The following is a 138,637-nucleotide window of genomic DNA, read 5'->3' on the forward strand; positions in this document are numbered from 1 at the left end:
TTTTACAGCAGCGCATGGTGCTACCAATATTTGAAAATTTTTGAGATTTTGAGTTGTGTTCTTTCGTGCTTTCATGATTTTTCTGCAAATTCATTCCTCCGTTTTCATTTTGTTTTTCAAAAAACAGTTCTTTTCAGAACGCTTTTGATAACTACATATTTATCAACTAATAGGTAAAATATATTAAAAGTTGTTGAAAGTAACACTAAACAACCAGGTTTGGACTGTCTTTCTTTCTTCCTAGATTTTGTTTCGGCAATGCCACGTAAGGTCAATGCCCTTATACGCTAATAAGAAATTTGTAATAGTTATTTACTTATAGAGGGCCGAAAGATTAACTTTACGCCCGCGGGCGCCCGTCCAAGGGCGTAAAGGTCTTTCGGCCTGAGGTACGTACAACGTTTTACACACGACTGCCCATCAATCAAAAAGACCACTCAACGAATATAATAAAAAAATCTAGGTTGTCTCTGTAGACAAATTTCCCATTTGCGGGCTTTTTGCTTTGGTTTACAGCCCGCCGGACCTGTAAAGTTACTTTACCGCCCGCCAGACGTAAAATTGAAGTTTCGTTCATGGTAACTAAGATGCAAACCAACTTTTCTAATGCAGTTGTGCGTAAATCTTTATTATAACGGTTATTTTTTGTCTAGAATTCGTTTCATTTGGTCCTGAACAGGTACATATACAGTGTGGAACAAAATGATTCTCATCTAGTTACTTTTGCATTATCCTAGTAAAAATACGAAGTGTCGCTCTACGAAAAAAAAGGAAGGCAGTACTCTAACCTCACCATATACATCAAAATTCCATCCAAATATGAATTATTGTGAAGGGGTGAGATAGGAAATATGCCTCAATAGTGAAAGTGTTTTCTACAGGGTCTTTATAAATGATTGTAGCCGAAGCAAGCCATGCCCATGTTACGAAATTTTTGCCGTCTCGTTGTGAATTTGCAATTTTTGTCACTGTCAGTGTTATTTTTTAGGTGAAAAGTTCGGTGATGAGAATGTTATTTATTTCTTTATAAATTAATGATTGATTATGTTGTTTTGCAACCAATTTAACTTCTGTGTGTGAACGGTATGTAATCACTTATTCTTCATTTTTTATATGGAGCGTCAACCATACGTTTTACATTCAGTTTTTACGCCAACTTGGACTACAATCATTTATAATGACCTACTGACCCTGTAGCATGATATACAGTCGAATGCAAAAAAAAAGTAGACAAAAACAATCTCCTGTTATTGTTTTTCCTCAAAATGTTATTGTATAAATGTGCCTTTTCTAATACCGACAAACTTCTTCTCATTTTTTTTTTTGTATTCGGCTACGTAACCAAGAATACAGTCGTAGTCAGCTGCCAACCAAAATCAAAAAACTGGAAGCTGGACCGAGCAGTCGAAAACTTCATGTCTACTTTTTTTTGCATTCGACTGTACACTTTAATCGTTTGTTAATTCAATTCAATAAATTGCCAATTTGATTGATGACATTTATTGACAGAGCTACTGTCGCGAGCAATAAATTTTGGTCGTCAATGTCATTTCAAAATTTGGTTAGATTGTCACAAATTTAAAAAAATTCCCTGCCTGATTATGCCCACGTCAACAAAGTGTCAAAAAATTGAGAAAAAAATGACAATTAATGTCATACAACATGATGATAGGTTATGATATTTACGACTGTTTTACAATGGAGCATTTTCGATTGCGTCAAAGAATGACCTTGACGACCAAAATTTATTGCTCGCGACTGTACATAGCTACTTCAGAAAGAGTAGAGCGGTGCAGGAAAATTTACATATGAAAAAATTCCAAAGTTAACTAGATGAAAATCATTTTGTTCTACACTGAGTAGTACCCCTGACGCCGTTGTCGACAGAGACGGAGTCGCCAAATTGCTCCCGCACATTTCTCCAACTTTCCAATCTCGAACCCATCCAGAACCTGGATCCGACAACTGCAACAGGTCTCCGCTCTTCGCGACTCTTTCCTTTTCGCCTGTTGCAACTGTTGCAAACCTTTCCGGCGTCGGATGGCGCCAGAGATCCGACCCTGTCCCTCGGCCTACCCAACGTGGGCATCGGAGTGCAACCGATTACCATATAATCCCGAGCCGAACGTCGACCACCTGTGGAATGGTTCTATCTGGGTTATGTTAGGTGAGGAGGCCTAGTTATACCGGCGACCACTTTCATTGTTACAATCACTCTCTCTGCAGAGTTACGGGGTGCAGTAGTAAGCTCTTGAGCGACGCCGGACATGTTAGTGCCATGGGCTTCCTGCTGGTGCTTCTGCTAGTCTGTGGGTCAATGTCGGCGCCCCAAGGTAGCGGCGGCAAACGTCCGCGTTGCCCAGCCCATTTCCATGGGACTAAAAATGAACGACAACGCTAACGATGTGTGTGTGGTTTTGTGCAGATTGTGGCAGGAGCTTCAGGAGATCCAGGCAGCCCCGCGTCGGCGCCCTTGGACGCATCATCCACGGCAAGCAGAGTGTCAGAGGCGCTTGGCCCTGGCAGGTAAGGTCCTGGTGAGGGTTCAAGTTTAACGCGTTGTTTATTCGTTCGTTATTCCACTTGCGTAACGTTATTACTTCTCGCTGAAAAAATTTTTTTCGCAAAGTGGGTCATTACCGTTTCCTGTAAACATCGCGGGCTGACTTTCATTATTTATGGATTTGCATTATTCATTACAGAAAAAATACAACAAGCCGATTTAAGTGTCTCGCGCTGGGATTTCCGGATAGGCCAGGGGTGGAGCTCCTTTTTCCTTCTTTCACGGCTAAATGTCGCCCCACACTGTTGACATATTTTATTAACGTGTTTATTCCCGAGCCAAATCCAATTTTGACAACTCTCCCCCAAACATCCATAATCCTCTTTTAAATATTTACCCCGGCCTGGACGCTGTGTCCTCGCATATCTCTGGACCCCACAAAATCTACCGCATTTTTTACACATCAATCTCCTCGAACCTCGACGATGGCAAAAAACGTTTTCACAGAACAACTGTTGCGTTTCAAGCGAGCTTTGCTTTCACACTTAGCATTGTTACAACCTGTAATGAAGACTTTACAAGAACGAGACACATTTCGGTAAACAAACATGATTCGCCTGGATTCTTTCCTTCGAATACAAAAACAAATAATGGAATATTTGCGTCGTCACACAACAGGGATTTATCGACGAAATCCATTTTGGAAAAGCAAACCATTAGCTGATCGGAATGTTATTTTTGGACTTTATCGCTTTCACACACGACTAGATCTACCCACGGGGATCAATGATTTCGGGCGTATCATGACCAAATGCACGTATGCACGAATATCGACTAATTAGTCGCTTTCGAGATAACTTTTTTAAATTTGGCGTCGACGACGATTCAATTTGCAAAGTTTCCGAACGTACGGCAAAATTGCCACAGAATTTCAAAGCCGCAACTTAAATTGAGTTTGGCGCGACACTCACGGCCGAATCCCTAAAAGATCCAGTTTTTTGCGAAAATTAATTTCCGGACATCCTTCGTATCCTCGTGCGTGTCCATAAATTGCGGCTGTGTTAATTCGAATGCGAACTGAAGTAATCCTTGTAACAGGTCTCCCTCCAGCTTCTCCACCCTCAATTTGGGTTTTTGGGTCATTGGTGCGGTGGCGTGTTGATATCTTCGGAGTGGCTTTTGACGGCGGCTCACTGCATCAACAAGTGAGTACTGGATTGTTTGGTTTCAGTTTTGTTGATTGCTTCCGGGCAATGGATAACCGGATAAGTTTATGTAATGGTTTGGCATCACTTTCAATGGATAGAACCTGTTTCGAATTGTTTCATAAAATGACTGTGAAGTATTATTCAATGCTCGTTCTAGATTCCGATCGACGATTTTTTCCACGCTCATCGATCGAAACGGCTTTATACGCTGCAGAGAGAAATGTAATGAATGACGATTCTGCATGCCAATACGCATACCAAATTATTGTCATTCGTTTCTACACGGTTTTCTTTGTTGGTATTACTAACCTATTAAATTGAGCTTTCTACCAACATCTAACCGACTTTTTATAATTAAAATTCATGCGAGATCATATAAACTAGACTCCAGTCGATCCAGTTAAGATCTGATAAGGACCACACTTGCGGCAATTAATAAAAAAAAATAATAATAACCGACTAGCCAGAGCTAGTTTTTCAAATTTGTCCCACAATTGCAACAAATCTCAAATGTACTGTGAAGTGGAAAAAAATTAAAACCCGTTCAAAAAAATTTACTCGAGACTCGAGAACAAGAATTCCTTCATTATCTAGCTAGTTTTGGACTCTGAGTCGTTCGTGAGACATCAAGTGGTCACATTTTTTGCATATCCCGTGTTTGCATAATTTTTAGATATTTACGTAACTCCATTTTTTTTGGTAACAAATCATCCTTTTGACACTTTATCTGCACCTGTTTATGTTTTCGGAATTCCTGTACACGACAAACACGAACGATTAATGTTTTTTTAAATGTCATAATTTAATGGCTCACCTAAGCTAGGCATTTTAAGTAGCTAATGCCATATAATTACACAAAATTATAAGCGTCGCCTCCATTATTTCAGTTGTTATTCAAATGGATTTTAACAATAAAAAATTTTATGTAGAGTTATGTAAACTGCACTTTGGTCATCTAAAGCTGTGAAAATTTCTGGTTTGAGAGAAATCACGATTGATTGCAATTCCGGCCGTAACTCTTGGTTTTGAATGGAAAATTTAATCCATATCGTCGAACAAACAAACACAACAATTGATTTTTTTGTAGGTTGATTAATATTATCATAATTGTACTAGTGCGATTAAAAAAGAGGTAATAGGAAGACTTTTGCGCTTATGTAAATGTTTGCATCTAAGTGTTTGCGTAAATATCTACATCTGTACTTGACACGTGCGTGTGTGACCATTAAAATCCCAAAGTAAACTTTACATAATTGGTGTAATTCAAATAGAACAACTGGTTTAGAGCAAATGGAAACTGCAGAATGTTATGGTTTTGATTTTTTTTTTTTTAATCTGGATTAACGCTTAATTTTAGCGACCTGTTCAACTTGCCCTTGGCCGCCTTGTGGACGGCCGTGCTGGGCGACTGGGACCGCGACGTGGAGGAAAAGACGGAGCAAAGGATCCCCGTCGAAGAAATAATCCTCCACGAACGATTTCACAATTTCCAGCACGACATCGGTAAGTAGAACTGTACCAAAGCGAAGATTTCGACTGAGTGATTGTTCTCAGCACTGATGAAACTCTCGCGTCCAGTGAAATTAGCGAGAGACAGCCGAGTCAGAGCCGTTTGTTTGCCCCCGAGTCGACTAACACACAATCAGACAGACCTGTGCATCGCCACCGGCTGGGGCAGAGACGTCGAGGACGGGATGTTAGCAGGGAAACTGCTGGAAGCGCGCGTCCCCCTACACGACAACGCAATTTGCAGGAAGAAGTACGGACACGCGGTGTCGATAAGGTCGGGGCACATGTGTGCGGGACACCTGGACGGCTCCAGCGGCACTTGTGTTGTACTGTTACATCGATCAGCAACCGACACATTTTCACGATTGTTGTTTCAGGGGGACTCAGGGGGGCCTTTGCAGTGTGCGACCCCAGACGGGCGGTGGATGCTGGCCGGGATCACCTCGTTCGGCTCCGGATGCGCCAAACCCGGCTTCCCGGATGTCTACACGCGACTCTCCTATTACCTACCGTGGATAAAATCAAAGACTCGCTTGTAGCAACCTTGACTGACACTGACCTGATCTCAGATGTGATAGTAATTGTTCGTGAAAGTAACAAACGTTGTAAATAAATTGTACATAAAAACTACCACAAAACAGTACAAAGTGTTCTTGAATAAAATTACTCAAAACTAATAGCTTTCACGCAACGAATTGTCTCACTTACCGAGGACAAATTCAGGTTTGAAGACGACACCACGGGGCGATATTGATGCATTTTGAATTCGAGCGCATGTCACATAACCTCACTTTTTCTCGCGCCTCCTGAAAACCCAAACAAACAAATTATCCACAAATAATTATTCCTGAAAATATTACTTACATTGTTTGGCTATTATTTAGTATTTCTCTGAGGCCGCAGTTGCAATTAAATTATTAAAGTGAGAACATAAAAAGTTGTAAAAACAACTGACACTGACAGTTCAAAAATAATACCAACTTATTTTTTGTTGTAATTTCATTAATATTTATATTTTTTATTATCTTTATGATTTAATTATGAAGCTGTAAGTTTTTAATCATTGCGTAATTACGTGTTTAATTATGTGATTAGTCATTCGAGAGAGAATGACCGCAATGCAAATTCTGTTAGTCAAGATGGAATTTTGACATTTTGTTTTAACCTTAAGGGGGGCGAAATAAAAATCGAGATTCTATATAAAAGCTTTATTACAAAATAGTACAAACCATTCTTAAATACCTACAGCTAAACTTAAGACTAATAGCTTTACGTACTTATATACAATATAAATAATTTCAGTCTCTAGAACGTCACAGACGCTAATCACTACAAGGCATTTAATGCACTACAAGTTAAAAATCACTTTAATATTCTAAGCTCCGGCTTGAAATAGGGCGAGTTTATTGGAATTATCGGAATCGGGCTGTAATCACCCCTGAAACTTAGTCGACCGTTCGGCTCGTCCTTGTTGAAGAACAATGAGAACAAAGCCGAGCCTGACATTAACGCTAAACCCCCCAACCCCAAGAGATAGATCAGTACTTCTTGTATAACAGGTAACACGTAAAACAAGAGAGTGATGAGAGTGTAGATCCCATTCGGGATCTCTCCTAACCTCAACTGTAACCAAAACAAGGGGAGAACCATCCCGTTGAAGGGTTTCGTTCGCGGATTGTACTTAGTCTGACCCATATCTAAATTAATTTGTATCCTGAGATTAGCTTCTAACGCTATTCCCAACTCTGGATGTAAAATGAAACTAGACTGGTGTAATTCTTCCTTGGGATTCATCCCGACGACTTGCTCCAAAAGCATGGGGTCGGAGTTCAAAAAATGTGGCTGAGATATGGCAATGGGGATGTCGTAGTAGCAGGGAGACAACGAACCCAGACCTTTTGGCAAACATTTACCCTTGACGCAGTAACAAGCGTTGTCGGGGTTCTCTTCCGGAGTGGCCAAGAACAGATTATCCACTTCGTACGTCAATCCGGTGAAACCAGCTCTCGACACGGTTTTGTTTTTGTAGACGAAGGGAACAGGTCGGCAGAAGGCTCGTCTGTACAGTTTGACAGAAGTGTTTGCTTTCATATTCGGTGGAAATACTGTCCCCTCGAAAGCACCCTCGACCATGTTACACCTCGAATTTTCTTTGACCGTCCCGTTGGTCTCCACATAGCCCCATTGTTTCAAACCAGGTGAGCCGTTCCACCTGTGGATGTGGTAGACCGCGAGGCGCTCAGTTTCGGTCAGAATGGGACTGGCCAATCCCAGTTCTGGTTTCATGTTGAGCGTGACGACGTTGGAGGCGTTATCTAGAGCCATCAGCTATTTCAAAAGTGAGTTTGTGTTCTTCAAATGGGGACTTACTCTGTCGAGGATTCCGAATCTGTCGAAGTTGATCCAGGAGGGGATGGCTTTGTGGGCTAGTGTGACTAGTCGGTCGTCGTAGCCCCACAAGTATTGCGCTATGGTGATGTTGATGAACGATTGAGAATTGAGACCGTTGCTGATCGCTGCGACCGCCAAGTTTGTGAACATGCTGGAGTCTTGCAAGGACGCGGTGATTCCTAGTAGAGGGATATTGGGGGAGATGATAAAATCTTGATCTGGGTCTCCAATCGACAGGTCCCTTCTGAATGTCAAAAATCTTCGAGGTTCGAAGGTCATGGTGCCGTCCTCGTTGAAAGTGGCGTTCTTATTCTGGAGACCCTCCCTAGAAGGTGTGATTAGAGCAGGTCAAAAATCGAAATACGAAGACTCACTGGTAGACGTAAGGACCGACTTGTTCGATTTTCATCTTCTCTTTCCCCGCCAAGAATTCGTCTTTGTTGGTCACGTTGAAAATGAACGCATCGATGAAGACATCGTACGGAGGCTCCGACCACAACTTGAGGAAAATGGAACCTGGCGCTAGCGTCGCCACCTTCTTTATGATGAGTTGCACTGGTTGGTAGACAAACATAAGGTACGAACAGCAGGACATTATAGCGCCCAGCAGCAGCAGCAACAGCAGCCCTGAAAGAAATTGCGTTTTTCAATGCTGAAACTCGCCTCGAATGAGCATCTTGGTTCATTGCCACGCGAAGTCAACGTACTTTCTCGATTATATAACGTCTGGTCTCGAGCATTACCATAAAATATTGGTTAAGGTCACTTCTATAATTGGGAAATATAAAAATATCTGTTGTGATGTTTACTGTAACACAAATTAACACGAATCGGTCAATGTTACGTCAGCTGCAAAGTGGTCATTGTGCGCCGAGGTAATTGCAATTTAGTGAAAGACACCTCGCGGAAATTTTCGACCTTTTCGCCGATCAATTCGAATTTTGGATTGCCTTGACGCGACCGTCCCTTGTGCTTCCATGAATCTCGAATGTCTACGGAAACAACGCCAAATCTAATCGAACGCAAAATATTCTCTATCAAGTGTTTACACTCGCAGATCGGTGATCTTCGATGCGCGTGATGGGAGCAAATGCGACAAAACGCTCCTTCAGGACCCGGAAACGCGAATTTTTATGCCGACGAGATGCGAGTTATGGGACAGTTTCATGGGGCTGCCTTGGCCAAGATTACATCCATCCACCTTGATATTGACGGTCAGAGTGGCGAATAGCCATGATATGTCGCTTAATTTCGCTGAAATACACCGAAAGTGTGACTCCGAAATGAGAAAAAAAAACAAGTATTTTTTAATTGGATACTGTCGGCAAACACCGAAAGGGGGTTCCAGAGTGGAAAAAGAATAAAAAAGTTGATAGTTAACAGTGCTGAATGTACCAAAAGTGGGGCTCCAGAGAGAGAAGAAATCAAAAAGTTTTTAATTTGACAGTTGAGAGGCTAGAGGTGGCTAAAATGGTGGCTACAGTGGGAAATAGTTATTTATTATACAAGACGATAAAATTTTATTTTATCTTCGAGAGCGGTTTAAGCCTCGAGGCGTAAGCCGAGAGGCTAATACGCTCGAGAAGATAATGGTGAATTTTATCGTCGTGTACAATACAAAATTTTATTCCATCCTCCATTACTTCGATTGAATTACTGAATTATTTTGATTATAACAATTATAAACGTCAAAAAAATTCAACAATCAAAAAAACGTCAAAAACAGAAAAACAACAATGGATGTTAAACATTAGAAACTCAAAGCGGGGGCTGTTGGCATGGGAGTCGGTTACCGAGATAATTTGTTTATCAACAAAGTTAAAAGCAGTTTCGTGAAAGCGTCGTGAAAGTGTTTCATTTTTGAGGAAATAATGGCCCAATCTTTCCTTAATGAAGATGAATTGTATGTTCCTGAAGATATTATTAAAGAAGCCAGATCTGTTATTGAAAATTTATTGCCGCGAAAATCTGTATCGTTGTATGAAAAAGAATACAATATTTTCTGTGCCTGGAGGAAAAGCAGAAACATAAAAGGTGTATCAGAAGAAGTCCTGCTATCGTACTTCGCAGAAAAGGTAAAAAAGTATAAGGCTTCAACATTGTGGAGTTGTTATTCAAAGTTGAAGAGTACCTTACTGATCAAGGAACAAGTAGACATATCAAAGTAAGAAGAATGATTATTTTGAATATTATAATTAAAACGTTTATTTTTTTAGATTTTTGAGTCTGAAGACTTTCCTTAAGCGAGAATACTCAACCTACACACCGATTAAATCAAATGTGTTAGAGAGGGAACATTTTAACAAATTTTTGGAGGATGCACCTGATAAGATTTACTTGTTGATAAAGGTAAGTGTTTTTATTATGGTAGTTTCACTCAATATTAAGTAAATTATCTAAAGGTTGCCTTGGTCATGGGAATCGGCGGAGGATGCAGAATGGATGAATTACACAAAATGAAAATTGACGATATCGAAGATCGAGATAATATTCTGATAATACAAGTTCCCGAAACAAAAACGAATAAGAAGCGTATGTTTACTATTGTGGATAATACGAAAATAGGAGTTAGCAAGTTGGCTTTATACAAAAAATATAGTGATTTAAGACCTGCAAATACACCAACCAAGAGTTTCTTTTTGGGTTATCGCAATGAAAAATGTACAAAGCAAGTGGTGGGAATTAACACATTTTACAAGATGCCCCGAATGATAGCGGAATTTTTAAAGCTGCCATTACCTGAATCTTACACTGGTCATTGCTTTAGGAGATCAAGTGCTACTCTTTTGGCGAACACTGGAGCTAACACGCTTATGATGAAGAGACATGGTGGCTGGAAATCGAATTCGGTTGTAGAAGGCTACATTGATGAATCAGTTGAAAATAAGAAGGAAATTTGTAACAGAATTTTGATGGGAACAAGCAGCACAAAGAATTGTCAAGGATTTTCAAACGAATTACCTGGTTGCAGTGGCGCTAACCTCATCAAAAGTGAGGATGTCGTTAACTTCATCAAAAGCAAAGATGTCGCTAACGAGAATACTGTCAAATGTGGTGGAAAAGTGTTTAAAAAGTGCACATTTAATTTTTATTAACAATGTTATTTCCGGTTATTTCAATTCAGACGTTTGTAATTTTGATTAAAAAAGAATAAAGAAACTTGTGAAAATGTAATTATTTTATTTTTCTAGACGATAAAACTTCATTTTACCATGAAGAAAACAGTAGATAAAATACCATTTTATCGTTTAGGATGGAATAAAATCTTTTTTTTTTTTAATTTGACCGTTGACACTGTTGACAGTTTGCCTTAACCTCAACAGTCGTTGACATCGTAGATTACTCTTTATCGAAGAGAGCCACTAAAAGTGGCGCCCTTGGGCCGAATTGTTTATTCTGACAATTATTTATTGTTCAAGTAATGTCAAACACGAGATTCTTGTCGACTGTTTTGTTCCGAGCGACACGTGTTTCGCCAAATAGAGTCACCTCATCAGGAGTCACCACCCGTCTAAAACCATTTACAGCCAACCAACAGTGTCCTGTGACTTCATCCAGCACAAAACAAAATATCTTCAGATCTAATCAGTGTTTTAACGTTTTAGATTTAGTAGACAGGTCCTTTTTGATTGCACCACCTCTATAATTCTACTAAGTGATTTTTTTTACTTTTTTCTCCCTTTGTATTTAATTATTTTTGCTTTGCATATATGTATTGTGAGTAATCTGGATGCGTAAGACATTACGATTCGTTGCATGTCACTTGGTAGAATAGCGGCGCGGAAGGAAGTTTTTAAATATTTAAGTTGACCAACAGAATATAAATTAGGAAATGGACAACGTTTCAAGATCAAAAATTTCGGCACGCAAAACCTCGTCGCTTAATAACAACAACTGACGGTGGCAATTTTGAAAATTTCGAAAATCTAGTCTCAAAAATGGTTAATCTCGTTTCTGCAACTCGAGTGCATAAAGTGTTTCGCAAGTTTTATTTCATATTCAGGTCTCGGTTGAATGAATTATGTCTTTTATTGTTGAAGTGAACTGGCAATGAGGCATTGAAAAACCTACAGTTACTTAATTAAATAAATTGGACTTACGTGAATTAATCTTGTACCTAAATTCCATATTGTCACTAAAATTTTCGCACAAACACTAAACTTTGACAGTTCTTTTGAAATGGAGTGGAAGACCAAAACAGCTCGACTTGGACTGTTAAATAATCCATTGACAAGAGTTCTGGGGGTTTTTAAAAGACGGTAGTCGGCTTACCTATTTATTGAGTGGGAGAAATTGATAGATATGACGTCCGAGGTTGGCGCTTCTCAAGAACTTTACCTGCCCCACCAAAATATAGTATCGCGGGTATCTGACGTTGTTTTTAATGATGCGACAAGTCATTTCATGATTTATAACAAGCGTGACATGTCAATGGTGGAAATACCGTCCGATCGTTGCACATTGCACCCACTAACGAAAGGACACTCGGTGGACGATCGTGGAGAAAAAGTGCATGCGGCGCTGCATGTAACAAGCCGGTGCAGCTATTTAGAAAGGTGCAACAGAAGGCAATCGAAATTATGCAAGTCGCTGTTAGCGAACAGTCGCTACTGCACTGAAAATCATTTTGACTTGGCGACAATCGAAACCTTCACCTTAACACTGAAGGACTAGCAGGATCGTAAAACTAGGAATTTTGTCGAACTGGACCATTCAGGGTAAATCGTGGAAATGGGTTTAAGGCCTAGAATGGCGAAGGTGTCGAGCCCAAGAACTCGAGATAAGACGAAGGAAAGTTTTCACCGGTTGCTCAATTAACACTCGAAAGGTTTTTTTCCGGTCATCGCATAATCTCGACCAGTAAAGTTTCCATCAGTTTCGCAATATTAATTAAGCAAGAGTCTAGCTAAATCAAAATCGAAATCGATTCAGCTGTGCGTCGAGAAAGGAATAATCTAGATCGTTTTGAAATAAACAAGAATCAACAGAAACGAATGAAGGTGAGAAAGAAGAGTTTACATATTTCAATGCTGAATGTATCAACGCAAATCGCGAAAAAGAGCAAACACATTTTATGGCTGCAAACAGTAATATTTTGTATTTTCATGGACCTATTTTGATTACATAATTGTAACCAAATATTATCTGAGGAGGAAGTAACGCATTTAGCAAACTCTTGTTAAATTAAATAATGGTTTGGTGGAGACAAAATAAGAAAACATAAGTGTTTTAATTGCCGAAAGGAAATGCTCGAAATCAAACAATTTTTTTATTGTTTACAAACATTAAAAAAATAATCTAAGTTGAGTGTCCTGTCTTGCAGCTTCTTCGACTGAGTCAGCTTCAATAAGAAGTCTCAAAATAATTTTATCACACACGTTTTTTTACTTATCATTCTTGTGTAATATTTGGAGCAAATAAACGGTTGTTTGGCGACCGTTCAGTTAAAATTGTTTGAACTCGCTTTGATTTTTTGTTTTGATCCAGCTTGACAATTTTAAGAGATCGCCCTTGACGCATGATGTAACAAATAATCGGAAAAATGTTCATTCTCGGAAGAAAATTCGCAAATCTTTGTTAACGTCAATGACCCACATAACCGAATAATTTATTCCTTCACATCTTATCGGCCTTGTCGCTTTTGGGAACTACCAAGTACTGCTTTTTATTTTCCAGAAACACGCGCATTCCAGTTCGGATTAGAAAGTGTTGTTGTTGTTTTGATTCCGCTACTTTAATTGATCAACTTGAAGAATAGAATAATAATTAAAAATCATGGTTGATCACTTCACTTATCTTAATCGAGTTGTTCATTCGTCAATGTCAGTACGATTCCATAAATTGGAGTGTTAACAAATAAGTAGCTCGATTGAAAATTAGGTTTTGGCTAAAATTGCAATCGTGCAACTATGGACGCACCGCATTCGTTCCTCACTGTTGGACTTCTGGTTATAAATTATTACCGCCCATTACCCAACCGTTCAGTGTCAATGTCGCGACAAATCGCAGCTTAGGTAACACAATTTCGAATTTGTAATTTCCTTCTGTACGTTAACCCTTTCTAAACGAGGGGGCAATTAAATACGACACACTTACGCACCGCAATCTCGCAATTACACTTGCAGGTCTAGAACTTTCATTTATTAATCGATACACAATAATTTAGTGTGAACAGCTGATCTGGAATTGTTCCAATTAAACAAATTCAGAAAAAAATTCCACGGAGTCGTCCGGCGCATCCACCAAAACTCGCCACGTCCTGGAGTTCATCCAATTCTACGTTTGATGATAGATGATAAAAGAGAAATAATTATTTCGTCAAACATTTTTACAATGTTAAGTTGGTATCATCTGGTTCGCGCCATATAATATGGGCATTGAAAACACGAGTGATGTATTTACAGATTATTTCTTATTCAAATTTCTCATTACCATATTTTTGATAATTAAATGTCAGTTGTAAAAGTGCCCCGAAATATTTCTTTGACGTCATTCGTGACATACGAGCCTTTCGGAAACTTACAAATCACTAGCCAAGGTTGGACAAAATTAAATTAAAAAAATATTTATAATAATTAGTACCTCGATCCAAATACTGAGAAAAACGTGAGAAACTTTCGCGCAAGCCTTGGAACCAAGCGCCAGTTCCCAATTGTTCAGAAAACTTGTTACTGAATCGAGCTTTATTTTAATTAAAATGCAACTGTATGCAACAAATTATTCTGCATTTGTGCTGGTTCACATGCCATATTGGTCCGACAATGACAAAGCGAGTCACAAGTGTCAACCCTCCTCTGTCAACCTTCTAATGAAAAAATCCCTAACAATTTTTTCCACAAAATGGGGACATGAAATCACAAAATATTTATAAATGAGTTGAAGTCTAGTATTAGCTTCTGTATCGGTAAATAAATTCGATTGTTATGAATTGACGTCTATGCGTAGGTAATGGATAGACTGATGGATGATCTAATACTATTTACCATTCAATTTTGACACAAAAGATGATATTTGAAGACCGATTTTCCAGGAAATATGCGTTATTAATTTGTGTCAACAGTTAACGTACATATTTAATAATTGCGATAAATAACAACTTTCAGTGCACAAATGTCACCTATAAGTTCTATTTTTGCTGGTGAATCCCAACCCATTAAGTGCGTTATTATTATACGTATTATATCAATTGCAGAATTGCTTGAAAATTTTTAATGTCCATTTAAACTGGTAGTACTTATAAACAGGCAATTAAGCATTACTCGCACGACATATCTCGCAGAATAACTTGTTATTTACTGTATTTTTCTGGTTAGCAATGAGGTAAAAAATCTGCATATTTGTCACAAATCATCGTCGTACTTCCCAGTGAGGTAGTCTAACAAGAAAATTAATAAATCCTTTAGTTTTTATCAATGACAGGTCGGACAAATTACATCTAACCTATAGATGTGGTAATAAACACAAGACAACAATAATTTTTAAATTGAAGAGAATATAGAGTGACAGTTACTTTCAATATTACTAACATTAGCGTCACGCACGTGATAATTTACAAGAAGCGAATGTGTTCTTTGTAGCAACAGCGTTATCCGTTTTGTCTTCGAAATGATGATAACAAAACGATGCCTCGATATATTACATTCGTACAAAAGTGTCGTCAATAAATGGTGTGAAAAGCTAAACGCCGAGAGAGATGTCGTTAGAATGAAAAAAAAACTAATTGTTTCTTTTTGTCAACACTAATTGCATATTTTATGAGCTAATAACAAAGCGTCAGTAATTTTCGAGACAAGTGAGAAATCTTAGTTTGAAGTGACATAATCGACTTGAATAATTTTCGCATAAAAATCAAAGCTTTGACGAGACAGGCGATGATTAATTTGTGCTTTTGTTGGGCTTCAAATTAAGACGGAAAAGGGTGGAGCCCTGAAAGGAGTCAGACTTCAAACACCGTTTCTAAAGAAGAAGAAGTCTTTGGTGTTGTTGAATTTGGCTGACGTTTTAGAATTCGTTAATTTCGTGAAGATGTTGTGCCCACGCGTCGTACACTAAAATGTCTGCGTCAGATCGACGTCCTCAAGAGAGTGTAGCTTTTTGAAGAGGACTTCAACAGACAGTTGTTGGGATTGTCTATTTGAGAAGCTTTCGATAAATCTTAGTCTTGCATTTTTTTTTGATTAATTAAATCCGGTGTGTCGAACAACCTGTTCCTAAAATGTAAACAACATGGCGTCGACACTTCTCCGAATTATGGCGGACATTTTCAGTATGAATTAACCCCACAAGAAAACAAATCCATCGACAACACAAACAACAAACAAGACGAATAAAAAACAAATACAAATTAAAAATTTGTAATTTATTGTTTCATCTGACGTCAGGCGCACGCACTACACCTCTTAGTTTCGTCATGTCTTTCTTTTTTCATGGGTTTAGACCAGGCCTGCTAATTAAAATTAATTTATGTAAATGTGGATCGGTTTTTTGCGTTGCCCCGAGATGAAACACTCTGACGTCAGGTCTAGATTGCATGTTTTGGTTTTTCACCAGAATTTCTTTGTTTATCTCGAGCGTCACAAAGTCCTGGTGGATCACGAAAGGCACACGTGAACATTTTTTACGGAGAAATAAAAGGACATGGTTAAAGTTGCACAGTCGATTAGAGCCTATGCATTTATGCAAGTGTCGGGTTTTTGCAGCATGGTGGAAACAATACACCGACGATAGTAACAAGCAAGATTGCATTTTTAAAACCTTGTTTTTACAATTCCCATGTTTGTGTTTACTGGTCAAACAAATCGTCGTTGACTTACAGTATTTCATTTTCAATAATTCCTGAATGCGTCAATGAATGTGCCGAAAAGTGCAAATTTTCGCGGAATGTTTCCATATCGGGCTAGACCTTCCACCTTTTGGTCAATATTTGGAGAGGCGGTTAAATATTTCGTTTTTTCTCACTATTTGCCAATAATATTTGCAAAGTGTTCCCGCTGTAAACTCGTACAACAGTTGCGGTTTGGAGGCAAAAATTTTGACTTTGAACTCATGATGAGAACAATAATAATATACTCAGTGTTACACTAGACACACTAGAAAATAATAGGTTCTGATAGGACAGTTTACGTCACATTATGCGTATTTGATGGTTTTTTTTAATGAAAATTATAGACCAAAAGGTTGCCAAAGTATCATTAACATTATACCGCCACACAAATTACTGTTTGCAAAAATCTATCAGGGATCTACCTAAGTTTGGGAGGTACATACGAGTACTTCCATTACTAAGCCGCCCAGTCTGTTGCAAATCTAAATAGAACGAAAAAAACAAGAAATTTGGTTCACTTGGTCGACTTTAGTTGTCGTTATTATTACTGTTGCAATAAATGTCTAGTGGCACAAACTTCTTCCCCTCCACCCACGCCTTTTCTTTCAATTTTAAATACTCTGACTTGGCGTTATTAAAAAATCATTTGCGGCTTTATTTTGCACTAGAATTACACCACATTAAAAGTTAAATATTTCTAATATATTTTTAATGAAGATTATAGTGCAAAAAGTCACATCCGTGTTTACAATGTAGGAAAAAAATCATAGACTGTTTAAGTGCACATTCGAGTGTAAAAACAGGTATAAATAAGTACCCACCGATGAACAGTGACGAATTAAAAATATCTGTTTTATATTATCTAACTAGTTGACGTCCGTCCTGAACCTGCACCAACTAGTTATTAAAATAGCTTCATTTGCAAAAACGTCCACTAATAAATGTATGCAAATAAAAATTATAATTGTATTGTTTGGACAATTAGTTTTTACTTATTACGATGGGTGCAGTCAAGTTGCGTCAATCAGTTTATTATTCTGTTTAGTCTGATGAGTTTTCTTTGATTATAAACTTTCTGGCAAAGCTTTCATAAGCTACAATGTAGCATCTTTTACGAGTCGGATTACAACACTCGCTGTACTCGTCTGTCTAAATTTCCATTCTATCTGCAGCAGAGACCGTAGTTTTGTTGAAGTTCTAAAGTTTCAATGATTGACTGAAGATAATGTTCTCTGATTCTCTTTTTGAAGAAGGAATTTAAACTGTCATTTAACCGATTACTTTCTTTGATCCACCAAAAATGTCATCACAACTTTATGAAATGCCTTAACAGGAATACGAATTTGTCGACCCGTTTTCTTCTACTTCCATACGCTCTCCATCAAATGTCTATTTTAAAACTTGCCTTGCCGAACCTCCTACGAACTTCTTCAAAAGCCCCAAAACCAGTGAAACCCTGACCAACTCAGAACAAATGTTCTTCCAGAGACTCGACTCCCTTCATTCTATGTTTTATCACTAGCTCTTCCAAAATCTTCACCAGCTGGTTTTCTTCACCAATAATCTCAAGAATCAGTTTCCTAAAGGCTCTTTAGCTTTAAAACCTGTTAACCCCTTCATTCACGAGCTGAAGGAATTCGTAGTTGTAGAAACCCAACTCTTCCACGTGTACCTACCTTATTGGTTGAGACAGAAAAGAATCTTAAACTTCAAAGTTTTCGTGTTGGCAACATTGTTGTTGTGTAATAGCTACTCATTATCATATGACCCAAACATTCTTCTAAACTTGTTGCAAATTGTTCCAAAACAGGAGAATAGTTGGCCTTCGTAGTATCCTTATTTAAATCCAACAGAAAACATGTGGGATGAACTAATGCTTTAATTAAAGGCCGCAATTACAATATAGATCGACTTTTAATAAAGAAATCAGGACAATTTATTTTGTTTGCTTGTTCTTCTTTACATCCACGACTTTCCTGTTTCATTTTCCTTGTCACAATAAGAGCAACCCGAAGCATCTCATCTTAAAGATAATTAACTATTGGTGCTTTTGCCACTTGTTGCATCATTATTCATTGAAAAGGGAGGCTGCGTTAAACTGATGAATAAATTAAAGCTGATAATGGCTTCGAATGATTTCACCGAAATGACGAGGTTAACCAATTAGGGTCTATAACGAGCCTTGACTTTGACCAATGTAAAATTTTATTTAGTATACAAAATATTGACAAGATCGATGCACAATCAAGTACCTATTGTACACACATTTGCCGTGAATTTATCTGCCTCGTGCGTCTCGCCGTCATTTTTTCCTTCAAGACACTCTAAAATGACATATTTCTATTTGTTTTAAAGGACTGTAATTACTGGTGTATCATTAGGTGTACAAGCATTTAACATTAACCTTGATTTTGAAGACAGAATAATCATACTGTAACAAAGGTTAAACGAATATGTTTTATTTTATCTGCGGACGAGGCGTCTGCAAGGCGTGTCGTATGCGTCGTCGGTCCGACGCGGCATCCAGGCCGGATTTATCCCCTAAAAGGACGTTCCGCAAATTCCACTCTTGAAAAACAACTCGCCGCTTCAAGTACTTTATTATTTCAATGTTGCATAATGGAACATTAAAAAATGGATATTTTTTGTTATTTAAATTATTCATTCGAGTGGTACGTCTATCATTATTTTATGTCGCAGGTACGCTATTTTCAGGGCCATTCGTACATTTCATTGTTGCTAAGATGCTGTACATGCGACGTAATTGCTACTGGCACGCCAAGTATTTTGGTTTTGCCGGCGCTATTTTGAAAGACAAGAGGTGACCCCTCAAGTGTTGATGCAAAATTGAATTAATTAAGACTGGTGCTAATTTGACACTTGTTGTTTTGACTGCGACGGTTGCACTAATTTTTTCAGAGGCCTACCGCAGCACGCCGCGCTAGGACCTGCCTTGATGAGCTTTGCGTTAGCCAGTACGACACCAGCTTTTCTAATTATTTTGTTGTTCGATTGTTCCTCAAATTGTCTATAAATATAAAACAAACTGGCAGATTATGTGACTTCGAAGAAGCTAATTTATGTTGAAATTTTTATGAGTATGTGATGTACCTACGCATTGTCATTTTAATTACATTTGTAATTTTCTTGTCAAGTGGTTTTCAGAAACATTTCCACGCAGTTTTAACAAATTTGCGGCATTTCCACTAAGAATAAAACAGAAATCAACTAACATCGGTCTAGAGGGGCTCAACTTTTTTGCACATTTATGACGCTATCAAAAAAAGATAAATTCTATTTGCTCAAGCTGAAACGGACTTTGTACATTTTTTCAATTGAAAATTGATGCCTAAAAACTGGGAAGTCCCTAAAATTTATTAAGCGGATGCGTATTAACACACAAAAATACTGTTGTCTCCCAGTAATTAATTTTTTTAGGCATTTGCGCAAATCATTAATTCAAAAATTACAAACTTTGTTCTTGTTATCTCGAGACGACAGCGACAGTCTCTAGATGCATTTACCTGCGCAAATTAATCTCGCTTGGTCTCTTTTGGAAATGTGTTAGATACTTTAATTGTTGTTTGGCTTAGAGGCGTTAGTCAAGCACTTAAGAAATTTATTTTTACGTGCGAGTTGTCACGTAGGACCCAAAATCACCTTTCGAAACTGCAAGTAATCATTTTTAAACATGAATGTTCAGATGCAAATTCGATTAAGTGTAATATACTAAATTACGATTAATAAAGAAGACACGTGTAATAGGTATCTTGGAAAAATGGGACGCTAATTGCACAAACTAATTTGCAATTTTCGCAGCACATTTCAGACAATAAATAATGGCAGTAAATGAAAAATGTGTTTGAGTGGACGCTTGTAATGTTCAAAACAGGTTTGCGCCGGTCTCGTTTACGGCGGTTCATCAATTTCCACTTTTTAATTAGTTACTATAATTAAAATGACTTCGTTCTAATGGGACATGTACACTAATTGCATAAACGTGTCTTATAAATTAAATATCGGCAAAAACCTTAAATAATACGGAAATATAAATGAGCGCGTGCCCGCAATGGTACATTAAATGTTGCGACTTCAATTTTGACCAGCTCACGCAATCAAAAATAATAACAGGACGTGCGTCAACAGTTTTCGCAAAATTACAGTTCCCAAACTTGTAATTAATTACTTTTTAGCTTTACATAAAAAGTGAAAGTGATGTCCTTCGAATAATATTTAATACAAAAAGTAACGATGAATTACATGGAATGATCTAACGACAATGCCTTTCTTTCCAAAACGCGAATTGCATTCAATTTCAAATGTCTGAAATGTGCGTCAGTAGTGTATGCAACCAGTCATACACGCGTGGTAATTCTGTCGCATTTGATTTCAAGTATTTCCAAAATCGTGACAAGGATAGTTACACATCAATTCTACCATAGTCAAAAGGTGTATTTTTTATTAAATAAGACCAACTAAAAATTTAATTCTCAGTAGGTGCCTCTGAATCTGTTCAGATCTGCAATTGTAGTTTTAGGAAGTGCAATGATGAAATGCCACATCTCACAATTATTGAGCTGCCACTGCAGTTCTAGTTTTGTTTTGTATAGGCAAAAACAACTTAAACTCGGCCGGAAGTTCATCTTCTGAGTACAGTCGGTCAGAGAAGTACACTCTCCTGATTCTGCAATTTGCATGCACTTGAACCCTTAGTGTTTCCACATAATTGGTCCCGTATGCACGTCTGGTAAAATCAGCCACATTGAACTGGATTTGATTCCATCCTTCATCTAGTCTCATCGGCATGGTGCAAATGAAGGGCTTGACCCTGGTTGTGGACTGGTAATTGCTGGCTCTGAACCTCCTCCTCACATTCTTGTCATCCAGTATCTGAAAAAACCCGTTTTAACACCAAAATCGCAGGCGCCGTCCCAATTTACGTAATACTTGAACTTCGAAAGTAAAATATTTTTTTAAGTTTTTCACTATCATAACAAGGTAGGGGAGTTTGATTCCTAGCGTTTTTCTCGGATCGGCAGGGCAGGTGATGTAAGTGGTGCTGACGTTGCAGCCCACGACTTCCAGGACCAAGGACTGGATATCTTCATCTGTGATTCTCTTGATGTGGCCATTTTTCACTTTCTTGTCCCAAATTTGTAGAGGCTTGCTGCCGATGCTGTAGAGAATCGAGAGGAAACCGCTTTGAAACGTGTTCTTAAACATTATCACGGTTTACGAGAAATTTTACTGCATTCATGTCCCACAAATCGAATCGCGAGGTTAGGAAACAAACAAATAAATTAGTTTGACAGTTGACATTTCTGATGACAACGAGAAATGCAATCTGCTGACGATGACGAAGCTTTGGGACTCGACTGACAGGGGGCGCGGCACGCGTAAAATTCAAGTGACAATTAATTCGAAAAAGTGCGCCAAAAAAAAGAGTCGAGCAGATTTCACAGTTTTATTTGCTGTCACATAAATATATCACAATATAACATTTAAATCTACAGTCTCTAAAATATAAGTGATATGTTTCGATAATGTTTGGTTCGTTAAACTATAAAAAAAGTAATACAATTTGAATCAAACGAATCGCGTAACAATCAAACGTTTCAATAAAGATAACATCATTTTAATAAATTAGATAAGCGTTCATGTATCACAGTACAACTATGAAATCAGTAAACAATGTAGAAACAATTACATGCGTCCGTTAATATTAATACCTACATCGTATTGGCCTAAGTCTATAAGTATGGACAAGATATACTGTGCGGGCATCACTGCTTAGTGACAACAGATTAATGTTTAACATGTAGTGACAGTCATAAGTTACGCACATAATTCAACACAGCAGCAGCAATCAAGTCGTCCCATTTTCCATAAAATTTTTACGTTTGAGAAAATAAAGTCACGTCTCGACTTGACGATTAGTGATTTTTGGAATGTTACGCATATACCGTTAGCCAAAACTGTGAATTTATTTTCTCCAGAAATTCCGTATCGATCTGTGGGACCCGTGATCGTTGCAACTCAATCAGAAATATACTTAGTCGATATCACCCTATCAGTTTACTCCCAGCAGTAGAGCTGTTGCCGTTGTAATACTGCAGACTGAAGTTTGTCGAACTGAGGGAACGAACGCAACTATAACGTTAAAGCTATCCAGCAAGTTAACAGAAGAGGAAACGAATCTGAAGACACAGATCGAACAAAATGGAGTCGGTTATATATGTCCCTGTACATTAATATGAGGTCTACGTGGAAAAAATATATACTATTTCATATTGCTAATACACGACTTTTCTATGTAATCTATATACACGATAAATGAAAACATAGGAACCTACATTACATGGAGAATACTTTGTTGGACTTTCATCACGTTTGCTTCAAAAAATCTGGTTAAAAGGCTTTCAACAGCACACGCGAACGCCACACGAAAACTGATCAACACTGCACTGAAGTACATATTCTAAGACTAACGCGTGTGTCTTGTAACAAGTATATTTTACAGTAATTGATGATTACAATTCTTTTAGCTAGATTGACAGATGTAGTGATATGCCATTTTAAGGCCATTGTTTAATTTATAAGTAATAAATGATTATTGTTTTTACAGCTACAATTCCTTTATATCAAAGCATTTTTACATAAAGTAATAACAGTGTTAACAAACATGCAGACGAATGGATTTAACGTAACACACTTACACACAGTATACACCATAAAACAACAACGAATTCGCACCCGAGATGTGTAAGTCAATAAATCTTCAAAAAGTAATATTTCTATATATGTACTTAATCGTAAAGCGACAACGTGTGATTTTTAATAATATGCATCATGAAAAGCTCGTCTAATACCCTATTGTAATAAAATAATTTTCTAGTGTTTGTATATTTAAATATCTATAAAAGCTATCGTTCAACACCGATATGTCGATACAAGAAGACCTAGTTTACATTGTGCCGTCCTTTTTGTCGTGAAAAGAAATGTACACACCCAAAACTAACCTGTGTAGTTATGGACTAGTGGCTTTGTAAATCGTAATTGTATAAATATAATTTCTAATGGTATAAAGATGTCAACAGGTTTATAAAATTCACAAGTAGTAACAACAAATATGAAGATAATCTAACTTCTAGATAAACAACGCAACTGTAACACGAAATCAAATTATTACGAGTTTAATTTGAAGGAAATGAGATGCGAAAAGTTTTTGACATTTTGTACCCTGATTCGGTCGAAATGCTTGACTCGTTATGGGGTAGAAATAAATTTAAAAAAATAAATGAGCAACAGTTATCAGACTGAGAATGAGTTTTTAAGAGTCGGTTGAGTTTCTCAATCTTGAAAAAATTTCTTGTGCGAATATTTTGAGTCAAGACAGCAAAAACAACGTGAAGAGTGCTTATCAATATGGATAATACTGACACAGTCTATCATCAATCAGTTGAGATCTCTTTAATTTTCCCCGAGCATTTGCGTCGCGCCGTTTGGACAAAATATTCCGACAAAAAATTCTTGTAGGCCTGAAGTTGACGTACCAAAACGGTTGTTTCTTTCTTTGGTTGATTAGTTACTTTGGCTGATATTTTTTGAGAAAAGCAAAACTTTGTCGTTTTAACACCCCTCGAAACACGTTACCCTTAAGTGGTGGGCCTCGTCAGCAGAGCTTGCATCAGATTGAGACCCTCCTCTAGGGCTTGTGCAAATCTCGAGGTGCTGGTTACCTCCGAGGACCAGAACGCGGACAAGCAGAATACGATGTGGTCAGATTTGGGGTTGTAGGATGCTCCATAACCATCCGGTTCTACCGGACCGTACCCCATGAAGCTGTCGGTAGAAGTCGCAACTTGACTCGTACTCAAGAGGAATTTGTTGGCTAGTTTGTACGTATAGTCGGTGAAGAGGTCTGGGAGTGGGTGTGCGGCGGTGGGGGAGGTCTCCTTGGCGGCCTCTCGCAACCCCAACAGGTGTATGTCGATGCCTTGGCCTAGGATGTTGTCCACCATCTCCGACGTTTGCTGCTTGACTGCGTCTCTCCACAATTTGAGCTTTTCCTCGTCGCTGACCAGATGGAAAGTGACTTTCTTGCCGGCCTCGTCGTCTTCTTTGGGCTGAGCCATCGCCGCCACCCAGGCCAGAGCCTCCGGACTGGCCGACCTGATGCAATCCACGCGCCCCAAGCGGTACCTCCTGGTCGACGCGCTCTCATAAGTAGCCGTCAGCTTGCCGTAAAGTCTATAGTAAGCCAGCTGCAGGGCTAGTTGTATGTAAACGTCGGGGCTCACTTTACACGACTTGATGAAATCTTTGCCGTAGTTTGTATACCTGAACACTTGGAAATCTAAGTCTTTGATTAAGTTGTCGACGTCGAGAGTCGCTTCTTCGATTTTGGCGAAATCTCGCTGTTCCAGCACCCATTCGAGGCGCTCCGGGGGCGGCAAGTGCCCCGATGCGGACGGCACCTCCGAGGAGGCGGGTTGGGAATCGGCGTGCTGCCACAGCTTCTCCACCAACTGTATAACGGCAATTCCTTCAGCATGGGAGTGCTCGTAGCAAAGCCCGCAAGCCCCATCTCCCGACACTATTAACTGTATGGTCTTGTCGAACCAGCGATTGGCAGAGTCGTAAGTGCTGCCGCCTCCGTGGATCATCTGCACCGCGAGATTAGTCTCGTCGCGGTGGCCCGCAGAATGACCCTTGCCGCCCCTCTGTAAGCGACAGTTGAAGCCGCTCCCCAGACCCTCATCCAGACAAACCACCAGCAAAGCTTTCGCTATCAAATCGAGATTTCTCCGATTTCTCTCGTTCTTCATGAGGTTGTCGCGGACTTCTGCCCACAAGGGACGCTTCCACCCCGTCAGGAGCCCCACAGGAGGCGGACTAGCCAGGCAGGGCGCGTCGTCCAAGATGTGTAACAGTTGGGCGCAGATCTCGTCTTCGCTGAGGCGCCCTCTGTCCGATGCCTGCACCGGGACACAATACAGCTGGCTCCTGCAGATCACGATCACGTGACTCTCTGCTTTGTGCGCGTCCCCGTAGACAAACTGCGAATCTTTGAGCGTCCCGGGGATCCTGCAGGAGCCCAAGATGCGGTAGTACTGGGCCATGCACAGCGGCTGGCCCGGCTCGCGGGAGGTTGCCTTTTCAACGGGGAGTTGTCGCTTGTCGAGGGTCGCCTTGTGGTCCAGAGTAGCGTCAAGGAGTCGAGCGGTGAAGCGGGCCACGTCCAAAATCGTCGTGAATTTCCTCGGGGGAAAGACCATCCCGGGGTTGGAGTTGACCGGGAGCGGAATGGGGTTGTTGAGGTACATGTCGTCCATCCAGTAGTCGTACGCCTGCAAAAGAGCGGGTGTGAGAGAGAGGGATGCCAAGAAGTACATAAAAATTGGTTTCGTTCTTGCGGAACAATTGGATTATATCCCCCATTGTCTTATGGAAACAAGGGGTTTGGTGCGATTGGATGGTTGTGCGAGGAAGGACGCTTGCGTCGAGGCGTTCCCCATCATTGGCCGCAACCCATGACGTACAGGTGCGTGCCGGGTTGCGGCACTCATTCTTCTTCCAGGTCTCGCACCTGGTGGACGCCACCAGGAAACCAGGAGACATTCTCATTCATCAATTCAAACAAACAATCGTTTCGTTTTTATTTAACGTTGAATTAGCAAAACAAAAAAAATATTCCATTATCATTTAGATTTATATTAATTATAGCAAATAAATGTAGTAATCGATAGTAAGAAAGCGTCCAAAATATTGATTTTTTAAATATTTTTTATTCAGACGGATTTTCAGGTTCACGCAATTTATAAAAATAGAATTTTTTAATAAAGAAAACTCATACTCCATTTAATTTGTTCTGTCAAATTATCCAACTGTCATTTTGTATTTGTACGCAGGGCCGGCTTCAGGCTTTTATGTACCCGAAATTACTCTCCACAACACAATCTTGTCTTAACGATAAATAATGTGTTGTAATAAAATATCGGTTTTCAGTCACGACAAAAGCTCTTGTTTTTATATTTCGATTTGACCGTCGAAATAAATATTACTGCGAACTGTCATTTTTGTGCCCCTGAGGCAACGACACCTTTACTATCTGAAGTTTTTACTGTCCACATATTCAACTCGGTCTTCATCTATTATTTGTTCGGTAATGGAAGTGTCATTTATTATTAAACGGGTTTAGGTAGGTTGAAGGTAAATCCAGGACGTTTAAAAAATATGTAGATTAAAGTTAATGAATTTTATGTATAAGTTTGTATGTAGATTTTGGCACTCCGTCGCGGTACAATCCAATTATAATTTTTAATCCCTCTAGGGGCAGCGAAATGCGCTGTTTGCTCTTCAGGTCTACTGGGATTAGAACGAGTTCAATGACGTTGTAAAAGATAGACAGGCTTCATTGACGTGACAGTTCCAGCACTCGAAGAATTAAATTTGTATTTCAATACAACAGAGATTTTTTTGAACAGAGAAAATTTTTTGATGTTCGTTAACTAACATTTTGCAAAATTTTTTGTACCTATTTAGTGTGAAATAAATGTTTGTCCAGGAACTTGGCAATTTCACGGTTAAATCCACTTGAAGAGTGTACAATTTTGCAACGCCAGAGAAGGTTACTGTTTATTTTCAAAATTTTCATGTTTGTTGTTGTTGTTTACATATTTTCAAGTAATTTGTTATTGGAATTAAAATGTTTGGTCAGGGACTTTTTATACTTTCATGGTTAAGTCCGTTCGGTGTGTATAAAATTTTGTAATCCGAGAGAAGGTCAATGCTTTTTCGATAATTAGCGTCAGTAAAAAAAAACAACTTTGTAGTGATGTTCAGACATGAACTTCATTTTTTTTAATTGCCGTAATTATTTACAAAAGTGCTACCAATTTAAATACAAAAAATTCTTACCTGCAAGGCAAAGGTCAATCAAAAGGAAATAAACATTGACAGATTTTTTAGATTAGTTTATGTTTTTCTTGAAATATACTTGACAACAATTCAGACAACTTTGAGGCTCTTATCTTTCCAATTAATTAATTAAAAATAAATTCTACAAACTCGCAGCTGTTGTTAAACCCCTCTTTCGTATTGACCTGAAACCGTAGTCATCCTTCTTCCCACTCTCTACATTTTCGTACTTCACTGGGATAACGTATGGGTGTAGGTAAGTATTAACTAGCCGACGAGGGTGGAAAATACTACGTTTACTTTCCGAATCGGTGATCAAACAATTTTCATAGCTAACAAGATCAATTCGGCTTGGGGGAACCTTGGAAGTTGCGCTTCGATGCTCAAACTGACACGACGTAATTCCCTAATTGCACCAATCTAGTTTGCAACAAATTTCATTTTAATTAAACCCTTTGCTTACCGTTGTCCCTGAACACAAAAAATTCCAACAAGAATCTCTTTCTTTCTCACCTGATACTTACCCCCACGACAAACAGTGAACAGTTTGGGGCAAACGCTTACCCAATTGTCCATTTTCTCTTGGCGGTCTAGCAGATACAATTGCAATTGTCTGCCGAGACAACCGGGGCCGGAAAATTTCTCTATGAGGTGTTTGAGTTTCCTTTGTTCTTCGGTGTTCAGGAGCGGTCTCATTGTGTACTCGTACTTGTCCATGGTCTGTTCCAGGGAGGGTACAGGGAGCTTAGGTAGGGGCGCTTCCTGCAATCAAATGAATTATTAAGTGGGACAATCGATACAATTTCTGTTTTTGCTCCTTCATTATTTTAACTCTTACGTAACTGTGTAGTCGTTGAACTTGACTTCTGTTAAATTATTATTACTATTATTATCTCTATTTTGGGAAAAAAAATTGCTCCAAGAACGGAAACACCATCAAATCATAAACTGTTGGGGTCATAACCTACAATGAAGACCGAAAAACATGAATTAGAAATAATACTGTCAAATTATAGAGTTCAGAATTCTTGGATAATATTGGTGTGTGTAATTGTAGACATTTTGAAGTGAAAAAAAAATTGTGAGGATTGTCAGAGTTATTTATGATTTTTTTTCTATGCTGTTGGTGAACTTGTGAAGAGTCGTACAGGACGGACTGGAAGTTTCAGCTCTAACTTTAGCTGTGCCGTAATTCGGAGTTCTGTGAATAAATTTCTTTGGTGCGAATCCTCATGTGTAACCAAAGCAGCGCCACATATCTGTCTGAACGACCACATGATTGCCATAACGGACCTACCCTTGACGATTCGCGTAATTCAGTTTCAGAATCATCCATATATTCATGGACGGGGAAGTCGCAAGGGATGCAGCCACGCGAACAGGGGTTGAAGGGGGGTGAGACACCAATTAACATCCCGTGAATCACTCTTACAACACCGCACCCAATTAGTGTGTTTGCCTATCGCGTTGCGGCGTCGTTGATCGATTGTCGCATCGATTTTTTCAAATTGCCGCCAGCTCGTTGTCATTAAGAGGGTTGTTGTTGTGGGGCGAACGACAAATTCTGGAGTTCGTTAAAAATATGAAAAGGTGGGACAAGTGGATACACGCGACTACGTCATTTAACCCCGCCGCCCCCGGTGTAGTGGGCACACGAGGCGGTTATATCGATAGGAAGGAAGGTGGCGTGACTTGCATGACACGAAGTAATCACGCACAATTGCAATTTTTTATTATCAAGTGGAGGCTTATACTTTTCGTGGGCTAATTAAAGGTTTTTATTAGGGGGAAAAATCTATTCCGGTTGAATTGGAATTGTCTAGAAGCGTACTAAAAATACAATTTAGGACAAATGGTTCTGAAATGGAAATATCTGAAATAGGAAAAATGGGATCTACGCAGGACTTGAATTGACTGAACATTGAACCCCCTAGAGTAGAGATGGAAAAATATTTTTTATATTAAAAATGTACCTAATGTACTTGCTTCAAGGTTTCTTGTGAAGCATGTAGAATAAGACAGAATTTAGGAAAAAATCAATTAAAGGTTGTAAGAAGGAGAAATTTTTGAACCACGAAATGTTTGAAAGAAAAATTAGGTAGGTCTATTAAAAAGTGTGTCGTCAATTTTATGATTTTCAATGGAGTAGATGAAAAAATTAAATGGGAAAAGAAAATAATAACATTTTAAATTGCCTTAAAAGGTTACTGGAAATTTAGGAAACTTACAAAGTGTCACAAAATAACATAAGAAAAAAGTGAAAATGTAAAGACCAAAACAAACAAGTTGGGGTTTAAATAAAAAAGAGACCAAAAACACTCTACCGATTCTCAAGAAACTGTGTAAACATGTTCATTTTCACGAGAAAAACTTGGGAAAGGATCCATTTTGTTGCAAAAAAAAATTGTCTCCGATGTAAACATAACCTTACTTATTCATTAGTGCAGGGTTTAAAATATTATTTTTGTCGTGCACTTACCGCATTAATTCGTGTTGACAATTTATGGCCAATCTGGAGCTAAACAATCAACATTACAGTTGTAAGTTGAATTGAATATTTACGCAGTTTTTTGAAAGTTAACAATCAATGCTGCCAACCGTAGAAATAAATTCTTTATGCTTTTCGAAACAGATAGGGTCTGGGCGGCTGAACCCGAGTCATTTTTTTAATTTAAAAATGGTAAATAATAAATAAGATTTCCTCGAGAATTTTTTTCAGAGGCAGCAGTAATGGACTTAGGGATATATTTTGTGACAGTTGGCAGTGACGTTCTTTTGTGACGCTCATTATTTAATTGATTTTTTTTAATGTATTAAAAGTATCGTGTGTTTTTGACCGATTAACATTAACGAACGAAACATTTAAATCGTACTTTGTACTTGTTCCAGTTAAACGACTACGTCATACCGAGATATTTCTGAGTAAGTGAGGTTAGGTTTATGTAATTTTCACATTTTTTTCGATTGATTGTTGATCATAGCTTAAATAAAGTGTAAAATGAAATTGATCACTTAAGAGTTGAATCAGTTTAATTCCAAGTGGGACAAGAAATACTTGCTACTGTTCAATATTTTATAATTCAATTTTGAGATAGCACCTTCTCCAAAGTGATGATTCTCTGATCAGTACATTTGTACATTCTCTTCTGGGTTGTTCTTCGTTGTTCAAAACAATTATTATTCGATTTTAGATTTGATTTCTATTTTTAGGCCATGTCTTGCTGAATAAAACGGCCCGGGAAATGAATCAATACAATTCTTTTGTAATTATTTTTTTTATTCTATCGTCGGGAGATTCTTTATAAAATGGTAGGTAAGGGAGTTTTTATCAGGCCCAGCCGGTGTGAAAATCCCAAAAACCCTCAAACATTAATTTTCCTGTGATACTTTCGGGAGTTTACCTGAACGAACCTGCCATAAAGCTCTTTGCAAGCTTACTTAAATGGACTCTGCTATTTAAAATTCATGATTCAGGGTGCGATTTTGCAACTCGAGATGGAATAACGTAAGTCGGTTTTCACCGACCCAACTCGGTCTTTACAAGAATCTGCCATTCAGCCCCAGTTAATTATTGTAAATTTATTTCGCGTCTTAGCTTAATCAGCGCCACAACCGCACAAAGCTCTCCGCACGGCTAGAGCTTATGTGGAGTTTGACCCAGTTTCAAAATAATCCCGAAACTAGCAAGCAAACGCAGGACGAGTAGATTTTTGAAGGGTCCCCGACGCGACCAAATTAAAACCGCCACCCCGGACCATTAAATATTCAACCGGAATCCGCCCCAGCCCCGATGTAATTTTTTAAAAGAGAGCTTATTTGGCTCGAAAACGAGCCCCGCAAAGCTTACACAAGTAGCGGACTGTACACATTTATATTACATGAGCATCGTTATCGATCGGAATGAAATATAGAGCGAACCGTGAGAGCAGACAGGGGTCGTGGCCCGGTGCAGAGCGGGACTCCACGCTCCGGTGGGTGGAAGGTGCAGAGGGTGAGCCGGAGGGTAGCCTTTATCTTCATTTCCACGAGGTGGATGGGGTGCTTCGGACGTAGACGACTTCGTCACCACCCGGTACAGGGCGTCACAACACCACTATCGACCTGGAACAGTGGCGGCGAACATCCCTCTCACCTGATCCCGCGTAACCAGCGCGAATTTACGGCCGCAGGACCGTGAAATTAAAGCGTGTGTCGCGTTAAACGCCTAATTTGCCAAAGGAAAATTCACGTTACGATAGGCAATCGAGAGGTTGTGCCCAGGCCAAGGGTTGTCGGATGTCAAAGAGGAGCGCCAGTTTACGTGGAGTAATTGGTGGGGTGGACACGACCGAGTGGAGTGCCGCAGAGGGGTACTCCACGACCGTTGCTTTTTAAACGACGACTACAACAATACGTATAATGATGATGATAATAATAACGTAGATAAACAAAATAAATAATTACAAAATTACAAAATGCTGTAAAAATGAACCATTTTAGATACTTACTAAAAATTATTATTTTATTTACTATTACGTATTTAAAAATTATAATTATGTAAGCGTAATAAAAACAGAAAAGTCTCTTTGCTGTGCCCCAAATGTATAATAAAATATTTAGTTTTTGTATTAAAATCACCCGAACCACAAAATTATATTACACAATACATATTTGTATATTTACGTAAGAAGAAACTGTGATTGTTAAACAAAGTGTGGATTATTTGACCGCAGAGCATTGTTTAGCTTCTGGCTTGTGTGAATCCTCGAGATAAAATCTGAACAAACGAAAACACTCATCGAGACCTGTGCAATGTTTGATTTCTATATTTCATTTTTAGTTTTTCCTTGCTGCCATCCTCTTGATATTTTATTCATCGTAAAGCTTTCCTGCTATTTGCCCTGGAACTTAGGTGGTTGTTTTCTTAATGACGCACTGCCCCATTATATTTTCGGTTGGCTGAAAGCCACCCCTCGTTATTTTCCGTACCTGTAGGAAGGAAACTACGTTAAATGGAAAACGATTCATTATTTACCATCTCCCCGTACGGCCCCATTAATATTTATTCCGCATTTCCATTTCTGCTTCATGCAAAAATGATAACCAAGAATCTGCTTAAATTTATTTGGAATTAGTCGAGTAACACTCCCGTTTTAAAATTCAACAGTGACGCGTATCATGTTATGGAAACGCGAGATGCATGAAAAATGAGAATGTGAACTTATGCATTGCATATTTCGCAACCCCACATAATTTAGGGGAGAATGGGATCTTGATGGGGTGGCTGAGAAATTATTTGACGCGGCAGGTGTCCGGAAAATTCCCTGGAAACCGCGACGGTGGTGATTTTTCCGGGAGGCTTTCCATATTCGATGCCTATCAGACGAAGGTTAATTAATGACAAACTCGGGGTGTAATCCCCATGCGAAGGGTCGTAACGAGAACACGTGTCTGCCAGCCGCAACTGTACACCGACCACCCCAAAGGTGTCAACAGAATCGAACGCAGTGTACATAAAATGCTGTGCAAATAGGAGTTTTATGTAAATTCGTGGTCGGAGAGGAAACCGGTCGATTCTTGCGTCAATCAGATAAGTCGTAACGAAGCGTGAGGCGCTCGCGCCCCAATTTTTAATCTATTAAGAAAATTGGAAGGAAAATTCGAGTCGGGGTTAAAGGAAATGGGGGCGAGTACGGCTTCGGGACGGGGTAAATATGAATGTGGCTTAATACGGGAGAAAGAAATGTCATTTTGGGTGATTCGGAACACGTCTGATCGGTCGATGGGATTGGCAGTTACATGATGCTGGCTAAAGTGAGTTACTGTCAGATCTAATAAAGTGAAGCCTTCTAGTTTGGCTCGCCGACAAAAATCTTCTCCTAACTCGCAATCATCCGATTGATTTTTAGTGAGATTTGCACGACATGAACGAGAGGAAGTGCCAGGTGCTCAGACTTTAAAGAAATTGAATGAAAGTTGTCTTTCGTTCACTATCTCCAAGCGAAATTCGCGTTTTAGTTCGGTTCAATGTTGGTAAACCGAAATTTGAAATTCAGGTGAATTGGCCAGCGATAATGCTGCATCTGAATCCCATTGAATATTTGTGGGACAATATTACGTTAATGTTATGTAAGAAATACGTGTGTCTTTATATTCGACAGTCCAAAGAAAAAAAGCATATACAGGGTATTTCACGAGTGATAATGAGCCCGGAGGAATTGGAAATGCAACCCACAATACACACAAAGTTAACGTGGCTATTTTAAACATCGTATTGTTTTAAAATGAAATTATGAATTCATTATGGCTTTGCTTCCAATAATTTTATTTGTCACAACTGACATTTACGAAAAAGTTAAAATACGACGATTAAAATGTAATCAAAATGTTTTTCCCGTTGCGCGTTTATGCAGACAACAAACATTTTCACAAACACTCTTCCATTTTTCACAATTTCATTTCACCAAGCGAATGACGTTTATGTCAAAATTTACGAAACTGCACAGCTAACTATGTTTTATGTTTAAATCTAAAAACAAATATCCACGTTAGCTTTGAAAATGTATTGTGGGTTGCATTTATTAACATATGTACAGGGTGTCTCAGCTAAGATTTTGGAGCCTAATATCTCGGTTATTTGCCAACGGATTTTTATGAAATTTAGAATGCAGATATTTTAGACCATGAAGGTTCAATTAGTAATAATAAAATTACCTCAAGTTAAAAAATGTAATTTTAACACATGTTTCCTTTATCGAAAATTATGCGCGATTATTATTAGATTGTTAAACATTAAAAAATAGGGGTCTACACAAACAATTAAGTAAATTACTTGTCTGATTCAACGAAAAGATTAGATTTTGTCGTTAAAAATTTAATGTAAAATTTGAAGGTATTTGAGCAGTTACCTTTTGAAACAATTGATTAATTGCCAAGCAACATTTTGTACACCCTTTAAGTCTATCAAAATTGGGCACGCTTTATTAGAAACGTCAAATTGTGAAAATTTATTCAAAATACTCTAAAAATAGACTACAGCGGCAGAAATTTCAATGTTGTTGAAAAAGGTAAAAAAAAATTCCTATGGAGAGTGTCGTAAGAACTTCAATGAGACAGTTCGTTTTCTCGTGGAACACTATCCAAATGTAGGCTTTACAAAATGTAATGTTAAGAGAGTCGTCAATTTATTTGAAGACACAGGAAGCGCACGTGAACTAAATTATCTTGCTAAAATATCCCGATCGCATTTTAGTCCTTTATGGAAGAATTAAAGCATCCAGTATAATAAATTACGTCCAAATGTTGTTTTTAACTTTGTAAGTGTTTGTAAGGTTAGAGAGATAAACGTCAAATATGTCACCTGGATTTTTGCGAAAAGGGGTGACCAAAATTCGGCGATGGCGCGTGTTTGTTTCATACGCGTCTACGTTTTTGCATCTGCAGCCACGTTTAACACAGTTTTTTGCTATTTTCTTGCAAACCAGACGTCTTTCAAGGAGTTTTTCCCTACAGCATTTTTTATTGACGATCAATTTTTTATGTAAATCTTAATTGATTCAACATTTTAAAAAGGCATGTAAAAATTACGTTTCTAAGACTTGGGTGATTGCATTAATGGGATTTTATTCTTGACCGTCTAAAATATCTGCATTTTAAATTCCACAAAAATCCGCTGGAAAATAACTGAGTTATTAGGCTCGAAAATCTTAGCTGAGACACCCTGTATATAAAGAATAAAACAAAATTAGACGACATTGTTGACTCACTTCATATTAATACATACTTGAATACTTCTTAGTATTCAACACTAAAAATATACAGGGCAAGTCACATAAGGGTTATTTCCGAATTTAATTTGTACGCAACCAAAAATACTAATGACGCTGACTACTTGATACCATTTATAATGTGATTTAATTTACTAATCAACGTAGGTATGTAATTTGGCTAAAAATGTCACAATGGCGTTTTCCTGTTCTGATTAATGAAATCAAAAATTAAATTCATCAACTGTCATTTTGACATTTTTAGCCAAATTACATACCTACGTGGATTACTAAATAAAATCACATTATAAATGGTATCAAGTGGTCAGCGTAATTAGTATTCTTGGTTGCGTACAAAATAAATTCAGAAATAAACCTTATGTGACTTGCCCTGTATAGAGTGTTTTGTTTAAGTGAAAGTAAAATCCTTCCTCACGTTTCTCGTATTTTATACAAGTAACCTTGTAACGAGCTCCTTTTCTAGTTCACTCAGTATTGACTTGAGACTTAACAACAAAAATAGTAATTATATTAAATTTCAGAAGGAGATTGAAATGATAGCAAATATACATAGTTCAATTATTTCGTCAAACTACATATTTAAAGGTTTAGCCTTTGAAACCTTAAGCCCTTGGTGCAAAGAAACCATAGATTTCATTAATGTCATCGGAAACCGACTCATAGCGGAATCAGGCGATTCAAAATCAAAGAAATTCCTTTTTGAGAGGATTTCCCTTGCCATTCAACGTGGAAACGCTGCAAGCATTCGGGGCACTTTTCCAGATTCCGCATTATTATCGGAAATTTTTGCATTGTAAATCAAATTATTTTATAATAATAATAACATAATTACATAACATTATTATCTTTGAAATGATTGTAAAAATTATTTCTATGAAATAATTTATATTTTTTTATTGGTGCCAAGGAGTACTTCCAGTGAAGTAATTTCTATTTTTCGCTTGTCACCAGATTGTATGTGCATCTCATCTCTGTGCTTATGAATCACCAAAAATTAAAATGAGCACACTTCTTGTACACTCCTTGGATGCAACCTTTCGCATTTTCCCCAAATAACCTTGCCTAGGTGTCGTTTGATAGTAACTTGGAATGACATTAATCAAGACGAGATGAATCGATGTCATGTGTTGCTGGGGGAAAACTCTCTATTAATGTTTCCTCGCAGCTTTCCCAATCCCGAAACAACATCCACAAGGCTTCGCACATTTCCAGCGTCTCATTTATTTTTCCCATCACCTCGCTTTGTTGATTGATGATTGTCAACGTATTATTCCGCAATATTTTCCTACTGTCACATCGAAACAACGGCGCTGAAAGATTTTTGAACGAAATACATCTCTCTAATCCGTAAAGACAGAGGAAGGAACGAGCGAAAAAGAACGGCCGTAAACATCCCCCGGGACATCAAATATGTAGATGGCATTTCTGTGTTCCACATCCCCACGGGTGTCCTCAGCGATGATCCTCCGTAACCAAACATTATCACAAAAGTAAAGATTACTCGGGGCGTCTGCTCATTACGTTCGCAAAAATTTCCAAATGCAAATCGCGCGATTGCGTAACGCTTTCCCCCAAAACTAGTAATTTATCTAGCAGGAATTTCTTCCGGATGTCTGCATCGCACCGGTGCAGCGCAAAAATCGCTCCCAACAGTCCGAAAGGAAAGAAAGCGTGCCAGGAATTCATAGGTTTACACAGTTCACGCGTGCACAAAGCTCGAGCTTATTGATCGGCTCTGCCCTCGTCTACCTGCACCGTGACCTCGCCGCAGGACTAATTTCAGGACTATTTTTGGACCGTGGAGTTTCCAATTAGAAGAAAACACTTCGTTATAACCGCTGGAATTGGGCGATTTCGCGGTGATTTACCGCCACCCCTGTCAAACCCACCCCTCGCCGCAGCTATCTCACGATTTTTTGCTTAATTGCAAGGCAGCGCCGCGATTTTTCATTAATATTATCTTAGTGATATAAGCCTTGTCGGATCGGGGCTACATCCCATTGTGCTCTGTGTATTATACCACCAGTGAGTTCACAGAGGGTTCAACTCCCCTGCTTTGTGCCCTGCAGTGTAGCGTTATAATAGCATCCGTCTGAATTTGCATTGTGAATTAATTAATAATACACCTACGCCGCACAGAGGGGGCGGCTCCACCCTTTCCGATCGTTTTAAAATTATTTATCGACGAAAAATCTGGGGAACGCACGTTCCAAGCGCCAAAGCTTTGGGCATCGGGTTCGAGAGCTTTTCAACCTGATACTTTCAATAGTTGGAACGACGGTTGCAGACTCGCTACCTGCTGGGAGTTAATACAAAGTGGAACAATGACAAAGAATTTCAATACGATTTTCACCGGCGCCCTCTGTGGGAAATAGAATGTCAAGTGCAGGTGCCGGGTGACAAAAACACCAACACAAACACAAAAACATGTACTAATGGACAAAGTCTAAGCTTTTTCACACAAGTGATAGTTTGTTTTTGGCTTCTGCAGTGTAGTTCACTGTTGCAAAATGTCACAAGAAGATAGATTTCTCTACTTCTTGAAGGAAGCAAATGTGGACACGGGAAATGTGACTCCTGGACAAATCAAGGCGTGGTTTGACACCGACTGTGCCGATTTGCTAAACTGGATCTCTTCCTCCTTTAACCAAGACAATATGATCTCTTCGCAAGAGCAATCAGAGTAAATATGCATCACATGCAATGCAGAACTTGTTCGAGTCCTGTTTTAGATTTGCACAACAAGACAATGTCTTGACTGGTGAAAAACTGGAGGAAAAAGTAGAAATCCTCGAGACAGAATATCCAGATCTGATGAGCAAAGAATCGAATTTGTTGAGACTTGAAATCGCCAACGATACTCTCAACGTTCTTGAAGAACAACTAGCAGATCTAGATTCAGAAGCCGCAACGAATAAGTAAGAGTTTCTTCTCGGTGATTTCACTACTTCATCTTGTTCTAGACTATTGTATCAATCTTTAATAGAAGAATTCTCAACTGTATCTTCTGAAAAGATTCTGTCGGAACAAGAACTAGAATCAGGACTAGAAGAGTGCACAACTTCATCTAGAAGATTGGATAGTACCAGCAAAGAAACAAGCGATGCGATTTTGAAGTACTCTTTGTACTTGAACGAAATCAGAATTGTAAGTAGAAGAACAAACGAAATTGTTTTCACAGATGTTGCGTTTAGACCGGAAACGAACAATACTTAATGAACGGGATAGTAGAACTTGAGGAACGACTCATTTCTCTTCTTAGGCGTGTTGGGATTTACACTCGATTGTGCACAGAACTGTTAGAAGAGGCGACTAGATGTGAGCCATTTCGAGAGATAGAAAATCGGTAAAGCTTTCACAGTTTTTAGATCCAGGCTTGATCTGCTTTTCTAGAATACTTCAGAGTAAAGCAAGCTTCTTAGCTTTACAGGTCGATGTAGAAGGGTTACAATTTGTCCTAGATCTCCTAGAAAATTATGATTCTAGTACATCATCACCAGATTTGGAGTATCTCTTGTGGGTCACAATCTGCGTCAAATTTATCATTATTTTGTAGGAGTCTCGAGTCATGTATCAGATTCGCAGAAGATGAACAGTTGGAGTTGATTTCGGAGATTGAAAAAAATGTTCAAAAAGACGCAGCGAGATGTGTGGATCCAGCAAAAATTACATTTGCTCGAGACGTTCTAGATTCCTGGATGTGAGGGTTGTATTTTGTGGTGAACTTTAATCACTGATTTTTTAGTTCTACGTTCAACGATTTGCATCTGTACAAAGAACCATTAGAAAAAGTGGTAACAGAGCTGAGTGTAATGTATGCGTTGTGTTGTCGACAGAAACCAGAGATGTTCCATTTGGTTCAGTTGGTTAAAGATAAGTGCAAGGATCTTCACAATTGCAGACCAAGAATGGTACGACAGAAAATGACGGTCGAATCGATTTAAAAAATATATTCTAGGAAGCAATGGTCAGAGAGATTGATGATTTTGAACTGTTCAAGTCTAAGTCTGTGGAAGACAAGTTTAAATTGATAAGTAGTGTGGCTGTGGCGGCATTTAAGAAAAATATGTCGTTGGCAGAAATGGTGAACAAAAGAGCGACAACGACCGCTAGAACGCAGCAATTGAGAAGCGATTGTTTGGTCTCAGATATCGACGTTTTGAAAACCATGTAAGTCTTGAAGCTTGTGCGAAAACGACACTGTAATGAAGTTTTAGACACAGGGACGTCAAAATCTTGTCCAACTTCTTGGTCGCTGGACCAACTTGCAAAATTCAAGTCCTTCCTTCTTCCCTGGAAGAGTTATTTTTTAAAGTGGCCAAGCATTTTCAAGATCTCAGATATTCCGTTGGATGGACGCTCACGTTATCCCGAGAGTCAAAAGTAAGACAGTCAAAATTTTGGACTGGTGTTAAGTAAGACACTTTTAGAAGGAACTTGATCGCGATAAGTGGCTACGTTTTCGAGACCAGTTGTGGAGGTTGTACCTCCTGGACCCGTCTCGGATGTTGTCTTGGATTGATAAGCTACCGGTGAATTAAATTTGAAAATTATTTGTTCGTGTTATTTTTGTGTTGCTTTGTAAAGAAATTAAACAATGGATATTTTGATGTTTGATTTTTTTTTACCTCTGTACTAGCCGTGGTCGAGTTGATGTGCACCAGGGACGTCCCGGACAGCCACTTCTTCGGCAAGGATAAAAGCGACTCTCTCCATCCTGCAACAAAAATGAGAGTGATATTAAAAAATAGTCAGTCCTTTTTGTTCTCGAGGCAAAAATATGTTGTCATTTTTCCGTAAATATGTTGTCATTTTTCCGTTTCGTCCTTGGCCCGGCTGGGTCCCGTGTGGGGGCTCATTTTCGCGTTAAGAGGGTAATTAATGAAGTTGCAGTCGCATTTGTAACGTCGCCACCCTGGCTGCGGAGCCACTTATAATCGCGTTAATCCTGCGGGGTGCGTTTAATTGCTGTTAACTGACATCCTTGGTCCTGATTTATAGTCGCGTTAAGCTTTGACGTTTATTGGGATGAGCTTGTCCTTTCGATGTTTACCCGTCCTAATAATCTCGTTATGAATACGGTCGGTGTCAGCTGCGTCTCTTTTCACCCCCCAAGTGTAACGATTTATTTGTGAACTTTGCCATTTTCGTGCTCAAAGGTCAACGTGAGAAATGCAAATTCTGGATCGATGGGGATGCGAGAATGGAGGTGGGAATGCGGTGACAATAAGGCAACCTGACAAAGCAATCAGGAGGGTCACCCCGACGGGAGATTAGCCAGATACATCACGCAGCGTCTTCGTTCTTCGGGGCTTGATTGGATCCGGTCGATTTTTTGCGCCGAAACACAAATCGATTCCGCCGTTGCAGCAGCCCTGACGATCCAAGGCAGTCGTCCTTAATTGCGAAGTTTCGGTAACGCGATACCGCAAAGAACTCGTACGGACGCAACTTTCCGTTTAATCTAGGCATGCAATCTGATATTTTTTTCGTTTAGAGGGCGACTTAGCCGAACCGGTGGCGGTAGAAAGGGATTTGTTGGGGATAAAGCCGCGCCTTAAATTGGCTCCAATATAAGGGCACGCCGAGGTGAGACGCCGTCGATCGATATTCCCCTAAATCCTGCTGCGAAAGGCAAACGGACCAGGAGGAACAAGAGCGTGCACCGAGAACAAGAATCCTGCAGGCTCGTTGATGATTATCTGCCAAGTTGTTTTTCGTCCTTGTTCGCTCCCCGAAGACGCACCCTCCGTGCCGTTTCCTTTGTGTGCAGACAAAGTTAGCGTTGGGAACTTTTTAGCCGGAATCTCCGGGGATTTACCGCGTCGGCTATACGTGAGGCGCTAGCAAATAAAAGAAACTGCAAGCGCGTTAACGCCACCCTTCCACACGCTCTAATCCCCCGGAATAATTGTTTCATTCGATTCGCGCTCAAATTTTTCAACAAATTCACTTCCAGATTCTCTGGATGATGATCGTGCGTCGCGAGCCCAAAACAATGACAGCAGCGTGATGTTTTCTTTTGGAATTGGCGTTTTCCGGTTCCCTCGCAGCGCCTCGAGCGGTCGGGGGATGGAAAACTTGTCTCCACGTTGAGCTCCCGGGGGACTCTGCCCTGCACTCGATCAGCTCAGATAACAGCACTCATGTTCGGCCTTTGTTTGAAACAACTTGCACCGTTACAACGCTTTCCCTAACTTTCGCTAATTGCTTTCAGGTCTGCGCCGTAAGTAATTGGAGACTTTGCACGCTGCGTCTCTCTCAAGAAACGACTCCATTAAAATTCATGTCTAAACGGTGCATTGTCCTAGACGAATTACTGTCACCGCCGCCGCTACTTCCTTTTAATCCCGGAATTTGACCGACTCGACCGCAACGTACCACAAGAAGTGCCAAACAAGCCGGATTTCAGATCGGCACATTCCTGAGGGCAAAGCTCCTACTCCTATCGATCCCCCAAATGATGTGTCATTATTCTGACGGACAGGAACAGGACTATTTGGGTTGTTGGATCAGTAAGGCAAAAGGCTTCGCTTTGTTCAGGATCCGGTCCCAGATTTGATCTGAGCTGAGCAATAATCTGGGGATGTAGGCAATTCGGAAACACGTCTTTAGAACGTACTGCCATCGATCACTTCCAGAACGCCCACTTCCAGACTGCCTCTTAACGAACCCTAAAAAAATTGACACATCGCATCGTTGCAAGAAATTTCAAAAAGACGGTTTTTTACTCGCTTTTCTTCCGACAATTTAACGAAGTGATCGCCCGGGGGTGCTCATAATTAAGCAATTTCACCGAGATCTTTATTTATTTTCGTTGCTTCAACATGAAAGCACAGACAATGTTCACAAAGGTAAATTGAGAGACAAGAACTGAACCGGAAGGGTGGGCGGGAGCTTTCTGCATAGGCAACGAGGAAATGTCCATTTTCCACAGTTTCATTTCAATTTAACGCATAGTGGGCCATGGAAATGAGCGTAAAATTACTTCACACCTGTCAATAAAACTTGCGTTTTTAAAATGTTTTTCCAATTTATCCCGATTTTTAGATAATTTAGGACCATTCACGCTATTTCGAAGTGTCTGTTTTTTATTATTGCTACGTTCTAGTGTGCTAGCGACAGTTACCTATTACAAATTCAAATTCATAACCTAAAAATACAAAGACATTACACAACAATTTTGTATTGCAATTATCGTGTGAAATTCATTTCGTTACAATTGGAATTGTTAATTGGTAAGTTTTTTACTGTGTCGATACAACTTATAATTTTTTTACAGGTCGTTCACAAAACATGAGGAGATAGCACTATGGGGCCCACATCATAGTCTTAAAGTACAGCAGCTAGGTACACGCTACACGTTTTTATTTTATTATATACCGAGTGATCAAGAAGGACTGTTTAAGTTGGCAATACAATTAAGAAAATTTTTATTTATAACACTGTAACTGGATATGTTTTGTTGGTTTATTTGACAAATATCTGAAATAGGTATAGCATTAACACCGACAAGCCACCAACAACCGGAAGTTACTCCTGTTATACGATTTAAAATACGATTCAGTGTTACCAACTTAAACAGTCCTTATTGATCACCCCGTAGATGATCGTACGTTACATGAACACCTACTCTTGGGTTTTGAGGTTATGTAAGCTGAATGAACGATTTATGGCACTGAATCTCAAGAACTGACTAAAATATTTTTCCCTTTTGACAAATTGAAAACAGAACTGTTAAGAAAATGTTCAAGATGTGCTAAGACAAAGAGTGATTAAAAAAATTTCATTTATTTTGAAAAATATAGGTTATGTGGTATCATACTTGTTGCTAATATTTGTTTGTGGTTTGTTCCGTTCGTTAATAGATTTTTAGTAATTATCCAATATTAACATCAACACAACTTTACTTGTAGGTATTTGATTTTCTGTTCGTTAATTTTCACCACAAATAGGTAGAGTAAATAAAGATGTAGTTTACAGTTTACACAGATAATAAATAAATTACAATTAATTAACCGAATACATTAAAGGAAATTGATCTTGAGCCTTCTCAGTGTTACGAAATTATCTGAATACAAAGAAAAAAACAAGACGGTGTCATTGTAAAATGACATAACCTCAAATTTCAAAAACAACGATTTTAAGTGGAATTTTTCACAGAAAATGTGTGATTCCAAGTTCCAACATCGTAAAAATTGCACTGGAAGGGTTGAGGGCGACGATAAAGCGGAAAAATATATCACGAGCGGTTCAAGTTGTCTACACACCCCTGTGCGGATTAGGCCGGTGGGGTGTGTAATCCTCACTATCGCGACACGGAATTAGCGTCTGATAACTGTCCCCCACAAGTTTTCCTGTACCTCTGTTTCGGTTTTATTACATTTGAGGACGGTTCAAGGGATGAACGCCTAGTCAAAATATTCTCACATAAAACAAAACCTAGAAGACAATGCATCAGCCGGTGACTATACCGACATGCACACGTGTTATTTCACATCGTGTGTACATTCTAGAAGCAATAAAGCGTTGGGGGAGTGGAACACATCTAGCAGTAATAGTCGAGACACATTACGTCTACAAAACTACCCCTCCCGGACACGGTTGGAAGACGTGCTAGGAAATGATGGTTACATTTCTCTTGGGGCTCGTATTTCACTGATGAAGTTTACCACGCCGACACATTCCGGGATTAATTCGGACTTTTCTGCAACCGCGTGCATTAGCTGATATTAAGAAATATGTTGTGTCCGTTTTAATTTTATTAACGGAGCGAGTTGGAACGAGTTGGAGTTTTCTCGACGATGCAAGCGATCCATTTGTATTAAAGTCAGGTTCCGGCTCGCTCTGGACCCAGGAGAATTTACCCTTGCGCTGGAAACTATGCCAACCCCGACTCAAACGACCAGAATTGGATTAAACTAATCGATGTCACGGAGATAAATAAACGCGTTTATCAAACTAAATCTCGAGTAAGGGAGAAAGTCGGATTTTTTGAGACACGACAGTACAAGTGTTTTGAATGAGGCGCAAATCTGGAGCTCGAGCTGGTCACCGCAAATTAATTTGCTTTGGAAGCTCTTTCCTTGGCGAGATCGGACACGATTGGGGATGGGATGAGTAATATCCACAATATTAAATGTCACTTCTATATTTGACATAAAACCTCCCCTCTACTACCAGCTCTAATGTTATTACACGGCATCAGAAGATTATGTCGTTTATTCAGTGTCGGAAAGCAATTTCATTGCCAATTTGGGATGTTTGAAGAACAGAGTCAATGTTGTAGATTCCACATTAATGGTCGAAGCTTTCGGTGCTTCGATTAACAAAGTTGCTCTATGAAGAAGGTAGATTTGGAAGTAATGAAATTATGTAAATGTAGACGGGTGTTCGCATTGTCCCACTCAGCTCTACATTGATAATTTAATTTAATAACCCAACGTTCGGTGCGATGTCTGTTTAATACGTCTTTATTTTCCAGCGCCCCTTTATGACCGTTGCAATAAATGTTTTATATTTCGCGATGCACCCTCACACCGTACGGCCTTTGCTATTCTTGGAACCACCCCACACGGTGGAAACGCACACCGTTATGAATATTAATGCCCCGCTTTCTGTCATCGCTGTAGGATGAACAATGGAACGGTTACGTAAGCCGTATTTATTTTGGTAAGCGACGGGGGGCGCCCCCACCCTCTCCTTCATCCCCGTCGAGTCGGATTTTTTCGGGCGAAATTAACCGCCAGGTCAGAGCCGAGGCGCTAAGATTTCCCGTCCGGAAAACTAACATAATAAAAGCGATGATGAAGTGTGCCATCGGTTCCGTCGGATATTTCAATGAGTTCCTCATAACTTCCGGTTGAATGGAAGGCGAAGTGAGGCGCTTTGTCGAACGAGCGGGTGCCGAGCCAATTGGGCGTGCGGAGGGCTAAAGCCCTCACCACCACGGATCAGCAAGATTGGCTTTGTTAGCCGGCCCCAGCCCCAACCATGTAAGGCTGAAATAACTACAAGTCTCGGGTTTTTTCACCATTCTCGACTTGATTAAACCAAGCGCGCATAATTTAATGAGCAAGATTCGGAACCAATTTAAGGACAAGAGGTGGACTCCAAGATGGTACCGTTTCGAGAGGTGGGGCGGCCAATTTACTTCTCACTTGCGGGGAAGTTCCGTTAGCATATGGCTGGTGGCTGGAGGCGGCAGTTTGCTAATGGGGCGAGCTCGAATGTTTAAAGAAAACATCGGAAACGTGTACGCAGGGTGAGGGATGAAAGGTGGTGAACTTTGGAGTGTTTATGTTTCGTCCTTGCCACGGAAACATCTTTTCAATTCTGGTTAAAGATTCATTACAACGGAAGCTTTTAGTTCTCTGTTATTTATGTGATGAAAATTTTATCTACTTTTTCAGTGCCATCAGCGTTTTCAAAATATCAATTTGTCAGTCAACTCTGGTTAGAAATTGATTACAATAGGAGTTTTAAAAAATACTGTTTTTACAAACAGGAAAATACTTGACTTGATACTTCATAATCATTTGATTAACTGGTCCAAGCTAGAAGTTGATTGATGAATATCAATGAATCAACCAACTCGCGCGAGGTCACTTCAACTCTTATTAGAAGAATACTATACAAGCTTATGTTTATTTCTTATTTTATTTTCACAAACTGGAAAATAATAAATTGGATTAACAAATCCAAGATACGAGTGAATCAACCAACTCGCAGGAACTCTGGTTAGAAGTTGAATAATTTACAAGTTTTTGTTTATTTTATTTTTACAAATTGGAAAATAGCCACGATTTGATACTAATTGATATGATTCGATAATAATCATTTTACCTACTGATCGAGAAGATATTTCTACTCCAGTTGGAAGTTGATTAAGGTAAAAATATAACATGTTTCATCAGCGACATCGTGTTTTCAGAATATCATAACATCAATTTATCAACCAACTCCCGGGAGATTTCTTTAACTCTGATTAAATGTTGGTTACAACACAGTTGTTTTAACAGTTGTTTTAGCTTTTTGCAATTTTTGGAACTCTGTTATTTTAAAAATTGAAAATGCAATACTTCGTTAACAGCAAATGGCAGCAAACCAAAAAACCAACAAGTTTATCAGTTTATCAATCGCACACTTTTACACTAGTTAGAAGTTGAATAAAATCAAAGTTTAATCTGTTTTGTCAGTGACATCACCGTTTTCAGAATGTTAATTCATCAACGAACTCGCGGGAGATCTCATCAACTCTGGTTAAAAGTTGATTACAAAAGAAAATTTTATATTTGTTTTGTTTTTCCAAGCTGACAATAGCAATGATTTGATACTTAATAGCGAGCATTTTATTAACTGAGGTAAAAGTTGACAGTGATGTCAAGGAATATCCTAGTTAGATGTTGATTACAACAGAGTTGTTTCTACGTTTTCCAACTTTTGACACGCTGTTCTGACATTTTAAAAATTGAGAATGCAAGTTTATTAGTTTATCAACCAAGAATTTTTATAGCAATGATTAGAAGTTGATTACAATCAAAGTTTCATCTGTTTAATCAGGGGCAGCAGCGTTTTAATAATATTAATTTATCTACGAACTCGTGGGAGATCTCTTCAACTCTGGTTAGAAGAAAAATTACAAAAGAAATCTTTATATTTTTCGTTGTCTTGACAAACCGAAAAATAGTATCGATTTGATACTCGATAACAGTCAACTGATCCAAGAAACATTTCTACTCCAGTTGATCAAGATAAAAACTTGACATGTTTCATCAGTGATACCGTGTTTGTAGAAAATGAAGGCGTCAGGTTATCAACCAACTCGTGGAAGTCTGGTTAGATGTTGATCACAACAGATATTTTACGCTACTTTTACTGTACATTTTATAACGGTACCAAAAAACTCCAAGTTTATCAGTTTAGAAAGCAATTTAAAAGACACTTTCGTTTTTGTTAAAAGTTCATTAAAATAAACTTTTATTTTATGTTCACATTTTCCTCTGTAACTTCAGCAAGTTCACGGTATTATTGTATCTTGGGAGATGCCGTTTTCTTTTAGTCGCAAGTTGATCGCAATTTTTTTTTCCACATTCGGAACTCCCACCGATGATAACTTGTGAGTATTTGACGGCGAACGCGCCACTAAAACGAAACAAATTCTCTTCTCCTGTGAAATTGGACTCTTTCTCTGGTTCTATAGTCGTAGAACGAGGCGAACCTTTGTCGCTAACCGCCCATCTCGGCTGTTTCTCAGCTCGTAATTTCAATTACTCCGATTCATAAAAGTCCGCCATAAGACAAATCTCCATTTCTGCAATTCTAATCTTCATCCCTAATGGAAAACGTGAGAAATTCGCAACACCGCGATAAAATCTAATTTAGCTCCCCCGTCGAACTTTTTCATACCTGAACGAAATGAATTTTCCTGCAAAGAAAGTCAGTTTGTGCACCAATTTATCTTTTCACAGAGAAAAAATCCCATTGACACATTCAATTTCGCCAAGTGTGTCGTAAAGTCGTGAATGGTTTCGCCTCCCCATTCAGTCCGGCTTTTCCGACTCTTGCAATAAGTTCGGCGATGTTTACTCGAGGTACAACTCCCGGATCATGGAAAAATTCTGGCAGCGACAAAGGTGCTCGAGCGGGGATACTGTGTCGTAATCTATCGATTCTTCGCAGGATGGGTCAGACCCCCGGTCTCTAGGGAGTCCTGTTTCTGTTTATAAAGCACCAGCTCTTTCGGCGCTCGCTAAAAGAACACACAAGTCGAGGGCCCTCCACCGTACTCCGGCCCACCCTTTCATCTTCTCCCAGGATGTTGACCGAAGCGATTCGGTCTTAATTAAATCATAACCTGGACGCGGACCATCTCAAGAACTGGCTCCCTTTAACACCGATCATTTATCGTGGTGGTTCATGAGCCGCGACCGTCCGGTCGTTACAGTTTTGGAAACGGACGCACTCCAGTCTTGCACTTTATCACCCTCAAATAATCGTAATGGTGATGCAGCCCTCTAATTACGCTAATGTAATCCGGGACACATGCATAAAAAGCGACGCCGCATCCCCGAAAGGTAGGGCTGTTCCGGTTAATTCATTACGTCGGAATAGAGACGGTACCTCTAAACAAGCATTCCCTTGGATTCCACCCTCCGATATGGAGAGATAACGAACTGGGGTGATTTGCTATGCGGTTGCCCTCTGTTATACAATGGAACCGACAGAATTAGCCAATTACGTGCCCTACGTGCTCTATGTTTTAATTACTATCAAATGACGACACAATTTCTTCGTTACAGGTTCAAGGATTAAAAAACAACAGATTTCAATAACAATTAGTTTAATAGACCCATTCAGATATCGGTAAACGGTCAGTACATGTGATTGCTCCTTGGAATAGTAAGGCTGCAACTGGTTCTACAAATAACAGAGCGGACTAGCTAAGTAATTTCTTCTATAGTATTTATTTACTAGAAATTTCAAAATTAAATATTCTAATTTTAGAATCAGTTAGAGCCTACGGTGCTCACAACAACAATAATTAAACAGCACCCTTTACACACAGTTTGAAATTATAGTTTTATACACTGAAACAATACAGCTATTATATTACTGCAGTAAGACCTAGATCTAGTACCTAATTATCCACATGCATCCGTTGTCCAATCAGTAACATGTTAAACTATCAGTACTTTACAAAACAATCAGATAACGCTAAAACAGACGAAATTCTAGATATTTATGTAGAGAGAAGGAGTCGACGAGATCGACTGGACCAGTCGGTCTGGTCGACCCTCAAAGGGAGTTGGAAGAAGCTGCAGTCGATTCATCTACGCAAGAACCTAACAGAATGGTCCGAAAGCCAAATCATTCTATAGTAAGTATTCACAGGCACCTTTACAAGAGATACATTTAGTAATTTTTCGATGTAGGTAAGTAAATTCGCGCTATTTGGTCAACTTAAGAGGCTCCTCTATGTACTTTTATTGCTTTACTAGTTATATACTTACATACGACAACTACAAGCACGTTTTAGAAAGTTTATCGTTAACCAAGTATAGTTGTTGTTCTAATACCATTATTTTATGAACATTCAATATTATATTTTATTGGATTTTATTTATTAGTTCTCCTTGTTTATCTTGAATCGTTTAATTTTGCTTATTATACGGATCAAGCCTGGTTGGTGGGTACTATCCGCCGCCGTCCGCGATCCATTCGTTTTTTTACTTGAAAATGTACAGATTATAGTTGCCGTCAAACGAACCGTGTGAAAAGAATTTCTCGCGCAAGATTATACCGTACAGTAAATTTGTTTACACTTTTAGGTAGAGATTTTGGGGTAAATTTACATTTATTTGAATATCTACATAGCTGAGCAATTTTTCTGGTTCCCGAACGTATTTATACTAACGGCAAAATAACACTTTCATCATTTTGCACATATACGCTATACACAAGGGAATTGACACTATCGAGTCGAGAGCTATACCAATAAAATCCAACTTGAATAATATATAATTGGTTGAGGAGACGGGGGTGTGATGCGGGCTACTTAGTGACTTAGATTAGTACTATTCTACACCTACTTCTAGAATCTAAAATTAAGTGGCCAAAATTTCGACCTATCACGATATAACAAGCGAATCAATCGATTCTGATATGTATGTGATCTTAGTTGATATAATTTATAAAAATTTTCAAAATCATCACAAACTCAACCAAAGTACTAACCTACTAACTCAACCGAGAGTACACGCTACAAACACAACTCCACGGAGAGACACTCAAAATCTACTCAAAAACTCTTCACAAGTAGAAAACTTCTGTTCTAATTTAGTTAGATATATTATGTATATATGTATGTATATATTTTCAAAGAAATAGAGTACCTTCAAGTGGTGCTATTGTAGACTACGGGGTTATCAGTAACAACTAAAAACACCGGTGCTTGTGATTTCAGCTGATATGTACATAATTTCAGGAACATTCGGTGTGATATGTACATATATGGTAATAATTAACACCCAGGGACACTTACACAAATATACAATATACACATAGAGCTTAGAAACCTTGCCTAAAAGGGTTTCGCCCTGTTTCTGCTGGTCGAAACGGATTCGGGTTGGTCGGTTCCGGCTGCTGGGGTAGTACCCGACCCGGAGGTCTCGGTGGCGGTTGAGGTTGCTGCTGATAAGCCGGAACTTCCTGGTAGTTCTGTTGGTAGTTCTGCTGGTACGTCTGGTCGTACCCTTGCTCTTGGCAAGTCCCGTTGGCGTCGAAGTTTGTCTCTTGTTGTTTGTACTCGAGGTGATTCTGTATGTCTCCTCCGACCGGTTTTTGTTCTTGCATCGAGTAAGTTTGGTACTCTTTGTTGGGCGGGTCCGACATGAGAATGTTAGCTTCGTTCTCGAACGGTTTGAAGTCGTAGATGTGTCTAAGGTACATTAATACTGGAGCGTACATGAGGTTCGATAAGGCGATGCCCACGTTGAGTGCGGTGAAGCCTATCGCTTCTACCACTCCTCCAGCGATGATAGGTCCTATTGCGTAAGCGACAGAGTATGATATGTCGGCGATAGCGTAGATGCTGCCGTAGATGGAAACATATCGGACGTCCACCAGGTAACCCAGGGTCGGGAGAAGAGCGGTGTCGATTAAGGCTATTCCGAAGCAGATGCCGCAGATGGGGATCATAAGAAATTTGTACGAGGTGGAGAACGGGATGATGAAACAGCAGAGGCCTTCCATGACCAAGCCTCCCGCCGCCATCAACCACTGGTAGTGCGGGTACTTTTTGGCCATCTTGACGGTGAGGATGACGCCTAAGACGTGTGGGAAAAACGCCGGCAGCCAGATCATCCCGATCTTCCAGTTTTCGGTGGTGAGGTTGTCTTCCATCCAGAGGGAAATGGTGGGTTCGAGGAAGGCCAAGGCCACGTTCGACATCATCAAAGCGCCGGAACAGACGGCAATGTAGGGGTCCATGAAGAGGCGCCAGATCGGCACCGAAGGCGGCTTGGCCAGCTGCGACTCCTTCAGCTGGGTCTTGATGGGTTTCATCACCAGGAGCAGCATGAAGCCGTCCATGAGCGAGACGAAGGCCAGGATGAGGAAGGGCATTTCCTTGCCGGCGAATTGGTACAGGGCCCCCCCGAAAGGCGGGGCCACCAGGCAACCGAAACTGATGAAAGCCAGGGCTATACCTAAGGCTTTGGAGCGTTCGTTTTCTTCCGTGAAGCGGTCCGCGATCATGGCCAGACCGGCGGTGTCCGCGAAAGCCGACCCGACCCCTTGGAGGCTTCGCGCGAAGAAGAGGAGGCCGTAGCTGCGGCCGCACGCGAACACCGCCGTCGACAAGAACATTATGCATAGCCCTATCATCATCGGAATGTCGTAGCCGATGCGGTCGATCAGTGCTCCGGAGAAGGGATTCACCATCAGCTGCACGATGGCCTTGGATGCGAATAGGATGCCGGTAGCCGAGTCCTGGCCGTGGTGGTCGTGTTTGTACGGGGTACCTGGTGGAACTGTCGAGTTTCCCGGAAGTATCGTTTCGTCGTTGTAGGCACCTATGTATCGCAGATAGTCGGGGATGATCGGTACTATTACCATGTACAGCATGTTATCCAGCAGCAAGGCTATGGACACTATGACTAAGATGAGTTTCTTCTGGTTGCGCGGTTCTTGGAGCTTCGTCCACACCACCTCCTTCAGCTCCCCGAATTCCATATTTATGATCGGAATCGTCGTCATGGCGGCCACAGACCAGCAAGCAGACAGCGGGTTTCGCGACGTGGTTACTTAGAGCGATTCTTTGGGGACGGGGGAGCGCAGTGCCATCGGATTAACCTGGACATAGAACAATTATTAGACTCTTTCTACGGCCGGGCGGGGAGGCACTGCGCTGACCCCCCGCACCCTCTCTTTTTTTAGGAACGCGGAGGTTGAAGCGCTCAACATCATTCTTTCTCAACACTCTATACCACTACCAACAAATCTTTTCACCAAAAAAATAACGTGAGCACTACCGACCACCATTTCACAACAGAACAAAGTTATATTTATTTATCGACAACAACAAGTGGATTTGGTACTGATCTTTAAAGTCAAATCATCCACTTTCAAAAAAAAAATTGAGTAAAGAGTACTGTCAGTAGCAGTTTTTGGAAAATTTGTTGCAATCTTTCTTGTATCAACATTCGAAGAGCGGTGCAACGTGGTGGTGTAGAATTCTGTGTTGCAAAAATATGGCACCTTAATTACGCATTACGTAACGACGTTATTGATTTCGGCCATCTTGTGCAGGTCAGCCATTTTGATTTGCGATTAATTATTACGCGTATTGCACTCGGCGGGTGCATTCCGCGCCGGATTCTTTGTCGATTTCTCGAGGGGAAATGCTTGTGCGATTTCTTACCTGTGTCGGGGAGGGCGCTTCCTATCCGGGTGGCGAAGAAGCCGCGAATGTTGTTGGCAACGCGCGATTCTCCGAGTAGGCCAAGGCTGCCTCCCGGGCCGTGCTGCCCGCGAGTCTCCACGGTGCCGATGTCCAGGTGCACTGTTTGGCTCACTCCCGCTACGTACGACCGCTCCTGTGACGCAGCCCACGCTATAATCTGGTCGCGCGGGTTGCTGATTTCTAGGGGCGGGTTTGGGACGAGGCACGCGCAGGGTTTTCCACCCCTTCATTGGTGGCCGCCCTCGACGTCACTCCCCCGGAGCCAATCCCGCTCTCCACGTCTTCGTTAATTTATGTCTCTGGCATTAATACAATCTAAATATGGAAACTGACCCAAAAATCGCCCCAGGACCTACACCCCATAAGACGTACCCCTTCGAAGTGGTGCGTGGGCCTCGAATCGCGAAACTTCGATTTTACATTTTTTAAAAAAATGATTGCGGAGAAACCGGACAAGAGGAACTCCGGACGACATGGTAGGCGCGGTAATGACAATAACTCAGAGAAAGCTTGACAAATTGAATATGTAAGCCATATATGTCACATAAATTATACTTCAATAATAATTGTCCAAAGAGAAACGTAAATCTCATACGACAATATTGCCGCAAGCATCAAACATTTTCGTCTCATCAATCCCTCAAACGTGAAAATGGGAGCTCAAAGTATTAAATAACAATTTATAACCAAAACTCCGGTGCTCACTGAACCAGATTCATGTATTGACCTTTTCACTCCACTCGTCAATATTTTTCAGCGTTTCAGTGATTGGTTGGTGGCTGCAAGACGACAATTTTTTATTAGCAAACCACGCCTCATAAACAGCAATTCCCGGTGCCACCTAACTCGAGCAACATTTTTGCATAGCTTTTATGTTACATTTTTACGATGCATAAATTTGTGTTAAGATGTTGTTAGATTCTAGATAAACATTTTCTTTCAGGAAGAGCAGTCAGCTCGTGCGCTAATCCGCTAATCCAATTTGCAAAATTTTTGCCTAATTATATTCCATCACCGGTGCAGAGAGACCTACCCGAAGAACAGATGAAGATTCTGGAGTCTTTGATATTGGTGAAGCAATTACTTACATATTCTGGTCCCACCATTCGCTCGTTATTTTAAGTGGATAACGTCAGTTTGCTGTAATCTTATCACGTAAAACAATCGCTGATCTGGAAATAAATCCACTTGACTTTAAAGCTTTTAGGAATTTTTCTTCTCCCAGTACCTAATTAGGTTCTCTCATAACAAATTGCCTCACGAAAACCTCATTTGCGTATTATTGCAACGAAAAAGATGCCAGATTATTCGATATATCATATCGAATTATTTCACAACTGCTTCGGTAACAATTTGTGCAATTTCAGTTTTTATCGACAGAGTTCGAAAGCACTCCACTTAATTAACGCAAAACTAGATGAGGAAACATCAGCGCAAATTATTCCACTTGCGGGGTAAAGAAAGAACATTTTAAGTTTCCAAAGATACGTCTTGAGATGAAACCCGAGATCAAAGAGCTCGAATTGTTTCAGAAGCTTTGATCTACGTCGATGCGTTGGCAGAAACTTAATTGCTCGAATGAAAAAAATAAAGGGGATGTATTTAAACTCGTCAATTGGGGGCGACCCCTTCACCCGTCTGGTCAAGACCTGGACTGTGGTCCATCCAGCATCCACGTTTCGAACCAATGGTCCATGCGACGATTTCACCTCGGCTAACTAAACAGGTGCGGAGAGGGTTGGAAGTCGTGCTGGTCGATACAGCGCCAGCCGTTCCGACATGAATATTTGATTTCCCTGCCACCCCTCATGTTGTACACGACCTTTGCCGCCGGTGTCACCAGATACAACACAATTTTCACTTTCCATCATCATCGACGTTCCGATTAGAACAACCCGGAACGAACTCCGGCTCCTGGGGGTCAGATTCTCATCTTCGTCTCCAGGAAGGACACAAACCTTCAAAGGGAGAGTCCTACAAAGGCACCTGCGAGGTAACTGACCTTTACCATCGATCATCCCGCTCTGGAAATGTCAGTAATTATTTCACAATCGATCAACTAGGCGGAAAATATTCGAAGTATATTGTGACGAAAGAATCGGTCCCCAGGTGAGGCGCTGAGGGACGCGTCGACGCGAGAAAATGGCGGAAAATAACATTCGGGCCGAGATGACGAAACGGGTGGTGCTGTCATCCGGTATTTTGTTCTTCACTTCCATCACTAAAATGTAATCATTGTTTATTGTGAGGCGAGGCGTGTCAATTAATTCCTGCAGCAAAAATATGATGTTAACAAAGATAAATGTCTTTCTTTCGCGGGAGGAGATAAGAGCAAGCTGTTATTGCACGTAATGTATGCAAATTATTTTCGTTACAGTTTCATTGTTATTTGCAGTGTCGTCATTGCTCCTCATACGATTTGTTCATTTTAAGACAATAGTCTCTTCCTCTAGGTACTCGCAGTAATTAACCATAATGATTCAACTTTTAATACAATGTACGCAATCGAGGGAATAACTAGGTGGTACGGATTACTCTCGACAATTTTAGCTCATTCTCATGTCGCTGTTGCAACTTTTGCAAAAGCGCTCTTGCCTCACAACTTGCCGTAAAAATTAGACGCCACCCCCGCGGCGTACCTATTCGTGTTCAGTTTGGTAAAATTACATTAGGCCACATGTCAGTAATTCAAGAAGCAATTCCGGGCGCAATTTTCCTGACATATCCAGGAGCGATCTCCCCTCGGCGTCAGCGGCTCTCAAACGGCGTCGTCGCCGCCTCCTGGTCCAGGAACCGCTGCGTTTCACCTTGGGGTTCCGTCGAATCGGTGGGGTTGTGTGATCGAAAATTCAAATGAACGGGTGGCGTAGCCGCAGGCCTCCACGTCCGGAACAGGCGCTCCGGTGCGGTTTGTTGCAAGGGGAGGTTTACCACGGCAAGACCCTCGACGAGCGCTGCATACAAACGACGCTAAATGCTAGTTGTAGATTATGGACGTAATTAAAAAGATTAGGTGCGCGATTGGGTGGTTAACTTGTTTGAAAAATTTCATCGGGGGCATAATCGTCCGGCGATTAAGGAGATTTTCTAGTGAAACAAAATTTAATGTGGAGAGTGTAGATTTATGTGTCGTTGCGTGGAGTGCTTCTCTTCGACGGTTTAAATATGTTTTTCTTTGGAGACAAGGGTTAACCTCGAGAGGCGGAAGCTGTACGAGGGGCACGAAGAGTCGAGAGTGCTTTATTATCCTAAGAACAATTCGGGAGGATGTCGAAGGGATGTCAAGTGGCGGTTGAATTAAAAAGAGACGGGATATTGCCATCCTCAAATATGCAGATTTGTTGTAGCTTTATTAAACGATTTCGAGTGGATCTTTATGAATTCGGGATCATGCACGCAGATATTAAAATTTAAAATTTAATCAGATTCAAGTTGTAATCTGGATGCGTGCTATGCAAAGTTTGTGTAATTTCGTCCCGAGTTGGATTCTCGGCAGAGTAATGGAAAAGGTTGGACAAACTTGGAGATCACGAATAGATAACATGAATTACGTCTCAGATGAAACAGAGATCTGCAATGACGGGATGGATTTGTGAAAGACGTTTGGACAAATTTTGTGATCTGCTTCTAGGTCATCTACGATCTAAGAGAAGTAGTCTAGGTCTAAATAATTGAAGGAGGACGGAAACACCATAAGCACAATCAAAAAGTTTTGTTCTTGTACTGCTCATCCATTATGGATTTGAATTGTCAGATTCAACGTCGGCCAAAATTTAGGAACTGTACAGTTTATTTTGTGCATGATTGGATTTTTGCTGAGAGTGTACTCGTAATCTTGTAACAAAAATGAAAAGGAAAAGAGAAAGTTTTCAGTTTATTCAGAATGAGATAATCCGTGATTCAGATTGTCCTGACGATATGATCATTGGAGGGATGTTTTCAGTCGACGTATTTCCCATGCCCGATCTTTCTTCAATACCATTTTGCCACATTTATGGTGTAAACTTTGAAAGAGCTTCTTCCCATAACTGAAGAATGTTTCCTCAGACAGCATTTTGTTCTCTTCAGGGTCCATATTTTTTAATTCTTAAAGTAATTACAGCAAAAGAATTGTCAAAACTTGAGGTTTTCATTTAGTTGAGTTCGTCGCCATGACTAATAAATAGTGGCGACAGTAACGATACCACTAGTGCCAACGTAACGGCACCTAGACAATTTAGGTATATGATATGAATTAGGTTTGGAATAAAATAATTTTACAGAATACATTTTTTTTATAATATTAAGACACTACCTTGTGCAAATTTTTAATTTTATTGACCGTCTATGAAGACTACCTCAATGGTACAGACAATAGACAAGATCCGGAAGTCGTACAGTTGGTTGCAAAAAAAAAACGGCAACTGTCAGAATAAAATTGACACTTTTTACAATTTTTTCATAGTGTGAAAATTTTTAGGAGAGAGGTTAGATTTATGGTCAAAATCAATGACATTTTTAAAACTTATTTGACAGGTGTTGTCAAGTAGATAGTTAATTGACAAATGGATAAAACCAAATTTACATTAGGAAAATTTTCATTTCCCGCTTTTTTGGAACCAACTATAGGTATGGTCGATGGACAAATAAAACTGGGACAAAAACGACAGTCACATAAGTCAAAATTTACAAATTTGCATCGTTTAATTATGGCTTTATCACAAATAGGTTAACTTTGGTGTGACGTATTATATAGACACTGACAAATATATTGACAATTCAATAGTCTGATTTACATAGATTAAATTTTAAGTGTCCCAGACAAAAAATGACAAATAATTGAAATTTGCAATTTTTTTGTGCAGTAAATTATTTACAGTAGATACCTCGAAACGAGCATACAAAAATGTATTTCTCAAAATAAACTGAACTTCTTTTGCTTCATTTAGTCAGAATTATTTCTGAAACTTTTCTGTACATTTTAGGCATCTACAGTAATGTCAACAAGAAATTACTCTTTGGGATTCGAACTTTTAGGGAAATTACGTTTTTCGTGTTGTATGTAACTAGAATTTTCAAAAGTAATTTTGAATGCCTAAGGTTGGTTGCTAATTACTATCAATTGAGAGATTCTTTGCACAAGTCCAACTAAATATGCCGCCAGAAACCAAAACTGATTGTGAAACGAAAAAACATTTATTATTTAGCGAGAAATTAGCAACTGTTGCAAAGATTTCGCTGCCTTACATTTTTGACATGGTTACGATACCTTTTGTTTGCCACCAGAACCCAAATTTATGGCAACCTAGTAACGAATATCCCTAAATCCTAGGGAGTAATTTCTTGTTGACATTACTGTACTACTGAAATGAAATGCAATAATAGAGTTATTTTTTCTTTGGCTTCAGTCGCCAATTTTTGAAAATCAGAAAAATTATAATCGTTTTAATTCTGGGAGAAGAATTAACACTTCTATTTCTGCAGTAAGTACTTGGTATAGAGTATAGAGCATTAATTTTAATAAATGTTGGGTTTAGTAAAATACTTGGTACTTATTTGGATTTTAAAACTAAATTTGTTATTTCTTCTATTACTCGAATAACTTGGTACATAGTAATTTTTTTAAATAGAATTTTACATTTAGTTTGTCATATTAAAATAGGTATTTTGTGTTCTTCTGAAAATCTTTCAAAAAAATTATTAACAATGTTTTTGGAAGCTCCTCTGTATACTTTACTTTTAAAATTTCGTAGCGAATTTTCACTTTCATTGTGTTGACTCTTGTCAGCCACTTTTTAAGAAAATGTATTTTCTGCTTTCTTCTTTAGCCGTAACTCCAATAAGTGCCGGTCTTTTTTCAATAATTTTTTAATTAGACCATTTTGAAAAGTTGTAAAATAAACCATTTTCTGCAAAATAAATCATCCATAGCACATGTTCTCTTAATAAACGACATTGGAGAGTGGACAGTCCATGAAGCTACACCATACGTAATAGAGGAACAAAAGCAAGCACCAGGCCCCTTGACCACAATTTTTTGAACGCTCTTTACTTCCAACAAGTGTCCAAATAAATTTGTAGTCAAGCAGGCCGTGGTTTTCTCTCTCTTTTCGAAACGTAGGTCGTCTTTTTACTTCAAAAATCCTTCAGATGCATAACCTTTTTTTGATCATACCTTTACTTGTTATGAATGACAAATTGAAGTTTTCGGTTCATTTTACATTATTTTCTTCAACGGTTTCTCAAATATCTATTGATGATCATCCATTTTCACTCTTTTGTTCTACACTTCCTGTTTCACGACATGCTTCACACCTAATGCAGCTAGGCCATACGTTACTAGAAACAAAAGCACCAAAGTTACTTGACCATAAATTTTTTTGAAATGATTTGGTTTATAACTCAACAAAAAGGAATTAAATTTCGAGCAATCTGTTGTTTTCCTCTATTTTTCAAGAACCTCGTACCTTGGACTTCCAACAAGAACTCATTCCAAATGAAATACAGTGTTTATTAAACCTGTACCTATTTAAAACTCTTTCTGAAAGTGATGTTATCAACGTCTTCAGTTTTTCTAGACACTTAAAAAATCTTTCAACAATTTTTTTAGTTTATTTGATAAATTCTGAAACTAACTTACTTCTCCTGACTAGCAATCGATCTTTCACGTGTCGTCAGTTATCTCTTTTGTTTTTTACTACTTTGGTTTCGCGGGTGATCAGTTAGAACCCAAGGAAGTTGAGATAAAAAATTGTACTGTGACAGTTTTGTAAAGTTTTCAGTGAAAATATTTTTGCTTTCAGAAAGTGATACCGCGAAATCCTCTTCCATCCTCCATATCTGAAATTACAGCAGTAAATCATTTTATCCACTGCCGTATAACGTGCGTTGTATCCTTTATGTGGACAAACAGCAATGTTTGCCATTGTTGTCGACTCGGTTCATAAGCCCATAAGTAATAACCTCAATTTACTATTCGCATAATTCCTTCAGACATTTCTGTTTGGGACTTTTGAAAAATCAAAAACCAAACCATTTTTGACAATCTAATTATGCCCATCGAGTCCCTCGTCAAAATTAAACACATTGAATGCCTTAAAAACGTACTTTGACGCCTTCTTCCATTAAATTTTTTCCTCGCGACTTCAAATTAATTACCTTTGAAAACAGCAAAACAAAAACTAATAAATCAACATTCGATGGTGGCTAATTAAAGAGGGACAAATGCATATAGTGTGCTTTATTACCTGGCCGCTGTAAAAATAACACAAACATTTCAGCAGGCCAGGTATTGATCCCGTCCGAAGTCACACCCGTTTAACCGCCTCCTGCAGGATCCGCCCTTTCCTGCTGAACTCCGCCCATCGGGACTTCGATCGTCCGCCGGCACAAAGTTCACAAAAAGGTCACTTGACGAATGTTCAACTTTCAAACGGCTTAACTCCCAACGAACGATCGTTCCAAAACTCGAAAAGATGCCATTAACAAAGATTCCGAATTTCATTTGATTCATGTCCCTATTTATTCCAATTTGCAAAAATTTCAGGTTCGTCGAAAGTACGTTCAACTTCGCGTGTCTCATAAACGTCAACCTGACGTTTATCGTGTCAGTCAGCATGATCGTCGAATCAATCTCAGACATGATCCCAGGTACTGCGACACGTATTGAATTAATTTCCAATAATGCGTTGCTTAATTACGGAGGTCGCAGCTCATACAAAAATCGAATCTTACTGATTCTCGATATGTCAGAGAAGAGCGGGGAATGAAGCTCAGACATGACTTTAAGAAGTCATGGACTATCATTTTTTTTTAGCTTGCGTGACGTTTTTAGACGTTCATTCGTTTATCACCGCCAATTAAGTCACAAAGAAAAATAATTTTGACATGTTGGTATAAAAAATTCAGTCCCAAACGAGCTTTTACCGTTTTTTAATTTGGCTTGTTTATTCTGAAGCTAAAACAAAACAGAATGTCGTTGTGTGTTGTGTAGGTTTTAATAAAATTTTTCCCTTCGGATCAAGTTTAATTCAATTTTGTGGAGGTCGTTTTAATCCGTTTGGAGCGATTCTTGGTGAAACGTTGTCTGTTTGAAAATAGGAGAAATGCAAATGGGAGATCATCTAAATAGATACAGTCGTGGGTTGTTATTTACGGTCATGTGGATCAAGTACTGACCTTGGTTTCGCAGTTGTGGGTAAGGTTACGTCGAAAACATAAATTAAATATGAATGAAACTTCGATCCACGTTAAATGAAGTAAAGAGGGTGTGCATGGATTCTACCTCAAATGGTCTGGGGTCAGCTGGAACGGCTGAAAGGATATGAATATCTAGTTTGTCCCTAAATAATTAAAGAACGCAATTCAGGGGAGCAGGGTGGGTTCAGTTCTAGAGATGTTTTTTCAGATGACGAAAAAAAGTAGTAGATTTAAAGGTGTTTCGCAGCTTATTTCGTTGTGACACACTACGTGTCTCGATTCTTTTGTGTACGACAATTTAATTGAAATAATAACAAAGTAAGAATCGACTGGAATATTTTATTCAAGTTCTAATTTTGGAAAAGACGTTTTTCTCATTTTTCCCCGTGGAATCATTATCGAGTTACGCCTGTCTCACTTGAGCTTTTGTCAGAATCTGCCAAGTTCAACTCCTTTTCGAGAAGAGAATTTAGCGAAAGATTAAATTACGCTATTCTACCCTACCATTAGTGGATTTACTTAAATTTCCACCCCGTAATGAAAAACTCTAGGCCACCGGCGCAGATTGATTACGTTTTGTGTTTATGTAACGGCATACCCCATTAAACTTTACCAAATTGCGCCCTATCAAATAATTAAACATGTTACATCAAGGAAACGGGAAAGAATGAAACGCAAATTGTTGGCGTTATTATTTTATTAGAAATCGAAAGGTCAACTGCTCGTAAATAATTCGAGGGTGTAGAGTTTTGACGAAAGTAATTTTAGTTGGTGTCGGAGTGGAGCGGTAAGGTGGGAAATGAGGTGTGTTGAGGGAATGGGACGCTCGATAGGAAGTTGGGACGGAGTTTTGCTCCGGAAATTGAGATGACTTATTTCGGAGATATTTTGTAAAGAAGTTAGTGCAGCGAGGTTGGAAGTGGCGTAGTTTGGGGGTTGTTAGGTCGGGGGCGGTCCAGAGTGCCTACTAAAAATGGACAACATAGTTATATTTCTTGCTTATAATATTTACTAAATTACAAACCAATACCTACCATTTGTGTCTAGGTATGCACCCCTTGGACGCTTATAAATGAAGAACTGTTCAATAGATTTTAATGAGATTTTCACAACAGTTGGAGTGTTTCTTTTACTCCTGTTTTAATATACAAACCGTTCACCATCTTGTGAAGGGTCTGGGTGGTAACGAAAAAGATGAAGAAAATGTGAGAATTTTTGTGGAAAGCATCATGAGAAATTTTTTGGCAACGACGCATTTACAAGGATACTAAGTATCGCGCGTTCAAATGAAATCCTGGGCTGAGTAGGCGTTGGAAAAATTAAACCGTTTAGAACAGTGTAAAGTTTGAATTTCCCACCGTTTGACACGAATGACATTTGTGCAAAGGGTGCCCTTAGATATTTGCTTCGAGAATAGGAACCGTTAAGTTATTCTATTTTTAATCTAAAACATTGCAAAGAAAGAAAATTTGTTTGGCTCTAAATTTTAGGTTAGCTGTCAACATGCTCCAATTAATCTACACTTTATAAAAGCACAACAATTGAATGTTTCCAACGCCTTCCCAGCCCAACAAACAAATTTCTGTCAATGAAAATGGTTTGAAGATTCCAATTAATCTTTTAAAAGTTAAGAGTTGAAGATCAAGACGAGATGAAGATGTACATCTAGAAGAAGATCAAAATCGAGATGAAGATCCAGATGAAAGCCAACCAAGTCAACAGCTAGTTCAATGTAATTTCTTCTTGATTGATGCTTTTATTTTTCTCTCAAAAATTATTTATTTGATACTTGCTTTTTCTTCGGATGTACATTTGCAAAAGCCCTTTAAATTGTGATTTCTTAGTTTAGACTGTTTAGAGCAAAGAAAATTTAAATCTACTAACGTTTCGCTGAATTTCATGCAAAACTTTGTTGTTCTCTTGTTTTTACAAACTTTCTCAAAAGTTTTAGCAAGAACATCATGAGAGCTTTCACTAGGCGAACTTCCACATTTTGCCGCAAGGTGGTCGCAGTACTCGAAGTTATTAAACAAATTCTTGTCACGTGACTCTGGAAGAAATGATTTAATTAATTGTCTCAGAGCTCTAGAGAGTAAAACAAAGCATAAATGCAAATTCTTCTGAATTTATCTATTATATCCAGAAGTGTTGGAATTTTACAACCAACAATAAGTGACTTTAGTTAAGAATGTAAAATATTTTATGAAATGTTTAATTTTGTCGGAACAGTGTAGTAATAAAGTTTATTGTTAGGAACTGCTGAAAGTTTGATTGTTGTCGGATGTCAACGACACTTTTTACGACATGCTAATAATCCGCGGAGCACGTGTCTTCAGCGGCGCCCAAAACCAATTAACAAGGAAACTTTCTCCTGAAAAATATTTTCACAAGGAATTCCTAAAACAGCTCGAGCACCGATTAAATCGCAGATTCTGCAAATCTCCGGCACGACCACGACATCAACAAACAAAACGTCCGTCGTGTCGTAAACATGAATGAATGATAATCTGCCTTAAAGTGTCGTAACACTTACTTAACCCATCCATCTCTGCAATTTGCATTAATTAGACGTGCGTTCGTCAAACCGCCCCGAGTGCTCGCGATTGGAGAACAAGGTGAAAAATCGATATTCTTGACACGAATTCTGCGGAACGACTATCGATCCATCAACACTGGATGATGGACCTCTTCGGGGATTCGAGCATGTGGGTCATCCGCACAATTAGTCCCGTGCCCGCGAAAAATCACTGTGATTACGGAGACGTTTCCTGAATGATGTTCAAAATCAGTTTAATTTTCCGAAACGACTTTCTCCTAAAAATCAAAAGTTCATTACACAGTCGTGTCCATGCCGGGATAATTACGCCGCCATGCAAAACAGTGAAACCGACAATGGTGATAAACGACATGTTGAAAATTATTCAATTACATCACGCGACCTTGAAAGAGAGAAAGCCGATCCGGAAGGAAGTCCCAGCGTGGGGCTTGCGACCATATGCACCGTTGAAAAACCAATTACGGTCGATCACGACCGAATTTCCTAATCCTTTCCAACAAGGATATGGCGAAGAACAATGTGAGGATTTATAGGACGGTTAAGTTTGTTGAGAAATTTATATCGGTTTTATTGGCGTTTCAGTTGCCTTAATTATACCGATCGTGACGGTTTTCTGTTTGTTTTTAGAATCAATTCATTTTATCCCGAGCTGAAACGGATCGGATAGAAACTGTGATGTGTGAGGCGCTTTCTATTTGCACGCCGGAAACATAAAAATGTTTCGTGTTTGTTGGAAAACAATAAGGATTGGCTTTTCTGTACAAGGAAGGACCGTAAATCGAGACATCTTTTATAATTGATCACCAATTAGAGGTAGCCGTGAATGGTACAAAACTGTCTCATGAAAACCATATTGCTTTGGTCGTTGTCGTTATTCTTTTCAATCTTAGTCAACAACTTATTTTTTCTGCATCTACATACCCTTCCTTATCTTCTTTTATGACAGTCTATGTTTAGTACTTGATCCTTAAGTACACCGCGGATTTTTCTCCTCTCCAAAAGATTTGTCTTCCAACAATTTTTTCAATAATTTTCATCCATATTTTTTTCAGGCTGCAGTTTCTTTTCCACTCTCCTTCCTTCATAAATTTAAAGAATTTGATTTCTACTTTTTGGTCTACATTTTATTTATTACATCTTCTCCAGTGAGCTCGATCTTATTACCTCTTACCTTGTCAATTATTGCTTCCTCTACTTAATTTTTCTGTTTCCCTAATCTTTTTCTTCAAAGTTTGTACATATTTTGTCTTTATTCATTTTTAGTTTCTATTTATTACTCACTCTGACATTTGTTAATTTATTTTTTACATTGCTTCTGATAATTTAATTTCTCTTCTTATTAGGAGACATACTCCTCCCTGTGGTTGGTCATTAATATTCCTAACAAATAATTAGTTTAAGTATAGTAAATGACAGTTTAATTTTTGTTGTAACAGAACGTTGACAAATATATTATTATTATTATTATATTATGTCATTTCTTTTGCGCTCTTTTCTTTATTATTAATTTATTGTTCCCTTTCCCGTCTATAATGTTTTCTTTGATATTTTTCTAAATATTATGTTCAAACTACATATTTAAAGGTTTAGCCTTTGAAACCTTAGGCTCTTGGTGCAGAGAAACAATCGATTTCATTAATATCATCGGAGACCGACTTATCGCGGAATCAGGAGGTTCAAAATCTAAGAAATCCCTTTTTGAGAGGATTTCCCTTGCCATTCAACGTGGAAACGCTGCAAGCATTCGGGGCACTTTTCCAGATTCCGCATTATTATCGGAAATTTTTGTAGATTAAAAATGTTATGTAATAATTTAATTAAAGTTCTTTTGTTCAAAAGACTTCAAAATCTTTATTTAACAAATCGCTTCTTCTTTTCATTCATTCTTCGAATATCCTACTCGTTCGACGTTTTGACTTATGTCTTATGTGTCTCGATTCCTCATTTTTATCCATCTTGTTTTCATTTTTTTTTTCTATTTTATAAATCTTTTGAATTACATCCAAATAGAGAAAAGAATAAATTCTAAGAATTTTTTAAATGAAAAATGTATCTTCAAATTCTTTTTCTTTTTGATATTCTCTATTAATAGGTATTACTTTTTTCTTGTTCCAAATTACTCTACCATCTCCTTACTGCTTCTCACTTTCTCTTTTTTCCCTTTGATTTTACATTCTGGTCCACCTTTTTAAAAAAAAAATATTCTTTTTACTTCTTAGGATAATTTCCCCATCAAATCCTTATCCTGGACGTTATCTCCTTATTCCAATTCCGAATCTGCTCTCTGTGTCCTTTGGATTTCTCAGATAATTTTTTATTACTACACTCATTTTACCGCCTTAATAATCTCAGAGCAAAAATAAAAAATGTTTCAAAGTATTTATTTTATTCTTTCCATAAACTCTGGCCAGGATTGTAACAATATTGTCTTCATATCGCAGTACGTGCAGGACTATAGAATTATCTCTGCTGTTTACGACACCGTCCTTCTGCAACGGTTACGACTCTGCCAGAAGTGATAACAATTTCATCTTTCAAGGTAGCAGCCGTCGTATACTTTACGTCTTTAGAAACAACAAAATCGAACACTTTCCTTAGAAAGCAATTTAAAAAATTCTACAAATCACAGATTTTTCATATTTCATTAATTCTAGCAACGATATTGTTTAATTTGAAAAAATTAAATTTTGAGAAAACATTGTACGAAGTAATTGTTGTGGGTCCGCTGTGTCTTTAATGACAATAATCGTGTCACCATGACCCGCAGTGTGACCACAAAATACTACAAAGTGTGCAATATTTTGATAAGTCCCATTCAGTCCCCATTATGCAAGCGCAAAAATAATTACGCTTCGGTATGTACTTAATGACTGTTCCTGCAATACTGCAGAGACACCACAACCTTTTGAAATGCTTATTTAATGTAATTACGTGGAATTTATAGCCTGCATTTTAATTAAAAATTAATTACGACCTCAACAGCGCATCTACCTTTGACGTATCTCCACACACTATCGACTAATTTATGAATGATGGAGCACTCGAATTTAAACTAATTCAATTGAATCAACATCAAAGTATCCGTTTCAAAGTAAAATTAGCATAGTTTGTAGCGTCAATAACAGCTCAGATGTTTGCGTTGCGAATTGTTGTTAAACCGCAACAAGTTCTGGAATTCATGAAAAGAATGAAATAATATTTTTGCGCGATTGTACTCTATTTGGTTGTTTACCACGTCTGTTTCCAAGATGGTAAGCTCTGTTTACTCGTTGCTAACGATAAACTCGATGGTAAGTAATTTTTGGTGTTCTAGAACGGTAAGTAAAGTTTATTCAAAATTAATCGATTATTATAATAATTTTTATGTAGACAGAAGTTGAAGCCAAGATGTGGGGGCACTTTCTGGAAACTCATAAAGCTCTTGTAGTCGGCTTTCCTTGGCGCTGCAATGAAAAAGCATTAGCAAACTTGCCGCGACATTGGCATTGTCAAAATTTTCATACCCCGCATTTTCCTTGTCTTCTTGATTACACATTGAGATCGTTGGTTTCGAAAATTCTTCATTTATGTAGACGGAAGTTGAAGACAAGATGTTAGCACTATCTGAAAACTCACACGGCTCTTGTAGTCGGCCTACCTTGCCGCTGGCGCTGCAATGAAATAATTTTAGTAACAGACTTGCCGTGACATTAGAATTGTCAAAATGTTCATACCCCGGATTTTTCTTGTCTTCTTGAATACATATTGAGTTCGCTGGTTTCGAAAATTCTTGATTTATGTAGACAGAAGTTGAAGACAAGATGTTAGCACTTTCGGGAAACTCACACGGCTCTTGTGGTCGGCATTCCTTGCCACTATAATGAAATAATATTAGCGAACTTGCCGCGACATTAGTAGTATTATCAAAATTTTCATACCCCAAATTTTCCTTGTATTCATAATTACACATTGAGGTCGTTAGTTTCAAAAATTCTTTATTTGTGACGCACCCCACATTCAAAGTTTCTTCTACAATATCCACTTCGTTTTCGGAATCACTAAATATCACTCATTTTACTGCTTGTTTTTCAACACAACTGGCGATATTTGCGCACAAAAACTGCAATGGCGGTAGTTGTTTGCAGATTGCCTTAGAAACGCGATACAAAAATCGACATTGTGGCAACACGATGTGAAGGGCGTCGTATCGCATTGCATTCTAGTTAGGAATGTTTTGTAATAAATATTCAATCGCGCAAAAAATCTCATAAGCATGACGAACGTTAATGACAATGTACGGATCTCAGACAATATTGGAGTCGTCGCAAGCTCCTCCTCCAAACAATTGTCTTCGATCCGTACATTGTCATTACCGTTCTTTATACTTAATATACTATTAGCGAGCACGGCAATTACACACGAAGTGTGAATAAAATCCGATTTGATTGTTTGCTCAAGAAATGTTTGTTTGGCCGAGAGTTTAGTACCACATCGGCTTGCTAGGTACTAATGGAAGTGAAGGGTACGCTATGGGCTTTCACTATTTCCTGTGGGGATCCTAATCATTCTAATTATCAATTTGGATAATTAGAATTTTTCGTACAAGTTTCGTCATACGACGATTGTTCAAGTGAGGCCAAATCGGGACCGTTGTGTGGCACAAGCTCGCCTGCAAGAAAAAACTCCACTCGAGAACAAGAGAAAACGCATTTTTCTGGAAAAAACTTCCCAAACGAGCGTATTATTTCCAAATATATTATCTCCACTTTCTCACAGTTTTAGTGATTCGACACACATATTTATCACCGAATTTGTGTCATTTTTTCTCTTTACTCGTAAGAATTTCTACGGAATTATTCCATGTCCAAATCGACAACACATTTGTCAGAAACACTTTCAGGCTGCTTTTACCAAATTTACGAATCGATAGAGCGACAAAAGGAGTCGGAATCGAACGAGACCGTCATAAACTTCATCACGTTTTGATCCTAGAAGAGGTTGTAAATCGGCGATACGGATGGAGACTAGGAAGAGACGTTCTGGTACTGATGGATGAGAAACATTCAGCGGAAGATATTGGCAAACTCTTGCCAACGAAGGTGGTGCAATTGTGTCAGCTATATTAGGCGAGCAAGTGTACGCAACTTCTAACGGTGTTGGCTACAATATAAATCACTCTTAATATTTTATTAGTTATTACTTTTAACCTATAGATCCAATTATGGTTTACACTATTGATTACCATTTCCCAATTGGTATAATTAAAATCCGGCGATTTATTAAAAATAAATTGTCAGATTTGAGACTTCCGACGTCTTCACCATCTGCCTCTCTTAACGGAGTAATTAAGTGCTAATTAATTTTTTCTGCGGTCTTCGCGGTACCTTCGCCGGTGATCTCACACTCGACTAAGGTCAAACGTACCTACTACACCTCTTGCAATATCAATGCACGAAATTGAGTAACCTACATTAGGCGAAACGTGGCCGTAGATGTGCAACAGATCGACAAGGCTGAAGACATTAGCTCCCGTTCCGCACTGTAATCAATCTATAGGTTTCGTTCTGATGAATTGTAGATGATCACGAAAGTTGGCACAGGTGAGGCTGCATTGTCGGAAGAGCGACAAAGGCGATTTTCGCCGTTGAGACATCGCATTTCAATTTCAAACGGCCGTGCGAGAGCCGAGGCGGTCGTCTTCGGTGAAGACGCCATCTGGAAAAATGTTTCTGTTCGGCTTGGACGAGCCCGCAGACTGATAGGCATCGGGGATTATAAGGTCAAGTGCTCGTTTACAAGAGAAATTGACAAATCGAAGAAACTGCATTACGCAACTAGAATGTTACGGGTCAAGTTAATGAACTTGAGGGTTTCGAGAAACCTGATCTGATAACGACAAATCTGTGAGGATTGGTGGCCGTTTGAAAATGGTGGTTGGTAAAAAGTGTCAGTGGCTTGGCCCAACAATTGATGCTAATTAGGGGGAAATAAACAAATGTAACTGTTATGTCATCAAGTTTATATCCGATTCTTCCGTTTATAATCTTTTTTTATGGTTTATATTTTGATTTTTCCTTATTACTTTGCCATTTGTTGTTTTGCTTCCTTTACAGTTGCTTTTACATTTTTAAGATAGGTGGGTCGGAAATGTGAAAAAAAGTGAGTCGAAATAGTTATTTTTGTTACAAGTACCTAAAACATTGTTTTTGCGGACGAATCGTTGCTGTTTCCGGACGAGGCGACAGCCGAGTCTGGAATAGCAGATGAGTCCGCAAAAACGTTTTAGGTACGTGTGACAAACAAAATTTTTTGGTAATAGCTCACCAAACCTTTCACAAGACTTTTCATTACGAAATTTCTATTGCGATCACGGTAAAGTTGTTCAAAAAAGAGCAACCGTAAATAAAAACTTATAGCCATAGCAACAAGTTTGTTTTGTTGATTTATTAATTCTGTCATTTAAAAAATACCAGAAAAGTTTTAAAATGCTTCAAAATCCTGAAGATATTTCTAAAAAGGCAAGACATTGAACTGGGTTTACTTCCAGCAAAATCGCGTTCCATGTATTATAAAGAATATGATACATTTAACCGCTGGAAAGAAAATAACGGGGTAGTGCTTGTAAACGAAGATGCGTCACTATATTATCTTCATGAAAAAGTAAGTAATTTTTAAATACTTTGAGACTAAAACCTTCTTTACTTGCTCATGTAATAATACAGGGTTATTTACGAGTAATAATGGGCCCGACAGAATAAAAAATCTAACCCACACTACATTTCCGAAAAAAGCTGGCTACTGAAATTAAAATGTCCGGCTTTTTTTGAACATGTATTGTGGGTTGCATTTTTTATTCTGTGGAGCTCATTATCACTCGTGAATACCCCTGTATACATACTATTTTATTGTCATGGCAATTTTTCGGGAATGAATCCGTAAAATGGCAATTTTGGAGAGCGTGTACCAAAAAAAATTAATTAAGAAGTCAAGAAGCAATATAAATTTTTTAAATTCCGATTATTTAGTAGTGTCGGAAAAAAAGATGCAATGGCTAGGCAATAAGGAAGAAATAAGAATAACAAAGAAGCGGAAAAAGACATAGATACAAGTCTTTGGGATTCGGATCTAATCCTAATTAGTGCCTGAGAAAAGTACCTAAAAATAAAAATATCAAACAAGAAGAAAAAAGAAATAAAGAAAGAAAAATTAAGAAACGCAACAAATTCCAGAAATACCCAATACGGAAAGATATCAAATTCATGAAACACAAAGAAACTAAGAGAACGTTCAACAACAGCAGAAAAAATAGACTAAGAAAAGTAGTTTAACACAGAATACATAAACAAATAACAGAAGAAAACGAATATTTATCTTGACATCTGTCAAGACAGTATTTAGAAGAATAAGGTAAAGCAAATATGGAAAATGCAAAGAGATGAAGAAAGAATTGAAAAAGTAATGACATATTAAAAAATACGTCAATGAAAAACAGATAAATGCAATGGAATAAGTGATTTCTTTTGCAATCTTTTTTCCTGTTACTTCTCTCTCCTCAGTCTCTTTTTCTTTGATATTCTCAAATACGTATTTCCCAACCTGTCCGATTTCAGGCACTGCGTTAGCATTTATTTGTCATCTTCTCATTATTACACTAATTATTCTACCTATTTACTTTATTACTTATAATTGTGTCCCTTTTCTTCTTTTATTTATAATTTACATTATTTTCAAGCTTTTTTTTTTTCATCATTTTATTTATTTTTATTTTTATATTTTCTTTCCAGCCTTATTTTCTAAATTCGTAATGTTTAACTAAAGAGCCTCAAAAAAATTGTCAAACCGTAGATGTCAAACATCACTTATTCATTATTTATATTTATAATTTCTTTTGAAAAAAACAGTTCACTTTATAACAAACCAACGAGAACTTTCGTTGTTTTCTTAGTGCTGCACGATGATCTTTGAAATTATAAACCTGAAGGAAATGTCAAAGCACACTAACCTGCGGTGGTAAAACACTGAAAAACACATTCTTTTCTGAACGCTCGTTATTTTTTCAGGAATTGCCGTTTTTGTTTCTCGTTTATTCATTTAATCACTTTCTTCATCGTTTTTATTTATTTTAGTCTCCAATTTGTGTTATAACTTTCGTACAAGATCGTGTTTTCTTCTTTACAATTCACTCTAAATGACTCCAAAATTCATAAATCTTCTTTTAGTTTTCTTCTTTACGTTTAACAATAAGATGCTAATTAGTGTGAAATAAACAAATGTAACAGTTATATCATTAAGTTCGTGCTTTCGTTTGCTCATTATTAATGCTAAACGTGATTTCCTCCGTCTTCATTATTCAACTCTGGGCAATTTTACGGCCGACGGTAACGTACGATCTAGACCGTGAAGATGGTTTCTTAATTGCCGCAACGCGTTTGACAGTTTTTGTGAGATTCACAACTCCACTTAATGTACCGCGACCTTCACAGATTCTGACAATTACCAGCGACTCTTAACAGTCACGTTTTAAATGGTACCGGGTACTAATTAATTGAAAAAGTATTACTTTAAATATATCGCATGATTATTATTCGTCTGCAACCTTGCGCAACCACTATCCTTCGATCAGTCGATCTCTTCAATTGACGCTCTGACAGCCGAAATTTGCGTTTCACCTCGTCTGCTCTATAATTATTGATTCATTAAGAAAATGAGTACTATATCAGCAAAAAAATCATCGACAGATAATTTCTTTTCTATTTTTATTCACCTCTGTGACCCAAGTGGTGTGATTTGTCTCGATTTGAATACAAAGCAATTAGCAACGATACCGATAGAGTACCGAGATAGGGATAAAACACGTTTCGATTAATTCCAAGTTTAGAGTTTTCCGTGAATATGTGCATGTTATCTTGACCACAAAGTTTCCACTCGGAATCATTTTTCGATCGTATCTGGTACTCGCACTCAAAAAATCAAAATTTTGCCCAAAATAGAAGTATCATTGTTCACCTCAACGAGTGGAAGTGGACAGATATCGCCGAGGAGTGCCAAAGGTACTTGCAACACGAGGGTTTGCAGGAGGACAGGTACTACTTGACAGTAGTATGTAATTTCAAAATCTAGTCTCTTCATTTTTATTCATTGAAATCAAGTCTTCCAGCATAATGGACATAATAGTAGGTAAACAATTGTTTTATTCAATTCTAATTGATTTCTTATCTTTTTTTATCGACACGATATTTAAATAAACAATCGTATTAATTGTTTATGATTATAATTGCTTCTGGGAGATCTTGGTGGAAGCGATATCAACCAGTAACCTACAATCTCACCACGAGATCTGGAAATGAAGTGGAATTATCTGACATAATTTCTCGATGCGATAAAGTCGACTCCTCAACTGATGACTGGTTTGCAAGGATCTCTGCAGAGGTGGTCCTTAACCACATGGCAGGATTACCATCCTTCGTGCAACATCAACAATTTAGTTATCCGAAACTAGGGACTTGACAATCTGCGGGGTTTGGACCAAGTACTCATCCCCAGACCTCCATTTTCTCAATAACAGTGGTTTCAAAGTAGCCAACATGTCCGCGACAAAATCACAACCTACTTGAACCATTTGGTCGACTTAGGGGTTGCAGGATTTCGTACAGACTCGGCGAGTCCTGAAGACTTGCAAGAAATCTACTCCAGTTTGAAGAATCTGAACCAAGACTTTAGAACAGTTGAGTCTTCAGTGGTAGAGACAAAATGAAGATTCGTGTTTGTCGACAACTACAGCCATCAGAGAACTGAAGGATCTTGACGTGCAAAAATCTAAAGAAATTCAACATGGCGCTGGCTTTCGTATTGGCCCACACTTATGGATTGCCCAGGACTCTCACAGGACTCGGATGGAAACGTCAAGCCCCCCATTATCTATTCCGACGGTTCTGGCGCCCATATGGTACATTTCAGGAATGGTTGCAGGAAGTGGGATAGAGAAGTACCAGCAGATAGCATTTTCTACAGGAGATAAAAGTTTCGTCATGTTCAATTGGAGCAACTTGACCGCCACCATTCAGACCTCTCTTGTTGATGGGACACATTGCAACATAATTTCGGGAGACTCGAGAGATCCTCAGGACAATCCATAATTGTCGACAGCAAAGGAGTTGCGTCAGTTTCAATTTTAGAAACTGATTGCTACGGAGTCCTTTCAATTTACTCCGACAGCAAGTAATAAATGAATTATTAACACTTGCTAAGAAGTTTTTGTTTGAAAAAGTCTTGACAAGTTTGGTGCAAGGTCTCGCACATCCTGTATTTTTCCTTGCGAAAAAAGAAATAAACACACTTTATGCCTACCGAGTTACGTGATTTCATCAAGACCCGTCCTTGACAGGCCATTAATAATTCTTTATTTTTTCCTCTTTTATAGTGTTTAGTGTTGCCATTAAAGCCCACATAGACAATGACTCTTAATGAACGAGTGACGCTGAGATTCACTAAATCTGCGCTAAGAGGCGTAATTGTGTGAAAAATGTTAAATGGAGTCGTTAAGAGCGAGCCGCTAACCAGGAGAGATGAAGACATCGCGTCGTTGGGAGTTGGCAAACAAAGAACAAAAAATTTCGACGTTCATTTCAATGTTGAATTTTGCTAAATAATAAATTGGGGTTGAGAAGTTGTCTCTTCATTCCGTATGAATGGGGTGGACACAACAGACTTGCCAATTTGTTCCTTTATTTATTTAGTACAAAGCTTGAGAGTTAAATTTGGACGAAAAGAATGATCGCAGTGTTGCAATATCTATTCAAGTCGAAATTTACACACCGCACACATAATGCGTATTAATTACGTGTTTTGGTGTTATAACACGTGTTTGTTGAATTTATGTAAGAAATAATTGCAACAAATCCGTTACTTAACAATCTAATTTCCTCGTTACGTAACGTTGATCCATACCTTGCGCCTAGTCCTTCTTGGATTTAGCATGAATGGCTAGAACTCCATTAAACTCCAACGCCCCCAGCTGAATAAACGCTGTGCCGCCACTTCTTACGGTGACGGATTTTCCGGTGCAGTTGCCGCCCACCAGCCCGCCTGATATAACGTCGCAATAAATCCCTTTACGAAGACACGTCTGCAGATCTCGTCCAACATCCCCCCAATTAGTGAAGGCGATAAAACCCTTATCACCTCTGCAAAAAGCGATTTGTTGATCTTCGTTCGACCACCAGTTTGCCACTCCGGTTCCGGCGACCACGTTCCGGAACTGGACCATGTTGTAAATCTCGCGCCATCTGTGCTCGCAGATCCAGCCGTTCGTGCAAGTGTCGTCCTTGTTGAAGCCCGGAGATAGGATGTTTCCGGCGTTGTCGGCGGGAGGTCCTGCAAAGCTCGGTCAGCAAGAGCGGCCAAACAAACGAACGCGGACCTTGTCCCGAATCCGCGAATTTGTAGCTGGACATTATCCTGGTGGTCCCGTAAGGATGGGCGAGCATGAACGCGACCGCCATCTTGTATCGTTTGGCATCTTTGTACGTCAAGGGGTTGGTGTGGGTGTCGCGCTGGGTGTCGTGGTTGTCCACGAAGGCCACGGCGTCCAGGCCGTCGATCAGGCCCCACTGGGGGCCCCAGTTGACCAACCACTTCAATTTGTCGTTGCCGCGGAAAACGTTGCTCAAAGACTTGCCGTAGTTGAATTCCACGAGAGCTCCAAGGGATGAGTATTCTCGATCTGGAACAAGGCACGTCTAAGGGACTCGACTCTTGGGACACGTACCCATGTTGGAGACCTCCTGGTAGATGAAGGGTCTAGAATTCTCGGGGAATCCGTGCTTGGTCTCCAGATTTTTCAAGCGGGAGTAGATGTTCTTCAAGTCTGAGGGCCACATGTGTCTCGCCGCGTCAACCCTAAAACCTGCCACCCCCAAGGCTATCAGCGAGTTCATGAACTCCACCAGTTTTTGCCTGACGTACTCCTTCCCCTGAAAGTTTCTCTCATAGTGCAGTCAATTTACCACAATTATAACAGTCCAAAAAATAGATTACCAAAAACTTCCAATTTTTTTTTTCCAAAAAATTCAAAATTTTACTTTGACCGAACTGTTGACTGTGGGAGTGCACGCACCTGGTCCAGATCTTTAAGTCCCATCAGCTCGCAATTCCTGTCCCGGACGTGCTCGTCGTGGTCGTTGATGGAGCATTTCTTGTTGAAATCGCCAGGTCCATACGGCACACTTGGGAAAAATAGATGCGAAGCGTTCCCCACACTTCCACCTGTCCCGACCCCATCCCTCCCGCTCATGTGATTAATAACGGCATCGACATAAATCCTGGAAGCAAATGTTGGTGGATTTTGATGTATTTGGGGCGAGTTTACCGGATTCCGACGGCGTTGCACCGTTTCGTCATATCTTCAAAAGAGGTTTTGTTACCCGACCGCGTAATCAATAAGTAGCTCACGGGTTGGTATCGTTCCCACCAAGGTCTCCCGTCAATTATTAAGTTTTCATTCGGGGGCGAAATCTACGAGTACGAGCAGACGGGAGTGGGAGAAACACATCGAGGGTTGTTACCTGGACCCCGCCGTATCCTTTGTGTTGGAGGAAGTTTTCGCATTCGGAAGCGATGTCGCTCCATTTCCACTCGAACAGGTGGACGATGGTGTTCCTGTCCTTCCAGAAGTGGGAGGATTTGTAACAGGCCAACAAAGGCAACAAACAAATTGTTAGGAAAACTGTTTTCAACATAATCTCGTTTAACTTTTATTCGCTCTTCTGTAATTAATACTCGAGCAACTCGTGGCAATCACTGCAAGTTTACTAAGAATGTAAATTAATCATCTTGTTTTTGCTTTCATAAATAGCCTCACTCTTATCTTTGCAAGATAATTCGAACCGTGAATTTATACTAACAGATGGATAGGAGCATAGGTCAGCAAAGAACTAGTTCCAGAGTCGTAAAATATGAGCGGCAAAGTAGCTGCACTAGGAGTGTTCACTATTGTTTGAACGTGGCGCTTGAAAGAATTGTCCTTTGTTAAGACAGTTGTTACGTAACACAGTTACCCCATGATGGTTATTTTCTAATTATCGGAAGAAAAATCTAGACAATAAAAAATATTTTAGACAGTTTATCGCTGGACTAAGTCGCATTAAAGGTAATTTGCCGTCACTACAAACATAACATTTTAATTTAGATTTTTGATGAAGTTTGAAATGTTCCCTTGCTTCATTTTTTCGTCCTCTAGTGGATAGTTTATTGCCCTTTGGTGTAATATGACCAGCTTTATGTATTTAAAATTGGATACTATATTTATTTATTATTTGATAGTTGTAAATAATAGTTATTTACGAAACAAGTTGGATATAGATATTATTATCGCACGCATGTAAAATTAGTACACCAAGGCCAGGAAAATGGCGTTGGTTGTTTTCAAAACCATGGCAACGCTTTAGAAACCATGTAAACAGTAAAATTAAGATTTTCGTGAAAGGTTGCGAAGAGAAAATGAGTTATTTAGACGAAAATCTGACTTTACTTCAATTGTTATCTTAGTTCTCGTCTGTGAAAAATCATGAGTCAAATGTTAATTAGCTTGTTTAGTTTGCTTTAATTTTTTCCAACGTTTACTTTATCGAATGGCGTGCGGTAAAGTAACACATTACCTGTCTGAAATGAAATGAGTGGAATAAGTAGAATATATCGCAGGATAGTAGAGAAATGTATCTGTTATTGATCTTTAAATAATTCGCTCAAAAATTCTAAGATTTGTACAAAGAGTGAGTATTAAATGACTTTTTATTTATTCAACATTAATTTCAAACTTTTCGGTCTTGCTCGTCTTAACTTTTTAAATAAACAAATTGTACAAAACAATAATTTTACTCTTTAAATAGACATATTCAATGGTAAAGTAAAAATATCCTTTATTTGTTTCTTAAAATTAATTTTAATTGTTTATAAAATTGAAACGGCGAAATGATGCACAATACGATAAAAGATACGCATTCTCTAAAAATCTAAAGAGATTATAACGGGTATTTTTTTAAATTTGGCGTCGAAGTTGGCGTTGAAGAGTTGATTGTGAACGCACCACCGAATTACAACTCGGAACAATTTTTGCGTGTTTTTAACATGCAGTTTGAAAAATCAATCTTTTTAATCTAATCTGTTTGCGTTGTTTGTGTTTTTAACCTGCAGTTTGAAAAATCAGAATTTTTAAGACGAGCGGGTTATTCACAATCGACTCCTCAACGCGAAATTAAAAAAAAAAACACCCTATAAACATTTGCAGAGAAATTGTTTATAACAATCTTTCACAATTTCAATTTCAATTGTATTCTTTTTTCGCAGCCATTCAATTAAAAAAATATATTTTTTTTATTTTCACCCACTAAATTAAGTATAATACTCGTATCAAATGTTCATTAAAATTTCGGCGTTAAAGAGTCGATTGTGAACGCACCACTCGTCAATCTGTCATCAACTTGCAGATTAAAAACACAAACAACGCAAAAAGTGAGGTTCGATCAGGTCAGGTCAGCTGATCAAAGTTGTAAACCGTGGTGCGTTCACAATCAATTCTTCAAGGCCAACTTTGACGGGAAATTTTAATGAACACCGATATGTACAATACAGTTATTACAAAAAAACTGTGTGCATGATTTACAGGACAAAGAAATATTCCATTCAAAAAAGAAATAATTTTCAACTAACGGTACAAGGGAAGATTTCAAAATTTAGTAAAAAAATTGAAAATAAAAATTTCATGTTTTACACTGTTACTAAAAATCGAAAAGAATTAAAAGATACTCGAACTCCAGAGGCATAAGATATGGAAATGTTTTTCTCTGATCCGGATGTTATTGTGTGGTAATTGGCGGGGTCCAATTTGGTGGTGCCGTTGCCAACCCTCTGGGGTTTGATTTTGTGGACTGTATTTTGGATTTTCAATGAAAACTATAGCCTTTAACGCACTGCTATATTAATTTAAAACTTTAACAACTTACACTAAAACAACACTTAAACATATGATAAGTAAATCGAACTTGGGCAAAACAAAACAACAAAGAGGCCGAGGCCATGGTTGCGATGCTATATTTATAGCGTCGAGGGCGCATTTTTGAAAATGGTTTTGCGCATAGCCGACTTCGAGAAACTCTAAGGTGGTGCTGACATCTCATAAGGGTAGTTACAGTTGCTCGAAGTCGCCAAGATTTAAACGAGACGCTACAGTCATGCTGGATGTGGTGACATGTCGATTACAAAAAATTGTTGACATTAATTTCCCGTTCCGCTCGGTGGAGCCATCACATATCACATCCAACCATGAACAAATTTATTTGAAATTGCTAATAACAATAATTTTCACAATTGAGGGGATTCACGGGCTGTCAACAGGGAAATTCATCGACGTAAATTACGCGAAATGTATTCTGTTTGTATCGACTCAACGATGAAAGAAATTTTCGCTTGAAAAGAGCGTCAATAAAACACCAACAATTTTGCATTTCTCTCTGTTACATATGTACCCTCTGCATTTGTAAAGAGAGAATTGGACACATTTTCGTTTGAAGACAATATAAATAAATAAAATCTGATTAGAGCACAGCTGTTTTACTCTCTCACAGCCGTGACACGATGTATTTTTGGGACCATCACGTGATCGTCGTGGAAGCGTTAAATTGTATGAATAATTTTGAAGAAAATGCTGCATTAAGATGCAGAAACAATACACTGCACTGCTATAGGAAGAACAACATTTAAAATAACGATGTACGAGTAGTGAGCGGCAAAGTAGCTGCAAGGAGTGTTCTCACTATTGTTTGAACGTGCCGCTCGAAAGATTTGGTGTTTGCATTATGAAAGGTGTTGCGTAACACATTTACCCCGTTATAGTTATTTTCTTCTTGTTGGAATAAAAATCTAGGCAAAGAAGATTTTAGACTGGACTAAGAGTAATTTGCCGTCACAATAAACATATGATGACAAAATTTATGATTCGTAGCTTGAACATTAGAAAGAAAGGTCGCTTAACAATTTATTTGATATATTGTCAATAATTCCGGATTTAACATTTACTGATAATCATCTCTTTATCGCTACCTTGTAAAATAATCCTCATTAAATTTTTAAAAATCTGAGATACGATCAGGAAATTTGACACAAGTAATTTGAAGGTTTTCTATTTTTGGTAAAATAAAATAAAAATGGGTACTGTTCGAATCGTCTTTATTACATTATTTACAATTTTGCGTTAACATGGATAGCTAGGACTCCATCATCTTCGGCACTTCCCAAAGAAATATCAGCAGATCCGTTATCTCCAACTGTTACAGATTTGCCGGTGCAAGACCCACCGGACAACTCTCCGGAGATAACGTCGCAATAAGTACCAGCAGGAAGTCCAGTGTTGAGGTTTTGGTTCAAGTCTCCACCGTTGGTAAACGCTACAAATCCTTGACTTCCTCGACTGAAGGCGATCTGGTTGTCATCATTGGACCACCAATTCTCTACTTGTGTCCCTTCAACCGCATTTCTGAATCCCACCATTCCGTAAACCTGCCTCCAACGGTGCTCGCAGACGTATCCATTGCTACAGGTGTTGTCGTCATTGATTCCAGGAGAAATCAAGTTGCCGCTGCCATCTTGAGGAGGTCCTTGATCGTTGTCGGTGAAGTCAAAACTGGACATGATCCTTGTGGTGCCATAAGGATGGGCCAACATGAAAGCGATCGCCATTTTGTACGGCTTGGGGTTCTTGTACGTCAAAATTTGACTCCCGCCGGTACGTTGATTGTCGTGATTGTCGACGAACACAACAGCGTCTAGGCCTTCGAGTAGACCCCATTCTGGACCCCAGTTCGCCAAATTCTTCAACTGGTTTCCACCCTGGAAGGCGTTGCCTAGACTGACTCCGAACTGGAATTCCAAGACGCAACCAAAGCCTGTGTACTCGTTCTTGCTGATAGCCTCACCACCTGGAACCAATCGCAAGAGTTAGAAATGTACGCAAAAGGAAGCAAGTAGATTCTTGCCCAGATCTATAACTTCTTGGTAGATGAAGGGTCTAGCGCCGTCTGCGAAGCCGTAATCGGTGTTCAAATTTTTCAAGCCGGAGAAGATCACACTCAGATCTCCAGGCGACATGTGTTTGGCGGCATCCACTCTGAATCCAGCCACCCCCAAATCGATCATATGGTTCATGTAGTCGATGAGCACGCCCCTCACATAATCTGACCCCTTCAAAATTTCCGGTTAGCTCACAACCAAATACAAAATGAAGTGGTAGGTACCTGATTCAAATCTCGAAGACCTACAAGTTCGCAGTTCCTCACGTTGTCAGCGTCTTGGTAGTTGTTGACTTCACAAGGGCTGTGGAAATCTCCGGAACCATACGGTACAGCTGGATAATTCATGCCGTCGTGATCAGCTGAGCTTCCAGAGGTACCGACCCCGTTCATTCCAGTCATGTGGTTGATCACAGCATCCACATAAATACTACAAGATCCTCATTGGGCAAAGTTTTCTGGCAGAAGTGTTATACCTACCGAACACCAGCATCGTTGCAGCGTCTGGTCATGTCAGTGAAGGCCGATTCGTCTCCAGACCTGGTGTTGATGATGTAGCTCACGGGTTGGTACCGTTCCCACCAGGGTCTGCCATCCGCCACCAAGTACTCGTTAGGTGGAGAGATCTTAAAAGTTCAAATTAAACACTTTTTTCAAATGGACGCGAACGATAGTACCTGAACTCCTCCGAATCCTTGGGGCTGCAAGAATCTCTCGCATTCGTCGGCGATGTCATTCCATTTCCATTCGAACAAGTGCACGATGCTATTTCTACCACTTGCAAAATTGGCGTCTTTCTGGGCAAAAACCCCCACAGAGAGGCACAAAAGAAGTACCGCAACGCTCGACTGCATGGTCAACAGTGAAATACTGATTTGAGCTCGGTTCGGATTTGCGCTTATTTATTAACAGAAATTGGAGTAAACAAGCACTTATGTTTAAGTGCTTGATGACAAATCGCCACGATACGAGTACAATAATTCTTTGATTTTACTATTGTGTGAAGAAAATATACAACCAAATTACGATTGGAAAATTTTAATTGAGAGCTGAAGTGGCTGTGACTGTCAACATTTCTTATCAGCACGTGATTTCGGCATAGAGGGGTCCAAGAAATAATCTAGATATCGTATCTTTACAATAGCAACTGCTACAAACATTTTAATAGATACTTTGTTATGGAAAAATTGTAATTTAAGTTAATTAGCGTAAGGTCAGGATCATAATTAATTGCATTTTAAAACACCATTATGTTTCGCCGTTCACCACATTGTAACAATCACTTTTTCTGTATAAATACGCACCTCATCCATTTTAAAATCAGACAAGAAGACAAGAAGACAAGAAGACAAGAAGACAAGCAGACAAGAAGTAGATAGCAATAGTCAAGTCAAATGTATTAGTGTCAAATAAAGTGAATAATAGTAAAAGACAATATCTACTCCATTGAATCGGAAAAGAAAAAGAACCCAAAAGAAGAAACATAACAACTTAACTTGTTGAAATCATTAATTGTATTACTGCCAAAATTTTCTAGATTTGTGCTGGATGTAAATAGGTACTTCCATTTATACATTCGTGTGTTCTTTTTAAATTTACTCCATTGTAGAGTACTATTTTACCATCTTCATCCAAAATCTGTTGAAATACTTCTCAAAAGACTCCCTTAAGTACCTACTTGAGGTAATAATTCACGAGTACTTGAACTGGAAATAACAAGTGAGGCGTACCAATAAAAGATGCGAAAGATGTACAATACTGAGAGAGATTTATTCCCGAAGAAAAACTAAAGAAAAAAGTATGACGAAACACTGATATGATCTTATTTAAAAAAAATAAAGAAAGTACTAGTTATTTGGAGTCGGTTCACTTTCGTTAATTTGACTTGGAAATGTTGAATTAATTTATTCTTATTTATGAACTTGTGCTGATAGTACAAATGAGAAAAAATCTCCCACTTATAGCAACAATTGCATCAATCGATGCAGTTAGATAAGATTTCAAAACGAGGCCACAATTTGGTGATTAATCAGTATCTTTCAAATTTTTGTAATGTTATAAAAAACTCAAATACTTATACAGGCTGTTTGAAAATTGCTAGTACAAAAAAAACCTGGTAATTGGTTACTAAAAATTGGGTTAAAATTGTTAGTGCACCACTGAGTTAAGGTATTTTAAAAAGACACTTCACGTTGTTAAGCAATAACGAAATAAAAAATTTGATGTTCTTAAACTGTCAATCTGTGGTTGCCAAGATCTTGCAAAAAAATATAAATTTTTCATATTGTTGTCTAGTCCTTCATTATCACTACGATCATCACGCTTGGTTACCAAGGTTTAAAAAATATTGCCCCGCCTGAGGCGTAGAATATGCAGGAATAGGGTTACTTTATCCCTTTTGTTTTAAAAAATTAAAAATTGGTTTCTTGGATTTCTTAGGGCTTCCAGATGCCACAGTTTTTTTTTGTGCTAGCAATTTTCAAACACCCTATATAAAATCTCACTTGACAGTTTCCTATTTTCACTCGAACAAAATGAAACATGGTACTTCGCAATCGTCTTTATTTATTTTTTATTTACAATTTTGCATTAACATGAATAGCTAGAGCTCCATCGTATTCCTCAATTCCCACATAAATGTCCGCATATCCGTCATCCCCAACTGTTACGACTTTCCCGGTGCAAGCTCCATTGGACAGACTTCCGGAAATAACGTCGCAATAAGTACCAGCAGGAAGACCAGTGTTGAGGTGTTGGTTCAAGTCACCATCAATAGTAAACGCGACAAATCATTTATTTCCTCTACCAAAAGCGATCTGTTGGGCATCATTCGACCACCAATTCGCTATATCCGTCCCTTCGACCGCATTTTTGAATCCCACCATGTTGTAAATCTCGCTCCAACGGTGCTCACAAACGTATCCATTGGTACAAGTATTGTCGTCATTGATTCCTGGGCCGATCAAGTTGCCGTCGGCGTCTTGAGGAGGTCCTTGGTCGTTGTTGTCAAAGTAGAAACTGGACATGATCCTTGTGGTGCCATAAGGATGAGCCAACATGAAAGCGATCGCCATTTTGTACGGCTTGGGGTTCTTGTACGTCAAAATCTGAGCCCCCCCGCTACGTTGGTTGTCGTGGTTGTCGATGAAAACAACAGCGTCGGAGCTCGGCATGAGGTTCCAGTCTGGACCCCAGTTGACTAAATTTGCCAGTTGGTTCCCACCTTGGAAAGCGTTGTCTAGATAGACGCCGTACTGGAATTCCAAAACAGCACCGATATCCGTGTAGTCGTATTTGCTTATAGGGTCTTCGCCTAGATCTATGACTTCTTGGTAAATAAAGGGTCTGGCACCGTCCGGGAAGCCGTAATCGGTGTTCAAATTCTTCAAGCCGGAGTAGATCACACCCAGATCTGACGGATACATCAGCTTGGCTGCGTCCATTCTGAACCCGGCCACCCCCAAGTCGATCAAGTGGTTCATAAAGTCGACGATCTTGCCCCTCACATAGTCTGACCCCTTCAAGATTTCCATTTAGTCGACAATAAAATAAACAACGAGGTGGTACCTGATTCAAATCACTGAGTTCGTTGAGTTCGCAGTTTCTCATGTTGTCAACATCTTGCCAGTTGCTGATCGGACAAGTGTCGTGGAAATCTCCCGAACCGAAAGGAACACCTGGATAGTTTTTACCGTCGTGGTCGGCGGAGTTTCCCGCGGTTCCGGTACCACTGAATCCGGTCATGTGGTTGATCACAGCGTCCACATAGATGCTACAAGATTCATATTGGACAATGTCTTGATGGTAGCAGTGTTACAATTACCGTACACCAACAGCATTGCAGCGTCTTGTCATGTCGACAAAAGCTGCCTCATCACCGGATCTGGTAATGATGAGGTAGCTTACGGGTTGGTACCGTTCCCACCATGGTCTCGGACTGATTATCAAGTTTTCATTAGCTGGAGAGACCTAAGAAGTTCAAGTTAACAAGGTTTAAACTGGATGCGAAGGGTAGTACCTGAACTCCGGCGTACCCTTTGGGTGCTAGAAACCTCTCGCACTCGGCGGCTATGTCGTCCCATTTCCATTCGAACAAATGTACGATGGTGTTCCTACCACCTGCAAAGTTAGGGTCCTTTTGGGTGTACACCCCCACGAAGAACCACAAAAGGAGTACTACAACGGTTGACATTGTCGCACGAGATATAAATTTTCACTCGGTTCTGATATTTATACTCTCATTTATTAGTACAGGGAAGTGTATAAGTGCCTAGTAACAAATTTCTACAGTATAGGAGTACTTAATAGTTATTTTTAAAGCTATTGCGACAAAATGACAAGGGAAAATCTTTGTTTGTAATAACGAAGTGGTACGAGTAGTGAGCGGCAAAGTAGCTGCAAGGAGTGTTCTCACTATTGTTTGAACGTGCCGCTCGAAAGATTTGGTGTTTGCATTATGAAAGGTGTTGCGTAACACATTTACCCCGTTATAGTTATTTTCTTCTTGTTGGAATAAAAATCTAGGCAAAGAAGATTTTAGACTGGACTAAGAGTAATTTGCCGTCACAATAAACATATGATGACAAAATTTATGATTCGTAGCTTGAACATTAGAAAGAAAGGTCGCTTAACAATTTATTTGATATATTGTCAATAATTCCGGATTTAACATTTACTGATAATCATCTCTTTATCGCTACCTTGTAAAATAATCCTCATTAAATTTTTAAAAATCTGAGATACGATCAGGAAATTTGACACAAGTAATTTGAAGGTTTTCTATTTTTGGTAAAATAAAATAAAAATGGGTACTGTTCGAATCGTCTTTATTACATTATTTACAATTTTGCGTTAACATGGATAGCTAGGACTCCATCATCTTCGGCACTTCCCAAAGAAATATCAGCAGATCCGTTATCTCCAACTGTTACAGATTTGCCGGTGCAAGACCCACCGGACAACTCTCCGGAGATAACGTCGCAATAAGTACCAGCAGGAAGTCCAGTGTTGAGGTTTTGGTTCAAGTCTCCACCGTTGGTAAACGCTACAAATCCTTGACTTCCTCGACTGAAGGCGATCTGGTTGTCATCATTGGACCACCAATTCTCTACTTGTGTCCCTTCAACCGCATTTCTGAATCCCACCATTCCGTAAACCTGCCTCCAACGGTGCTCGCAGACGTATCCATTGCTACAGGTGTTGTCGTCATTGATTCCAGGAGAAATCAAGTTGCCGCTGCCATCTTGAGGAGGTCCTTGATCGTTGTCGGTGAAGTCAAAACTGGACATGATCCTTGTGGTGCCATAAGGATGGGCCAACATGAAAGCGATCGCCATTTTGTACGGCTTGGGGTTCTTGTACGTCAAAATTTGACTCCCGCCGGTACGTTGATTGTCGTGATTGTCGACGAACACAACAGCGTCTAGGCCTTCGAGTAGACCCCATTCTGGACCCCAGTTCGCCAAATTCTTCAACTGGTTTCCACCCTGGAAGGCGTTGCCTAGACTGACTCCGAACTGGAATTCCAAGACGCAACCAAAGCCTGTGTACTCGTTCTTGCTGATAGCCTCACCACCTGGAACCAATCGCAAGAGTTAGAAATGTACGCAAAAGGAAGCAAGTAGATTCTTGCCCAGATCTATAACTTCTTGGTAGATGAAGGGTCTAGCGCCGTCTGCGAAGCCGTAATCGGTGTTCAAATTTTTCAAGCCGGAGAAGATCACACTCAGATCTCCAGGCGACATGTGTTTGGCGGCATCCACTCTGAATCCAGCCACCCCCAAATCGATCATATGGTTCATGTAGTCGATGAGCACGCCCCTCACATAATCTGACCCCTTCAAAATTTCCGGTTAGCTCACAACCAAATACAAAATGAAGTGGTAGGTACCTGATTCAAATCTCGAAGACCTACAAGTTCGCAGTTCCTCACGTTGTCAGCGTCTTGGTAGTTGTTGACTTCACAAGGGCTGTGGAAATCTCCGGAACCATACGGTACAGCTGGATAATTCATGCCGTCGTGATCAGCTGAGCTTCCAGAGGTACCGACCCCGTTCATTCCAGTCATGTGGTTGATCACAGCATCCACATAAATACTACAAGATCCTCATTGGGCAAAGTTTTCTGGCAGAAGTGTTATACCTACCGAACACCAGCATCGTTGCAGCGTCTGGTCATGTCAGTGAAGGCCGATTCGTCTCCAGACCTGGTGTTGATGATGTAGCTCACGGGTTGGTACCGTTCCCACCAGGGTCTGCCATCCGCCACCAAGTACTCGTTAGGTGGAGAGATCTTAAAAGTTCAAATTAAACACTTTTTTCAAATGGACGCGAACGATAGTACCTGAACTCCTCCGAATCCTTGGGGCTGCAAGAATCTCTCGCATTCGTCGGCGATGTCATTCCATTTCCATTCGAACAAGTGCACGATGCTATTTCTACCACTTGCAAAATTGGCGTCTTTCTGGGCAAAAACCCCCACAGAGAGGCACAAAAGAAGTACCGCAACGCTCGACTGCATGGTCAACAGTGAAATACTGATTTGAGCTCGGTTCGGATTTGCGCTTATTTATTAACAGAAATTGGAGTAAACAAGCACTTATGTTTAAGTGCTTGATGACAAATCGCCACGATACGAGTACAATAATTCTTTGATTTTACTATTGTGTGAAGAAAATATACAACCAAATTACGATTGGAAAATTTTAATTGAGAGCTGAAGTGGCTGTGACTGTCAACATTTCTTATCAGCACGTGATTTCGGCATAGAGGGGTCCAAGAAATAATCTAGATATCGTATCTTTACAATAGCAACTGCTACAAACATTTTAATAGATACTTTGTTATGGAAAAATTGTAATTTAAGTTAATTAGCGTAAGGTCAGGATCATAATTAATTGCATTTTAAAACACCATTATGTTTCGCCGTTCACCACATTGTAACAATCACTTTTTCTGTATAAATACGCACCTCATCCATTTTAAAATCAGACAAGAAGACAAGAAGACAAGAAGACAAGAAGACAAGCAGACAAGAAGTAGATAGCAATAGTCAAGTCAAATGTATTAGTGTCAAATAAAGTGAATAATAGTAAAAGACAATATCTACTCCATTGAATCGGAAAAGAAAAAGAACCCAAAAGAAGAAACATAACAACTTAACTTGTTGAAATCATTAATTGTATTACTGCCAAAATTTTCTAGATTTGTGCTGGATGTAAATAGGTACTTCCATTTATACATTCGTGTGTTCTTTTTAAATTTACTCCATTGTAGAGTACTATTTTACCATCTTCATCCAAAATCTGTTGAAATACTTCTCAAAAGACTCCCTTAAGTACCTACTTGAGGTAATAATTCACGAGTACTTGAACTGGAAATAACAAGTGAGGCGTACCAATAAAAGATGCGAAAGATGTACAATACTGAGAGAGATTTATTCCCGAAGAAAAACTAAAGAAAAAAGTATGACGAAACACTGATATGATCTTATTTAAAAAAAATAAAGAAAGTACTAGTTATTTGGAGTCGGTTCACTTTCGTTAATTTGACTTGGAAATGTTGAATTAATTTATTCTTATTTATGAACTTGTGCTGATAGTACAAATGAGAAAAAATCTCCCACTTATAGCAACAATTGCATCAATCGATGCAGTTAGATAAGATTTCAAAACGAGGCCACAATTTGGTGATTAATCAGTATCTTTCAAATTTTTGTAATGTTATAAAAAACTCAAATACTTATACAGGCTGTTTGAAAATTGCTAGTACAAAAAAAACCTGGTAATTGGTTACTAAAAATTGGGTTAAAATTGTTAGTGCACCACTGAGTTAAGGTATTTTAAAAAGACACTTCACGTTGTTAAGCAATAACGAAATAAAAAATTTGATGTTCTTAAACTGTCAATCTGTGGTTGCCAAGATCTTGCAAAAAAATATAAATTTTTCATATTGTTGTCTAGTCCTTCATTATCACTACGATCATCACGCTTGGTTACCAAGGTTTAAAAAATATTGCCCCGCCTGAGGCGTAGAATATGCAGGAATAGGGTTACTTTATCCCTTTTGTTTTAAAAAATTAAAAATTGGTTTCTTGGATTTCTTAGGGCTTCCAGATGCCACAGTTTTTTTTTGTGCTAGCAATTTTCAAACACCCTATATAAAATCTCACTTGACAGTTTCCTATTTTCACTCGAACAAAATGAAACATGGTACTTCGCAATCGTCTTTATTTATTTTTTATTTACAATTTTGCATTAACATGAATAGCTAGAGCTCCATCGTATTCCTCAATTCCCACATAAATGTCCGCATATCCGTCATCCCCAACTGTTACGACTTTCCCGGTGCAAGCTCCATTGGACAGACTTCCGGAAATAACGTCGCAATAAGTACCAGCAGGAAGACCAGTGTTGAGGTGTTGGTTCAAGTCACCATCAATAGTAAACGCGACAAATCATTTATTTCCTCTACCAAAAGCGATCTGTTGGGCATCATTCGACCACCAATTCGCTATATCCGTCCCTTCGACCGCATTTTTGAATCCCACCATGTTGTAAATCTCGCTCCAACGGTGCTCACAAACGTATCCATTGGTACAAGTATTGTCGTCATTGATTCCTGGGCCGATCAAGTTGCCGTCGGCGTCTTGAGGAGGTCCTTGGTCGTTGTTGTCAAAGTAGAAACTGGACATGATCCTTGTGGTGCCATAAGGATGAGCCAACATGAAAGCGATCGCCATTTTGTACGGCTTGGGGTTCTTGTACGTCAAAATCTGAGCCCCCCCGCTACGTTGGTTGTCGTGGTTGTCGATGAAAACAACAGCGTCGGAGCTCGGCATGAGGTTCCAGTCTGGACCCCAGTTGACTAAATTTGCCAGTTGGTTCCCACCTTGGAAAGCGTTGTCTAGATAGACGCCGTACTGGAATTCCAAAACAGCACCGATATCCGTGTAGTCGTATTTGCTTATAGGGTCTTCGCCTAGATCTATGACTTCTTGGTAAATAAAGGGTCTGGCACCGTCCGGGAAGCCGTAATCGGTGTTCAAATTCTTCAAGCCGGAGTAGATCACACCCAGATCTGACGGATACATCAGCTTGGCTGCGTCCATTCTGAACCCGGCCACCCCCAAGTCGATCAAGTGGTTCATAAAGTCGACGATCTTGCCCCTCACATAGTCTGACCCCTTCAAGATTTCCATTTAGTCGACAATAAAATAAACAACGAGGTGGTACCTGATTCAAATCACTGAGTTCGTTGAGTTCGCAGTTTCTCATGTTGTCAACATCTTGCCAGTTGCTGATCGGACAAGTGTCGTGGAAATCTCCCGAACCGAAAGGAACACCTGGATAGTTTTTACCGTCGTGGTCGGCGGAGTTTCCCGCGGTTCCGGTACCACTGAATCCGGTCATGTGGTTGATCACAGCGTCCACATAGATGCTACAAGATTCATATTGGACAATGTCTTGATGGTAGCAGTGTTACAATTACCGTACACCAACAGCATTGCAGCGTCTTGTCATGTCGACAAAAGCTGCCTCATCACCGGATCTGGTAATGATGAGGTAGCTTACGGGTTGGTACCGTTCCCACCATGGTCTCGGACTGATTATCAAGTTTTCATTAGCTGGAGAGACCTAAGAAGTTCAAGTTAACAAGGTTTAAACTGGATGCGAAGGGTAGTACCTGAACTCCGGCGTACCCTTTGGGTGCTAGAAACCTCTCGCACTCGGCGGCTATGTCGTCCCATTTCCATTCGAACAAATGTACGATGGTGTTCCTACCACCTGCAAAGTTAGGGTCCTTTTGGGTGTACACCCCCACGAAGAACCACAAAAGGAGTACTACAACGGTTGACATTGTCGCACGAGATATAAATTTTCACTCGGTTCTGATATTTATACTCTCATTTATTAGTACAGGGAAGTGTATAAGTGCCTAGTAACAAATTTCTACAGTATAGGAGTACTTAATAGTTATTTTTAAAGCTATTGCGACAAAATGACAAGGGAAAATCTTTGTTTGTAATAACGAAGTGGTGATTTTCAAAATTTCTCTTATCAAGCGATAATTTTGGAGTGTGTTGATCCAAGCGAGCAATCCCTAGATACATGTTGACTATCTTCCCAAAGTAATTGCTATAAACATTTTAATAGGCACTTACCTTGTTAAAATCATTAATTATTGCTCGCTGAAATTACCTTGATTTCTTCTGGACATGAATACTTCCACTTAATTCATTCGTGCGTGATTTTTAAAAGGATCATGTCCACAAAGACAAATTTACTTTCGCATTCTGGAGTTCTATTTTACCAATACCATCTTCATCCAAGGTCTGTTCAACATAATTATTAAAAAACTCTGATGAGTACTTAAAAATTTATTACGCAAGCTAATAGTACTTGAGTACCTGAACTGGGAATGACAAGTCAGACGGAAAAATATTGCAAAATTGAGCGCGAGAGAGAAGAGTTGGTCCTAAATTGAAAAAAAAAAAAAATTCGATGCGGTGCTGCGGTCCATTTGAAAAAAAAAATAAGAAAGTACCATCTGAAGTCGGCTCGCTTTCGTTATTTGACACGAAGTGCTGAATTAATTTATTCTTGTTTACGATTTTTTCTGCTAATCTAATTCTTGCAATGATTGTACCAGAAGTTGTGCTACATCTTGCCAGTCATAGCCACTCGATAAGAACAAAAATAGATCAGACAAGTTCTCCGATCGATATCGATATCTGCAATTGTATTTTGAACAATTTGTTGTTTTTCAATCGACTCTCTAAAAATGATAAACAATTTAAAAAATGAAAACTGATATTGGGACTAGAACAACAATTTTTCATTTGGCACCGTTATCGTTTCTTCCTCCTCTTTGTTTCCACACCAAATAGCCATTTATTTTTAGTTCCATTTTTGTGTGAATCTGTGTGCAATTTGTCACCGTTTCGGTAAACCCGAATTGCTACAGATTCCGCTGGACTGGTCACAGATTAGCGAAAATAGACGAGAATAGATTTCGTCACGCAATCGATAGTCGCATTTCGTGATTCACCAACGGTTTAAATCTTGTTTCCTAAAAGGGCAATCGCTCTGTCAGTTTGAACCCGAAGAAAACGTGCCTAATAAACGGGCACTTTTTACAACACTGTCGATAGCAACAATGATTAGATTTTTTTACTGTTGGTACGCATGCCAGGCTAAAATTGGTTTTACCGTCCTGTCACATTCTCATTTCATAATATATTATTTACAATGATTGCCATCACGATTAATAATGATGCGAGATTAAACCGGACTATTGATGGATGGGCTGACCCTGGATTGTTTGTTTGTGGAGTACACTTCTTTACACTCCAGTCCGCACCGACAAAGCTCGACTCACACCACAAAATCTTTCCAGTCCTAATGAATTCTAATTGTTTCGTTGTTAATTAGTCAGATAATTTCCCTCAAAGGTTGTTCAAACACATGCATTGCGTGTCTTCAAAATTAAATTAACCAAATTATAACTCACGGTTTCGCCAAATGGCAATTACACGTGATGAGATTCAACGATCGAGTACATCCGCTCGAACGTGTTAATTCCTTTAAACCGAAGACAAACATTACAAATCGGCATTAAAACCATTGGTCATCATCCAATCAACTACGTCAAAATTTTTCTGAACTTATTTTTGAGGTTAAGGTCATAAAAATCTTTACCTTTCAATGATGGTTTATATTAACATTTCGCATTTACAATCAATTGTTAAAACGCTTTTAATTGGCAGGCCCGTGTCGATTTTTTCAAATTGTCAAAATTTGCGCTCCCTAGTTGCTGGAATTGGGCAACGGTAGAATTGTAATCATGCATTCTGTATTCCATGGAGACTCGACTCGAATTAACAGTTTCGCATAGCGAGCAATACCCAATTGGAAAATTAATTTCTTAATTTCGGACCACCCCAAAGAGAAATGTTTTAATTAAAATTTACAGCACCGCATTTTTCTTCAATTCTTTAACAAGATTTGCCCCAACAAACCGCCACGATCCAGTGATAATGATCGTTGCGTTTATGTAAATTTTCGTCCGAGTTAAGAATAATTAACGTCGTGGCTTAAAAATTTGAAATCGTTTGAAAATTAATAGATCGTGTTTGAGCGAACTGCAGTCATGACTGTACAATTTTCCAGGCTTCATTTGCATTCTGTCGGCGTAATTCCAATTGAAATAATGTCGTAAAACTCTTCTTATCTAATAAATGTAGTACTTTAATTGCCGCGTATGCGATTGCAAGCTGTAGGTACGACGCCGGTTGCACAAGAAGTACATAATGCAACTGCGACGGTGGCCTAAAAATTCTAAACGACGATTGCTCTAATTTTTACACCGAATTACAGATTAGTTCAAGTGTTAAGGTCAATTGCGCTAATTTTACGGCACAGTTTAAATTTAATTGGCCCGGCCCCAGCCCGTGCTTCTTTTTCTTCGTTTTGCGGGGTCTGTGTCGCGTTTAATTCCGAGGAATTATTGCGAATTGCATCGTGGGTAAGAATACATAACGCAAGTAACGTAAACGTTTGCACAAGAGCTGTGTGTATTTTTATATCAAGGTCATAATAATCATCCCTCCAGCTTTAGACAAGACAGTGCAAGGCCTTCTTTTGGAACATCTCCCACACATATCAAAGAAGATGTGAATACACTTTCACCCGCAGTAGTCGTGGGGATCTATAAATACCTGCGGACATCTTCATTAACCATCAACTTCATCGAAGACATCCTTCCGACGGTTCTAACTTTGTGTGTGCAAGTGCGTTCGACATGAGTTCATTAAAACTAGTGGTAAGTGACAGTGAGACGCGAAACTGGCAATTTTCAAATCTGGACTGTAACATTTCCAAAACGAAAATCTTTTTGGTTTTTTTCTCAACAAGAGCAGTGCCCCTCGGACCAAATCAAAATCAATTCGAATTGTTTTATAATTTATTTGTTTTTCGCCTGATTTATAATTACTCGCCCAGTTTACACTTGTTTCGACATCTGAACAATGAAAAATTAACAAATTAATTTCTCCCAAGTTTTGCAATAATTATTATTATCTAATTTGCAGAGCTGTACACTTGCACTATGTTGCTTGCTCAACGGATCTCTTGGGGGACAACTCGCTAAGCGTGACGGTAAGTAATTTACTTAATTTAATTCGTTTCCATCCTATTCCGATTTGCATAAATTAATTTAAATGAAAATTTGTATTGCGAGCACACGAGAGAATTTTTTCTTATCTTTTAAGACGGAAAAATTGTTCAAACTTTTGTGTTCTTTATCTTTACATTTTATTCATTCCGCTCCAGTTCCTCTAGCTTTCAACAACATTTTTTTGCATCTTTTATTTACATTTCTTTTTCCCACACAATTACAATGTAGATTTTGTTGTTAGCACCTTTGTCAGGAGGATATCCTTCCGGCCGTCCTAGCGGAAGTTACTTGCCTCCAGGCGGTGGGTCGCAGCAACCCTCCGGTAGCTACGGCGCCCCATCTCAACCCTCGCAAAACTACGGCGCCCCGTCTCAACCATCTCAGAGTTACGGCGCTCCCTCTGGCGGTTTCGGAGGTTCTGGAGGTTCCTTTGGCGGTTCCTCTTTCGGTCGCGGTGGCGGTGGTGCCCCATCTCAGAGCTACGGTGCCCCTTCGCAGAGTTACGGAGCCCCATCTTCCGGTAAATCGTCTGGATCGTTCGGCGGATCCTCTTCGGGATCTTTCGGTGGTGGGTCATCTGGATACAGCGGCGGCTTCGGCGGATCCTCTTCCGGACACAGCAGCGGCGGATCTGGATCGTACAACAGAGGCTCCTCTGGATCTGCTCCTTCTCAGAGCTACGGAGCTCCCTCTACCCCATCCGGCAGCTATGGCGCTCCCTCTCGCTCCCAACCCCAGAGCAACTACCTCCCACCCTCCACCAGCTACGGCACCCCTGTAGCCTCCTCTAGCTTCAAGAGCTCAGGATCTTCCGGCCAATACAGTGCTCCGTCTCAAGGTCGCGCTCCTTCTCAAAGCTACGGCGCCCCCAGTCGCGGAGGCGGCTTCGGAGGTTCTAGCGGCGGCTTCGGCGGATCGGCTCCTTCTCAGAGTTACGGCGCTCCCTCTCGCGGCGGACACGGCGGCGGTTTTGGCGGATCTGCTCCATCTCAAAGTTACGGCGCTCCTTCCCGCGGCGGACACGGCGGTGGCTTCGGGGGTTCTAGCGGCGGCTTCGGCGGATCTGCGCCTTCTCAAAGTTACGGCGCTCCCTCTCGCGGCGGACACGGCGGCAGTTTCGGAGGTTCCAGCGGTGGTTTCGGTGGATCCGCCCCTTCTCAGAGTTACGGCGCTCCAGCTAAGCAACCTTCGCAGAGCTACGGTGCTCCCTCTTTCGGTGGCAAGAGCCAGCCTTCTCAGTCCTACGGCGCTCCAGCCGCTCCGTCTCAGAGCTATGGAGCCCCGTCCGGGCGCACTGGCGGACACGGTGGCGGTTTCGGGGGGTCCAGCGGCGGATTTGGGGGCTCTAGCGGTTTCGGAGGTTCCAGCGGGGGACACGGCGGGTTCGGAGGATCCAGAACCCAACCTTCTCAGAGTTACGGAGCTCCAGCCGCTCCGTCTCAGAGCTACGGCGCTCCGGCAGGTCCTTCTCAGAACTACGGCGCTCCGGCCGCTCCCTCTCAGAGCTACGGGGCTCCATCTACCGGAGGACAGTCCTACGCAAGCAACGGAGGTTACACCTACTAACGAATCGGCAGTTTGTACATAGAGTAATTAATTTATTAAGAAATGTAAATGTGCAGTATTAGAACTAACCAGATTTTGTATAAATAAAATGCTTTTTTATTACTTCGGGTTTTATTGTACAACAACTCCTATAATGGCTACCGGACTACTCTGATATATACACTGAACATTCTGACTTACGACGAAGGCTGTAATTATGTCTTTTTAACAGTCTATTTACTTATCGAGTATACACAATTTACCAAATATAGTTTTCTATTATACCTCTATATATTACAGCAACAACAGTGGTCATAACAGTTTGCTACGGTTTCAATGTACATTGTTATGTGAGATATATAACATTTACCACGAATTAAATATGTATTTGACTACTGACCTGTATTAGAAGTTACAACTTAGATAACTCGTCGGGAACTAAATTACAATCGATTGATTACAATGGGATCGATAATACGGTAAGGATGAAATGCTCTGATGTTGTTAATGGCAAGTCTTTTGTCTCTGTTAAATAAAACACTTCAAATGATACATAAACGATTTGCTAATTATTGTTCCATCACATTTAACACACCGACAAGATTAGAATTTTCAGAAAATCGACAATCAGAATTTACATTTATGTAAGAACAAATCTCAACAAACAATAAAACTCTTTCAATAAATACTGTTAACCCTAGTTATGTACATTTATATAAATACATCTCTAAAGAGTATTACTTAAGGAGCAACAGTGATATGTATTGTTACGTGATAGGACTCAATTCCCCGATATGTATACGTTTCCGTCTCCCAAAAATGCGAACGAATTCGATGTCATCACTTGAGAAATAGATTTCGTTGAAGACTAAAATCCCCCAAACAGAATAAACTCTTCGAAAGAAAAACAACAGAACCGGCCAGCGGCAATATAGTGGCTCTTTACATCTACATAGCACCTAAATATCTTCTAACACCTTTACAAACAGAAGACAAATGGTTAGCCTAATCAAAGCGTGGTCTGGATGTCCGGATGGGTGCCCGACCTGATCCCGCCGCCGCTGCTGACCGACCCCCTCAATTTTTCGATGTCCGCAGGCAAGACGTCGTCGTCCGCCTCCAAAGCCGGATTGATCCTGCCGTTCCTCTCGTCCTTGCCGACCATCGTGGCCGCCCCGTAGAGCTTCCCCATGGCCCCGGAGGTCATCATGGACATCTGCTCGCCTTCTTCGACCGGATCCCCGACCCTCTGCACGTCCTCGGGGATGTTGACGACGCACCGGAAGAAATCGTACCCAGGTGCGAGCCTGCCAGTCTCGAACACCCATTTCGTCCACCAAGAAACCGCAATCAGAGTGATCAGCGAGATCACCATGGCTAACGTCCTGAACGGGAACAACTGGCGCTGATTCTCTTCGTCCCATCCGGGGAAGTGGACGAAGGCGTCGAGACCCATCTGGGGCTCGCCGCCCAACAACCGAACGAAAAACGCAATGAGATAAGCCGCGAGGCTGCCGTAAGTGTTGCAATAGTTCTTGAAGTGGACCACCATCAGCAGCTGGGGGAACAAGATGACGTAAACCAAGTCGGAACACATCGACCTGCAAGGACAGCGTTAGTCTGCAAATGGGGGTGGGGTGGGGGAGTGTACCATAAACCATAAATGGAAGGAATTGTTAAAGCCATGATTGTTGCCAGTACTCCTACGATGAGGATGGAGACGCGCATCACCCAGATTATCTCCATCTCGGAGGCCTTCTGCCGGAAAATTAGTTTGTAGACGTTTCTGGCGAACATGGAGCTCGCCGAAAGTACGCTCGAGTCCGCCGAAGACATCACGGCTGCCGAAACCGCGCCTAGTCCGAAGAAAGACACGAAATCGGGGGTCAAGTACTGCAGTACCATCGGCAAGATCATGCTGCTTTCGTCCGTGGTGAGCGGGTAGGGTCCCTTGTAGCCCGTCTCGTTCCACGCTGAAACCGCTCTAGTTAACACGAGACCAGTACCAAGAGGAAGACAGTACCGGTTCCTTTGGCGATCGCTCCGATCAGTACCGGCGGTATGGCCATCAGGATGCAACCGAAAGCTGCGACGTACGACAGGAGTTGCGCCCGTCCGGCAGACTTGCTCGACAGCACCCTCTGGAAATAGACCTGCCACGGGATCCCCCCAAAGATCAATAACAGTCCGTAGTCTACGTAGTAAAAATATTCTTCTCTTTTGATCTCGCCGATCCAGTCGACGTCCATGTCCGACAAGGAGGCGACGTGTTCGTTGGTCCAAGCGAACGGAATGCACATCCAGAGTCCGATGAATATACAAAACAACTGAATGACGTCGGTGTAGGCCACCGAGTACAACCCCCCGAAAAGAGTGTAGAAAACGGCAATGCAGGCGCTGAAAATGACGCTAGTTCTGTGATCCATGTCGATGATGACGCTCAAAGTGGCCCCGAGAGCTGCGAGAATCCCAGCCGCCCAGAACACCTCTCCGCAGAGGGCCGGGAGGAAGAGGAGGCCTCCCATCCTCTCGCCGAAAGAGTCCTGCAGAGGATCCAGCATGGTGATGTAACCCTGCTGCCGCATCTTATTGGCGAAGAAGATCCCTCCGAAGACCAGACTGAGGGCGTACCCGAAGGGCGCCTGGCACCAGACCAGCCCCGTGGTGTAAATGATCTCGGCCGTGCCGTTGATGTAGCCTCCACCGACCCACGTAGCTACAAAACGGGAGATAACTCGAGAACGAAGAGTCGGGGGGAGTACCTGTCATGGTGAAGATGCCGACGAACAACCCGATGTTGCGGCCCGCGAGCATGACCTCCTCTTCGGAGTCGTTCCCGGCCTCCTTCTTCCGACCCGCCCATATCCCCACACCCAGGATCAGGACGTAGAAGATGATGATGGAGATGACTCCCGCCACGTTAATCATGATGGCACGTCCCGCTGCAAGCACCGGCTAAAAATAGTGCAGATCGATGGTCTGCGGGTCACCAGTGCCGGCCGGAACTAGCGTCGAAGCACTTGGTTAGAAAAGGAGTTAGCAAAACGTGTCCGTCACCGGATTAGGAGCGAGTCTGTGGCATAGGTGTGCGAGACAACAGTCGCCCCAACGAAGCGAAGTTTTTTGCGAGGGACTGTTTCGGGTTCTAAACGCTAGGCCGCACATGGGCGCTTGCTAACTTCATCAAAGCCACACGCACCACGGACACCTAAAAGACATACAATTTTGACGCGCTCACGGCTAGGACTGTCCTGGTCCACGCCAGGTATTGATCCTCGGTGACGTCAACGGGGACTCGGCCCTCATTGGACGGGCCCCGTCCTCAACCCCGCGGCCTTCCGCGAAGAGATCGAGCCACGGAGGCGGCGCAGCCTGCCCCATTGGAGATGGTGCACGGAGCACCCACCCCGACACCCACGTCGCTCTTTCAGACCGCGCTCGCACCAAGGACCAGTCGATACGTCGAGGAATTCGCCCTATTGATTATTTCGCTTCTTCATCAATTATTACAAATGTTTATATTGAACGAGGATGTTTACTAAATGTAACCAGGCCTACGGGGTCACATTCCCGAATTGTCTATCGAGCGGTGCAATTACCTCAACATTCACCGAACTTGTCCGCCCCTTCGTTAAAAATTCAACGACCAATTTACGAACAAATACGTCAAAAAGAATATTTTTACAACAGTCACAACTTTCTAGAATTATCCACAACAATAATAAAATTATCACATTGCAACCAGCAAGACAGGTTTTATTCTAATACATATGAGTTTTACTAAATGAAAACAAACACAGAAAGAAAGGGTAGATGTGCAGTATTCTATACCGTACGCATTTGACTGTTCAGAGTTCAGACAGACGCAAAAACAGTCTTTGCGTTATTTTAATCTGGTCAACTTTAAGAAGCAACTTAAATAGATCTGAATAGGTCACAATCAAAATAGAAAAACATTTTTCTGTAACAGAAAAATGTTTTTCTATTTTGCGTTTATAACAAAACTATTACAGCACTCAAAAGAGTGCGTTAATAGCTGATTTGAGTGCTGTAATAGACCAGTACAATTTACATTTTCAAGGTTGGTAACTTTCAATGTCAAACATCAAATGCTAAACGCCAAATCATACTAAACAAACCAATGTAAAATTCCCGAAATTTTAAAACTGAGAGTTTTCATCTGAAAAGGATATAAAAAGACGCAAAATAGAAAAAATAGTGTATGATATCTCGTTTATAAGGCATTTTGTAGCACTTACTCCTTCATGGCACTTCTCGCAAGCTCGTCGTGCCCTAAACACTACTCATAAGACTCATATCATAATAGTAATTTATTATACGAGTTTTATAAGACACCATTTTGTCGCACGTGTTTTTTAGAGCACGACGAGTGCAGCGAGGAGTGCTATAAAGCAAACAAGTGCGACAAAATGGCTTATAAAATTAGTGTAATACAATATTTTTTCTATTTTGTCCCTATTTTAAATTTAAAAAAAGTTCAAAACATAATACTAGGAAAATTAATTTGGCAGATATAAAGGGTTGGTAATAGTGGTAACTAGACGAACAATTGCAAGTTTTGAATTTAAAGTGTCGTGAAGTGCAGTGATCACCTACTCAGCAACTACTCACTGTGAATCACTGCCAACATTAAAAATTTAAGTAAATGTTCCTGAAACCGGTATCGAAAAGAACTCCTTTTCGAAACCCGTTTGAATGTTATACTGACTGTGTTAAAGTTGCAAAATAGAAAAATAATATACCTACTATTCATTTATTTGACACGAAGCGACCTATTATAGTGAGGATTAGAAGGTGGTAATTACTTATAAAAATTTCCGTGTGAGGCGCCAGTGTAGTGTTTTTGTTTTTACGTAGGAAATTATTTAATAATGGCGAATATAATTTGTAACCCATTTGATACCAAAGAATATTCTTTGTATTATTTTTACTGTATTTTCATTTTACTTGTGCCTTATAAAATCGTAAGAGCTTTCTTTTACATCAGAAATCATGATGTACAGACCTTCTACGTTAAACTTGTTCAGATTTTTCAAAAGATACATTCTCTCTGACAATCAAAAGACTCTTACTTATGATTTCATTAATTACCTAGGGTAGGTTAAATTTAACTACAGATTAAAATATACGAAAACATTGTTATAACAATAGGTAACTAAAGTAATGAAACATTTTAACCTACAGCTAATTAACTGGCGTTGGTGCAACCCGCCCTTAATCACTTAACTAATTTACCAAAAATTGTTTTGTGCAGTAAAATTAAAATATTAATGGTAGTTTATCTGACGAGTTTGTGTGTAAATTGGACCTTTTTTGGCACGCGTGGGCCATTTTAAAACGCGAGTGAAACGCGTGCCAAAAAAGGTCCAATTTACACACGAACGAGTTGAATACAACGTTTTTTGTTCGACGAGCCCCTTAAAGGCTCCAAATCGTTTAAAACCTTTAAAATTAGCTTGACGTTTCGTTTTGACAAGTTGTGACATTTATCAAAATCCGTTCACAAAGGAGAAAATTCTTAAACTCTGACAGTGTCGAACAAAAAAAGCATTTTACTGTTGACCAAACAAGCACGTTATCACAAACTTTATGAGGTACAAGTAAAACAAAACCGCTGTAATTCTTTTCGGTTTTTTGAGTTGCAACAATTATTTGTACAAATTCAATATTTTAAGATTGAAATTAATTTTTAGATATTTAGAAGAACAATTTAAAGTAGTAATCCATGATTTGCCAGATTTAGTAATCCAGTCAGATAGCATTGGATTGATTATTTCGTTTAAAATTGTGTTGATTCCCACAAAATTCCTGTTTCACCTCGCATTAACAAATCGGTAACCTTTCACAACTTTTAATTGCGGCTATTAATGTAATTCTTGTTGTTTCGAGGAAGTTTGATCATCTCGCTTGTCGATAATTAGTGGCTCTTACGCTAACAGAATGAGCTTTCCATTTTTAACACTCTTTTATGTAAATTTGTCAACGGAGAAACGTGGCAATTCAGCAAGGCCTCCATCACGCACCACACATAAATTCCAGATTTTAATGAATGAAAGTGAGCGAAAAAGATCAATAGTTCCATTTTTGCCCAACGATAAAAATAATTCCGTGAGTTGAAGAATTCATGCTCTGTTTAAACAAATTCGGTCATGTTGGATGATTTACAACATCAACAAAACGTAAATACTTGAATGTAATTTAGATACTACATAGATTGTGGGTTTGGGGTTGCAATGGTAAACTTGTAGTTTTAATCAGTTGAGAGTTTAGATTTGGGGTAGTATTGAACGAAACAAGATATTTGTGTAAGCGAGTGGGCGATAGTGAACCTCTCTGAGAGCATTTTGGTTAAATCGAAAAGGTCAAATTGTCCTAATCCGTCAATTCTAAACTATGCAAGAACCTGTCGCATTATTCTTGATTTTGTGAATTTTCCAATACTTTCCACTTTTCGGAAAACCCACTAAATTTGACATATTGTAGATATATCAAAGTAACGTGCGATCGAATGAAAAAAAATCGAGTTACCTGGATCGTGCTATTCTGATAATTTGGTTCAAACAACCATTTTCGCCTACTCTGATTTTTTTTATTCGATCGCACGGTACTATAAAGAGTACTATCTTTACTAGAAATTGCTTAGAAAATACTCGTAAGTGTGTGTAGGTAAATACCATCAATCAAATTATGCATTCAATAGCTTCAAAGAAACGACTTCGTATCAATTGTTTGATAAATTAAAAACACTTGTTTCAAGAAAAACCTATTGAAATTGCAAAATTTTTTTTCTATTTAATGAATTATTTACTTAACCACTTATGAGATATTTTTAGTTGATCAATTGATTAGAATATTCTATACCCCAAAATCAATGAAATGTGTATTTGGCGGTCGATTTGCTCATGTTCAAAGCCATGTATGCAGGGAGATCTGTTAAAATCTGTAAATCTGTGACACATATGCGCCATCTACTGGCTGCAAGTCGAATTTGATAATTTTGTGATCAGATATTTTCTGTAAAATATGGATTTTAATAGAAGTGTAAGAATAACGTAACTGTATTAAATTTAATACATTTGACAAGATCGAAATGGTAAAATAACAGAAAGTAAAATAACAATAAAAAGTGAGCGCTGTGATTATAACTGTTATTAAAAAATGTTTTCTACATTTTGTTGGTGTAAATTAAAAAAAAAAGATATAGGTACAAATAATTTGTTTTAATTGTTTTTTTATCCTTTATTAGCATTGTTTCAGAGCAATCAGTTGCAATAAATTAATTTAACAAGTTAGTAAAGATAACAACCGCTTGACAGTTAATCCGTTCAGCGTTCAGATGTCGCTAAAAACAGTAAAAATATCTGTAATACCGATGCATATATCTACTTTGATGCTAGTTCCCCATTTTGCACGTTTGAATTTCGTTTTAAAGAATTTGATCATTTGTTTAATTTCATCATATATTGCGTACTTTTATTAAACATTTATTGTAAGTATTTCAAGTGCGACAGAGGAGGGCCAGAAATTTCATTCATTTCCACGAACTACAATACTGGAGCACCGGTAGTGTGAAAAATGCATCGGGTGAGTTTAAACCACGAAAAAATACTAAAACTTGATCAAAGGAACTAGGAACGTTAAAGAATCTAGCTCGTTAACTAATGAAAAGCGGCAACGACAACGATTGATTCCCGGCGCATTCGCCATTTTTAACTCAAACAACAAATTTCTTGTTAATTCTCGTTTTATTGATAAGACCAATTTCCCAATAAATTCATTTGCAAGTTAGTAAAGACAACAACCACTTGACACTTAATCCATTGAACGTTCAGATGTCGCCAAAAACAGCAAATATATCTGTAATACCGACAGAGATTTTGATGTTAATTCTCCATTTTGTACTTTTGAATTTCTTTTTAAAAAATTTGGTAATTTGTTTAATTTGATTATATGTTGCTTGCTTAAATTGAACTTTTATTGCAGGTATTTAAAATGTGGGAGAAGAAGGGCAGAAATTTCATTATTTTCCAGAACTACCTACAATGCTGAAGCACCTGTTTTGTGAAAACTGCATCGAGTGAGTTTAAACACGGAAAAATACTAAAACTCGATCAAAGAAATTTTAAAAACTCTAACTCGGCAACTAACGAAAATAGCGACGTTTATTTACACGTTCCCAGCGCATCCGCCATTTTAACATTAAACAACTTTTTTTATTCTTTATTGATAACACCAACACAACCATAATGTTTTCAAGTTAACTCATATCAGTGTTAAACTATTAAACTCCGCATTGTTTTGATTTAGATTTTACCGGACGAATCTTTAAATACATTTTTTCGTACCTATCTACTGTAAATTGTACAGTATGGAACAAAATGATTTTCATCTAGTTACCTTTGCATTATTGGTGTAAAAATACGATGTGCCGTTCTACAGGCAGTATCCCAACCTCAAAATATACATCAAAATTCTAAATGTGATTTATTGCGAAGGGATAAGATCGGAAATACGCCTCAATAATGAAAGTGTTTCTTGCATGGTATACATTTTAATCGTTTGTTAATTCAATTCAATAAATTGTAATAATTGCCAGTCTGATTGATGACATTTATCGACAGAACTTCAAGGTCACGTCAAAAAGAGTAGAGCGGTGCACGAAAATTTACATGTGAAAAAATTCTACATTTATTGTGGATACACATTGGTGATTGTTTTATGCAACACATTTTACGCAATTTTTAACACCATGCTGAGCTATGACCTTGAATGTAATATATAATTCGCGATTCTTCTGTTCTGTTGTCTGTTATACACTTTCGGGTCGTGCAGGAATCGAAATGTCAGTTTAAAGCCAATTATATTTTTAAACATTTTTTAATGAGACCATAATATTTTATGTACTTTGGTTCTAAATATTAGCACGGATTAGATAACAACTGTATTAATGTGTACGTTAACTATAAATAAAATGTGGGTAATAAAAAAATGCTATTAATAAATTCACTGTAGTGCCTTCGATCATCTTTTCAAAATGACATCTCGCTGATATTATTTTATTTGCTCGTATTTTCTACTGTTACCGACAAAACATTAATAAACACCTATGCACATTTGTTTTCTCAAGTGATAACATTTATTTATTTGGCAACTGTGATGTCGACAGTGCAAGCTTTCCATTGGCAAAAACACTTTCTGCACTTGCCAGTATCACATTCTTCGATTGTATAAGAGACGTGCAGATAAATAACTATTTCGTAACAATAAAACAATTCGAGCCGTAATAGATCTTTATTTGGAATGTTTCTTTATCAGAGCTAAAACATCCTCGACGTCCTCTTTAGAACCTAGAAATATCGGAGATCTTTGATGCAAATCGTGCGGTTGCACGTCCAAAATCGAAATCTGACCGTTAGAGGCCAATCCCCCGGCTTGGCTCATCAAATAAGCCATCGGAATACATTCGTACAGTAGTCTCAACTAAAAAATAAAACGATTGTTTAATTTGTTCGTACGAATACTAAACTTTTTACTTTTCCATTTGGAGATTCCTTCGTGGCCGGGTATATAAAGATCCCGCCATATTTTATAGTCCTGTGCACGTCTGCGACCATCGAACCAACGTACCTCGCGTTGTAGGGTTTACCTTTGGCAGGATCCTTCTTGTTTTGGACGTACTCCTTAATCGCGTCGTCCCACAGATGCGTGTAACCTTCATTTATCGCATAAATTTTACCTCTACTAGGAACCCTCATGTTGCTGTCGGTCAGGATAAATTCACCGATCGAAGGATCGAGCATGAAGCCGTGCACACCTCTACCTAACGAAAGGACCATCATGGTCGCACTACCGTACAAAGCGTAACCAGCAGCCACCACTTTGTTTCCCGGTTGCAAGGCATCTTTTAACGAGGGCGTAGCGGTGTTATCCTCTTTCTTCATGATGGCAAAAATCGATCCGATCGAGACCAGACAGTCGATATTCGAAGAACCATCAAGCGGATCGAAGGCCACGATGTATTTGCCGCGTTTGTCCGTTTCAATCTGCAAAGCATCGTCTGACAAAGTGAGACGGTAAGTTTTTGGCGTTTACCTCAATAATAGTCTCGTTTTCTTCAGAGACCAAAAGAGCGACGGTGTAGGAGGACGAGAGCATGTTGATGAAGAGCTCGTTCGCCAAAACGTCGAGTTTCTTGACTTCTTCGCCTTGCACATTTGTTTGCCCGACAGTGCCGAATCTACAAACGGGAAGAAAGTGTAGAATCAATCGTCGAGTGTAAGGTAGGATCACGGTCAAATATTTTCCGTCACTTCCTGCTCACAAAATCGCTCGTTCGACTTACAATTGCGTTATGCCGGCCCTCCGGACTGCACTGCTGATAACTTTGACGGCCGTCTGGATCGAGTTTAGGAGTTGAGTCAGTTCGCCGGTGGCGTGAGGCACTTTTTTTTGTTCGGCAAGAACGAATCTTGTCAAAGTGATACTGTTGGAATCTAGAGCCGGTGAACCCGACATTGTGGTATCTGTCGCTCGACGGTTCAGCACCAACTGAATCAACTAGTAGAAAGTTGGCGCGTTTATTTATAAAGTGACCTTTGAAGCGAAATTTCAATGACGTCTAGATAATGGAAATGACCGGCTACGACAACCGAAAAAACATATTTACGGGTTCACCTCTTCGCTTATCGACCAGATAAGAGAGCGATAGGTGATTCCGTTGGTTTGGGAAGTCGTGCCCCCGACGTCTTATCTTTGAGGTGTGTGTGTTGTGTTGTGTGTAATCGGGGTTTTGAATTGCAATTGCTCGTATGCAAAGCTACTTGTAGTTCAATGTTTGTACAGGGTTATTAGGTATAAATGATTGTAGTCGAAGCAGGCCATGCCCATGTTATGAAATTTTTGCCGCTTTCAGTGAACTGTCAATTTTTGTCGCTGTCGCTGTCATTTTTTAGGTGAAAAGAGCGGTGATGAGACTTATTTTTTTTTTTTAATTAACGATTGAATTCAAAAATATTGCGTTGTTTTGCATCCAATTCAACTCCTGTGTGTGAAAGGTGTGTACTCACTTATTCACACCATTTTGATGTTTTTTATATGAAGCGGCAACCATAAATTTTACATTCAGTTTTTACGCTTATAACCCTGTACAATGGCGGCGATGTCTTGATAAGTCTCAAAATCTAAATGTGGTTGAGTTTTTTCAACTTTTTAAGATTGGTAACTATGTAAAAACTCGAACAAAACCTGTCTGAGATAAAAGCGTTATGACCATAAATACAATGGCCACCAACTTTCCAAAAAAAATATCATAAAACACCTTTGTCTGTCTCTAATCGAACCGTACACCATTGTAACCAATATTATTTTTATTTCGTCCTATTTTCATCGAGAACTTATTGAAAATGATATTGCACAAGAAAATCCTACCTACCTCTTTACGGCAAACGGTCTCCGAATTCTTTACCAATATTGTATTGTATTGTGTGTTGCATGCTTACGAAGATTGTTTTGGTTTTTGCTGTTGAACATGTCTTATAGTCTTATTCTTATTTTTCTGTTCGACTCACTATTTAATGAAAAAATCCCTCGAAAACTATGGAAAATATTTCTTACTAATATCCGTAATCAATAAATCTGGTCTCGACGCCGTGAACGTTTTTGATGCCTAATAGAATTTCCATTAACAACTCAACACAAAATTATAGAAATGGAATGGAATACAAAAGACAACATAAACTCTCAAATCAATTAACCCCCAATTAAACATTACTACAAACGCAGATGATTCATTTGTACTACATTTTTCAAGAAATAGGAAATTTGATGGTGAAGGACCCATTCCCAACTTAAAAAAGGAACATTGGTAAACTATTAATAGATTTTAAAACGTTACAATGCAAATTATAAATTAATTCGAAGTTTATTCTTCCGTAGATGATGTAAGTTCAATTTTTTCTTCAATCCACTCAGTATAATTTGCTACGTATGTATAGATCCCTAAAGTTCCGTTTCTTGCACAACCAAATCCAAATGATACTAATCCTACATTGATTCGATTAAATATGCAAACTTGAGGTATTTTTGCATTTACCCGTTACGATGTACTTTCCATCTTCATCTGTAGTCTGGAAGGGTCCGCCACTATCACCTTGACACGTATCCTTCCCTCCCTGCAAATCTCCAGCACACAAGATATTCACTGCTTCGTCAATAGTTTCGTTATTTTTCTGGAACATGTCTCGACACTCCTCGTCTGAATATATTTTAAGTTGCACTTCTCGCATATTACAAGGAAGCATCGTTGCAGAGTGTGATTCTTTACCGAAACCAATAGCTATTCCATTACTTGGTAGGGTTTGGACTTGAGTAAATTTTTGTATTAGTGAACCATTTGCCTAACATTAGACAATTACCAGGTTTAGGAAGACAAATGGGTGTGTAGTCCCTAGCCGTCCCATTCAATATTATCAGTGCGATGTCGTGGTATGCCGAGCCGTTCGTGTACTTTTCATGAATAATTACTTTTTCAGCAGCAAAGGTTTTTTGAGTTTTCTCACTTATGCATACGTTGTATACTCCTAACACTATTTCATAAATTTCCTCAAACGTCGTAAATCTATTTTTTAAAAGTTGAATTTAACATCCCACGCTTATAATGAGACACATACCCATCAGCAACAGATTGAAACCATGGTTTGTAACAATGAGCTACTGTTAACACAGTTTTTGGTCCTATTAAAGAACCTGCGCAGACAAGTTGTGTATTATGAGTGCGAAGAACAGCATACCAGGGATACTTGTAGTAACCTACGTCCGCCCCTCCTACAATTTTTTCTTCTGTTTGCAAAAGTCTTCCACATTTTGATCCTAGCAAAACGTATTCGTCCAAATATTTAAATATAATGTTTATAACAAATACAATATAACAAATATTTTTTAAATATTAGGAGTATTACACAATTATAGCTGTGTGTGTTTATACATAGAATTAATTCATATTAAATTTAGAACACCCGATAAATACAAGTGCTATTTTCTAGTACATGGTACATGTTTATATTTTTGACCAGCGGCAGCGTTCACATTTTAATGTTTGTCTTGCACGAATTTTGAAGGCAAATCTGAATGATCTGATTCTACAAAAAACAACACACCCGAATAAATGAACCTACCCATACCAGAATAAATAAAGAACTTAAATTTTCTTTTACTTTATTGTTATCGTCTTGAACCTCCAGAATCCGTACTGCGGAGTTTTTATGTTCATATTAAAAAACAATGCTTTACATGAGCAGGTACATTTTTTCAGATATTGGGAATTAGATAATACAGAAGCAATTTCGAATATTCAGAAAAATATTACAACAATCCTGAAAAAATCTAAACTATGACCTCTTTATTCTATTCGTAGAATAATTTATTTTACTTTTACTCATTTAAATCACACAATAAATGACGAAGTTTTGGCTTGCAGCATTTGTCTCATGGAACAAATATTAAATGAATAATTGGAATTGAATAGAAGTAACTTGTCATTCTTACTATATCCGTTGAATCTAGCAGAAATCAGGAACGCATTTGAGAAAAGGAATACAGAAAATACTGTAGGTTTCATTTTGTTGAAGTAAACGGTTCACTATCTGTTCACAAACTGTTCGTTATGTTTTGTTTATTGGTTTACGTATATAATTGTTATTATACGGCGTATAATAATTATATGCGATAAGATTCCTCCACCCTTTAAGTATTATTATGTCATTAACAACAAAAAGTTTCAGAAAAAGAATTTTTAATTCGTCATGTTGGCTAGACCCTACGTCAATAACAGTAGCAACTTACTTTGCTTATACCCTTTCTTTATGCTGGCTATGAATAAGTAGAATCCAGTTGAATTAAATTAGATCAAATTAAGTGGTCACGCTTAGATCAGAATCAGAAATGAAAAAACTTATTTGACCTTCTGTTCATAAATAATGCATAGTATGTTGCAGGCTCCTGACATTTCAGTTACGGAGCATACGCCATGTTTGCTCCATTTTCTACGGTAATGAATGCTGTGTAAGAAAATCTATACAGCAGGATAAGGTATTCCTTATGATTTCACTCCATTATTTCACCACCAAAATTAAAAGTCTTAGGGCCAGTTTACAGAAGCGAAATTAAGTTCATCGTAATCAAATGCGAGATTAACTGAACACGTGATCAGATTGAACCAATCGAATCTTCGGATTCATGGGTTAATCGCGCATTAAAATTTAATTCGAATTATAGTTATTTATTTTATTTGTTACTAAATTGTAAACGTCATTTATTCGAACTGTCACTTGACGTTGAAAAGTCATTTTAACTGGCTAGTAGCGTTAAATTGACAGCAGACCAGTTATGAATTTAACAAGTTAGTAGAGAAATTTGAAATTTGGAAAGGATAGTAGCGTTTTTAACATTTGAACATTTTTATTTCTTTGTTTCATACAAATTAAAATTAAATGTACAATTAGAATTTCCGCTAATGTCGAACATTCCTGAAGCGGAAGTGAATTCGCTCGTCATTGGACAATTAATTGTAGAACCTCCCGAAGTGGAAGCCACATTTGTCGAAGTGGAAGCCACATCTGTTGAGTTTCGTCCAGGAAACATTTTTTTCGCAATTTCAATTTTTTTATTGATAGAATCATCCACATAACCTTCCGCAATTCCACTACTTTTCCATCCTCCCGCACGTTTTAGTGTCAAAATATCTCCACCTGCATCCACAACCATTGTTGCTGCTGATCGGCGAAATGAGTGACCTGTGTATAATTCAGGTTCTTGTAGCCCTAAGTATGTTGCAATTTTTTTCGGTACACCGCCAATAGTGTGCTGGCCAACATTGAGGGAAATACATTTGCCATTACGGTAGGTTAAAAAGAAACGTAATTGGTCTGCTTGACGAGGACGAAGAGCTGCATATTTTCTGTACAAAACACAAGGTTGAAAACTGCAGCCCTCATCTGTGATCGTAAATCTCCTTGTTAAATTCTTTGTATTCCGTAAAGTGACGATAATATATTTCTCAACATCTTCTACGTCCTTCACCGTCAACGAGAGAAGCTCGTCACACCGGCAAGCACCAAAAATTCCAAAAATTGTAATCACTTTATATAACAACCAATAGTCATCAGGAGCTTCAACAAGAAATTTTTCCACATGCTCTTTTGTTAAAACCCTTGCCTTCTTCGGCACGTAACGCTCATTTTTTCTCTTGAGAAAAGCAATTACCTTATGAAATCTACAAATGTCAAGTTAAAATATCACTTTTTTGACAACGTCTGTAATAGGAAAACAAACCTGCGAACTTCAGCATTTTCTTTAATTTCCAGGCAGCTTTTTAACATGGACCATTTCGACCACAAAGAATTGTGGCTAAATTTGTCTGATAGTTGGTGAAGATACACCAAAAGAACGTCTTCCGTTACACCAGTTACGTTATTGTTTTTCTGCCAATTTTTAAATTCTTCATATTCTCGTTCATATCTTGCTAAAGACTTCGCTGGCAGTAAACTGGAAGCCACGTTTATAGCTTCCTTTTTGATTTCTTCTGGCACGTTCATTTGAGAAAAAATCTTGACGGAAATAAACAATTTGAACAAACGGCGCGTTGTCATAGTAATTGTACTTCTAAGGTTTCTGAGTTTTGAGCAATAATTTGGAAGAAAACAGGATTTGATCATTTTTAATTTTATTTAGTTGTTTACAATTTAGTAACAAATAAAATATTATACAAGACACGCCAGGTAACTGGTTTTACTGGCTCAAGGAGGTAACTGACTCGTCTTCGACTCGTCAGTTATATCCTCCATTCGCCAGTAAAAACCATTTTACCTGGCTTGTAATGTAAAATACTATAACGCGTTCGTGTGTAAATTGGCCTTTTTTTGGTATGAGTGGGCCAGATTAAAACGCGAGTGAAACGGGTTGCTACGGGTTTTCCTAACGGAAGGCATCCCAATGTGAAAGTTATTATTATTAAATTGACCAACGACTGAGAGAAAAAAGAATGTAACCATGAGAACTACATGCGGTAGTTTTTAGTTACCTATTGCGTCGCTGCCATTTTCATTTTTGCTTCCTGAGAGATTTTTTTTTAACTGAAAGGTGCAGAAGAGTTTTTGGTACAAAATCGGGGTCGATGTGCTATGCTATACTACTAAAAGGCCTGTGCGTCTTTTTTGACACACCCGATATTGTTTAAGAAATAGGAAATTATATAGTGAAGAACCTATTCCCAACTTCAAAAAAGAACATTAAATGCTAAACTATTAATAGATTTTAAAACGTCAAAATGCAAATTGTAAATTAATTTGAAGTTCATTCTTCCGCAGATGTTTTTTCTTCAATTCACTCAGTATAATTTGCAACGTATGTATACATCCCCAAAGTATATTTATTTCCGCAACCAAATCCAAATGATGTTATTCCTGTATTGATTCGATCAATATGGTAACTTGAAGTATTTTTAGATTTACCCGTTACGATGTAGTTTCCATCTTCATCCCTAGTCTGGAAGGGTCCTCCATCATCACCTTGACAGGTATCCTTCGTTCCCTCCAAATCTCCAGCACAGAACGCATTCGCTAATTTGTCACCACTTTCACCATTTTTCTCGAGCATGTCTCGACACTCCTCATCTGAATATATTTTAAGTTGCACCTCTCGCATAGTACAAGGAAGCTTCCATGCAGAGGATGATTCTTTACCGAAACCTACAGCTGTTCCATCACTTGGTAGGGTTTGTCCTACTTGGGTAAACTTTTGTATTAGTGTACCATTTGACTAACAATGAACAATTACCAGCTTCAGGCAGACAAATGGGTGTGAAGTCCTCAGCGGTGTCCTCGAGTATTAACAGTGCGATGTCGTAGTAATTCGAGCCATCGCCATCCATGTACTTTTCATGAATAATTACTTTTTCAGCAGTAAAGATTTGTGTATTTTCCTCACTTATGCACATGTTGTATCCTCCTAAGTATATGAGATAAATGTCCTCGAACGTCGTTTCCCTATTTAAAAAATATAGAATTTATCATTTCACGCTTACACACATACCCGTCAGCAACAGATTTAAAAAATGGTTTGTAACAATGAGCTGCTGTTAACACAGTTTTTGGTCCTATTAGAGAACCTCCGCAGACAAGTTGTTTAGGATTATTTTGAAGACGAAGAGTAGCAATCCAGGAATACTTGTAGTAACCTACTTCGTTCCCTCCTACAATTTTTTCTTCTTTTTCCGACCTTCCACATTGTGGTCCTAGCAAAACGTACTCGTTCAAATATTTAAATAAAAAGCGATCAAATTAATTTGTAATCGAGTTATCCATGAATCCAAAATCGTATGTCGTTACTTGAACTCCACGCTCCAATAAACGCTCCCTGAAACACCTGCTAGATTTCGACACATCAATCGCAAACGACATAGGGATTCAAATCCATGACTCGATTACAAATTAATTTGATCGCTTTTTATTTAATTGATTAATTTATAACGCCCTAAATTGGCTACAACGAATTAAAAACATATAATTTACAACTATTATTTTGTGATCTTCGAATTTTAATTGAATCGTTCTTCATACGAACTCAAAAAACTGCCATTTTGTCGCACTTGTTGGTTTATAAAAAACGCGTGCGACAAAATGGTTTCTTATAAAACTCGTATAATAAATTACTATTTAAATATAATATTTATTTTCTACTTTGCGTCTTTAATGACTCTATTAAAACACCAGGAACAGTGTTTTAATGAAAGTCGTTTTTTAACGACGAATATGTTTGAAACATATTCTCAGATTTGTAAAACTTTGCATTTTATCGTCAAAACTATGACGTCAAAAGTGTCAATTTTCGAATAATATTCAGTAGTTATATAACGAGTACATGCCAAATACGTGATTATTTTTACGAGTCCACTCGTAAAAATATTCAAGGATGGCATGCACGAGGACTATTTCCCGAAAAAAAATTCACTCACTTTTGATACATAGTTAGTAGGAATTTCACGATAGAAATAATTTTAAAAAATAGTTTTGGATGAATTACGATCAAAAAATCGAGATTGTTAAGGTAATTGCACTTTCTATGATAACTATATACTCGTATAACTATTGTTGCTCAAATACTAATTGTAACTTAAATCAATAAATGCATTTTGATAACTAAAAGCCCGAATGTTTTCAAAATGTCAAAAATATTCACTCTATGCACATGTGCAAATACCCAGGTATTTTCATGGTGCATTGAGTGAATATTTGCGACATTTTCAAAACATTTGGTTAGAGTATTTGAACAATAATAGTTATAGTTATTATTGAAAGTACAATTACATTTACAATCTTAATTTTTTTATCGTAATTCATCCAAAAGTTTTTTTTATTATGTATTTCTATCGTGAAATAACTATTTTTTTATCAAAATTGGGTGTTCGATACAACTGTTAACTCGCCGTTTCATATTTTATATTGAATTTTGAAGCGTCACATTGACAATTTAAATCAAGTTGTCAACAGTGTTGCCAATATAATTTAAAAGTCATAGCCTACTTTAATTATAAATTTCAATGAGCTCACGGTATTAAGTCAGGCTAGCAGAGACATAAGCCTGAATAATTGGAATTGAACTGAAATAAGTTGTCATTCTTACCAGCAGAAATCAGGAACACATTTGAGAAAAAAAATAGAGAAAAGAGTGTAGGTTTCATTTTGTTGAAGTAAACTGTTCACTATCTGTTCGATGTGTTTTGTTTATGGGTTTATATATACATATAATTATTATTATTAGGTATACGGTGCATGCGATAAGCTTCTCCACACTTTACGTACAGGATTATTATAAATGATTGTAGTCGAAGCAGGCCATGCCCATGTTATGAAATTTATGAGAACTGTCAATTTTTGTCGCTGTCACTGTCATTTTTTACGTGAAAAGTGCGGTGATGAGAATTTTGTTTATTTTTTTTAACGATTGAATCTCAAAATATTGAGTTGTTTTGCACCCAATTTAACTTCCGTGTGTGAACGGTGTGTACTACTTATTCACATCATTTCGATGTTTTTTATGAGGAGCGGCGACCATAAATATTATATTCAGTTTTTACGCCGACTTGGACTACAATCATTTATAATAACCCTGTATTATTATCTTGTCGTAAAGTGTCACGTGATCTGCGCGCAAAACCAATTTGTGTGGACGAGTGCATTCGACAGTAAATAGAGGAGATTTGTCAGAGCGTTGTTCATATGGTGCAACTTTATTTACGACTTTGTTTTTTATGCGCACCAAGTTCACCCAAACACCCAACCGAACACTAATACGATTATAAAATTTAATAAAAAGATGATTTTACGTGTAGGTAATACAGGGTTATTCTAAATGATTGTAGTCGAAGTAGGCGTGAAAACTGAATGTAAAATTTATGGTTGCCGCTCCACATAAAAAAAATCATCAAAATGATGTGTTAAATCGGGTGCAAAACAACTCAATATTTTTAAAATTGATTGTAGGACAACTCAATATTTCTGGATTCAATCGTTAATTTAACAAAAATTAATAAAATCCTCATCACCGCACTTTTCACCTAAAAAATGACAGTGACAGCGACACAACTGACAGTTCACATGAAAGCGGCAAAAACGTAATAACATGGGCATGGCCTACTTCGACTACAATCATTTAGAATAACCCTGTACTTTTATCCACAATTCTGCATGCATAAATTACGTCAATTATAAGCTAACAATGCTTCACCCTCAAATATGTCAAAAATCCCCTTTTCATTATTATTGATCATATCACACCATCACAAACTGCTCAAACGTTTTATTCTACGGTGCAAATTTCCCATTGCACGATGCGCCACTGTTGTGGTTCCTTGCGATTCTCATTTTCCCTACGCCACTGACATGTTAAAGGCCACAGTTAAAGGCCGCGCAGCTAAGCTCCGCCCACAGGTCCTTTACCAAACAGATTTATAACAGTCTAAAGCTTGTTTGAGACCATGCTAAATTTTGTAGAAAATTTGTTAGAAAATGAGAGAGACCCTCGATCAGGACCAATGAACGCTCAGGATCATAGTCTGTCTTTTTCAGATCCTGATCGTTTATTGGTCCTCTCTCATTTTCTAACAAATTTTCTACAAAATTTAGCATCGTGTCAAACAAGCTTAACACGAAAAAGATTCAGAAATAGTTATGTATTTAAAAACCGAGTGCGACAAGACATTTTTCGCGCATGAGCGCGTTATTTGAAGTACGAGCGACGAAGGAGCGCGTGCTTCATTTGCACGAATGTGCCGAATACGTCTTCGTCTTCGCTCTTCGAAGTTTGTATAGTTTGTCCAGCGAGAGATTGATTGACAAAAAAATTTTTTGGCCGAAATAGTACAATCTGCACCAGCATCATGTATCTACTAACTACATAGTTACTATTGCGGGCAAAAATGTGGGATATCAACGTCATTGTCTTGACTTTTAATGTGAAATAACCCTTACCTGATTCTAACCCTACTTTGAATTGATTGACGTTATCATTAAGTATTGTAGGTTGTAGGGAATTTTTGTAAGTAAACACGTAGTGAATATTTATTTAATGCAAAGTTCCAACCAAAATCTACCTTTATCAAAAGAAGAGGGCATTTGGAAAAGGAAAATAGGAGTCTAAAATAAATTTTTAAACTGTCAGCTGGAATAGTGTCAAAAAAATGACAATAAAGCTTGAACTACATCGATTTTTTCAAAACTGACAGAAATTTGATGTCCCACTTTTTTGCCCGCAATAGTACATATTAAAAATGACAGACACCACGGATGTCACTGAAAACAGTAACTCAATGTTAATTTTTCATTCACTTGATCACTTGTGAACATAAAAATAAAATTGAGGATGAAATAATTGGTAAAATAATTACATTAAAGGGTTAATAGTTATTTAATGTATAACGGCCGGTTTCATAATCCGACCCTAAAGTCTCCTTTAATAAAATGCGCCTTTAAGGTAAATGAGACTTTAAATCTAAAATAAAGGAGACTGCATTTCATAAACATGGACTATCGAAACATTAGTTAAAATTTGCATTAGTTCGAAAACGAATTTCCTAGGGAATTCTAGGGAATTTTACAGTAAACGTTTGAAAGTTTTGGTAACTCGCAACTGTTTCCCTCGGACTTTGAATTGTATTTCGAGTAGGTATTTTAATTTTTGTTTACATTCTGCATTTTACATTTTGCTAGTGGAGCAGCGCCAAATTAAAACATCCGATTAATAAAAGATTGCGACCAAAAATGCCAAATCCAACCTTTCAAGTGAAGGAGGAATTTTATAAATCTAAAACAAAACTTGTACATATAAAATAAGATCCTACACTTAAAGAGAAGAGAGGAAAGAGAAGAACATGAAAGGAAAAAACTGTTACCTATTAGATTTAGATTGAATTAGCAAGAAAACAATTGAGCAATAAAAACTAATGAATTCATGGAATATCTTTATTTTCTGAATACCTATAAGTTTCCGAAATGTTGATTTAATTATTCGGTAAGTACCTACTAATTCACAAAAAAAGCAGCAATTTGTGGCAATGCACTAGCCTAGCGAAATGTCACTTGTCGTGTAATTGAGGTTATGTTCCCCATTTAAATCCACCTTTAACGAGATAAAAGGCCGACAACGAGCTTTTAAAGTTAAAGGGGGTTTTAAGGATTTAAAGACGCCTTTAATGAATATGAAACACAATTTTTAGTTAAAGGTGGTTTTAAATTTAAAACCGCTTTTAAAATACATTATGAAACCGGCCGTAAGTGTATAAAGTTATCCTTTATGTCACGAACGGGTTTAAAATACCACCCAGGTACGAGGGAGTATTTTAAAGGATGTGAGTCGTTTGAGAACCACGTCGTTTAGCAACCTATTTCTAAACATTGTTTCCAACAAATTATATTGTTGTATTCTGACAGTTCTGTACCATAAAAGCGTGCACTAAAAGTTTTATGGCACGATTCCGTCAGTTTCACTAAACGTCAACTTTGACAACGATTTTTAGTGCAAAAAATGCCTACTTTTAGTTTTTACACGATCGAAATAAATTTAATTTTAAGCGGTAAGGATACGACAAAGGTAGCAATTAGGAATAATATTAAATTTATAAAAATGCAGCAGAATACTATAAAAAACGGTTGAAAATAAGTATTGTAGGCGTTTTAATTGGCTGTGAAAATTTGCAGTGATTAAAAAATCAAAGGAAAACTCGTTTCAGTAAGCTATGATTTTGCATCGTCGCCAGGAGAATAGATGGCGCTAAACGCTTTGTGAGTCAAAAATGAATAGGAAGTTTGCGTTCTATATGTTCTGTGTTATCTATGGGCTTGACCGATAACTGTCGCCACCTATAGGACAATAGAGTAATTATAAACTTCTGTCTGACGTTAGACCAGTCTCGCACTCCACTAGCAGTTTAGTGGGTTTGGCTCAAAAAACGCAATTTATTTTGGTGGCAGTTCTATGTCGAGCTACTTACTTACATGATAATCAAAAACTCAAATATAATAGTTTCTTTTTAGAATTTGCGTCTCTAATTGGTCTATTATTGTATTCAATTTGGAGTCGTTTTATGGGTATCTATTAAAGCACTCGTGATTTAATAGACCTCTAAGAAAATGTTTATCAATATTTCACTTATTTCAGTGTATTATTGTCATTTACACCAAAAAACTTCCAATATTAATGTTCAAACTCCACTTTTTAAAATCTGTTGCAGATGTAGTTGCATCCCTTACCTTGGATTGCCAATTAATACAAAATTCCCTAGAATTTACCTTGATATGTGTCCAAAAAAATTCAAGCCGTGTTTAAAGAAACTTCGAGGGTGTTTAATATGCCGAAAACGCCCCAATGGACATCAAGTCGTGACTAACTAATGAACAATCTAATTTATAATGTGACGTTTTATATACTATTTGTCAGTGCAAAATGTCGCACTTTAGAGAAGGGAGTAGAAAAAAATTGTTACATACTAAAAATTGCTAAAATTTAAGCATTTAGAGTTTTCATATTTGTATGTATGTGAGAATGTCGTGCAAGAAAATCTGATCTCTCTATATGTACTCGTACAATAAGATAGGGTATTCCTTATGCATCATGTTTTTCTATTTACAATAACGTACAAACTACAAAGAAGCTATTATTTAAATAGTTACTAAAATTAATTATTTAAATTACGTTTTGACTGTTTTGAGCGACTTTTTGACTATGATCTGGTATATCCACTGAACCAAATGTTTCAGGAAAATGTCAAAAAAAAACAAATTAATTAAATTTAATAAATGTCAGGAAACAAGAGCGATGTTGATTTTTAAATTTAAATGTTTCAGTGTTGCCAACACAAAAAAAATCCCTAATGCCAATTATTAAAACAAGTGCTTTAACTATTATTTAACAGATATCTGCAGAAGTCGACACAAAAAATGTTGTGTATCACACGTCCAGAAACGGTTTTGCAAGTACTCGCAAACGTCCTGTTTCTGACCTAGTGATAGAAATAACTTTTATGTATGTATATTCTTATTTTAATGATTATTTCATTACATTCTTAATAAAATTAAGAATGGTTCTTCAACTCGACAAAACAAATATTGAGTAATTTTTGTTCTAGTATGTACAGGGTCATTATAAATGATTGTCCCATCGCAGTAGGCGTTGGTGACGTAGTTGAATGTGCCGCAAGCCTCATAACATGAATAAGACTAGTATCGCCGATAGGTGGCGCTACCGGCGGTAGTGGAAAACTGTCTACTAGTTTGTCTAACGTTGCGAGGCTGGCGGCACATCCAAAATTTGTGTGGGTTTTCAACGCCAACTGCGATGGGATAATTATTTATAATGACCCTGTATAATGTGTTGCATATATACACGGCGGATTTTACATTGCCAGACTTTCATTAGCAAAATTCAAAAATAAAAAAAAAACTATCAATGAACTTGCAACAACAAACATAAACGCATTACCATTTTTTCGATCGATGTAAACAGAAATACAGTCGGTTATTAAAGAATCTCTTAGAATTTTTTCACCTGGTTCTGCATAACGTCGAGAGATGGCAAGGAATGTTATGACCCACTTTTTTCTTTTTGAATTTTCATTCACATTCTAAGCCAATCGTTTAATCTCAAGAACGACACAAATTGTTTTTTGATGTAATAATTAGCGCTCGAGTGTCGATGAAAGTTAGAATGGATTAGTCGGAAACAACGAATGGGTAATTTTACCAGCAGGAACCACCACGTACATGTCTTCGTACACGTTTCCTCTGCAGCGTCCCCGGAAACCGATTCGTACTCTCTTTCCTGTTTTTTTTTTCTCACGAATGAAACCTCCATCGTGGCGTTATCGACGTGTTTGTCGATGGAGGTTTCTTATTTTCCGTCTTTGATTTAATGCGAATTAGAATGAAAGAGCTGGAATTGAAAGAACCCCTAACAAAGCGGGGTCGAAGCGGGGCGCAATGCGCAAGCCGGGTGCAGTGAAGATCGATGCTCGCCGCCGCCCGACGTCGGTCTGGGTCGCTCTCGGTCGTTCACCTGCTCCATCCCCGAAAACCCACCCCCAACACACTACGCTAAAGAACACAGTGTCGCAATAAATGACATCTACGCCGTGTTTCCGCATTCGTATAACCAACTTATTTCCTGTCCGTAATTACCACGTTTTACCAAAATGGTCGACCGAACGGATGCCAATAATGGATTGTTCCATGGATACCTTCAGCTTGTCACTCTTCGATGCTAATGGAGCATTTTAGGGACTGATCAGATCCTAACCGTTTACATTCACTGACGTTCATTTTTTCCGCCTCAGAACGCTGACGTCACGAGCAGGAATCCGTCAACAATACCATCTTTTCTTCCCAAAACCTTCGCGTTTTTAATTTGGCATCGTCGGGTAAACCCACAAATTCAACTCATTTTGTTTTACTCCAACATTCTCTTAGTGTCGTGTTTATTGTTTCGATCGGGTTCGGCTTTCGTTGCCCGGATTTTGTTTCCGGGTGGCGTAGCTGCAACTACCCCGAAACGCAGTACAGCAACCCGGACAAGGTAAGGGTAGTAACCTTACGTGCAGCAGTCGGATATACGTCCGATGATTACACGTTGTACCCTTTCTGCGGTGCATTTCCATCACGGTTGCTCACCTAATCTAGAAATATCTCTTGCGAACACATCTAACGCATCTCTCACGTGGTGCAAGACGATATACGTTTTCGGGAGTCGATGGTAATTTGAATGAGAAAATGGAAATGTCATGAAATTCACTTCAGATCCACATCAACGGGCGTGTTTCGCAAAAGAGACACCTACATAATATTGTCGAGCTTGTCCCACATTAAATTTCAATTAAACGTAACCCGGAGGTGGTGAAAACATGTTTCTTGAATTTAATTGGAAGGTAAAATGTGTGCTCATAGAAATGGGAATTATCATTGTCAAAGAGAAAAGGGCAAAAAACTTTTCGGTGGAGTTGACGTGAGTTATTTTTGATCCTTCCTATGAAGGATCGCCGGCAAGCAGAAAGCCTTTAAAAAGATGAGCTTATTTATTTTCCTTGAATAATACAACTTCTGAAGCACCGAAGACTTACAGTTGCCGTCTAAATGTAAATGACGTCAATGCATATTTATAAATTTCAATTAAAAAGTCCTCCAAATGACATCAATTTTATTTTTATCTCGCGAAATTAATGTTCCCAAAAAGTGTAATAAATTTAGAAAGTTACAATTGAAATGATTATTCAAACTACATTTTGCCCAACTAAACGGTCTGATATTACATTTTGGGAGGAGAATTAGGGAGCCGGTCCCATCTGTAGGAACGCACCAGGTGCGATATGGTCCATAATTTACACTCCCTCCTCACTTTAATTACTCTATACACTCATTAAGTCAAGCAATTAAACCTATACAATAGCTTTGTTCCGGCAAAACAGGGCAGCTTATGACGGCATTTAACACTTTGTCGCAACTTCAGTCCCGAACAACAACGCAAAAAATAAAAATTTGCGTTTTATTCAAATCATGCCATTGTGAAAGATAATTTCACGTTGACGTGTTTCTTTCTAAACCTTCACGAGGAGCTCAATCTGAAATCGATAAGCTATTTAGGACGTTTGCAAACCCGAAACGCTGCTCCTAACGATTTTCGTACTTTTAATGCCCGACCATTCGAAAATACATTTGAAGGAAAAACGTTAAACAAAAATTTCCTCCTTTCAAAGAACACATTCGCATTTCTCTATTTTCCATTTCTCCCTCATCAGTTCGTTGAATAAAACAGATTGGCAATTTCTTCGTCTCACTTTTATTCTATTTTTATTTATGACACTGTTTGAAACTCGGATAAGACATTTTCGGGACAAACACCTTCACGCTAAAACACCGCAACAATTCGTTCCCAACTAACATATTATTTAAACGAGTTGAGGTTAAATTGCAGAAAAGAGAAACATCCATCAATGTCCGCGCCAGGAACGAAAACAGTACATGTTTTCCGGAAAATCTGTTGAGGGAAAAGGAAAGTTATTTTCTCGGTTAGTGATTACGTTGCGTGATTAGTGAGGGCTCATTTAAACGAAATTGCCGCCTCCATAACGCCGCACATATTCGACAAAGAAAATTCAAATTCAAAAATGTATTTGTAAAAATCTGAATTGTAAACTGAGTCACTTTCAAGCTTTTCAGTTAAGTGGTGCTTGATTTAATTAAATAAGTTTCGTTTTGCAACGATACAGATTTTAATGTCCCGGGAGTTGTGTTTTTTACAGTAACATCACATTCGGTGTTGGAGCTTTAAAACATTGGAACAATCATCCGGGACTGAATAATTAAAATAAAATTAACCATCTTTGTAATGTGTTACCTTAACGTTTCTGTGGGATTACCGCGCTCGTTGATTAATCACACCAATTAGGAGAATGTTTGTAAAAAATTAGTTGAAATTTTAAATCGAGACGCGTGTAAATATTTGAATATCTGGGACGATTCTCCCGAGACCTGTTTCGCCGGGAAGAACGTTAGGTAAGACGTGTAAAGATGCTTACCCCTCTATACCTACACGAATACGTGAAAGGGAAGTACCGCAGTAATAAAAAGGAGAACAATGTTGGCGAGGAAATTGCGCTTATCTGTAGCAAATCGATACAGAATACAAACTGGGGGAAAAGAGTTTTTTTTACAAATCATCTCGTTCCGCTACCCTTACTGCTAAAACCACACACAAATGAGATCGATTTAAAATTGTAACGCCAATTACAAACCGGTCCGCAATTCCCGATCAATCACAAGTGCTCATTTGTGATCAAAATCTGATTGTTCCGCTCCGTCAACACCTTACACGGAATTGTACAACATCATAAATGTTTGTAACGTCGTAGTTGGCTCTGGTTTATATACAAGGTGTTGTCGAAATACACGTACAAACAAAGCGTGAGCTTTCTGAAGATCCTAAGACATACAAAAAACTCATTTTAATTTGTAATTATGTAATTTATTTTAGTGGAATCCTGGAAATGAACGCCAACAATATCAAGGTTTGCTGTGCAAATGTATTATGGGTTGCATTTTCAATTCCTTCGGGCTCATTATCACTCTTTTCTTGTTCATACATTATTTTATTGTTACTTTGACGGATTATGTAAATGTGTCAAAAATCCCACTATTAATACATCAGCTTGGTCGGCCCAAGGGACAAAAATAACGCTTTTATTTTTATTAGAATTTTTTTTGTTTACCATTTTTTTTTTGCACCCTGTATATACACACATTGATTCATCGCCTCTCAATTTTAATAGATTTGCACAGACTGATTTGTTGTGGGATGATGTGGTTTTAATTTTTTATATCTCAAATTACATTATCTGGAAGCCCCGTGTTTTAGGCAACCAATTAATCACCGATTCGTTAATCGTAACACTAGAATTATTGCAGGTTACAGTACACTGCGATGTTAGAAACATTTATAATAACCCTGCGGATGTGGGCAAATTCCCCCGTCACACGCCCTTTTTCGCATTTTCCCTTTGTCGCCGCCACTTCGTCTTGTTAATTGCGCAAACGACATTTTATGGCGCATTTCGATTCATCCGAGTGCAATAACTCCCGAAAACGTAATCTTATGAGTGGAAGCCTCGCAGGAATCCATGGTGTGAGTCGACCTTGTATTCCTGCGGTACCCAGCTGGATTCCATAGCAACCCTGACTAAACGAGATAACGTCAAGTCAAACACTCGTGTTGAAAATGCTCGTCGGGAGGGTAGCGTTTATTTTTTCAAACAATTATGCTCCGCACAAAAATATTTAAAACATTTAGGGATGTCCCAGTGGAGCAGTTCGCTTTGTCAAATCGACCGGAAATATTCCATCGAGACAGCGAAAGCTTCTCTTGATCCCATTCAGGTATCTAAATCGTCTTATGGATTTTGAGATTTTCATCGTTCGCCATAAATTAGCATCAAAAAGCGACAGTAAACGACGAAATTCCAAACACTACGGACCCGAACAGTTTTTCGCTTTGCATAACAATTTGTAACGATCGGCCAACCTTGATTTTTTTCCACGTGATAGGTGGAAAAATCCAATTTTCCCGCTCGGGAAATGTGACAAATACAAGCCGCGTGTAAATAATGTTACTTGGCTAAATTAGCTTTTGTCACAAACAGTCCTCGAGAAGTCAGGTGTGTTGATCATATTGAAAAAGTTGGAGGCGTGGATTCGTGTTAATTAAAAGTGTTCCACGGAGAAATCGGAAGGAAAATATAGAACAAGAGGTCCTAGAGCTCCTCTTGCGGGTTTACTCGGTTACTTGGTGTCAAGGCTGGCTCTTGTATACTACGGAGTACGGTTAGCGTCGTGGTGCACAGTTGGTCTAAGTACAAATCACCTTCAAAAAAAATGTCCAAAGCTAATTTTAGTCTCAAATCGCTCCTTGTAACTCTATCTTCCAAAAAATATGTTGGAGAAAATATTTCACCGACGTATTTTAAAACAGTTACATGTTTTGATATGTAGTTATTTTAATTCATTTGAATGACCATAGAAAATTTTAACATCGATAGCAAAACAAAATAATTGTTTTAAACATTTATTTAGAATAAGAAAAACTATTTTACAAATGAATACTATTATAAAATTGAACAGATTTTAGGAATTTGGTAGGAAATTCCGGATGCGTTTCTGCTATTTTGTACCTTGCCCATATTTTTTTAAAATCAGCGTGTACGGCTTCTGAAGCTTGTTCGCTGAACTTCCCTAAACCACCACTCTCATGTTTACAAAATTCTTCAATATGGTAAAATATAGCATGAATTTTTGGGGTTACACTTATATCCAGTTGAATAAAATCACTCTTAAATTGTTGAATAACATTTTCAAAATTATTCAGCAAATTATTACCAAAACATGATTTTACAACTAATTCAAAAGTACACAAACACTGAACATATTTTAAACAATTAAGAGGACAAATTAAACGTAAAACATCGACCTTAGCAAGTAACAAACGGCAGGAGTTTCCATTGAATGAACCTCCATAGAAAGCTTCTTTCTGCACATGGCAAATTCCTGCCCATTTTTCACAAACTTCTGGAAAGTCTTTGTTCATAGCAGAGTAAATATTATTGACAACACCCATCATTAAGTGTAATTCTGGAGGTGGAATAATTTTCAGAATTATCGCGTTTTCAACTGATGATTGAATGATGGGAGGGAAAATACAGTTGCCAAATTTCTTCAAATCATTTTTGTTTCCTCCGGAAATTGACCAATTATTATTATTCTTTGTATTACTCTCCAAAGATCTTAAAGTACCTTTATTGAGCAAGTGATATTTATCAATATTACACCACGTGCAAGGATACATTGAACTATGTGTCATTATTCCCGTAAGAATATTAGCAAGTTTCAAATCAGTAGCAACATAGAATTTATGAATATCATTCAATTTCAACAAGTTCCACAATTTCTGTATATTATGGTAATTTTCCTGCACACCACATACGATTCCAATTATGAAGAGTTGCTTAACACTAGTATCCTTTACATTTCTACTACTACTTCCTTGTTTGCTTAAGCCACAGTCATATTCATTTTCATTTTTTTGTAACAGACTAAGACAGATTTTCAAAAACCCTCCGCCTCCATCAATTCCAACTTTAATGATGGCATCTTTATATTGCCTTTTATCCATTACGTATGATATAAATTTTTGTATATTATTGCAAAACACCGTTGCCTTAGTAGTAACAGATTTAACTTCTCTATTGACTTCTTCAACATAATCTCTTTCTGCTATTTGAAAAAACTCATCTACCGAGTGGTAGGTATCTCGAAGTTTGGTTTTAATATTTGATTCAAATATTTTTGCTCCAGCAGCTTTACGTAACTCTGATGCTAATTTTAACGTTTTATTTATACTCAAATCCAAAGATAATTGTATTTTCGACAACTGGCCAGTAGACAAATTTGTATCTTTATTAACTGAATCTTTTTTATTGAAGTTTACGGAAATTGGACGTCCTGTATTTGTAGATAATGAAATCATATTTTCCTCGATTGTATGCTGCTGCTTTTGTTTTAATACTATAGAGGCAACTTTTTCTTGCGACTTTGGAGACCCAGTAATTTTTAATGCATTTAAATATTTCCTACCTTTGGTACAGTTGTGAGGCTTTCCTTTGGAAACAGCAGCCAAACAATGATTACATATTTTTGTAATTTTTCTTTTACGTATTATTTTATTATTTTCACATTTCGATGGACGTCCTGGTTTTTTTCTTTTGTGTAAATGTGGAAGAAGTGTAGATCTTGCAACTTCACAAAGTAAGCAGACACAAACAGCGTTGTTTCTTGTTACGACTTGTGGACGAATATCCAACTTGGAATAATCAATCTGCTGTATTTTTCTATTGAAACAATCTTTGCGGTATTCTTCCACAACTATTCTGCACGTACCACATAAAGAACAGGGCAATTTGGAATCTTCCATTTTAAAATCTTTTAGAAAATACTTAGTTATCGTTTGGAGCTGCGTTTTGTTAATGAGCCGCATTTCCTTCACTTTTTCAAAACACAAAGCACAAACCATTCTTCTATTTTCTTCGTGAGTTTTCATTTTTTTTATTTGTGGCAACAATAACGAAAACAAACACTTAGTACAACAATAACGAGGAATCAACTTGGGCAACAGTAAAGAACATTAACAAAAATGACATTTTAATTTGAAATGTCAAATCTTTCCCATAGCACACTACGATGACTACGGTAAGGAAATATATTCGTAATAGATAATTCCAGCAGTCATAATTATGCATAATTTTAAAAATAACAAACAAATTTTTACTTGCAGAATAAAAGATAGCAATAAATTTAACTATAGGTCAAAATATGCATTTTCATGAAAACCCATCGGTAAAAATTTTTGAATCTTACATTTGCTTAAAAAGAGAATAGCAAGAAATAATTTGAACTGAAAATTGGACTTGGACATTTTTTTTATACATAAGTCATGGTTAGGCGAACTGTGGGTGTTGATACCAAGCGGATCGATACGACGGCCCAGCCTCACACAGTTGCCATATTTCTGCAACCATTCATACACCTGAGGGCCATAATTAGGCAACCGATGATGATCCGCCTGCACTCGATAATCAAATAATTACCACCGGACGCACAATTGATTTATTCACCCCTCATTGTACGCAATATACGGGGTGGACTCTGAAATATTCAAAGAATTCATTTATCGGAGAGGAATGTGTTGGTGGGGATTACATTATGGAAAAGACCTGTCAAATCAATGTGTCAAACGTTGCCCAAAGTAACAGAGCTCCGATGGCGGATCTCGATTCTCGAATAAATCTGTTACAGCTCGATGGATAATTGAAATGGCTCGAGGAGCATGCACGGTGACTCGTGTATAAACATGTAGAAAAGTATTTCGAAAAATCGGACGACAGTAAAACCGCGACAAAAAATTCTCGGTTCACTAACAAAGGGGTAGGTATTTAGAGGGAAGAACTTTTTTGCTAAGTAGGATACGAGCCATTTATTCGCGAGATATCTTTGCATTAACGGAGAGATGATGATGAAGCATAATAGTGGCGTAATTTCACACACCCCTTCATTTCACTGCCCTCCCCCATAATAGAGAAGACTGTAGTCTTCTCCAAGGTTTTAGAATTATTATGGTTTATTACAGCTTGTGTGTTTCCAACCAGGAAAACAGTCCCCAAATTTCATTCCGCCCAAGTTAATTTCACAACGATCTTACGGGAGCATGCTGCTGCCGCAACGCTTAAGGCCAGTTCACAATTTTGCGATTTAAACCCCATTTACGCCAAACCAACTAGATAATTGAATGGACCAAACCGAATTTGGGGCCTCGTTAACGCACAAAAAATCCGACTGTATTGTGTGTTGCATACTCGCACAAAACAACCCTCCTCTCTTTTATTTTCGAAACAAGAGGGAAATTGTGGGGCGCGTGTCCAGATAAATACCAACAAGATCGATTTTCATAACGAAATGTTAAAGATTGTTGGAAATATCACGGAAAATTTTAATTCGAATTTTGCTCCACCAATTGTTATTTTAACTAAGTACTCAAATATTTAGCATAAATTTGTTATTCGTGTTGGCGTTGTTTATTTTGGTATTTCGATAGATTCGCTTTCTGGGGCGGTCTTAAATGCGATTAATACAATAACGTTGACTCACAAATCATCCGACTTGTTATTAGCATGTCTCCGGAAAACGGTTACAAATGTCGATGCACAACATGCTATCGATATCTTTTTCGTGAGTAATGAGTGTTTGCAGTATTTGCGATTAATTTATTGGCGGAGGCAGTTGGTAATTATCGCTGCCAAAGCAAATATGCGTTCGGATAATCGTTTAATAAAGCAACACATATCTCCGGGAAGATATGTTGATTACGAGATTGCGTAATCTAATGAGCGCATTATTTTTTCATTCAGGTTATTGATCGGTATTGTCTGGAGGAATTTATTGCGCGGTCGAGATTTTCCTCGTAGGTAATTTGTTTTTACGATCCTTGTCACAACAATACTCCTGTAGAAGATGTTAACAGCAGTCGTTCCAACTTACTTCTTGTAATTCTACAGTGAAGTCGATCATCATCTTTCATTCTTCGGACCGTTATGTTTTCTTCGACGATACCAGAAATTTGTCTTTATTCGCGTAATCATTGCAAACTTACATCGATTGTACCAGTTATAAGCTATTCGTTTTTTCTCCCCTTGAGACTTCTCGTTAGCAATTCTTTTTTACGATTCCTTAATTATGCAACTGATAACACGGACATATGACAGCTGCCAATCACTCTGCAACCCTCGTGCAACACCTACACTGAAATTTTGTAAGAAACTAACCAAATTATAACTGTCAAAATACAGCGCAAGACGCTTTTGTTAGAATTCTGTAATTCCACATGCGAAATTGATGTATCACCTCCAGAAATTTTCGATGCAACTTGCGGGTTTAAAGTTGAAGCTTCTCGATAACTTAAAATTAATTTCGTCGAGTAACGCATGGCGCTTTTTGTGGGGGTGCAGGCCCTACATTAAATTAAACAATAAAATGAAAAAGCACCAAGAAATTTCATTAGCCGAAGAAGTTTCCACGAGAGGTCGAAATTAATAACAGGTGCTCGAAAGAACGAAAATAACAATCTCGACGATGAACGATTATTATGCTGTTACTTAGCCGGCATTAAAATTAAATTTGCAGAAAAGAATCCAGATTGATATTTCGCGAATTTCGCGTGTTCATCAGCAGCTTTCATTACGTCTCCGTTGTCGGAATAAAACCGTCTGCTCTCAGTGAATGTATAAAATATTGATTCAGTCGAAGTGGCCCTTTGATGTTCCAACGAAATTATTTTTATTGGTAAACTAAATAAACCCACCGAATTTTCTACATTCTGCTTAGGACGAATTTAACGTATTTTTTCAGAACACAATAACCGAATACATGTTTTGGTTAAAACAACATTTTTACATAAGCTTTGACATAATCAAGTTCCAAATTAAATAATTCGAAACTCTCCACTTGAGTGCTTTGCTTATTTCTTACTCCGTTTTGTTTCGTCCGTCCATAAGAACATCTCTGGGGGTTAATAAAGGAATGTGGATTTTCCATTGAATTTTTCATCCCCAAACAAATCGAATTGTATCAGTTTGGTGCGTATCGACATTTCGGTGTAACGCACGACGCTGTGTATTGTGGGTTGCTTGTTGCCACGTTAAACAACTGCACTTGTGAATTATAAGGGCGATCGCAATTTATTATTATAATTATAATTTGCATAACTAATCAGGCCTAACGAGCCATTTGACCGCACCGCTGATATTGTAAAATAGATACCTGCATGGCTTTTTTCGCCAATCAATTGCAACAAAAATTAAAATGTTCATTACAACAATTAGTGCCTCGAGGGTCATTTTCGCTCGTTTTATACGAAAACTCCTCGTTTCGTAAATATGATGTAATCAGGTCCATTTTAATAACATTTATCGACCAAAGCAAACATTAGTAATACAGTCCGGGGTCACACACGAGTCTCCCTCCCCATTTCCACCCCGATCGCCTTGTTTTTTACGTAATCGTTGAATAAATCTCGAAATTGGCGTTTAATAATTTGCGGCCATCTGCTCCGCAATGCCCCCATCTTAAGTCGAGGATAAATATACCTATGCCACCACAAAAATTCCCATCTGCCATCGCAGGTAGCAAAAAATTAAAAACAACTCGCGACAGCTGATCGTTGAACAAGTTGGAATCGTGACGTGGACGGCAGATGGTGGTCGAAGGACCCACCCCTACCACGAAGGTCCAAAATTTTCGACAATCTACAAGAAGCGATCTCGGGGACTCGAGTGTGACGTGAGCATGGTCATACATGAGCGTTTTTATCGAATGTGACATCAAATTCAATGTCAAAACGACACGAAGACCCGTAAGGGGAAATTACGAAACGTAAGTGGGAATTGTTGGCTTGCACAAGGAGGGTGGTCGAAGATTACGGTGATTGTGCCCAAAATAGGCTCACTTGCTTACGAGAATTCATTATTCACCAGGACAACTCAATCGTGTCCGAGCCAAAAATACACCCGAGTGAGGGTGTCATCGAGTTTTTTTCTGATTTATGAAATTCCCTGTTACACACCGGATCGATAAGATTAGAAATATGTCGGAAGATTTCTTCTACCTGGAAGGTTCTTTTCTCACGGTCCGCTTTGTTTAGTGCCTCCAAATAAAATATTTACCATTCGGAAGGAAGCAGCCACCTCGTCCTTGACGACGCCCCATCCCTCCCCGAACGAATTCTCTCTGTTCACGTCGGAATTGTTGTTCTCTTCGCGAAAGCAAATTCGACTCCGTTCGCGAAATTTATCATCCATAAAAACCGTCATTCATTTAACCACTTTCCAACCCAAACCGCACGTTTCTTGTATTCATGTCGCCGCAATGGATTTATAATTGATGGCGGCAGGGCCAGGTGGACGTTGCATGTGTTTGTTTCAAGACACGAGTTAGCAGCTGTCACAGGCACATGCCGCAACCTAAGATGCACCCAACCTCTTTTGAGACGTCGGTCAGCACCTTAGCATTCTTTTTACCTGGGGCTGGTCCACAAAGAAATGAGAGCTACGTCGCAACAAAGCATCGTCTATTATTTTTCCCTCTTCGCGCTTAAAATTACAGATCACCGTCTATTTTCGCCAATTTCATATCGATCTGGACGATCTTGATTTGTTGCTGTCGGTGTGGAATCGTCGAACGGGTCTAAGTGTCGCCGTAATTTTAGGTGAAACTGAAACGGATTTGTCAATTTAGGACAATATAAATAGACTCAAGAAAAACTCCAGGGATCTAGGTAAAAATATACCTAACATCGTTCAAGCTGCATTTGAAGCGACTTGCACAGTTTCTATTGTCCTTTTTCATCGTGTCGGTTGTCTAAATAAAAATTTGATCAAGAGTGCTTTGTTGCAAATGTCGCGTATGTCGTAGCTCATGAAACCTTGTACCTGTCACTGTTGTCAAGTTTAATCTCCAATTTGTTTTACACTTTGCGCTCTATTTTTATTTAAAAACGTTTTTGTTGATGTCCAAAATGGTTTATCAACTCAACAAAAGGCATTTGTGACATTGTATTTATTGTCGCAACGGTGACTGGTTTGTCACTTAGCTGAACGTAACATATTATGTCAGACATGCGTTCGTAATTTTTTTCAAAGCAATCTTGATTTTTACTCAGACACTCGGTAATTTCTACATTAGTCTTCACCCGACAAAATCATATTTCATCTATTTCTCTAGACTGTGCTGAAACATGTAGATTTGAACCTTTCGAAACCTTTGCACTTTTTGCAGATCTGTTGAGATTTGATTTGAAAAATCTCCCATTTTATTTGTCCGATCCACATTTCCCATTTCGGACTGTTCCATATTTCAGCCACAGATCTCTTATACTCGATTCGTTATTATTATTTCCACTTAAGGCACATTTTTGCTTTGACGTTTTTTTTTTTTCTTAAATTGGAGCTGAGGAAATTCGCCCCCTAATTAAATTATCAAAAACTTGTTTACGGAAAGTATGGAAAATAACATGAACAGTGAAAAACAGCCTCTTATTTTCCCCAATATTGATTGATGACCAGACCGAGTCATTATTCTTTCATTTCAACTAATAGGATTGAAGTATTAAATACAGTGTAGGGTTGTTTCACGGGTTTATTTATTGATTGTATAATAAGAAGCGTAAAGTCTTAGGGCAGTTATTAGTCCAGTTTACCTATTCCAATTTGAAAAATACAAACCAGGATAATTAGGTGAGTTCCTGGAACTTGCGGCGTCTTCCTCGCAGCCTCGATGAATTATTAAACGAGTCGGATTAATTGCAGCGTCAAACTTGGAAATTTCTTTTTGAATCGTCCGTCGATTTCTCATGTAATTTCGAGGTTCTCCTTTTTCACCGGGTCTCATTTTTTATTGTGAAACAACCTATATTCACACCGCCACCGTAGCCCATATGGTGGCCTGCATTTTGTAATCCCAGACAACCCACAATTTAATTTTACCAACGGCATTTTTTATGTTCATGTGCCATAAAATTCGGCATATGGGATACGGTCACGTATTGTTAACATAACGAATTCTATCAAACCGATTCGATTTGGTGTCAAGGGGTGGCCACGTTATTCGCATTTTTAATATTCCTCGGGAAGGTCTCCGGACGATCATTCGAAAAACTCCGAATTAAATCTTAATCGGCACTCGTAAACAAGACCATCGATTGCTTTACGCCCTCGTAAAGAACTCCCATCGATTGTCCATAAAGTCCGGAGGTTGTTGACTTGCAGAAGTCCCCGGGAGAAGTCCTCCGGTTCTGGGAAGAGCAGCTCTGCCGATATATTTTACAATAATTGGTATTTAAATGAATCCGTTTTGGTGGCGGGTCCGCATTAGCGGGCCGTCTGAAGAGAGTTCGGCAGCCGTCATAAAAAATAGCAGGTGTTGGCAGTCAACAGACTCACCTGGCGTTCGAGCAGACAGACGCGCCCGAGGTGAACCCCACGTCGTCCGTGGAGCGCCCTGTTTGCGTCGAAAAAATCATTCGGAAAAAGTGGAACGGCGCCGCAATCAAAACGACATTAGCTTTAAATCCGGACAGCCATTTCCCAATTACGCCGCCATCGAACTTGGCGGTGTTCGTATGCTCCTTTTTAATCGACGTGGCTCTCGTCCGTCGCAACTTTGTCTTTTCCGCTCGGAAAATGGAGCGCAAAAGGTGAAACGAATTCGTCGCGGCAAGGCGAAAAGGTATCAGGTGTAGCAGCCGAGAATAATTAATTAAGGAAGGAAATTGAGTCCCAGCTGCTTACACACACTTACATAATATGTAGTTCGAAAGAGTTTTACGCTTTTTTGACGTTTTCACGTCAACTCGAAATGGCGCCGAAAACCGCAACGGGGACATTCTTTTTCCAAAAATTCGCAAGAAACGACGATTTTGTGGCATCAGACTCTTGCGCCACAACCGCACCGGGAGCACACCAAACAAGTCTCAAGAAATACAATTTGATACCGAGGCATGCACCTGTCAATGTTGCAGGTGCCAGTTCTGTCGACCTTGTTAACGTAATTTTTTTAATGGTCGAAAAAACAAATTTATACTAATCGAAAACACAATTTTTATTTATCGAATCCGATTCATTTCCATCTATCATTTATTATTGAAGAATGTTTGGACAGATCCGGATCAGTCCCGGTTGACACTGTTGACTCACATTTTAATATTTCATGTTGAATATTTTATGTTTCTGGTTGTGAACGACGGAGGAAATTATTCACGACGAACGCAAATTATTTCGTTAAAAAGAGAACATGCAGGAGTTGTGTCGATTTTTCGTGACGGTGGCGAATTCAAAAAGGAAGATCGGAGAGTGATCAATCACCTGGTTAATTAAAAGGGGCCACTTTACGACGGAATAAAATAAATAATGTTGTTTCGAGGTACACTTAAGAAACAAATTTACAGTTTCACAGATTTGGTGAGCAGGTGAAGGGAGCCGGTGATGGAAACCGGTGCCATCGTGGTAGAGCAGCCGGTGGTAGGAACAGCTGATACCTTCCCAACTGATCCCAATACAAATCATCAGCTGCAGTTTTTTACCTCGGCCGAAATTTCACAGATTGAAAGACGAAACGAGACGAGATTTAAAGGTGCCGCAGATAAAAAAGGCACTTTAGATGATTTTAATTAGCAATAAAAACGGAGAGGTTTAAATCAAAGCAAAGATGAAATTTAAAGCACAGGTCGGATGGGGTAGCGCGATATCTTAATCTTTATTGGCGCATTATTTTTTTACCGTTTTGGGAGGGAACAACGAGAGAGCGTCGCTTTTGTGGCACTTTTGTACATCTGGGTACAATTAAGCGACGTTCCATAAAATATGTTAATTAGCGTTGTGAAATATGTTGAATGTGTTCATCAAAGGTTTCCAAGATAAGAGAGGGCAGGTGTTTCGAATAATTCACGGTCAAGTGTTTCCCAACATGTGGTGGCAAAAATTCAAAAATTATTTTTCAGTTGGTGTCAATCATGTTGAGTGCAATGGTGCATCTGATAGATTAGAATGTTGTTTTATTTTCATATTTTTTCTCAGTCGGACACATTCATATTTAATTAGGGACATTCAATATTGACAAGCCGATAATATCATCAAAGCATATTAAATGGGGAAAACGTACATAAAAAGGGACAATAACCCTAAGTAGGGTGAGTCAACAAACAAGAGTACCCACGACAGGGAAGTTAATGTCGTGCGCAGACCTTGCTATATGGAATCTAATAGAAGGATATGGAAATTACTCCCTTGATAGGTGCCATAACTAGGAGTCCATTCCCACGATTGGAACCTAAGCAAACTGATCCTAAACCCGAACTGTTTTCACGGTAACGAGCAAACGAGACGTTTTACATTCGCTGAAAACGCTGAAATCTCTACGAGTTTCGCCTGGATTGTCAACAAACCCGGGGTTATCGAGGGACACGAGAGGTGCAGCCGAGACGAGTCATTAGCTGTGTTTTTCTTGGCTTTATTGGCCGCTGCAGAATTTCTCGGTCCCCAGCGATCAGACATAAACATTTTATTTTGACCCGTTCGTAAATTTTATATGGGGACTTTTCAAAATTTTATTCCGGCGATATCAATCGGTATTTTGTAGATTGCGTTGAACAGGACGGAATTGAGTCGTTGCCAAAAAACCGAAAGTTCTGCCAAAATCGATGCATTACGGTTGATTCAAGTGTAATCCGTTTAAATGTAAATTCGCAGAAATGACAAGAAAATTTAAATTATTATGTAACTTTTTGTGCCAGTCTTGCTTGTCCTCGCTCCATTCTTTACGAAAATTGGCAGGAATGCGGAGTTTTATGCAGCGGACACGAATCCGTAAAGGCAATTTAAACACAATTCATTTTATTGGAAAAAATATCTGCGCCACGAACGTAACCTCACTTATTCTTTTATTATTTTTAAACAATCCATTTTCAAGTACACGTTTCTTGTTCTTAAAAAAATTGGCACAAAATTAAATTCACTTTAAATTAAGGTTGTAAATGAGTGTCGCTAAACATTTTCAATTTTAGTCATTACCACCAATCGCTAAAAAATATAACTTTGTTTACGAATGCCACGGAAGCAAATAATTGCTTTGGTGTCTTAGATGTTGTCGGGTCTAGTCTAGTCTAGAGAAAATGTTTGAAGACAATCCAATAGCCAGACTTTGAAGAAACTCTTCGGTACCTCCTCGAAGGTCGCCAAAAAGCTGGTGTCTTATTGTTTTACGGTTGGCAATATCAGCGCCATTTTTCCGCAACCGTCATTATTTCAATAATTCGTTGAATTTTTTTTTAAGTGTGAGTTTCGTCCCTATTTTACCGCCAAATTTATATTTACTTCCTTGTTACTTTCCAAGAATTTAGTATGTAAAAAATACTTGTTTTACTGTTCCACAAGCACATGCTTGAGTATTGTTGAGGAAATAAGGTTAGGTTTGTATCTTTAAATCATTTTTCTTTGATAAAATGTGTTCTCGGTCGGTTTTCGTTTACTGATTTGTAATCACCGCACAAAATAAGATGTTTTTGCAAATTTTTGTGAAAATTTGAGCTTGAACGCTGAACTACAATGAAACTACGATTCAAGTTTCCACGATTAGTTTCGTGATTAGAAACCTGACGGAAAATTATTTCAATCTATTTCTGTCATGTTGTCGACGTGTTTTTGCTCCATCAACATGAATCAAATGTTTTTGTTGAACAGAAACTAAATGAATTTTTTATGATAGATACGTTAGAAGATAAGAAAAATTGTACGCAGCTGGACTTGTTGTACCTCAAATGTATTGTATTTCTTAAACTAGTTCCTGTTAAATCTTAACAAAAACAGGAATCAACATGTTTTCCGTTTTCCCGAGGGCGCAAACGTGATTTACTTTGGAGTATGCGAGTACCAAAAGCGAGACCCTTTCGACACAAGTAGTGTCAAGTTTTCCTTCCAACGAACAGATCCCATTTCAATAGTGGAAACCGACCTGAACAAGTGCATAATGCGTACTTCCATTTGGTAACAACAATATATGAGAATGACATTACCATATCCTACAAATTAGCCTCTCAGACTACCTTGAACTGCCGTCTGGAAGAGGGTGAACATGAGACTGTGAGCGTGGTACCTGACAGTTGGCAAAATCGTCCTCTCCTCCCGTACCACTCACATTCGAATTTGTCCCTCGAAAACTAGTCCGACATGTGAACCTTTTATATTATCGAAGAATGAGGACCGGTATTTCTTTTTGATTTGAATCGGGAACAACAGACCTCGACGAGACTACCCAAGGCCTGGGGTAAACCAACTTCACCTTTACTTTATCCCACAATTAAAAAAACCTTTCCCACAAGCGTCGAGGGTACCTAAGTCGCGTTTATTTATTTAAATATCGCTTTTACTCGCAGGAGTAGGACCCACCTACGTGCGTTCCCACCGGCCGAATCCCCCGAATATTTTTTTAATGAATGAATAATTCAATTTGTGCTAAATTATACGGAAGAATTAATGGCCAAAAGGCCACATAGAAATTACACGAAACCCACGCGCTTAAAAATAGGTTTTCGGGTGAGTACAGGGTAATGGGAATAGGTGGGCTCGTGCAGATTGATCAGCAGGTTTGTTCTTTAAAAATAAACTCGGCATCAATTTTTTTTAGAATTTCTCGTCGGCCACCTGGCCGTAATTAACTTTCATTTTTCTTAATTAACCCAATTTGTTGTTGTGTATTTTTTTGGGGAGGTGGGATAGAACAAAAAGTGTACCGACTACGTTTTTATTTTAATTAGGAGTGCGGCGAAAACAAAAAGGAAGGACCGTCGTAAAAAGGATAATAAAGGACGCCAGCAGTTGTGTTCACGACCACGTTAGAGAAACCGTTGCAACATTGATCAAAGTGGAAATCGAGTACGGCACGGATGCTGGGGTAAAACATGCTGGTCACCCTCGAGCCCGAGGCAAAAACCCGCAATAATTAATTAGTAAAAATAAATAACGCTGCCGACAAAGATTTCTGCAAAACAATGCGCTCCTTGTTTTCACGCCACCGGATAAAATTGGAATTATTCCGTGATTAATCGTGGACGAAGACGAAGAATAATAAAGAAAAAAACAGATGCACAACATAAAAAGTAAAAAGACAGTGGCAATAAAAAACGAAATGAAATATTGAGGGTTGAGGGAAGTCGTGAAAAAATAAGGACGAGCAAATTTGGGTTTGCACTCGGAAGGGAATTTCTCCACAGAAAGAGTATAATTGTGAAAAGTGTCTTTGTGTGGAAAACAAATTCAAAAGAAGGTCGAGATTTACGGTTGCACTTTTCCGATAAAAATTTGAACGAATCGAAGTGCACTAGTTGGCATTTGTTCGAACAGTTTCCTTGTAGTCTTTTGTGTATTCTGGCCTCGTGAACCGTCAAAACTGAAAGAAATCAAGCTGAAACGTTCCCGTTTCAGCATTTTTGTTATCTTAAACGCTCTGTTTCAGTGATTTCTTCGCTGTTTCGCATCCAATCTGATTTCTCTCACTTTGAGGGAAAATTGCAAAACACCGAGAACTAAATATCGTTTGAACATGTTCCCCGATAAGATCGAAACGAGGACCGAAAGCGATCGGTTCGATGCCAGAAGTTTTGATTGAATCTCGCCGGACCGAAGCTGCAGCTACATAATTCACATATGCAAAAGCCATTTGGAAACGTCCGAGTATAGCAGTGCAGGATTTATGCGGTGCAGCGCGGACGTATCAAATGCATAAATATTGCAGAGTTGATGCACCGGCGGAATCAATATGGCACTTGTTAAAAATTCAGGAGGAGTGTTTCGATCAATTCGGGATTTTTGGCGAGAGTCGTTGATCCAGATGCGCAAGGCGGATAATAATCTGAATTAGGTGGAGAAAATTGGCAATTAATTATGAGAATCGATGAGGGTGTGAGAGAGGAAAAATGGTGGATGCGCCGGAATATTCCACCCGGTCTACCTGTTCTTCAATCATCTCTCCTGTAGGAAGACGTCATCTACATGGCATAAATTCAATTTAAACGTGAAGGCCAAGTTGCCATTTACTTCCAAGCGATTTACCCTACAGTGTTCGAGACTGAGACCGCGTCGTTGTCGCCTTCCGCAGTATGCTTTAAATTCCAGATCACGGTCATTTCGAATAATAAAAGCTTTTAGTGGGTCTAGATTTCAGACTTCTCGCCCAATTTTATTATCGTTAAAAGCCACAATCTCCCTATTTATATTTAATAACTGCTCATTTCGAGCGTGGCCAACATCGCCGACAGCTCGATCTATGCAAAACGTCAAACATTAGTCGGACGTGAAACA

The 138,637-nt window shown here is 38.8% G+C and overlaps 17 protein-coding genes and 3 long non-coding RNA genes across 26 annotated transcripts; 5 read left to right on the top strand and 15 right to left on the bottom strand.

Annotated features, from left to right (window-relative positions):
• The first annotated feature begins 2,190 nt into the window (after positions 1-2,190).
• LOC138134804 (trypsin-1) lies at positions 2,191-5,933 on the top strand. Its single transcript, XM_069053303.1, has 6 exons — positions 2,191-2,333; positions 2,426-2,526; positions 3,602-3,708; positions 5,069-5,214; positions 5,266-5,546; positions 5,598-5,933. The coding sequence occupies exons 1-6, from the start codon at positions 2,279-2,281 to the stop codon at positions 5,757-5,759; spliced, it is 852 nt and encodes a 283-aa protein (XP_068909404.1). The 5' UTR covers positions 2,191-2,278; the 3' UTR covers positions 5,760-5,933.
• A 62-nt stretch (positions 5,934-5,995) lies between these two features.
• Positions 5,996-6,190, bottom strand: LOC138134807 (uncharacterized). Its single transcript, XR_011160822.1, has 2 exons — positions 6,085-6,190; positions 5,996-6,026 (listed from the first exon to the last, which is right to left on the bottom strand). It is a non-coding gene; the product is annotated as an uncharacterized lncRNA (long non-coding RNA).
• A 223-nt stretch (positions 6,191-6,413) lies between these two features.
• On the bottom strand, positions 6,414-12,090 carry LOC138134803 (scavenger receptor class B member 1). 2 transcript variants are annotated; one of them, XM_069053302.1, is made up of 5 exons: positions 11,884-12,090; positions 11,712-11,823; positions 7,986-8,238; positions 7,591-7,936; positions 6,414-7,548 (listed from the first exon to the last, which is right to left on the bottom strand). In XM_069053302.1, exons 2-5 carry the CDS (start codon positions 11,737-11,739, stop codon positions 6,583-6,585), a joined length of 1,593 nt encoding a protein of 530 aa, XP_068909403.1. In that variant the 5' UTR covers positions 11,740-11,823; positions 11,884-12,090; the 3' UTR covers positions 6,414-6,582. The 2 variants fall into 2 exon arrangements, with proteins under 2 accessions (XP_068909403.1, XP_068909402.1); XM_069053301.1 differs by lacking the exon at positions 11,884-12,090 and having other exon boundaries at positions 11,712-11,871.
• On the top strand, positions 8,901-10,785 carry LOC138134806 (uncharacterized). Its single transcript, XR_011160821.1, has 3 exons — positions 8,901-9,775; positions 9,828-9,960; positions 10,014-10,785. It is a non-coding gene; the product is annotated as an uncharacterized lncRNA (long non-coding RNA).
• Positions 12,091-20,877: 8,787 nt separating the features above from the next.
• Bug22 (cilia- and flagella-associated protein 20) lies at positions 20,878-21,770 on the bottom strand. 2 transcript variants are annotated; one of them, XM_069053111.1, is made up of 3 exons: positions 21,383-21,770; positions 21,003-21,325; positions 20,878-20,954 (listed from the first exon to the last, which is right to left on the bottom strand). In XM_069053111.1, exons 1-2 carry the CDS (start codon positions 21,656-21,658, stop codon positions 21,005-21,007), a joined length of 597 nt encoding a protein of 198 aa, XP_068909212.1. In that variant the 5' UTR covers positions 21,659-21,770; the 3' UTR covers positions 20,878-20,954; positions 21,003-21,004. The 2 variants fall into 2 exon arrangements, with proteins under 2 accessions (XP_068909212.1, XP_068909211.1); XM_069053110.1 differs by having other exon boundaries at positions 20,878-21,325.
• Positions 21,771-21,885: 115 nt separating this feature from the next.
• Positions 21,886-52,673, bottom strand: ChAT (Choline acetyltransferase). Of its 3 annotated transcripts, XM_069053105.1 has the most exons (4): positions 52,544-52,673; positions 39,750-39,838; positions 27,920-28,117; positions 21,886-25,785 (listed from the first exon to the last, which is right to left on the bottom strand). In XM_069053105.1, the coding sequence occupies exons 3-4, from the start codon at positions 28,070-28,072 to the stop codon at positions 24,091-24,093; spliced, it is 1,848 nt and encodes a 615-aa protein (XP_068909206.1). In that variant the 5' UTR covers positions 28,073-28,117; positions 39,750-39,838; positions 52,544-52,673; the 3' UTR covers positions 21,886-24,090. The 3 variants fall into 3 exon arrangements, with proteins under 3 accessions (XP_068909206.1, XP_068909205.1, XP_068909204.1); XM_069053104.1 differs by lacking the exons at positions 39,750-39,838; positions 52,544-52,673 and adding an exon at positions 29,835-30,142; XM_069053103.1 differs by lacking the exons at positions 39,750-39,838; positions 52,544-52,673 and adding an exon at positions 29,835-30,142 and having other exon boundaries at positions 27,920-28,319.
• Positions 30,137-39,731, top strand: LOC138134694 (uncharacterized). Of its 2 annotated transcripts, XM_069053109.1 has the most exons (11): positions 30,137-30,277; positions 37,613-37,804; positions 37,854-38,039; positions 38,085-38,268; positions 38,316-38,467; positions 38,515-38,628; positions 38,678-38,821; positions 38,867-39,032; positions 39,080-39,291; positions 39,339-39,504; positions 39,552-39,731. In XM_069053109.1, exons 2-11 carry the CDS (start codon positions 37,632-37,634, stop codon positions 39,660-39,662), a joined length of 1,608 nt encoding a protein of 535 aa, XP_068909210.1. In that variant the 5' UTR covers positions 30,137-30,277; positions 37,613-37,631; the 3' UTR covers positions 39,663-39,731. The 2 variants fall into 2 exon arrangements, with proteins under 2 accessions (XP_068909210.1, XP_068909208.1); XM_069053107.1 differs by lacking the exon at positions 30,137-30,277 and having other exon boundaries at positions 35,968-37,804.
• On the bottom strand, positions 48,453-52,680 carry VAChT (Vesicular acetylcholine transporter). The gene is made up of 2 exons (XM_069053106.1): positions 52,544-52,680; positions 48,453-51,975 (listed from the first exon to the last, which is right to left on the bottom strand). Exon 2 carries the CDS (start codon positions 51,877-51,879, stop codon positions 50,191-50,193), a length of 1,689 nt encoding a protein of 562 aa, XP_068909207.1. The 5' UTR covers positions 51,880-51,975; positions 52,544-52,680; the 3' UTR covers positions 48,453-50,190.
• Positions 52,681-66,618: 13,938 nt separating this feature from the next.
• On the bottom strand, positions 66,619-67,693 carry LOC138135773 (uncharacterized). Its single transcript, XR_011161072.1, has 2 exons — positions 67,034-67,693; positions 66,619-66,970 (listed from the first exon to the last, which is right to left on the bottom strand). It is a non-coding gene; the product is annotated as an uncharacterized lncRNA (long non-coding RNA).
• Positions 67,694-72,209: 4,516 nt separating this feature from the next.
• On the top strand, positions 72,210-72,932 carry LOC138135038 (alpha-amylase-like; the record flags this gene model as incomplete). Its single annotated transcript, XM_069053674.1, has 2 exons — positions 72,210-72,382; positions 72,563-72,932. Coding segments are annotated over 2 exons (417 nt in total), but the record flags the coding sequence as incomplete, so codon positions are not given.
• A 1,075-nt stretch (positions 72,933-74,007) lies between these two features.
• On the bottom strand, positions 74,008-76,300 carry LOC138134999 (alpha-amylase-like). Its single transcript, XM_069053628.1, has 7 exons — positions 76,159-76,300; positions 75,863-76,097; positions 75,667-75,812; positions 75,415-75,619; positions 75,067-75,271; positions 74,719-75,021; positions 74,008-74,672 (listed from the first exon to the last, which is right to left on the bottom strand). The coding sequence occupies exons 2-7, from the start codon at positions 76,034-76,036 to the stop codon at positions 74,254-74,256; spliced, it is 1,452 nt and encodes a 483-aa protein (XP_068909729.1). The 5' UTR covers positions 76,037-76,097; positions 76,159-76,300; the 3' UTR covers positions 74,008-74,253.
• A 3,203-nt stretch (positions 76,301-79,503) lies between these two features.
• LOC138134787 (alpha-amylase) lies at positions 79,504-81,245 on the bottom strand. Its single transcript, XM_069053277.1, has 5 exons — positions 81,037-81,245; positions 80,840-80,985; positions 80,585-80,789; positions 80,327-80,531; positions 79,504-80,269 (listed from the first exon to the last, which is right to left on the bottom strand). Exons 1-5 carry the CDS (start codon positions 81,211-81,213, stop codon positions 79,533-79,535), a joined length of 1,470 nt encoding a protein of 489 aa, XP_068909378.1. The 5' UTR covers positions 81,214-81,245; the 3' UTR covers positions 79,504-79,532.
• A 1,659-nt stretch (positions 81,246-82,904) lies between these two features.
• On the bottom strand, positions 82,905-84,600 carry LOC138134674 (alpha-amylase-like). The gene is made up of 4 exons (XM_069053070.1): positions 84,378-84,600; positions 84,183-84,328; positions 83,927-84,131; positions 82,905-83,877 (listed from the first exon to the last, which is right to left on the bottom strand). The coding sequence occupies exons 1-4, from the start codon at positions 84,549-84,551 to the stop codon at positions 83,149-83,151; spliced, it is 1,254 nt and encodes a 417-aa protein (XP_068909171.1). The 5' UTR covers positions 84,552-84,600; the 3' UTR covers positions 82,905-83,148.
• A 568-nt stretch (positions 84,601-85,168) lies between these two features.
• LOC138134675 (alpha-amylase) lies at positions 85,169-86,910 on the bottom strand. The gene is made up of 5 exons (XM_069053071.1): positions 86,702-86,910; positions 86,505-86,650; positions 86,250-86,454; positions 85,992-86,196; positions 85,169-85,934 (listed from the first exon to the last, which is right to left on the bottom strand). Exons 1-5 carry the CDS (start codon positions 86,876-86,878, stop codon positions 85,198-85,200), a joined length of 1,470 nt encoding a protein of 489 aa, XP_068909172.1. The 5' UTR covers positions 86,879-86,910; the 3' UTR covers positions 85,169-85,197.
• Positions 86,911-88,569: 1,659 nt separating this feature from the next.
• LOC138135092 (alpha-amylase-like) lies at positions 88,570-90,255 on the bottom strand. The gene is made up of 4 exons (XM_069053739.1): positions 90,043-90,255; positions 89,848-89,993; positions 89,592-89,796; positions 88,570-89,542 (listed from the first exon to the last, which is right to left on the bottom strand). Exons 1-4 carry the CDS (start codon positions 90,214-90,216, stop codon positions 88,814-88,816), a joined length of 1,254 nt encoding a protein of 417 aa, XP_068909840.1. The 5' UTR covers positions 90,217-90,255; the 3' UTR covers positions 88,570-88,813.
• A 2,678-nt stretch (positions 90,256-92,933) lies between these two features.
• LOC138134928 (uncharacterized) lies at positions 92,934-95,202 on the top strand. Its single transcript, XM_069053525.1, has 3 exons — positions 92,934-93,180; positions 93,449-93,515; positions 93,776-95,202. The coding sequence occupies exons 1-3, from the start codon at positions 93,160-93,162 to the stop codon at positions 95,098-95,100; spliced, it is 1,413 nt and encodes a 470-aa protein (XP_068909626.1). The 5' UTR covers positions 92,934-93,159; the 3' UTR covers positions 95,101-95,202.
• Positions 95,203-95,229: 27 nt separating this feature from the next.
• On the bottom strand, positions 95,230-98,337 carry ChT (choline transporter). Its single transcript, XM_069053524.1, has 4 exons — positions 97,842-98,337; positions 97,103-97,795; positions 96,731-97,052; positions 95,230-96,680 (listed from the first exon to the last, which is right to left on the bottom strand). The coding sequence occupies exons 1-4, from the start codon at positions 98,005-98,007 to the stop codon at positions 96,089-96,091; spliced, it is 1,773 nt and encodes a 590-aa protein (XP_068909625.1). The 5' UTR covers positions 98,008-98,337; the 3' UTR covers positions 95,230-96,088.
• A 6,042-nt stretch (positions 98,338-104,379) lies between these two features.
• Positions 104,380-105,715, bottom strand: fbp (fructose-1,6-bisphosphatase). Its single transcript, XM_069053345.1, has 4 exons — positions 105,443-105,715; positions 105,193-105,337; positions 104,634-105,143; positions 104,380-104,580 (listed from the first exon to the last, which is right to left on the bottom strand). The coding sequence occupies exons 1-4, from the start codon at positions 105,613-105,615 to the stop codon at positions 104,392-104,394; spliced, it is 1,017 nt and encodes a 338-aa protein (XP_068909446.1). The 5' UTR covers positions 105,616-105,715; the 3' UTR covers positions 104,380-104,391.
• A 153-nt stretch (positions 105,716-105,868) lies between these two features.
• LOC138134817 (trypsin II-P29-like) lies at positions 105,869-110,672 on the bottom strand. Of its 2 annotated transcripts, none has more exons than XM_069053347.1 (5): positions 108,643-110,672; positions 107,769-107,922; positions 107,514-107,716; positions 107,192-107,461; positions 105,869-107,142 (listed from the first exon to the last, which is right to left on the bottom strand). In XM_069053347.1, exons 1-5 carry the CDS (start codon positions 108,713-108,715, stop codon positions 107,021-107,023), a joined length of 822 nt encoding a protein of 273 aa, XP_068909448.1. In that variant the 5' UTR covers positions 108,716-110,672; the 3' UTR covers positions 105,869-107,020. The 2 variants fall into 2 exon arrangements, with proteins under 2 accessions (XP_068909448.1, XP_068909447.1); XM_069053346.1 differs by having other exon boundaries at positions 107,769-107,967.
• Positions 110,673-110,801: 129 nt separating this feature from the next.
• LOC138134819 (trypsin-3-like) lies at positions 110,802-113,924 on the bottom strand. Its single transcript, XM_069053348.1, has 5 exons — positions 113,776-113,924; positions 112,186-112,387; positions 111,931-112,139; positions 111,606-111,875; positions 110,802-111,557 (listed from the first exon to the last, which is right to left on the bottom strand). Exons 1-5 carry the CDS (start codon positions 113,831-113,833, stop codon positions 111,478-111,480), a joined length of 819 nt encoding a protein of 272 aa, XP_068909449.1. The 5' UTR covers positions 113,834-113,924; the 3' UTR covers positions 110,802-111,477.
• Positions 113,925-138,637: the final 24,713 nt, after the last annotated feature.

This window comes from Tenebrio molitor, chromosome 7 (genome assembly GCF_963966145.1).
Source record: "Tenebrio molitor chromosome 7, icTenMoli1.1, whole genome shotgun sequence".
Lineage (NCBI taxonomy): Eukaryota > Metazoa > Arthropoda > Insecta > Coleoptera > Tenebrionidae > Tenebrio > Tenebrio molitor.

Coding starts and splice junctions, on each gene's coding strand:
- LOC138134804 (XM_069053303.1), top strand. CDS start 2,279: ATGGGCTTCCTGCTGGTGCTTCTGCTAGTCTGTGGGTCAATGTCGGCG. Junction 3,709..5,068: donor GCGGCTCACTGCATCAACAA/GTGAGTACTGGA, acceptor GCTTAATTTTAG/CGACCTGTTCAACTTGCCCT. Junction 5,547..5,597: donor GCTCCAGCGGCACTTGTGTT/GTACTGTTACAT, acceptor TTGTTGTTTCAG/GGGGACTCAGGGGGGCCTTT.
- LOC138134803 (XM_069053302.1), bottom strand. CDS start 11,739: ATGGAATTTAGGTACAAGATTAATTCAC. Junction 7,937..7,985: donor GTCGGTCCTTACGTCTACCA/GTGAGTCTTCGT, acceptor CACACCTTCTAG/GGAGGGTCTCCAGAATAAGA. Junction 7,549..7,590: donor GATTCGGAATCCTCGACAGA/GTAAGTCCCCAT, acceptor CTTTTGAAATAG/CTGATGGCTCTAGATAACGC.
- Bug22 (XM_069053111.1), bottom strand. CDS start 21,658: ATGTTTAAGAACACGTTTCAAAGCGGTTTCCTCTCGATTCTCTACAGC. Junction 21,326..21,382: donor ATTTTACTTTCGAAGTTCAA/GTATTACGTAAA, acceptor GGGTTTTTTCAG/ATACTGGATGACAAGAATGT.
- ChAT (XM_069053105.1), bottom strand. CDS start 28,072: ATGGACAAGTACGAGTACACAATGAGACCGCTCCTGAACACCGAAGAA. Junction 25,786..27,919: donor AAGAGAAAATGGACAATTGG/GTAAGCGTTTGC, acceptor GCTCTTTTGCAG/GCGTACGACTACTGGATGGA.
- LOC138134694 (XM_069053109.1), top strand. CDS start 37,632: ATGTCACAAGAAGATAGATTTCTCTACTTCTTGAAGGAAGCAAATGTG. Junction 37,805..37,853: donor TCTTCGCAAGAGCAATCAGA/GTAAATATGCAT, acceptor GTCCTGTTTTAG/ATTTGCACAACAAGACAATG. Junction 38,822..38,866: donor GACGTTCTAGATTCCTGGAT/GTGAGGGTTGTA, acceptor CTGATTTTTTAG/TTCTACGTTCAACGATTTGC.
- VAChT (XM_069053106.1), bottom strand. CDS start 51,879: ATGACGACGATTCCGATCATAAATATGGAATTCGGGGAGCTGAAGGAG.
- LOC138134999 (XM_069053628.1), bottom strand. CDS start 76,036: ATGTTGAAAACAGTTTTCCTAACAATTTGTTTGTTGCCTTTGTTGGCC. Junction 75,620..75,666: donor TGCAACGCCGTCGGAATCCG/GTAAACTCGCCC, acceptor ATTTGCTTCCAG/GATTTATGTCGATGCCGTTA. Junction 75,272..75,414: donor GACTTAAAGATCTGGACCAG/GTGCGTGCACTC, acceptor AGAAACTTTCAG/GGGAAGGAGTACGTCAGGCA.
- LOC138134787 (XM_069053277.1), bottom strand. CDS start 81,213: ATGCAGTCGAGCGTTGCGGTACTTCTTTTGTGCCTCTCTGTGGGGGTT. Junction 80,790..80,839: donor TGCAACGATGCTGGTGTTCG/GTAGGTATAACA, acceptor AGGATCTTGTAG/TATTTATGTGGATGCTGTGA. Junction 80,532..80,584: donor GTCTTCGAGATTTGAATCAG/GTACCTACCACT, acceptor GAAATTTTGAAG/GGGTCAGATTATGTGAGGGG.
- LOC138134674 (XM_069053070.1), bottom strand. CDS start 84,551: ATGTCAACCGTTGTAGTACTCCTTTTGTGGTTCTTCGTGGGGGTGTAC. Junction 84,329..84,377: donor AAGGGTACGCCGGAGTTCAG/GTACTACCCTTC, acceptor TGAACTTCTTAG/GTCTCTCCAGCTAATGAAAA. Junction 83,878..83,926: donor AACTCAGTGATTTGAATCAG/GTACCACCTCGT, acceptor GAAATCTTGAAG/GGGTCAGACTATGTGAGGGG.
- LOC138134675 (XM_069053071.1), bottom strand. CDS start 86,878: ATGCAGTCGAGCGTTGCGGTACTTCTTTTGTGCCTCTCTGTGGGGGTT. Junction 86,651..86,701: donor AAGGATTCGGAGGAGTTCAG/GTACTATCGTTC, acceptor TGAACTTTTAAG/ATCTCTCCACCTAACGAGTA. Junction 86,455..86,504: donor TGCAACGATGCTGGTGTTCG/GTAGGTATAACA, acceptor AGGATCTTGTAG/TATTTATGTGGATGCTGTGA.
- LOC138135092 (XM_069053739.1), bottom strand. CDS start 90,216: ATGTCAACCGTTGTAGTACTCCTTTTGTGGTTCTTCGTGGGGGTGTAC. Junction 89,994..90,042: donor AAGGGTACGCCGGAGTTCAG/GTACTACCCTTC, acceptor TGAACTTCTTAG/GTCTCTCCAGCTAATGAAAA. Junction 89,797..89,847: donor TGCAATGCTGTTGGTGTACG/GTAATTGTAACA, acceptor TGAATCTTGTAG/CATCTATGTGGACGCTGTGA.
- LOC138134928 (XM_069053525.1), top strand. CDS start 93,160: ATGAGTTCATTAAAACTAGTG. Junction 93,181..93,448: donor TGAGTTCATTAAAACTAGTG/GTAAGTGACAGT, acceptor TCTAATTTGCAG/AGCTGTACACTTGCACTATG. Junction 93,516..93,775: donor ACAACTCGCTAAGCGTGACG/GTAAGTAATTTA, acceptor TTTTGTTGTTAG/CACCTTTGTCAGGAGGATAT.
- ChT (XM_069053524.1), bottom strand. CDS start 98,007: ATGATTAACGTGGCGGGAGTCATCTCCATCATCATCTTCTACGTCCTG. Junction 97,796..97,841: donor CGGCATCTTCACCATGACAG/GTACTCCCCCCG, acceptor CCCGTTTTGTAG/CTACGTGGGTCGGTGGAGGC. Junction 97,053..97,102: donor AGCGATCGCCAAAGGAACCG/GTACTGTCTTCC, acceptor GAGCGGTTTCAG/CGTGGAACGAGACGGGCTAC.
- fbp (XM_069053345.1), bottom strand. CDS start 105,615: ATGTCGGGTTCACCGGCTCTAGATTCCAACAGTATCACTTTGACAAGA. Junction 105,338..105,442: donor AGGGCCGGCATAACGCAATT/GTAAGTCGAACG, acceptor TCCCGTTTGTAG/ATTCGGCACTGTCGGGCAAA. Junction 104,581..104,633: donor AGGAATCTCCAAATGGAAAA/GTAAAAAGTTTA, acceptor TTTATTTTTTAG/TTGAGACTACTGTACGAATG.
- LOC138134817 (XM_069053346.1), bottom strand. CDS start 108,715: ATGAAACCTACAGTATTTTCTGTATTCCTTTTCTCAAATGCGTTCCTG. Junction 107,717..107,768: donor TTTCAATCTGTTGCTGATGG/GTATGTGTCTCA, acceptor TTTAAAAAATAG/ATTTACGACGTTTGAGGAAA. Junction 107,143..107,191: donor TGGAAAGTACATCGTAACGG/GTAAATGCAAAA, acceptor GAATCAATGTAG/GATTAGTATCATTTGGATTT.
- LOC138134819 (XM_069053348.1), bottom strand. CDS start 113,833: ATGAAACCTACACTCTTTTCTCTATTTTTTTTCTCAAATGTGTTCCTG. Junction 111,876..111,930: donor CATTTGTCTGCCTGAAGCTG/GTAATTGTTCAT, acceptor TTACCCAAGTAG/GACAAACCCTACCAAGTGAT. Junction 111,558..111,605: donor TGGAAACTACATCGTAACGG/GTAAATCTAAAA, acceptor GAATCAATACAG/GAATAACATCATTTGGATTT.